Source organism: Paramisgurnus dabryanus, chromosome 17, assembly GCF_030506205.2.
Source record: "Paramisgurnus dabryanus chromosome 17, PD_genome_1.1, whole genome shotgun sequence".
NCBI classification, from domain to species: Eukaryota; Metazoa; Chordata; class Actinopteri; order Cypriniformes; family Cobitidae; genus Paramisgurnus; species Paramisgurnus dabryanus.
This window is the reverse complement of record NC_133353.1, coordinates 605727-749905: the sequence shown is the minus strand read 5'-3', so window position 1 is coordinate 749905 and position 144179 is coordinate 605727. Positions and strand designations below refer to the sequence as shown.

At 37.6% G+C, this 144179-nt stretch overlaps 4 protein-coding genes across 5 annotated transcripts; 2 read left to right on the top strand and 2 right to left on the bottom strand.

The window, feature by feature from the left end:
• Nucleotides 1–34977: 34977 nt before the first annotated feature.
• On the bottom strand, nucleotides 34978–37030 carry gsc (goosecoid). The gene is made up of 3 exons (XM_065245158.2): nucleotides 36565–37030; nucleotides 36084–36343; nucleotides 34978–35505 (listed from the first exon to the last, which is right to left on the bottom strand). Exons 1-3 carry the CDS (start codon nucleotides 36875–36877, stop codon nucleotides 35356–35358), a joined length of 723 nt encoding a protein of 240 aa, XP_065101230.2. The 5' UTR covers nucleotides 36878–37030; the 3' UTR covers nucleotides 34978–35355.
• A 43125-nt stretch (nucleotides 37031–80155) lies between these two features.
• On the bottom strand, nucleotides 80156–115620 carry dicer1 (dicer 1, ribonuclease type III). 2 transcript variants are annotated; one of them, XM_065297346.2, is made up of 29 exons: nucleotides 115493–115620; nucleotides 107089–107151; nucleotides 106317–106423; nucleotides 105934–106122; nucleotides 104674–104827; nucleotides 104309–104436; nucleotides 104065–104199; nucleotides 102153–102313; nucleotides 99735–99903; nucleotides 98617–99089; nucleotides 98408–98540; nucleotides 98071–98313; nucleotides 97837–97991; nucleotides 97627–97759; nucleotides 97469–97544; nucleotides 97246–97385; nucleotides 95369–95548; nucleotides 95035–95248; nucleotides 94783–94936; nucleotides 94455–94637; nucleotides 94259–94364; nucleotides 93120–93295; nucleotides 91481–92273; nucleotides 90914–91066; nucleotides 88071–88830; nucleotides 87578–87846; nucleotides 86768–86930; nucleotides 86514–86589; nucleotides 80156–83984 (listed from the first exon to the last, which is right to left on the bottom strand). In XM_065297346.2, the coding sequence occupies exons 4-29, from the start codon at nucleotides 106045–106047 to the stop codon at nucleotides 83819–83821; spliced, it is 5607 nt and encodes a 1868-aa protein (XP_065153418.1). In that variant the 5' UTR covers nucleotides 106048–106122; nucleotides 106317–106423; nucleotides 107089–107151; nucleotides 115493–115620; the 3' UTR covers nucleotides 80156–83818. The 2 variants fall into 2 exon arrangements, with proteins under 2 accessions (XP_065153418.1, XP_065153417.1); XM_065297345.2 differs by having other exon boundaries at nucleotides 106317–106420.
• Nucleotides 115621–117020: 1400 nt separating this feature from the next.
• On the top strand, nucleotides 117021–130114 carry kif11 (kinesin family member 11). The gene is made up of 23 exons (XM_065297347.2): nucleotides 117021–117157; nucleotides 117369–117493; nucleotides 117797–117929; nucleotides 118008–118105; nucleotides 120215–120293; nucleotides 120461–120646; nucleotides 120746–120870; nucleotides 121136–121226; nucleotides 122596–122838; nucleotides 122923–123018; nucleotides 123102–123190; nucleotides 123276–123363; nucleotides 123503–123691; nucleotides 125324–125531; nucleotides 126437–126609; nucleotides 126770–126895; nucleotides 127009–127167; nucleotides 127457–127596; nucleotides 128295–128574; nucleotides 128700–128922; nucleotides 129000–129169; nucleotides 129249–129353; nucleotides 129475–130114. The coding sequence occupies exons 2-23, from the start codon at nucleotides 117420–117422 to the stop codon at nucleotides 129586–129588; spliced, it is 3189 nt and encodes a 1062-aa protein (XP_065153419.1). The 5' UTR covers nucleotides 117021–117157; nucleotides 117369–117419; the 3' UTR covers nucleotides 129589–130114.
• A 918-nt stretch (nucleotides 130115–131032) lies between these two features.
• On the top strand, nucleotides 131033–143401 carry slc22a15 (solute carrier family 22 member 15). The gene is made up of 12 exons (XM_065244863.2): nucleotides 131033–131262; nucleotides 131790–131927; nucleotides 135466–135598; nucleotides 135724–135888; nucleotides 135977–136106; nucleotides 136437–136658; nucleotides 136875–137015; nucleotides 137102–137184; nucleotides 141890–141998; nucleotides 142437–142509; nucleotides 142630–142788; nucleotides 142877–143401. Exons 1-12 carry the CDS (start codon nucleotides 131179–131181, stop codon nucleotides 142931–142933), a joined length of 1494 nt encoding a protein of 497 aa, XP_065100935.2. The 5' UTR covers nucleotides 131033–131178; the 3' UTR covers nucleotides 142934–143401.
• Nucleotides 143402–144179: the final 778 nt, after the last annotated feature.

Genomic DNA, 144179 nt, shown 5'->3' with positions numbered 1-144179 from the left:
TTAACTCATGTCAGTGTATTGAACGTGCACACACACTCACACACACCCAGAGCAGTGGACAACAGCAGCAGCCCCAGCATGAATTAATTAATACGCATCGGATACAGTGTGCAAGGTTTGTGTGCGTGACGAATTTGTAGAAAAACAAATACAAAAAAGCACATACGAAAATTGTCTTAACAGTCTAGTAAAAGTGACAACAAAGATGTATCGACTATAGACAGGAATCAGTGTATGTAAGAATTATTCCCAGTACTGTGAACAGAAAACAACAGAATTGCCCCATACCGGTGAGTATAGACCTCCAAAAATAATACAGAATAACCCACCAGGGTGCTAAGCTTTCATTGTTATGAAAGCTGAAGACTACTGCGAGTTGTGTTTGACTAATACTTGATCCCTTTTGCAGTAAACCTTGCCGTTGATTAGATTTCTGCTCTGACATGTTTGCATTTAGCACTGTGACAGTACTAAGAAATACCAGGTTTTATATTGTCTGGAAAGTTTAGTTTTCATGGCCTTATCAGTGATGATCAAGGCTCCGAGTTGTAGAGTTTAGCAATATAACCAGATGTTTATTGGATTTTACAGTCTAATGTATACTGTAAATGTGGGCTTACTCATCCATTTTAAGATAGGCCATTATGGTTTTAGCAGATATCTAACAACATGGACTGTTGAATCATTACACAGAGGCGTGATCTGATGGGAGGACTGAAAGAGGGATATTTTTAAGGGGGCGTCCGTACTGTAAATCCTCACGACCTCTGTAAAGGGGGATGAAAACAATAAATAACTTATTGATCCTTTTTTGTGGTAAAGCGAGGAAATCTTACCCAGCAAGAGGCCATGAACGTAATTGGACCCACAAGAAACATTCATCTTGATTACATTCAATTTGAACCAATAAGGATTGGGTAAGTTCTGGCCATTCATCAAAGTCAGATTGGAGAGACTTAGTATATGGGAACTAATCTTTTTCTACCTGTGTCATCAGAGAGGTGGGCAGCTGAAATATTTGGACTATCAAGTACATAACGGAGAGTCCCAGCAAACTTGGAGATATTAAAGAAAATGATGAAAGGAAAATGGATAATAAAAGAAAGACAAATAGCAAGCTAAGGCGATTGTCTATTACTGGATGCCCATAGTACTGTATGTTGCTCAAGTAACCAGCTACTTTGAGCAATAGTGTCAACTAGAACTTAACATTTGTCTGAATGAAATGTGGATCCTAAATCGAATGACTCAGTATGCCTTCAGTCCATATTAGTTATACAGTAGTTAGAATTCTAACCAAGGCACAAGTTATGCAAGGTACATTAGTCTATACTTGTCAGTTTTTACACATCAACAACCTGATGACTCTAAAAAATGCTGGGTTATTTTCAGCCTAGTGTTGGGTCTGAAAGGGAAAAACCCTGCCACTGGGTTAAAGCAACACCAAAGAGTTTTTTTACCTTAAAATAACTTTCACATTCGCTTTGCAGCCCTCTATCGGCCAAAACCGCACTAAAGAAGATCTAACTGCTTTACGGCAGACTTACAATCCAATCAGAGCCAGCTTTGCTGCAGTAGGCTAAATTATTTACGACAGTGGTAATGGACAATTCCGCTTCCAACCTTTATGGGGAGCAAAGAGCAAAAACTCTTTAGTGTTGCTTTAAATTTACCTAGAAAATGTTTATATTTGACCCAACAATGGGCTAAAACAACATTGTAAATTGTCGCTTTCAGCCTCGTCATGACTGAAAGTTGGCAGATTCCGCCAAGATTAATTTTGTTAAAGGAAAACACCACAGTTTTTAATATTTTACAATGTTCTTACCTCAACTTAGACAAATGAATTGATACCTATATTTCTTCAATGGGTACACTTAATCTTTGTATACCGTGTCGTGAATGTTTTAGCATTTAGTGGCGCAGTAATATTGTATTAAAGGCAGGATAGGCAGGAATTATCTAAAAAACTTTTTTACAAATTTGTTTAAACTGTCTTTATATGCAAATACATAATTAAAATATAAGTACTCTGAAAAGAGAGTATAAAAATCGAGTGTCTTTAGACCTCTCACGACTGTTTTAAACACAGCTCATTATTTCCATTCGGGACGAAACAAATGATTGGCTTGCGCGACTATCACTCTCTCTCGCGACCATGGCCCCACCCCTGTTGCTATGGGATCTGTTCAAACATGCGCACACCGATTGATTTGAACGTGCATGAGGCAATCTAGGAAGAGCAAAAGTATGGCAGAGAAAGCGCATTCAGAACTCACAGTACCTGCATATGCAGTCAGCGAAGGCAAACAAGGCAAAAAAAAGGAATAAATGAAGAAATCAAACGAGAGTAAATATCGCGTGGCTTTTCCTCGAGTTGACGATGTGGTAGCGGTATTGTCTTCGGAGTGTAGTCCTCATCAGAGTCAACAATGCTTTCATCACGGAAACTCTTCCATGCAAAACACTGGCTTAATAGTGAGTACTAAAAGCCATCCTATTTGTTTATATTCATAGTGATAAAGTTAGGTGTATTATTACATGTGATTGTGACATGATGTTACTACATGCACCGCGCTCCCAGCAGAGCCGGTCAGCGTCGCGCGTTCATGTGTTTTGGGGGCGTGACTTTAGAAAAACCCCAGAAGGGAGGGGGTGGAGTGAATGGAAAAATGATCTGTGTTTAAAACAGTGGTGAGAGGTCTACAGACACTCGATTTTTATACTCTCTTTTTCAGAGTACTTACATTTTACTTATGTATTGGTATACAAAGATAGTTTAAACAAATTTGTAAAAAGGTTTTTTTAGGATAATTCCTGCCTATCCTGCATTTAAAGGAAGTTTGAGCCAGAGAGGGAGTAGTCAGGAGTGATGATGTTACTGCACCTGAGGTCGAAGTGCTGCAAACTAAGTGCTCTTCCGCCTTACAATATAGTTCTAATTTTTATCTGCTTAAAAAATCACCACGTTTTATTTTGTGCCACCATACTTACTCATGTAACTACTCATGTAACAGTCTTTAAATAGAGAAAACATGGAAGTGTTTGGTGGCTTCTAAATTCATCCCTGTTCGGATCCTAAGGAATGAATGTGGCTAGGCTAAATGCTAACACATTCACGACACGCTGTACAAAGATTAAGTGCACGCATTGAAAAAAGATAGATATGTATTAATTTGTCTAAGTTGAGGTAAGAACATAGTAAAATATTGAAAAACGGTGGTGTTTTCCTTAAAGTAAGGGAAAATGTAGAGGCAGACGGTTGTTTTCAAAGAAATAAGCCCTGACAGTTTGAACAGAACCTGACGGACCTAAGCGGAGGCTTATTTTGCAATAACAATCGACTGCCCCTACATTAACCGGCTTTTACCTAAGGTAAGGAACATTAAATATTGATTTGAAATATTTTATTTGCTAATTTTTAATGAATATAGACCTTTCGCAAGGAAAACCCGTTTATCGGTTTTAAGATAAGATAACGCGTTCAAATGCCACGGACACTCTATTTGGTTTAATCACTTGTAAATATAATGTCATATGTTATTAAAATACATATTTATATTGTCGGAGCCGATGGTGTAGTGGACGGTGCTCCGACATATGGTGCAGACGCACTTCTGGCGACCCGAGTTCGAATCTCGACTCGAGGTCCTTTGCCAATCCCATACCCCTCTCTTCACCCTATACTTTCCTGTCGTCTCCTAAATTACTATCCAATAAAGGCAAAAATGGCCCAAAATATATCTTTAAAAAAAAAATACATATTTATATTTCATTTTTTGTCATATTAAACTGTACCTGTCAAAATAATTGGCAGCATCCCGGTTACCATGTGTTATTAGTTTTAAGCGGTTGTTGTCTTGGAATAACAAACCTGCAAATGTCGCAAATGGCTAATCAGAATAAAGCATTCCAACGAGTCATGTAATAATATTAATTAACTCTTTCCCTGCCATTGACAAGTTATCTCGTCAATTAAGAGAAAACCTTTTCATAAAAAAGTGTTCCTGATGAATTTTATTTTAATCTGCAATACCGCGATTATTATAAATGGCGCACTTACCCAATTTATGAAAAAAATGAAGCCAAAACATTATTTACTAAGTTTAAACTCTGTATATGTTTTGATAATCATTCTCAATCTGATCTCTAACAAAATTCCTTCACAAAAATGCAATTATTGCTAAAAAAAATATTTAAGAGAAAAATATATAGATAGGATGAAACGTTTTTCCCGTTTTTTTGTTTTGTTTATTGTTTGTTTGAAAGCAGAGGGTCTGTTCTTTAATTTAATATATTTGAATGTTTATGAATCTACTGAAAGGCATTTGTGAAACATATGTGAAAATCACGAAAAAAGCTGGTGGGCAACTTTTCAAAAAATGGTTGGCTGGGAATGAGTCAATGCCAATGTGCATAAACTAATGTTAACAGTTACAACTTTTAGATTATTAGATTATGAAGTTAGATTATTAAGATTAATAAATGATGTAGAAGTATTGCTTATTATTAGTTCATGTTAGCTAATGAACTAACAAAATACAAGTTTTACCACGAAAACAAAACCAGATCCTAATTCTATTTAACGTCTTGGCAATGTTTTGTTCAGTTGAAACAGCTACCAAAGAGTTATTTCCTACCACATCAACTCTTTAATATCTTTTCCCAATTTTATAGTAGCCAAAATAGTAGCCACCCTTTTAATTTGAATGGCAATCCTCTATTTAAAAGTTATTTTGTATTAGTTGCTTATAGATCATGTAAATACATTGTTATGTTCACAAAGTGAAATTAGGTCTTAGTTTTGTTTACCTTTGGCTAGAGAGACATGGTCTGAAAAGGATTTGAGACTTATTGAAAAGTGGCATGGATCCTGAATAAACAATTAATACCAACAGATCAGAAGCAGGGCACGAAGCTGGGCAGAATCTGCCAACTTTCAGTCATGAGCACGCTGAAAGAGACAATGTACACTGTTGTTTGTGGAAAGATTAATGAGCCTTCATTTACCAAATGCTCATTAGAGAGAATGAAGTTATGCTCCAGAAAACCATGCAGAAAACAACGCAACAATTCTGCAAGACTCAATCGAAAGATATCAGACATTTGGCATGCTTTGTGTTTGCATTCGCGCAGTGTTCAGAGCTCGAATCCGCTTATAGTCTGAACTCTGACCGGTGTCAAGCATACTCTATTGTTTCTTACCAGCCAAGTGTATTCAGTCTATCTAAATCCCAGACTAGCTGCTAGAGGAGACAGGCGATGTGCCCTTTCTATGATGAATTCTCTGCTTCGGTAGCTTTACCCTGAGCATATGTTGTGTCAGACTTATTTTGAATTGATAAACAGCATTGTGTGCATGGACAACAATCTTTTAACCTACGATGACTTTGCCCCTACAGATCTGGAATAAAAGATCCATAAACAATGGCGTGACTGTCAGTTTGGCTATGGGCACCTCGTAGTGATGAACAGTTTGTCTCCATTATTACCCAATAATTACATTCAAGCATCAGTACGGGAAAGGAAATGATAGTGCTGATGAAAACTTCATTGGTCTTTTTTCGAGGCTGCTAGCCCAGATGGCATATGGCAAAATATAGCATATGGCACAGCAAAGTTGCTCACATTCAAGAAGAGAACATCTAAAATAATTGTGCGTTGGATATATGTATTTACAACGCTATCTAATGAAAATTCGTACGAATTTATAAAAATGAGCCAACTTGTAAAATATGTACAAATTCTTCAGGCTGGTGTTTACCACATAAATGTGCATGTTTTTATCTACATACACCGCGGGTCTCCTTACATGGAAGTCACTGTCATGTATTTACAGTAGCCCTTAACAGACAAACTAAAAAAAAATATTATAGCTAGGGGTGAAACGGTACGCAAAAATCACAGTTTGGTGCGTACCTCGGTTTTGCGGCCACGGTTCGGTTCATTTTCGGTACAGTAAGGGAAAAATCCTAACATTCAATAACAATTACATTTATTACTATAAACTTTTTTTAACATTTTTTTTACAATTTTTAAAACACTTTTTATTAAAATATAATAAATAAAATATATATAAAATAAAAAAGAATAATAAATAAAATACTGCTGCAAAGTTCTCCACTAAATAACATACTTTTTTACATTATTTTATAACAGTACACTCTAAAAAAAAAAAGTAGAACCACATAGTGCCATGTAGAACCATATTTGGTGCTATAGTGGTGCTATATGGCCCCCATATGGTTCTACACTTCACCGGTACTATATGGCACTAAAAACGGTTCTTTCTATGATTACGAGCAAAGAACCACTTTTGGTGCTATATAGCACCGTTTGTTTTTAGAGTGAGGTAAACCTTCTCTTAAACTTTTTCTACTAAAACCTTGCACTAAACTAACAATTTCAATTCCTGAATACATTTATGAACTATAAGCCTACATTTTTGCCACAAAAAAAATCTGTTTTGATTTATTTTGGATTGTTTAAGTCACAGTATTGAATTGGTTATGTACCATCTCTGTATAAAAATAATATTACTGCTCTATGTGTAACTGCATAGCAAGCAACATGATGATATATTATTATACACTCATATTGAGATGAGTGAGTTGCGTACATAGCCATCTTTTATCTTTTGCACGTTTCTCCTAATCTTTGCTTGTGTTGCCAATGTGTGACTTAGACTAACGAACCCCTCCGAGTAAGCACGGGTTACAGCTCTTCTCTGTCCCGACAGTTAAGTGATCGCATTGTGACAATGATATGATTGTCGTGAGGTGCAGATGAAAAATCTGATCACGCATTCCGTTATTCTAGCTGTCACAGAAAGCGCTGCTCATGATTGCGTAGCAACTAAAGACGTGTACCTCTCACACACTTTGGAAAGAACAAAACAGCACGTTGACACTCGTTTAACACACGGTTTTAGACGCGACATGTAAGCGGCCCCGTAAACGTTTGTATCAATAATCAAACGAATATACAACCAAGTAAATAAAAATCTTTCTGCGGGCTGAATTATGTTATATGTTTGACTTGCGCTGAACGTCGCCACTTAATATGTTCATGTGGAAACACGTGCACCGTGCCGAAAGCCCTGCACCGAAACAGTCCCGTACGAATACACGTACGGTTACACCCCTAATTATAGCATGTTAAAATTCCCATTTTGTAGGTCAGAGCAGAAAATTTTCTTTTTTGGGTGTGTCCTTTAAAATGCAAATGAGTGGATGAAATGCAAACACTGATCGCAATGATGGTGGTTTGTTGCAATTGGAACACAATTGTGCTGTCAATTATTTTGGTCAATTAATCTGAACGACCTCATTTTTTAAATGCTTACATAAAATGGCTTGCCAAAAGTAAGTTACTGGGTTGTTCTTTATCACGTTTTCTAGGTTGATAGAAGCACTGGGGACCTAATTATAGCACTTAAACGTGGAAAGAGTCAGATTTTCACGCTATGACCACTTTAACTAAATTTATAACGATATAATGGGCTACAATGATCTAAAAACGGATATCTGTAAGATGTGTGCATGGACAGATATTTTTTTTCCAAAAAACAAACACAATGTAAAATAAATAATGTATTTACACAAGTAACATAATAATATATGAGCATATCTTTGACATGACTTTAACTCCCCCATTCATTAAACCTGTAAGTCTATGTATAGTTTTTGTCTTTATTTCTCTTGGAGACGCTAGTATTCATCCCTAAGTTGATGTTTGGAATCATAGTGCTTTCCACCGCACAGATCTTTCATATAACGATACATTACAGGCTCTTAAATAGGACTAAGATCAGAGGATGATGGTAGTCACACTAGAGTTCTCAACGGGTCGGGCCGGCCCGACAAACCCGACGGGACCCGTGAATTCACCGTTGCTTGCTACTACAGGAGGAGAAGCCGCTGGCTGGGTACATGTTTGAGTTCTTTTTATTTATTATTGTGTGATTTTTATTTAAGGCATATTTATATAGCCTATATTTAAAGTTTATTGTTTCAGTTGTTTGTATTGTTAAAAGGCGTGAACATTAAAGCTTGATTTGAATTCCCGTCTGCTGGTCATGATAATAGCCTACGTGTATGAGAAAAAAAAAGGCAGGGGGGGTCGGCGGGGTCGGCCGCGGGTCGGGTTCGGACAGATAATTCACGTTGATGTGCGGGGTTACAACGGGTCCGGGCTTTAAAAGCCACGGGCCGGGTCGGGTTGTAATTTTCAGGCCCGTTGAGAACTCTAAGTCACACCTTGATTTGTTTCTTATTTTTATTTTATGCCCATATTAATTAAAATAGTCAATGATGCTTTTTGCAGCATGGGATGGTGTATTATCCTTGATGAAAAGTACATTTCAGAAGACATGATTCCTTTTATATCCCATAGTAAAGCACCATCTTTTAGGAACTCTGCATATCTTCTAGATGTCCTTTTGACCCCCTCAGGGACCCTAAAGGGACCTTCCATCTTACTTCCCAATATTCCAGTCCAAATCATTACTCTGCCACCTCTCCCTAATGTTGAAGTCTTGTTTGAATATAGTGGCTATTCACCAACAGTCCAGAATTACATTCATCTACACTATTTAGTGTATTATGGCATGTCAATGAATACTGTTTGAAAATAGTCTTCATGTTTTCTGAGCTCACAGCAAATGTTTCATTTTTGAAAGCTTTGGTTTGGAGGGTTAGAAATACAGCTTTACGCACTGAAGGATCCCGTATTGAGGGGTACTTGGGATTCCAGAGACACCAGCAGGTTTAAATACATGTTTGCTTCTTAACGGTGGCTTTTTATGGCTGCCTTTTCTTAATATTATCCTTAAAAAAGCCTTCATATAGTCAAATCCTTCTGCTCTGTGAATCACTCATAAATCTTATAATAGTTCAATGATTACTCCGGGGCTTAAGGCATACATCTGTACCGTCTCTGCTGTATGCTTTGCAGATATTTCAAGCCTACATACAAACATTGTAACACACGTTTAGCAGTATGCTTCCAAGATGCATAAATTAGAGCAACATTTTAAAAAAGTGTAACCCCTAAAAGAGCAATGCATGCTGGCTTTTCAGCCGGTCTGCTTCTGTAAAGCTCATAAATCTATATCCACCCTCACACACAAAAAAAATCAACATAAGGAAATGCACAAGAAAAACAGATTCACTTCGTCTTTGTGTAAAGGTTGATATTAAGCATAACATAAACTTACATGAGGTTTTCCATGACGAAGAAAATGCTTTGTTTAACTGTGCTAAACTAAAATCGCTCATAACACCCACTATGTTCCTATATTCTCTCTAATTCATTTTTGATGTGAATTTTCAATGCTCTCCAGGCTTCTGGCAAAGAGGTAATAAGCAAACATTTTATTTGAGGAGCTTGTCTGATTTATTACGGTTAGCAGAGCTGTTACTGGTCTGAATTCGTCATCTCGCATTGTTTCCTTTTCATCCGTTTCTGCCATCATGAACGCATTTTGGCTACTGACAGCATAAGCAAGCTGATGATGTTTCACTGAAGCATCCCGTAAGATCAGAGGCCTGTTTGAAGTCACAGAGTCCTTCTTGTTTACTGGTAGCGTTGCATCATTCAATGTTTACTTGATGTATTTCAGTAGGGTATAATTAAAGCGGCAACATCAGAGCCAAGTCTACCAGTTTTCCTGGGTGGGGTTGGGGCAACCTCGCTTTAAATCGTGCCCTTATATCATTGATCCAGAGTCCAGCAAATGATTATTCAATATGAAAGAAACCGGTAATGAGAACGTCTGCAACATCTGCGTGCCTGCAAGCATCTGAAATCCCACAAGCCGTACGAGAGATGGCGAGAGACCCTGGGTTTAATTAAATAATGAAAGGCCTCCAGGCCAAACACTTAACTGAATAATTACACTTTTACTTTATTTTCTGATTTCTTAAAGATTATTAAGCTATGGTTCAGGTCAGATTGACTTATCTTGATTTAGTAGTTTAATCATTATTACTACAGTTATGCACATATTTTTAGTATTTTTAGGAGCTGCAGATGCCAAAGCCGCTAAATGCCACCTCCGTTAAAAATGAGATAATGGGCCCTATTTTAACGATCTGAAACGCAAGTGCGAAGCGCAAAACGCAAGTGACTTTGTGGGCGGATCTTGGGCGCTGTTGCTATTTTCCCGGCGGGAGAAATAACTCTTGCGCCAGGCGCAAATCAATAAGGGTTTGGTCTAAAGTAGGTTAATTATTCATAGGTGTGGTTTGGCCGTAACGTCAAATAAACCAATCAGAACGCTATCCAACATTCCCTTTAAACGCAAGGGCGCAAGTTCCATGGCGGGTTGCTATTATTATGACGGATTTACCAGGCGCACGCCAGGAGCGGTTCACAGCCGAGGAGACCCACGTTCTTGTAAGAGAAGTCAAATACAGAGAAGTTGTTTTGTATGGGGATAGGAGAAACCCGCCCAAATCAGCGTAGGTTAAACAGGCGTGAGAGGAAATAGCCACAGTTGTCTTATCAGCTGGCATCCCCATCGTTGCGCCAAGCGCTACAATGATGTCAGGAGATGGGGGAATCCCAAGCTTGCCAGCATAAATCGGGCACGCCGTGTAACGGGAGGTGGATCTGCCTCTACACAGGACCTGACGCCAGCAGAGGACATCGCTGCGTCCGCCCTCACCGCTGAAAGGGTTTGGGGGCTTTGAAATCGGACCCAAGAAACGCAAGCAAGCTCCAACCCCAAAGTACACTTACAAATCAAGTTCATATACATTAAGGTTTCTTATGAAAACATTTTAATTATTATTTACATAAAATAAATGTAATACAGCCACACAACAAACTTATGAAAATATTTTAATCGTTATTTGCATGAGAATTTTTTAACGCAGCCACACAATAAATAAAAACTATCACCACAATGCTCACCACTATGATTCCCCTTATCTCATGTGTTAATATTTTTTATTGTAACAATGTATGATTTGCAAAAATAACTGTTGCATCTGTGTAGATTAGATAAGCAAAGTGTGCGCGCGTTGTGCACGCTATACATTATGGTCAAGCATGCGCCCTTAAAATAGCATAATGAACCACGCGCAACACGCCACTGACTTTAGACTAGTTTTTTTTTTGGTCAGTGGCGCAATTGTTTTTTGATACTGCAAAATAGCATCAGGGATGGTTTGCGCCGCAACACGCCTCCTTTTTTGCACTGAACCGCCTGCACTGAACTGACAAAGTCAATTGCGCTGGGTGCAAGATAGGGCCCATAGATATTAACCGAATGCTCTCGGCACATATTATACGTTCATCAATACATTTGCTTTAAATAGCAGCCTCAGGCCATTCAGAAATAACGGTTTGTTGGCAGAATCCATTAACTCTTTTCCCGCCATCATTACGGCAATCCATTTTTCCGCCATCATCCACTAGGTGCCCCTCTTACCCAACTTATAAAACACTAAATCATCTACGAATCCAAAAGCAGTAAATACTCTGTGTATGATTATCTCTCCGATCTCTAACAAAAGTCTAACAAAAATGCAATTATCTCACCTTTTTGTTCAAAATTACAGATGCACCGGTCAACAGACCAGATACTGGAATTTGCCAATTTTACGCATGAACGGCTTTACATGTAAACGGACGGTCAGTCAATAATGTCACAGCCTCGCAGTGGAAACAGCTCCCGACTCCAACAGCAGCATTAATTTTATTCCATATCCGGAAAAGTAAACTGTTTTACAAACCCAAACTGCCCATGTCTATATTGATTCCTGCCCCGCATCCGTAAATATTATTCAACCAGTTCACCTGCCCATGTGACAATGACATAACTCTCTGCTAAACCACTGTAGTATGATGTATAGTTGGAAAAAAACTAACTAGCTTGTCACAACTGTTTCACGAAAACATAGTAAGTTTGTTGCACATATTCGTCATTTGAACCATGTTGGTTCAACAATAAAGTAGATGATATCAAGACAAGTATGGGGTGGAGTACTAATTAATTTGTTAAAATTGATTTAATGTCAGATTATTGCTGTAAATAACCTACAAGGCTGCTTTTGTTGTGTTTTAAGTTCTCTGTTGTTTAATTTCAAGATATTTCATTCATTCGCAAGCTTCCTTCTACGTCACTCATCCCAGGGAGTCCCAATGGTCTTAAAGCTTAGCGCTGTGAACATGCGCAATTTTCAAAAACAGCGCTTTAACTTCTAACAACAGCATACCTGTCAACACTCCCGTTTTTCACGAGAGTCTTCCGTATTTCACACCTATCCCCGACCCCTTCCCGTTTTGTTATTTCCCCCTGGAAAACTCCCGTAATTTAAACAGTCCTACAACAATATATGAATAATCACATCAATATATTATCCCAAGGATGTCCAGTTGCCAGATCTTGTATTAAACGCATTCTACTCACACAATAAACACACCATACAATTTTGAACCCATTTTTGACCTCAACCTCGCAACCTACAACTCGGTTGCGCTGTTGGTATCTGCGCAGGTAGACGGGGGAAGTTGAATAAAGCATCACTCTTAAAAATGGCATTAGAAAGCTCAGGAGGTGCTACGGCAAATATATATATATATATATATATATATATATATATATGCAAATTTAACAACAGCTGGACGGAGAAATTTAATTTCTTAAGCCTGACTGAGTTTAAGAGCACTTTATTTTGAGATATGTTCAAAAGAAAAAAAAAATATATTAAATTAAATATAATAAATTAAATATTGGTACACAATTAGAACGAATATGTTAAAAACAACACATTAGTGTTGATTCTGGGACAACACACTAAATGCATTGTCCCGGAATCCACACATCGCTGTGTTGTTATTGAAACAACAAATTTTGTGTTACTTTTAACACAACTTGTGTTATATTTTAACACAAAATCAACACAAAATGACACATAAGTTAAAATTACACATAATGTGTTAAAAGCTTAATGCACAAAGATGTGTAAAAAAGTACATATCCTTTCTAAAAGTATATCAGCAGTTCACCAGGAATCGGCCAAGAAATCGTGCATCTCAAAATTTTGTATTTTTGAAGAAACCTATTTGAGATCGATAAAAAAGATCTAATGAATATAGGATCAAATGTTTTTGTTTGTTTTTTTGTTTTGTTTTTAAAGCAGAGAGTCTGTTCTTTCATTTGATATATTGTATGTTTATATTATATTAAAAGTAGAAGGCATTAAACTGTTTAGAAAATCTTTAAAAAATGCTGGCACTGGCTGTCGACTTTTTTTTATGCTGGCAGGAAAAAGGTTAAGACTCTGATAAAAATATGCTCAAGTACAAAGAGGGTTTTGCTTCTGAGCTCTTCAATTACCCAATTGCTGGGTTATTTAAACAACCATTTGGTAATTTTTAACCCAGCAGTGTGTTCTGTCAAAATCTACCCAGTCATGGTTAAAAACAAGTGTATAAATAAAAAATAAAACTGGGCCTTATAAAGTAGTTTTGCTGGATGAAGTTCCAACAGGGTTGGAGTGGGACTCATTTTCAGCCTTGGAGTTTCATGCCATAGACCAGCCCACTTTAGACTGACTATAAAATAATATCATTAAATCCTCAGTAGCCTACATAAGTCTGCAATAGTGCATTGTTCTCTGCAGCCTTGACATTCATTTTATTTTGCATTTCATTAAATATATAATTTCCAAATCAGTGCAAATACAGTAGCCTTATAGCCTAAACAATTATAATTTTGCAATAATTGTGCAGCCCTACCATGACGATGAATAATGACTATTCAAAAATTACGATTTGAAACTCTTTTTCATTTTAGAGGCCGTTCGTTTTAAGTCGCGCTGAAGTTTATTTTAAATCTAGACACTTAAGTGCACTTAAATATGGACTCGTCTGAAACAAAACTCGTGTTCACAGGCGAGTGCTTTAAAAAGCTTTTTATGATTTTTAAATGTTATGGACCCTAATGCAAGAATTTTTCCAAAAAGTGGTCAGGACTCGGGACACAATCAACTTGGGCATAAAGTGGTGGGGACAAAATACGCGAGTGGGGCTGGATAGGTACTGGCAGCCTAGGGACAGCAACCTTCAACCCGGTGGCATGACAACTAAAAAACAGCCCACCGAGAATTGTCCCGGTCCTTCTATGGCCAATCCGGGCCTGAGTCACAATAAGTATCTATGGATAAAACAATCTGGAGGGTTACTTTTTTATACAGTCTACTCAAACATATTTGGTTTTACTTGTTGATTTTGTTTTATTTTACTTGTTGATACGTTTTATCATTGTTTAAAATGTAAGAAGCCAAGCTAAAAATATGTAATGAATAAATATTAAAATTGAGGCTATTAATAGAATGTGCTTTGGCGGGCAACTCACAGACTCCGTGCGGGCACCATGTTCGAGACCACTGCCACAGAAGTTCCATTTCTGGCTGAAAGGTTTTTTTTGTATTAAAAGTTTCTCTATCTGACCTGGTCCCAGACTAAAATGCATGTTTGAACTACCTTAATTTAAAAACACATTGCACTGACATATCTTAACACGTTATTTTTTTGTCTCAAGATGCACAACAGTATTGTTTCTTGTTACACTGAAAAAAAATGATTAATTGAATTTACTAAATTTTTTAAGGTAAGTGGTTGCAATCATAGACTGTAAAAAAAGATGGACGATGCCCGTTCGCTCTCTTCCATTGGTGAAAAGTGAAGCCGCCAGTGTCCTGATTTGGCGCTGACATCTTGGGTCTTGAGTCTGCGCAGTAGCGATTTCGGGACCAGTCATGCGCAGTAGTGAGCAGGAAGTAAAGCCGCGAAATCAAGACCCCGCCCTCGCAGAATGCGCATATCACACGATATCACACCTGTCAATCATGACTTGACACCACCGTTTTTATATCATTAAATAACTAACTAAACACAAACTTATTTTTTTTAAAAACATTTGAATTTACATCAGCGTGACTACAGTAAATGACAGAAACCAGCTTCAGAAAAAAGATAAATGAAGTGTAATTAATTTTTTTAGTTGGTCTCAAGTCCCATTGAATAACATGGGGAGGCGGGCTTTATGACCTATACTGGGACCTGGGGGGCGATTAAGACGTTTTGGCTTCACTTTTCAGGGCTTGTGCAATCAATTTATTTAATCTACATTTAAACAAAAAAGATTACTTAAGTAAAATAAAATATAAAACTTTTGTTTAAATGTAGCTTAAATAAATTTAATTGCAACAACTTACCTTAAAAAAAATTGTAAATTGAATGAATCTTTATTTTCAGTGTAGGTATGTTTTTAAAACTACTTAAATGTCCTAATATAACTAAGGTGTATAGTCCTGGATTAATATAAACCCTTTTTTGGACAAACTGGCCCCTATATCTACATCAATAAGTGCTTTAATCCAAATCAACTCACAGCGCATTCAATCTACATGTTTTATCTGTCCATGTATTCATTGGAAATTAGACCCATGACCTTGGCCACCATTTGAGCTACAAGAACACATACACTGTCAACGTCCCGTTGTGTGACTGATGTCTCACGGGTCCCCCAGTCACATGCCGCTGCATTTCCACGCATCCTCATTAGCTAGCCAACTACTTGTTAGTGCTCCAGCCTCCTCTCCATGCTATGAAAGGCAGGCCGCTAATTGAAAGTGTGTTGTGTGGGAAATGAGAGCAGCACGCTGTGCCGCTGCTCTGACAGAGCTAAACAAGAGTGACTCCCCCATTCCACCAGGAGACAGCACCAATTAAAAGTGAACGAAAGTGGAATGTGAGGAAAGCTATCCGGGAGATCGAACACTGCTGTGTCATGCTCACGTTCCTTGTAGGGGTGGAAAGTGCATTAAGGTTGTTTGTTGGCTTGCTGGGTCGTCTTTAGATCTTATTCCTCTTAGGAAAGCTTAAGCGTTATACTAAATATGAGGTCACAGCAAATAGCAAAAGATATTATGAATGAAACACTACAACTCTGTGATGACCTTAGTGGGCACTGAGATGAACAAGTGCAGTCACTATAAGAGCAAATAACTCAACAGTGCCACCTAGTGTGACTTAAAGGGATAGTTCACACAAAAATTAAAATTCTGATATCATTGGCTCACCCTCATGTTGTTACAAACCTGTATAAATTAGGAAGATATTTTGAGAAATGTTTGTAACCATTTGTGGACCCCATTTACTTGCATAGTATTCGTTTTCCCTACTATGGAAGTGAATGGGGTCCACTAATGGTTTGGTTACAAACATTTCTCAAAATATCTTCCTTTGTGTTTATCAGAACAAATAAATGTATACATATTTGTAACAACATAAGGGGGGGGGGGGTAAATTATGACACAATTTTCATGTTTGGGTGAACTATCCCTTTAAGTGCATTTGAGCTCCATTTTTGCTATAATTTGACAAATTGTGTCATTTGATTCATTTCACTTTTCTCAACCTGCCATGTTTCACTCTAAAAAATGCTGGGTTGTTTTTAACCCAGGGCTGGGTCACTATTGGACAGAACACACTGCCGAGTTAAAATGACCCAACTGCTGGGTTGTTTTAACCCAATTGCTGGGTTATTGTCAATCAACCATGTTGAAACAACCCAGCAGTTGGGTCATTTTAACCCGGCAGTGTGTTCTGTCCAATAGTGACCCAGCCCTGGGTTAAAAACAACCCAGCATTTTTTAGAGTTTAGGGATAAAGCAGACAGCGCTGTTCAGATGTAAGTGATTTCTATCTGTAAACCAATAGGTAGTTTTGCATTTCCCATTTATTAAGTGTTTTCTACTAATAGCTGCTGTTCATTTTCTTTCTGATAGCGTACTGCATTACTGTCACGAATTGGAAAGATTACACTTCACAGCATTGTTTTATCTCTGTCTATTTAAGTCTCCTGCAATCAAAGGAAACCTAAAATACAATGAATTTAATACGGTCTGATTTTAGTGTTTTCCAAAAAAAGTGTTTTTCTAAACATTTATACTTGTGTTTGACTGACATTTTTAACTATACATTCCAACAGTATGTTTGAAAGCCGTGCTAAGCAAGATCCAAACAGATTACATATCATCATGAGCTACGACCGTTCTTCATTACCGAAAAGCCCATTATCCCGAAATGACAGGATCTTTAATTACATCCACTCATGTTTCATAGAAACAACTGCCACCTGTACAGGACGCGGCAGCACAACAGCTCGGAGTTGTAGAGGTTCAGCCAATCAGCACTCCACCAACTCCACCAGATGTTTCAACTTCCTGAGGCATAAATATTCCGGAGACTTAGATCAATGTGCATTTAGGCTGTAGGTTACCTAGCAACCCAACAACCCCATATTCCTGTTCCTGTTGTGTCCATAACCTGATCCATCTCCAGAATGGAGTCACATATGCAAGACATCAATGATGTCAAATGAGAACAACCAGTCCTGCAATTATCTCCTGTGTAAACATGACATTTATTGGCTACTCACATGACACCACATATATGAAAACCAGAAGACGTCCCGATTGCATCGCATTACAGTAGATCAGCAAATACAGGGCTTTGTTTCTGCTGATAGCTTATGTGGCAGAGCACTGCGTAGGCACCACAAAGGTCATGAGTTCAATACGTACTGATAAAATGTAAACCTTGTAAATGTATCTGTTTGATTCAATGATACATGGGCAGTGCTCAAAATAACCTCAGTATTAGAGGATTTTGCAATGCTTCATGTAATTGTTGTAAGCAATTTTGCGCTTTAACATAATACATGATGTGATCCTAGCCGAACACAATGTTCTAGAAGTTATATTCATTCAATGCTATTAGCAGTAATTAGTGACCGATCTTACACCACATGAAAAGCTCATTAAAGCAAAGGATAAACAGCACCAGCTGCAAATGTATTTTGTAACTTACTTTTCACTGCTGCCATCTTGTGGTCAAGTCCTGTAATGAGTATTTGATGCATACATCATTTAAATTAAATAGGAATTAGAGACTGTACTATATATTCAGTGAATAGCAAGCATTTATATTAAAGAAACAATAATTAATTAATAACTGTCAGATCATGGATTACCTTAAGTTTTTCGAGGGCCTGCTGACAGAGTTTGCTTCGGGCTGTACTTGAACTCTGGAAAACAGACAGATTTGATTATGAATTTATTTGCATCTTCTTAAGGCCGGCCCCTTCTTACATTTCAGTGGAGAAAACAGCAAGGGGACCACGAGGGAATGCAACATTTCTCCGTGTCAGTGGACTGTGAAAACCGCAGGGCTACTTGTTCCAAAATGGAGATCCCATCTTAAGTCAGTCTGTGCGACTGGTCTGTGTCACATCCCAAATGAGGCGTACCAGCTGATGAATACAGAAACGGGGCATGTTTACTTTGCGTATCAAGCATAACTGCAAAAATAAATTAAACGGACCTATTACATCTGTTTTACATACAATTGAGCCTCGTGACTACAAAATGCAGATGACTTTTTGGCCGGCCGTTCCAAAATAGTTTTTGTTTCTAAGTATATAATTTTTTAATAAACTTTCCCACTCATATACATTAGTGCTACACCTCCCTCCTCTGTTTATTTAAATATCTTTTTATGAGAGCTCGGTTCTCTACCCCTCCCAAAGATCATGACCCTTTGACCCGCATCTGCGTATTGCAGTGCCATTTTTAATATCCTGGCTGTTGATCAGGGCTGAAGGCCGGCTCGCCTGTGTGACGTGCGCTGGTTCATGTCATAATTTATTACACGCTATTTTTCTTACACGGCCGAGTTTACTGCAGCTGCCAGAGTGGTAACTGGCAAAGCTTAAGAGTACTATCTAGAGGATTGTTTTGCATATATTACAAGGTTAAGTGCAAACCAATCTGGTTTATACAAACACAGCAATCCAAACAACGAATACATTGAAGCTGATGAGTACCACACCACTCAACCCGTCTCACTCGCTGCAGATCTTTTGAGGCTGATTAGTTGTATAAAACACAGCTCTGACTTTGATTACATTTCATATCGGTATGTGTGGATGATTCGTGCGCTGCGGATAGATGCAAAGTGTCCTGGGGAAGTGCTTCAAGGGAGTCGATTCTCTAAGAGGCCTTGCGGGATAGTAACGATATGAATTTGACTTACGGTGCATACTTAGTAACCTATATGTGTATCCTTTAATGTCATGAATATTCCCTGTATGCGTAACTGCACAGTCTCAGAGTAGTTTGTGTCCGTGCTAACACCGGATAATGTAAGCGATTCTGTGTCACATGTTTGGAATTTGTTATGGGTAAAGTAGTTCAGAGGGGTTCGAAATACAATTTCAAAAGTCAGAATGAAATTGCACTGGCATTTTAAATGGAACACCTCCGCATGTCACTGAAAATAATCTTCCATGTGCGCCTTTATCCTCCAGTGAACAATGAAAGGGGAAGTATTTGTGGTTACAGACCCGTCTGAAGTAAAATCACCAGATAGCCTTTCGACGCAGGGCTCCTTAAACTGTGCTGATTTCCCACAAACCCATCAGCTAAAGTTACAGATGCAAATGACAGAATCCACCGTAGTCTATATTTTGTGTGCTTTCACTCCGATTCCTCATTCGCACTGAGCGTTTGATAATCCCTCAAGCAATATGCTTTCATTACTGGTGCTGTAATAATATGTGGGCTCTTCCCTTCAGCAGCGTACCAATATTGAATAGTCCCATTGTGATGCCACCCACAACACTGCTAGGGAAGTATGCAAAATGTCTGTGCTCTCCAAAAAATTATTTGCTATAGTCACAATAGAGATTGTGAATTAGACCTGTACAAACATTAGCAGTACATTTTAGCGTTTTTTTTACATTTTAGCATATCAGTGGTTCTCAACCTTGGGGCCATGGCCCCCTGGGGGGCCCTGAGATGGGGCCAGGGGGCCCCCAGTTAAATGACATTTTATAAAATACATGAATTTATTAGGACTGGGCAAAAAAAATAGATTTTTCGATTAATCGTTTTTTTTTTCGTGGTCGATTCAAAATCGATTCTCAAAGAGCCGAATCGATTTTTTTCTTTCATATTTATTTCTGCAAACATTGAACGTAAGATTAACGTTTATCTATTTACTAGTCTTCTTCACTAGATGTCACCCTCTTTTTTGCCTTGCGCAATGTTACCAAGGAGCGAAGGGTGAACCTGTCATTCATTCATTCAGTGCTTAAAATGGTGGTTTCAGGTGCTTCATCGACGTTGATGCCACCTTCACATAAAAAGTCAGAGGTGTGGAAGCATTTTAGATTTTGCAAGCAAGACGACGACAATAGTATTGTGGCTTTTAATTTTTTTATTAGTTACCCACTTGTAAACTGCTGTTCACTGTTCTTTTTTATAAATATAATATTTGTATTAAATCTATATTCATTGAGTTGAATCGAAAATTGAGTATAAAAAGTGACCGGAGACCCGGAATCGAAAACTGAATCTAGAATCGATTTGATAGCTCGTGAAATCGAATCAATCTGTATCGTAGCCCATCGAAATCGAATCGATCTGAATCGTAGCCCGTCATGTGTGTTGTTCTTTTTTTCAAAATACGTGTTCTGCGATTTGAGAGATTCTGTGCGAATCACATTTCTTGTCAAAATAAGTGCCTGCTGCAGACGCGTCTAAAGGGTTTATGATAAAAGAGGCGTTCGCGTTTGCCAGATACTTGCATAATCTCATGCATAATCAAAGTTTACTGTTAAGGGAGTGTCTTGTGTGTATTTTGTAAACGTGAGCGTCTTTTTTATCATAAATGGTTTTGACGCATGTGCAGCAGGCACTTATTTTGACAAAATGTGATGCACACAGGATCTCTCGACACGCAGAATACATCATATTTTGGAAAAAGGAACCACACACACGACAATCCGAACACTTATTTTGAATTAGTGCCCCTTGGATGAGCAGTCACGAGCCGCCACTGTTAAACTCAACCGCTGGTTTAAATAAATCAACAGAATGTTGAGATTTGACTCAATCATGAATTGAAACAACCAGGCTTTTTGGGTTGAAACATGCACTAGGACAATTTAACCCTTATACTGTGTTCGATTTCAATTTGACCTGCTCTAAATGCATTCAACGCAATTTCCTAAATATCACATTATGAAAAAAAACAATGAAGAATTAGTTATAAACAGGACAATTTTAGTGTCATATTTGTCACACATTACAAACACTTAATATTAAAAAGCATGATTTTTAGAAATGCATTTAACAAATATGTTTATATTAACAAATGTTAAAAATAAACTTGTAACATTTAACGCAAGTTTTTATTCAACATGTTTTTTAATCTTTTTTCACATACGTATGTTTAAAACATCCTAAATAAACAATTTAATATTACTGTGAAATTAAATTAAGCTTTTATTTTTCTAAACAGGCTCATTCTTTGTTCACAAGCTCATTGAACAAATTCAGAAAATCACTCTTGACATGATGTGCACACATCAAGCATGTGCTTTCTGCCTTTATGCATTAGACAAATGGTGCTTGTTTTGCTGTCATGTTTTGTGGGGCACAAACTGATTTTCTGTGGGTCTGAATTAATCTGCTTTACATAGTATTAAATTAGAAATGATAGCTCACTTTTACTTTTCTGTGTTTAGGATCCTTAGGAAGTCTTTATCAGTATACTGTAAATAGTGAGGATTTTACAGGGTATAAAACACCAACATATATGTAATGAATGTATTTAATTTGTGTCTATACAGTTGCCTTGGAACAAAAAATATGGGTCAAATTGACCCACGAACCCCCAAAAACATTATTTGTGTAAACTTCAAAACACATCAGTGTGCTCACTTTGCATGCATGTTCATGGCCCTAAATGAGGAAAAGTCACAAAATTTCTGGAAGAAAAAGATAACTTAAATGATAGCTCAGTTTCAATTTCAAAGTCTTTTCCAGCACTTAAAAGAGGAGAAGCATTTTACCCCAATTTTGGATAGTAAAACACCAATAGCAGCATACTGCACACTGAAGACATATTAATTTGGGTCTGTACACTGAAAAAAAAATCCTTTCAATTTACGTAATTTTAATGTGTACATCGGTCCCACATAATCCGATTGTGTAAAACCAACATAATTTTCCTCATTTAATTTTTATGTGTCAGACCAAAACATTTTAATTGTTTTAAGTAGTCTAATATAAATATGTTGACTCAAAGTGCTATTTCTCTTTACTATAACACATTTATTTTGTAATGTTTAAGTAATTTTATTATGTAAGGGGACTAGATTTTCATCTGTAATTCCAACATGCTTTTTTAATGCTTATATTATGGGATTATGTAACTCTAAAGCAATTTCATTATGTCTCTGGCACCAGAATAATCATCCATAATTATCCAAATGTTATTTATTTCTTTTTTAAATACAAAATACATTTGCATTGGCATAAAAAGCAAAGAGTTTTAAACAAAAGTTTAGTGATATTGAGGCAAACCACTGCTTTCAGATCATCAATTCATTTAAATCACTACACATTAATTCAACAACAGTCAATAACTATTACAACAATCAGCACATGCAGTACATACAAAGGGGCAATTTCCCAGACAGGTTGTGGATTAAGCCATGACTAGGCCCTAGTTATATTAGGATATTTTTTACAAAAAAAGTTTACAAACAAACCTACCTTACAAAAACAACACTGGAGTACATCTTGAGACAAAACAATGGCACTGATATATGTCAAGATATGTCAGTGCAATATGTTTTCAAATTAAGGCATTGCAAAAGTCTGGGACTAGAAAAAGCCCCCTCTGTAAAACTGACCCAAATGTTTAAAATAGTTACTATCACAGTAGATTTAGAAGTGCTAAAGCACAAACACTGCATTCCAAAGAGACATGCAAAACAGTAAGTACTATTATTTTTTAAATGGATTTACAAACTGGAAAATATCAATCCTTCAGAAAGTCAGAGCTACAGCATTTGTATAAACTGATAATCAAAGATTCAACAAAAACAAAATACAACAACCATTTCCAAAATCAACTCTGAGCAGCAAACTGTTAATGTTTTAATAAGAGAAAACACTTAAAACAGATAAATAAAAAGAACATAAATGAGCAGCACAGTCTTTCTGATCCTTTCATTGAAAGAAACAGTTCGTTAAAGTTACGCTCAATGCAGTTCCATTAAAATCTTTTGGATTTCCTCAAAAATAAAGCGGAGATCAGGATAGCTCAGGTTTAAGGCATACATCAGCTCAAACAACATGGCACGATGTTGCAACACCTTCATGCCTTCCAGGACTATACAAAGATCCTCTTCTTCATCACAAGAAGCATGTTGTTTGAGAGCACAAATCCCAACAGTGGTGTCTTCAAATGACCACACTGATGCTGACTTCATCCATGCCCTGTACAAAACAGACAAATGTAGTTAAAGAAACAGAAAAAAGTTACTGTTACAATAAAAGTGTCATTGGAAATTAGTACAATGCAAACACATATAAATGTAAGTATACAGACCCATGTGCATTGCCACAGCATGTTACAATTGGTTACAAATATATGGGTTACAAAGCAAGGCAGCTGCACGGTCCACTGCTCCAGGTGTGTGTGCGCATTCACTACACTGGAATGAGTTAAATAAAGAGGCCACATTTCGAGTGTGTGCTACCATACCTGACAATCACAGCAAAAGTGAATTATCTCATTTTCTCACTCTCATGTTGTTACAGACCTGTATAAATGTCTTTGTTCTGATGAACACGAAGGAAGACATTTATTTTGAGGAATGTTTGCAACCAAACTGTTCATGAGCCCCATTCACTTCCATAGTATTATATTTCCCCACTATGGAAGTGAATGGGGCTTATGATTGGTTTGGGTACAAACATTCCTCAAAATATCTTCCTTAGTGTTCATCAGAACAAAGACATTTATAAAGGTTTGTAACAACATGATAGGGAGTAAGTGATGAGAATTTTTATTTTTGGGTGAACTACCCCTTTAAATCTTCCCAGGTGTTTTAATGACCCGTGTGCCAAAAGATGTTGTAACTAAAACATACTAAATGTTATGTACATCCAACAATGTTTACACATTTTTATGAATCTATATTACTTACTTCTGTCATTTGATCATTCATTGTTTGAAGTCTGTTTGCTAGCTGTCCTCCTTTCTGATAGAAGAGTTTCTTCAGGTTTTTGGATTGGAGGTCCAGGTGACACGCAGGAACATAAGACAGTAGTGATTCTTTTAAATTCAGCATTTATCTGAAAACAAATTAACCAACCATTGTATATTAGAGTACTGCGAGTCAAAGAATAATACATGTATATTAGTTACAAAAATAAGATTTAGCTCCTAACAGCATTAAAACAGTGATAGGAATTACTTACCAATGCTTTTGAGTGTGCAGCGCATGCAAGGATGATGGACCTATAAGAGGAAATATTCAGAGGTGAAATCAACACACAACCTCAAATGATGAAGGTCACACATACACAGAGCAATAATGAAATAAGTATTATATCTGTCATAGGACGCAATGTTGGACAAAATGAGTTCTTAAAACAAGGTTCTCTACTGAAAACGTCAGCTTTAAGGTGTGGTCACTTCAAAGCGATTTTTTTTTCAGTTAATATACCAGACGTCACGCGAGACATTTAAAAAAGCTTTTTCTAATTGAATCAAGTGTTGCTCGTGGCGTAGTGAAGTCACGAATAACTGACGCGGGTCTGTTCATCTGATTAAGCAGACAGTTTGTTTCATACGCAATGTCATTATTAATGTAGTCAATTGATATCATCTGGTAAATTACTTACATGGATAACGTAACTCTGGACAGAATAACTTTTGGTTAGCGTTTTATTTGTCCTGAACCGTTTCCATAGAACAACCGAGTAAAAAGTGCCTCAAAAGTCAACTCAAATCTGACAGTTTTCAAATCGGATAAAACTACCAAACGTGAAATAACGTTATACAGCTGACATTTTTAAAACGCTGTTTTTCTTTATGAGCCTTACACTTACTGACTGACTGACTGTAACGTTAACTTACTCCACCAACATCCTCCAAACTCATTTTTACCACAAGTCATTGCAATGGCTACATATTGTAAAAAAAACTGTCTATCTAGTGAAGATGTATCACGTATAAAGTGAACATAAATAAATAATAGAACTTACTTTAATAACGTGGTGTCCGTCTGAGAGTTCTTCTGACTGACTGGCTGCTGAGTCTTCATTTTGGCGCCCAAAACAAACGATGTTTATTCTTCTTTTATGGCGATTGACGTCCTTTTCATTGAGCGTTACTGCCACCTTCTGCTCAGGAGGTGCCGTTTTGTGTGCAAACTCAATTTTATTGCTTTAAGTATTCAATTCAATCAATTTAAATCAATGTGAGAATAATGTGTTCATTTTACATTCAAACAAAATATTTTCATCCTAATCAATTAAATTATGTTTACACAAGGAATATAAATATTTTGTGTTGCATATACATGTTTATTTTATTTAAATTCAAAGACCCACCAAGTCCATTTTTTTCAGTGTACAGTGGCCTTGGAACAAAAAAATGCATGCATGTTCATGGCCATAAATGAAAGGAAATCTAAAATTGTGAATCGGACCATGGGTGCTCTTTAATCAAACATGAAATAAAGCTGCGGTAGGGCTCTGAGCTCAAAATATTAGGCCGGACCCAAAATACTCCCCCACTACAGGCGATGGAGTGGTGAAGGAGGGATGCTGCAAAACTGTCACTCGGACACCGGTGAGGGACAGCCATAGAGACCTCTTTGCGCTGATTGGTTGGATTACATGACCATGCTTCATCTACTTTGTTGTGTTTGGTAACTTATGTCATTTTAACCAGAATTTCAAACAGAAAATGTCTCCATTGCTTCACATTACTATGTAAAAATGTCAAACTTCCCACAGTCCTAAGGCGTCTTTACACAGCAAAAAAGGCAACAAAAAGCCAGCCTGACTAAATGCAGCTAAATGCCTCTTTAGAATGCCCTATTTGCAATGTAGTTATGTTTATAGACTGTAAAATTCAAAACAAAAATATTATTACTTGACTGACTACTTTTTTTTATTAAGGCATAATCAATCTGCAAATCAGGACGTTGGAAACGTTCGGTTAATGTCGAGAACGTTTGCTACCCTTGTGACAAACAACGTCATGGCAAAACCACAAGGTGAGTATTAAGCAGTTTTTACATGGCTGTATATTTTATTTCTTACCTTATGATAACGGCCGCTGTGTGTGTGCTCGTGTGTATTGGACTTTATGCGACGCGGCACAGACTGATCGGCGTTTGACATCAAAGTACCGCGACAGCACTGTTTTATTATTGCTCTCGCGGTACATTTATGTCATACATTGTTCGCTCTGCGCAGCTCTGCGAACACACCTTTCTTTTTGAAGGGCGTGGTGGTATTCATTTGCGCGCATGAATTCCACCGTCATAGTTATCGTGAGGTAGAATTGTAAATGTTGACGGTTGTGTTGTTTGGACGGATTTGGTGATAAAGAGCACAGTATGCTACTTATAAAGCATCAAACATGCGCTTTAACGCGAGATCTTCATTTGCATCAGTATAGGAGAAAGACATATTATTTACCGGTGCCTTATTATTATTCATCCTAATTACAACTTTCAAGCTATAAATATGACTACGAATTTACTGGAATAATTAGGAGACACCGAAAAGTCTGAATGGAAATTCTGAAACAGGTAAGATACCCTACAATTTACCTAGCCTGGTTATGTCTCAATGAAGTCAAAACTGAATTTATTTTGGCCTTAATATGTTAGCCATAACGATATCTATAAACATGTGTACGTTTAAACATTGACATAATTCACTTTTAGATGACATTCAAAACTTGAAAGTCTCTCACTTTACAGATCAATGACTGCTATGACATCATTCTGCACTTCAGCATCTCAACAGATTCCAATCCCTGAGGTAAACTAAGGTTGTGGATGGAAGGGATACAGCTACAGCCAAAATCTTATGAAATCTCGCCAGATGAGCACTGTTTCATCCTAATCCGACCCCCAAACCTAACCCTAAACCCAACATTTCACAGGTTTTAAGCCGTAACTGTATACATTATTTAGCCATAAACACTGTTTATCATCCTAATCCCACCCTCAAACCTAACCCTAGCTGTATCCCCTCTAGCCAGAACCGTAAAGTATATTCTATTGGCAATTTTAAAGGGGGATGAACGACTCAAAATGTTCTATCATAACTTCCTGTTTTGGTGGAAATTATGTCAGTGCATTGAATAACACTGCACATTTCAATTAAGGCATTTGGTGGTTGTTTAAAGTGTATACAAATGTTACTGAAAGATACCTAACTATACATTTGCACCCCATATTTTTTTTTACTTAGTTGGTTTCAGTGGTTTGTTGATACCTATTGTGCCCTACGTCACTTTCACGCAACAACTCTCCATTCATTCCCGATACCGAATCCTCTGCTCAGTCAGGAATTAAGACAAACTATTAATTTCTGTCGCAGGAGAAAAACACTGTGGACTGAAACGGATTCTGTGCCAAGAGTCCACGCTCTGCACGGGAACAGACAGCTCTCTCACGGCCGACATCTGCGCGGGCCGCACGGCCGGGCGTTTTGTCATGTTGTTGGCGCGTTTCTGTCACTCTGAGAAAAACAGCGTGACCATGTTGATTAGAGTAACCTTTTGGGCAGAGAGTGGAAATATGCTGTCAGCTCATTACAAAAATACATAAGCTCTCACATTCAATTACTCACTTAGCAACGGAAGATTAGTTTGCCGGAGCTGCCAACACCGTTGCCTTCGCGAGGTCACGAGAGCGAGGCTGTAATCAGAGGAGTTTGAGAACCGCTGGTGTATCGGTTTCTCTCTCGCTCCTCCTGCAGCCTGCTCTCCTGACCCTCCTGCTCAAGTCAACCCATAACACTGATAAATATTTACTCTAGCACAGTACTTTTTCCCCTCGGGTCTTAAGTGAATTTCATAGTTCATAAAACATCACACAGGCTCTTTAATGAGAGCTTCCCGCTCCTGCTACGGGACCCTCGCGAGCCACAGATTATGCGTGTTAAACCCGGGGTAGAGAAGTGTAAAACCATCCGCGCTGCATCCCACCCGCAAACTCCGTTTGACTGGTGTGTACTCATAGTAAACACACACGAGAAAATACAAACAAACATCCACATACTCTCATGCGTGTGCATGCACACCTTCTCATTTCTCTCGCTTTCTCAAAATCTGCACTGTATCTCTCCTGTGAACTTTCTTTGACCGGTGTGTATCCATAGTAAACACACAAGAAAATACAAACAAACATGCACAGACTCTTGTGCATGTGCATGTACTCATACTTATTTCTCACACACAAAATCCACATTGCATCCCACCCACAAACACTTTGATTGGTGTGTACCCATAGTAAACACACACAAAAATCAAACACGCACTTATGCACTAACTAATTTCTCTCTCTCATGTTTATGCACATATTTTTTATCAATGCCAATGAAGAACCATTTTCGGTTCCCTAAGAACCTTTTAGAACCTTTTCCACGACAAAGAACCTTCGGTGCAACAGAAAGGTTCTGTGGAAATTAAGGGTTCATAATGGGACACCTTTAAAGAACACCTTTATTTGTTTATATAAGGTTTATAGATGGGCAATAAAACTTTAATGAGAGAGAGAGAGAGAGCACTAAATCAGTGAACGAGTGGAAACCCTCTTGGATCATGAATCACGCAGAGGCCCTGCATGGTGTAAGATACCCGCCACCCACCACTCCACCGGTGCTCACAGCCTTCCTTTTCCAATACGGATCAAATCTGTTAATGCCTGACACTGACTGTAAACCAGCTGTCCATCAGAAGCATTGGGGCAGAGTTGTTATGACTGAAGGGATACGGGGTAAAGTTGCCAAGAAAGGTCTATCGTTCTCTCACGGCCCTCGTGCTTTGATTGCATGTTTAACCTAAGATATGTTTTGTGGAAAGTAGGGTGCATGGTGAATATCGTCTGTCAGGGAATTAATAGAGGAAAATAGAAGGATTGGGGTGGGGGGCATATACACTGTCTCTGCTTCATGTTTTTTTGTTTCATTGCAGCCATTGGATTAGTTGAATCATTGGCTAAATTAAGATTACTGAAACTAGTGTTCAAATTGGGGGGGCTGGGGTGGTCCTGGACCTCCTTTAAGCACTGAGGGATCCCTATAAGCACAAAAAAATATTAATTGGGAATTTTAAATTCTCAGGCTGCGCTGCCACAAAGCAATACTGTCCATTATTTGTCCAAATTTCGCAATAAACTAATCTAAAAGATTTCGGTATGAAATAAATAATAACTTTAAAGTTCGCTTCATGCTGTTTTCTTGAGAAATTGACAGACGAGTAAATGTTTCACTGTGGATTAGGGCTGAGTATTGGCATGGGCCTCACGGTACGATACATATCACGATACATGGGCCATGATACAATGTATCACGATACGGTGCCATACATTGCATGCTGCGATAAATTGCAATACTTATCTTTCTATTTTTTTTTTTTATGTAAAAAATTTAGCTGAATTTTTAAAAAACTTTTTTAAAGCCAAAGTGCTTCCACACATCGGCTTTGAAGGCTGCAGCTGTTTTTTAATTTTCTGCCATTTTCTCACTCCCGCTTACTTCTGAGACATTGGCCGAATGGCCGTATATGAGGAGGTTGTTTAAAGCACACAGAGGGATTTGATGTGTTTTTTAAAATATCTATAGTAGAGATCGAAATATCAATAAACTATCGGGGGTAAAATGAATCACGATAGTAAGCTGTATCCATATTTTTGCACAGCCCTAGTGTGGATTATTTTCACCTTGTTTGACTGTAAGAATCTTTACTTATTATCTTTAGTTATATCTTTAGGGTTAGGGGCTTTTAAAAATATATTTTAAAACTATATATCACACTAATTTTAGGGGTAAAATGTTTAGTGTTGGAGTTAAGGGTAATTCTTTTTTTTAATTAAAATGTTGATTTCAGAATTACTTCGAGGGGGGGCTTACCTAGGGGGACCCCAATTCGAACACTGACCTGAAAAGTTAGTGTTATAAAAATGTGTCGTAATTCAAATAGGCCTAAAACATTGCCCACCAAAAACATTGCCCACCTCCTTGAAGACCTCTGGTTTGACGTTTGATCCTTTATTGCATTGCATCTTTATTCCACTAGAGGGCAGCTTTGGATTCCAGAGCCTCTCTGTTAAAATGTGTTCATAATTATTAAGTCTCAACACACGTGTTGATTGAATGTTTGGATTTTTACCCCACCAAAGTTTAAATCCATGCTCTCTTTCACTAAAAACAGTGATCCATGATCTGCAATGTTTTAGCTATTATTTTACAAGAGATTATACACTGCACGTTTTATTTGTACTGCAGGTCTTGTGGAACTAATCTCTTGGGTTTAATACCCCATGCATGTTAAATAACAAATTACTTTTGATAGATAACATATTGCTTCACTCGGGCTTTATTGCAGAACTGTCTGTCGGAAAAGCACATGGGGCTTGAGAAGTTAGCACATGCTTACAGAGCAGTTCATTTGTCACTGTAATGTAAATCTGTCATTGTGATTTATTGATAATTCATTTGTTGTGAAAATGCTTTGCTCTAAATCTTTGTTTGCTCTTCATCTATCAGAGTGTCGTACATCATCGTGCCTTTGGGTTTTCGACTAAATTCATGTTTCCTCATGTTATTTCAAACAGTTTTTGATACGCTTGTTTAAATTCTTTGCGGCCTCAAAACTAAATATAGAAAATTATATACCCTTTGTATTCAAGGCGTATATTCTTATGTTTTATTATATACAGAAATCGGCGTCTGAAGCTGCCATTCTTTTCAGACGTAAAACGATACGCACTATGTCATTTTCAGGCCGGAAAGAACGACTCGAGGAAATCATTTCTTCAGTATGTTTATAATGTTTTGGGACAGACCTAAATGATACGATATCCCAAACAGCATGTTTGATTTTTCCTTATTTTATTTCTTCATGTCATGGAAATTGGATTGGACTTTTTAAGCCCATGCACGGATTCTCATTTTCAGATATCATTCATCATCCAGTATACGAGCTGCATGTGTTGTTGATACGGCAAATCATTTAGATGCGTCTCTTATAAATGCATGTGATGTTCTCTGTCAAGCAGAAGCAAAGCACATTCTGTCATTAATCCCCACATTGTTTTATTTACTTTCAGCCCTGACCAAATAGGCGAAGGGCGCATTATGAGGTCACAACACAAGGACTTTCTTGTTGGGTCACTGCAACAGCCTGTCATTTGCGGTGTGCTTTTGAGGGAGTGAAATCGCCCTAAAGGTTGCGGAATAACACGAATGCTAATCCGGGCGTTCCTGCGAGCGTATAAGGTCTTGAACTATCTGTCTCTCTAGAGAGCGTTGTGCTCCGAACCTGCCCTGCGCCTGCTCAGCGTGTCCTGCAATTCCCAGGGGCCGTTCTTGAACGGGGGCCAAAAGTTCTAGTGTGGGTCAAATGTGCACACTCCCCCTCCTGTTAACCCACAGGCGGGTGCCCTGCTCACCCCATACCCACTCCTCTCCAGAGTAAAGGACTGAGGTTAGCCCACACTGCTAATCAGCACTGAAACCAGGGCAGTGTCGTATGATGGGCCCTTCCTGATTTCCAAGCAAGCGAGCGTGGTTCCCCAGAGCACGCCCCACAAATGAATGTACAGTGAGTGCATGAGCACAGAAAACACACACACACACATACTCCTTAGATACAGCTTATTCGTATTGCTCGTGTTTGTTTGGTTTGGCAAGAAGCGTTAGAGTGAAAACGTTATGGCTTTTCTAAAGAGCCAGACCTTAAAGGCCCACAGAACATAAAGATGTGATCTGAGGCCTGTAAAATTGGGGGAAAGTTGGCTTAGTATATGATTACCTGATTTACCTTGGAGAGATAAGTGTCTGCTGCTAGTTGCCGGTCTTGACCCGGGGTCCCCTGCTTTTCAGCGACTGTGCGGTTTCGGAGAGTGGAGACGCTAACCGAAGGCAGTTGGTAGCTAGCGTGCTGGAATGAATGTGGTGACAGGCTCGGTAATTACGCACACTGCGGGAGAATGAAGGGCCGCAATTGCTAAAGCCTGCTCAGGTGCTAAATTCACTCCATAGGAAAAAATACACGCTGGTGTGTACTTGCTTCTTTAACTTGTCATTTTTAAAACATGGCTGCATGATTTTGCATTGTAGGAGGAATTTGTTGCAGAGAAAAAATATGTCCGTAACCACATGTCATCCCACTAAAATATGGTAATGATACAGGGAAATGTTTATGGCGTTGAAAATATGTATTATTTGTAGTTTCAGAGTTTTTCCTGTGTTAGGAGACCATTTTATACACTTTTCGAAATGCACCACAGAGATGGCCAACACCCTTTTCTATCTTTAGTTGGGGGAATCCACCCAGAAACTGTCACAACTTTTTAAAAAGGGAGACCACATTAATACATAAATCTGAAAAGTCTATCATATCTGATATTTTCTGTAGCTTTTACATTGTGTGAGAACAATACGCAGAGATAAAGCACAAATTTATGCAAAACTGAAGAAAAAACGTTTTTAAGGAGGCAAAATGCAGCATTTCTTAAAAAGCAATCATGGGATTTAAGATTTATCTACTCCTGGACTTAACTCACTGCATAATTTTTCTTGGACTCCACCTATGTTTTTCCAAGTGCTGGGAACTATGCATTAAAAGGTCAAAGAAATAATGCTTTTTTAAAGTTTGTATTAAATTTTTGAAATACTAAATTACAGCCTGAAAAGGGGGGAAAGCAAAGCAGAGATTAATGGCCTCGGTCCTGTGCTTTGTATATCTCACTGGCACTAGGAGAAGAAACACTTTATAAATCACATTAGACATGTGAAGGATTATTAGTGCAACATGCTTTGTTTTCTTGGTTTGTGTGATTGCCAAATCTGTAAATTCCTACTCTGCCCTCCTTTAATCTGCCACCAACAAGGTTTAGTGTTATTATTTATCTTGTGTGATTTTAGCATGCGGTGTTATTTTAAAAATGAGGAGGAGGAGGAAAAGGCAGACCGCGAATAAAAATTGCTCCAATAACTTTACTGTGAAAAAAATCACAAGTTGTTAAATTATATATAAAAAAACTAATGTTTTGATGGATGGGGTGTTTAGTAAATTTAGTGAGCATCTGTCCTAACCCGCTTCATGTTGGGTAAACATGCTGCGCTTAGTCAATATACCATATTCATAGACTGGTCATGGATATTTGTGTTTGATGATTAATAACCCAAATGCATATAAGCACATAAGCACAAATAAATATTCAGAGTCCACACAGTTGCAGCTCAGACTTAAGACCTGTGTTTCATCAAGAGCTGCCTTCCAAATTGTCAATTTAATCCAAAAATGTTCTTAAAGGCTCCACACTGGCAACCAGCCAGTGGCACAAATCACATTTAAGTAGCATACCTAGGCAGAGGCTGTAATCTCTTATTTAAATAAAAATGCAGTGTCCCTGTAAACACACGCGCGGATGAAAACACACACAATTGTTGTATTAGTTCATTTCTCACACCCGCATGTGGCCCAGAAAAAAAAGAAACAGGTTAATGAATTTGATCCATCTTCTGTAAATCAGAAGGTGGTCTGGGTATTCGCCTGTACTAAGTCTGTACATTTCAATTAAATAACTAAAAAATAAATAAAATTTTTATATTTGAACCTCGTTCGTTTAGATGTTTTAAACACTATGTCTTAAAATGTATACACGGATGTGAATCACGAAACACCGCAAAACCTTCTTAAGGATTAAACAGGTAGCTTATCAGCTACTTAAAGAAACAAACATTATTTTAAATTTGTTAAGAAAAAATAAATTAAAAGATCGACCTGCTGTTTTGCGTATAAACAAAAATATAACGCAACAATTATCCAGTAATTAATTAAGTTTAAACATTCGTATTTGTATTAAATATGAAATAATAGTGTTAATACTCAACACTAAAAAAATAATACCAAGAAATTATGTTGGTTAAATTTAAATAAATCCTTTAATTTCAGATTCACCTAAATGTATTGTAATTTAAGCGTGTAAAACCAGGAACTATGATTATACGAAAATATATATACGTGTCACGTAATTTTTTAATTAAATACAAATTATTTTGATTATTTTTCTCTGATTTGTTTTAACATAATCATGTGCTTTAGAGTTAGACGTGCTTTAGACGCACTCTTATTTAAAATATTTAGCATATAGCCTAAATTAATTAAATATCCTATTAAGGAAACAAATACAACTTAAATAACACTCTCTTAGTTTAAGACGGCGGATAAAAAATTTGAAAAGTGCTTAAATTCTGAGCTGGTGTGAGATGTATATAATTAGGCTAATCTTCAATGCTTTAAATGTTTTTGAAATGAAATACATTCTACTTAAGCAAATGGTTTACATAACAACAGGTGGTTGTCGCACATCAACAAATGCTTATTTTCTGAATATTTTTGAAAATTATTCGATCATGTTAGATAAATCCGCACTAATAATATTTTAAAACATTTTAAAAAAAATGACATTTAAAACATTTTAAAGAGATAAAAGAAGACCTTTGTGGCATTTTTATGTCAGGAACAATTCTACATAAACTTTTTTGTAAGCATTGTGCTCTCAACAGAATGTATTACTATTTTATCTCAATGATAAAAAAATAGTTTCTACCTTTAAATAAGTTGCTTGATCTGTATTTAAATATTAAACATTTAATATTGCTAAATCACAATTTAGGTCTTACGTTCAAATAAATTCCAAAAATTGTTGTTCAGCTATTTGTGATAATAGATCTTCAAAATGCTACAAAAATGTGCTCATTTTATATTCACTGCATTTAAAAAATAATCATCCCAAATCCAAAAATGTTTTTAGATAATATTTTAATACTTGCTCGTGTTCTTTTTAGATTTCAGGCGACATTAAACGTTGATTTCATCAATGTCAAAATATTAACGTCCTGCCATCGTACATGTCTGCAGTTACAGCCCATTTCATAACATCTTATTTGGGTATATCTCGTTACGACAAGACTTTAACTAAAACGTTTTCAATATATACCAGATAACATTAATATGGCCAGAATCCATGATATTTTTGTCTGTGTAAATTTAAATTAATATAAATAACAATATCAATGTTAAAAGTAACATTTACTATACATCTGTGCAACGGCATGACAACACATTTTACTCCTACTCACATGGTACTTTACAATATTTACATAAAGTCCGAATTGTATTTGTGCAAGATTTTTAGGTCTCGTCGTCTGTATATCAGCTGTCTGATTCCACGTCGCTTTTGCACTCCTCGATTTTCTCTGTGGGTGTTTTCGTGGATTTGTTCCACTTCTGTGAGTTTTCTGATTCTTCTGACGACGACCTTTTCTGTCTTCTCCATTTTGCTCGTCTGTTTTTGAACCAAACCTAAAAGTATATAAAAAAAAAATGCATCAAATCAATGGTATGAAGAGACTTTCCTCATGCACATCACTCTTTATTTCCCGACACATGAATGATTGAGTTGTTTTAATGCTCAAAATGATGTGGCCTATTAACTATGTGACGCATATAAACATACGCAATGTTCTAAAATGTCATTTGGTTCTCAAAAAATTGCATTAACTAAATGAATTCGGTAATTCATAAGAAAAATGTAAAAATAAAAATAAACAATAGAGTTTACAATTTTTGACATTTTAAATGTCAGAAAGTTATAGGCTAACAATAGTTATTATAATAACAAAAATAGCAATGCGCAAATTCAAAAATCTCCACAAAATATATGTGGTATTACATTAAATACGCACTAATGCGTGGTTTGTTAATCTCACACATATATTTTTAATGTGTTGATAAATCATTGCGTTAGCATCGCATAGGTCATAGGTTTGAATCCCAGGGAACACACACTGATGAGATGTGTACCCAAATGTCGCTTTAGATAAAAGTGTCTGCCAAATGCCTAAAATTTTAATCTAATAAATAACCTGAGTTTTACTCACCTCCACTTTCTCTTCACGTAGATGCACCTTCCGTGCCAATTGTTCTCTGGTGCCAACGTCAGGGTATTTGGTTTCTTGGAAAAGGTTCTCCAGTGCCTCCAGTTGCTCATCTGTAAATATGGTTCGGTGTCGTCTTTTGCGCCGACAGTGTAACTGGTTGAGTAGCTGCAGTTCGGTTCTGGACAATGTTCCCACGTTCATGTACGACATCATTTGATGTGGGACCGGAGAAATAAGCACTGATCCGGTGCCGTCGTAGCCTTAAAATACAGTAGAAATGTTTTGAGTAAACTGCAGTCAGTGTAATGCTGATATAATTAATGCTAATATAATACCTTATAAAACATTTATTGTGGTATATTTATTATGTAATACTTTGGACTTAAAATAATCGTAAACGTTTACTGGAAGATTCTTTAAGAAAATGATTACAAACTTTATACACGATACTAAAACATTAGAAATGAATGAATGAAAATACCTGGAATGCATGGGCATTGCTGCGAACCAAGGGTTGGTATTGCGCCACAGCACGCTGGCCCAGTCGGCCCCTGGACATGAAGTTGTCCATAATAATAGTTGTTATAGCCTATCCTGGTTCCAGTCACCGATTGTAAATTAGGAGCCGGAGGTCCCGTGTGAGAATAGAGTCCATTAAAATCACCAGCTGCTGTGTACAAGGATTCCGTCAAATTGGAGAATACGACCGGAGCATTCCGATGGAGCAGAACCGAGTCCTTGCAGCTGGGTCTCCCTGCCAAGATGCTGTCGATACTAAACATCCCAGCGGGCATCACAAACTTGAAGAAGTTTGAGAGTGTGTGTCAGAAGTACTAAAATATACTTGTAGTCCTTTTAAAATCACAGGTTTCCCTCACAGAAATAGAAAAAAGGCGAATTGTTAAGTTTTTCTTCTTTGCAATGTACTTACATCGAGAGAGCGCAACAGCTTCGGTAACTCGTTTGTGGCTCAGCTGAACTCGTGCTCTGTTTTATACCCAGCTGACGTCACTGGAGGATTTGTGAATGACTTCTCCAATAAGAGATTGGCTGAGTTCAGGGTTAGCACACAATGGCGTGAAAACCACCGACCTGTGTATTGAGAATTAATTTGATTAAGTTAATCCGTGCTATTTGCTTATTTTTATAAAACAAATTATTGTCCTATTTAAGAACATTCTGCATTATTTTTAAAACGCGTAAAACAATTATGTTAACAAACGCAGCTGTAAACTTGATTGTAAATTATTACCTATTTCTATCCAATTAGTAGGTGTAATATTGTGTAGCTTTTAATAGGCTATATTAAACAGTTTTGTGCGTGTCTGTATGCTCCTGTGGTCGACTTCTCAAACTACTTTTCAAAACTCAGATCCTGAGTCAGAGCAGGTGAGCTTCATTTTATTTCCTATTTAAAATGTATAGCCGCAGGCTCTCAGATCACCAGGCACACTATCAAATAATTTCTTTTATAAAAGCTATGCAATATATTTTCTATTTTGCGTCTCTTGTAAATGAGGCACAAAGTAATAACGTGCAAAACCTCTCCACTGATGTCCACGGATTCCGCTGCATTATAAAGGGCTATATCTCAAATTGCCTAATAGTGCATGTTATTTGCAAAACTGTCGGTCTGACACGATTGTCCGCGGGAGATAATGCTGAGCAGATTAGCGTGTTTACTCCATCACGAGCGCATTCACGGTAGGGAGGAAATCGCGCGTGTTAACTTAAAACACCTCCAATAAGCACGCGCTCAATGAACATATGACCCTCGCTGTGATAAGATAACGACCATTATCGACCCTATTCTTCAGCTCTAAAACATACTTATTGCAATTACGGCGGTTGATCAAATGAAATTTGCATGTGGAAAGATGCTGCTCAGTGGCATTGGCTATTCAATTTATCACCAAGGTCGCACATTTGTAATGTTTGAATGTTTATTGGAAAACCAGAGGATATCCAGGTAGTCCGTGGCATGACATGGAGTTGATTATATTTAAGATATCAATAGCACAGGCCTATAAGTGATATTGTGTTTGCACACTGTTGCCACCGTAAAAATATATATTTAATTATATGGAATATTACAAAACATTAACATTAACTAATTTCACATATATAGGCTATTATTATTTCGATGGCGAGCACCCCAAAAATTATAACACTAAATAAATAAGTAAAAACGGTATATTAAAACATGTTACAATTTGTTACTGACATCACATAGTGTTATATGGTATATGATACAATTATTTTAGAGAAAGAAAATAAAACGATGAACTCTTAAAATCTCGGGGAAAGGTTATCACAAACACACGGAATAAATGAAGCTTAAGGACAAGGCCATTTACGCGTGGAAGTTGGCTTTATTAAGGGCGACAATGACTTCCAAATGGGTCCCTATTGTTTCGATAACTGCATGTTTATCACATAATAAACACGGGAACAAAGTGCTTAAAAATAAAAGTATGCGGAAATTATTTTAACTTTGTAGCCTATCCAAAATGACTTACAAAATTAACATACGATTTTAGAAAGATAAAGAAAGAGTTTAAGGAAAGAGTTTGACGTAGCTTCAAAAATGTGCATCAAACATTGCCATGGATTATGGAGACAAATAATACGAGCTACGGGCAAGGCAAACCAAACAGTCTAATGCCAAAATGGGCCGTAGAAGTTTATGCTTTTTTATTGCTTTATTTTAATACTAAAAGCATGACACTGTATAACTTCCAGCATAATTTTGACACACTGATTGGCCCTTAGCCATTAGATATGTAAACGCTTTAGCCTATTATTCCTGAATGACAGGATACTTGCGTTTTTGGGCACTCTGTAATTTAAAAAAAAGCACCTATAGCATTATTTCCTCTTTTTGTACACGTATCCAACTTTCAATGTGCGGTGAAAAGAGGTAGTAAAAGGGGTCGGAAAAATGAGATGGCCATTTGAAATTAAAAGCCGCCAAAGAGGTGTAAAGCCACCACTTACAATCTGAATAGCTGACATCAATCACCGTGCGTAAATGGCGGCTCTGTCGACAGGCCTAGACAGCCCCCTTCAATAGAGGGTCCACACATCGGCATCTTCACGCCACAACATATATTTCAGGTCCTTGATCTCTAAAATCTATCTTAATGCAACAAATCAAAAGGGACTTTGTAATGTAACCACATTTAACTAGCATAAACAAACCTCGGAGTAAGACAGGCTGTCAAAGACTGGAGATAGCCTGAAGCCCAATTCTCCCTTTCATTTTATGCATGTCATAGTGTTTTGACGTTTGTGAAAGAATGAATGCTAGAGAAAATATCTGTGTGAATGAATGAACGTCAAGACAGACAGATAGATATGTGGACCTCCATGTGTTTTGTATGTTTGTTGGGTTTGGAGTGCCAGACAGAGGAAGAGGCACGGCCAGTGCCAGACAGCAGTATCTGTGTTTATTTCCTGTGTATTTCAGAAAGGATGGAGAGAAAAAGAGGAATCTGGCACTGGATTAAAATAGGACTCTTTACATTGAATCCATCATTTCACACTGGTGCCGGCGAGTAATCCATATTTATTGTTCGTGTCACGCCAGTCATATAATGGGTGCCTGTTTTACAGTATGTCTTTTGTAAGACCCCCTGAGTTGAATTCTGTAGTGCTGAAACGCAGGCATCCAAAACTGGTGCAATAGTTCAGCAGCTGCCTTGAGCCTGTGACTGTTGACCACGGCATGTCGACAAACGCAAGGCCTGTCACAAAAAATTATACTTTCGATGTAAGAAAACACAATTCCTGTAAATACAGGCAGAGGCGCTCAGCTGTGAGGTTATTTACTAAACAGTGTTTTGATCATAATCATCTATAAAAAATATAAATTCATTGTGTGTACTACTACAACACTGTAAAAATTATGTCAAATCAACATATATTTTTATGTAACTTTAACTTAACAATTTAAGTTCAACGATTTCTGTTTTATTATTTATGTCAACTTAATTGGGTTGAATTGATTTGCAAAACTAAGTTGTTTTAACTTCATGCTGCATTTTTTTTTACAGTGTACTTGTGTTTACTAGTTGCTATTTTTAATACAAATGTAAGTTTAGTGTGTAGTAAGTAGAAAAGGTGACTGTAAAATATACTGTAACAGTTTTAAAACAGCTCTTTTTTCTTTGCCAGCTTAAATAACATAATCAGTTCTTGGTATCAAATTAGTTAAATCCTGTTTTATTTTCTAATTCATGAGAAATAAATCAATAAATTATAAAATTAAAAAAATAAAATTATTAATTGAAAGCACTTGTCGTTGAGGTGCAAATGTTATCAGACGTCCACAAAATGTTTAAATGTAGTGCTTGTGGCCCTTAGGTGTTAATTGTTATTTTTTACAAAAAGAAAAGATAAAGCTCTCATTAAAACTCATTTACTACTGAAATACACATCATGAAATAATTTAACAATTAAAGTAAAATTATAAACATATGAATCTTTTTGATTTATATTTATCAGATATATCTTTAGAGATTTTAAGAAACTGATCACCAAGATAGTGTGTCAAAATATTTTCTTTGATTTGGTTATTTCTTTCACTTGGGTTTAAAAATATTGTTGCTGCTTATTAGGGCCTCAGTTATTTCCTATTTAAAGTGTCTTGTTAATTTCTCCCATTTACGCAATTTCCCAAAGAATTTGTGCAGAGAACCTGTCATTTTGCATAAAAGAACCTCTCTGTGTAAGGCCTTATTAATCATAATTTCAAGTGTGAAACTATCAGCCAGTCTTAGTAATTACTGATTAAAAGCAGCTGGTCCACAGGCCGTACCGCTCTGAGACAGGAGTGTATGCAGCATGCAGCGACCTGTTATCTAACCGTGCGTTAGGATGAGAATCAAGGACACATTTACACATCTTAGAATCAAACATCTCACTTTGCACTCCCTCTCCTGTCAGACGGCCATTGTAAGGAGCTACTTTACCCATGCAGGAATCACAAGAATTTCAAATGGCTGCCGAGGGACATGACAGTATCATAATGCAACCTAGAATCAATCCATCAAAACATCAGAAGAGCAAATGACAGAAATGAATTGAATGCTGCATATTAGTGCGTTAACTCAGGCTTCTTAATGTCCCGTGACACTTTAATTTCTTTTAATTTTTTCATATTTCCCGGACTCAAAGACACGTTAAAGCTTTAAGTGGGATTTACTCCTGTGATATAGCTCGTTACTCTGTTTGTGGTGAGATTTTGCATTGAAGAAATTATAGGCCTACAGGTATTTGATGTTTACATTAGTCCTTATAAAGGGACAATACCATGGACAGCAACAATGAGGTGTCTCTAAAAAAGCTTACCATTAGAGGGCACAGGTGTGCAGAGAACATACTGCAAACACAGATGCTTATCTGTCTGCCCTGACTAGCATAATTTAATGCACAACATACTGTAAGTCAGTCATGTTGTTCCTGTTGTCCATACGCTATCCGGAAAAGAAAGGGTATAAAAGCTGTCATTGGGGTAAAAAATACTTTTTGAAAAATTACCTAAAGGGTGCATATTAATACCTCAGACGTACATATCTGTACATAAATGGTACAGATTTGTGAAAGCTTTTAATAAAAGACTCTGGTGTATTTTGTTGTAATAAATGATGGAAAACAGCCTGAATTTAATAAATAAGAGAGACAGAGATATTAATTTATTCTGCTTTTTCAAAATGTGCTTGCAGATGATGAGGGAAAAGAAGAGAGATAGTAAAACAGAAACATGTTGTCTGAATCTGGGAGGTATTACAAGGGAGCACCTGGACTGATGGTAACATAGAGAGGAAACTTAATCTGAGAGCTTTACCTTTAGCCAGTTTCTGGTGGTGGTCTCCATTAATCCATCACAGGTGCCAAAGACCTTGCCCTGCCTGATACAGAACATGAATTTTTATTATTCCTATCTACCCCATTTTTTTTTTTTTGTATGTTTTGTAAATAACTGTAAATTCTTACTACACTCCTTAATCTTTCATTTTTCTTTAGACTTACATTACTGTATTGTCTACTCACCATGTCACTTAGAAGACAAAATAAAAGACCCTATTTTTTAATCAATTAGTGCTATTTTAAAGATTTTTTTTAAATATTACATAGCCTACATTTACAGCTAATTATTTTATTTATTGTGAATATAGGCCTATATATATGGACATCCCAACAGCATGTAAAATGTTAAGTTACCTTTTTATGAGGCTATAGTGAATTACTCAAACACATGAGTGGCTCTGTTTCACTTGCCTTTGGAGGTTCAGGACAAGTTACACAGTGCTGCCTTTGTGATGAACAAATAACTGAACGTGCCAGCTAATAATCTTTAATATCCACTGATGACAGAAAGGAATTAGCCGCATATTTTCTCCCAAACATTCAATTTTCTTCCTTCTCGTTGTGTAAGCTAGGCCCTAATCCCGTCTTTATGCGGTGGGGTATTAACCCTATTGAGGCATCAGTGTATTGGCCCTTGCGCCCGGGGGCGCACAGCGCGCGCTCGCCGGGACTCAACGCGCCTTTTGTTATTAGCGCAAAAGCGCACGGTGCCAGCGCGCGGGTTATTCAGGAGCCTGAGAATCAAATACAGTATTACAGTTAAGCTATGTAATAATTACCCTCATTAGGCGTAACTGGAGCGCGCAGTGGACGGATTTGCTAATAAAGCTTCACTAATGCTGTGTAGGCTCAGGAAACATATCATAAACATAATTCAATAATCATTGGAAATACATATTAATGTGGCCTTCCGACCTCGAAACTGCCCGGAGGAGTGTTGCTGAATTAATTTTCCATGCGCTTGCTGCGGTCATTCCCAACGTTTCCATTCGACGAACAGTGTTCCTGTGGGTCACTGAGCATTGAGTTGGTAACGCAAAGGCCACGGGTTCGATTCCCATGAAGCACACCTTCTGATAAAAATAAATCTGAATGCACTTTAGATTAAATCGTATGCCAAAGGCATGATTTAAAACGAATAAAATATTTATCCTCCGCACAGCTTCGAGGAAGTTTAAAATGCCTCAAACAAATACAAAGTTGTGCTTCTCTGTCTGTTTATTTTCCCGTCATTGATATTTTAAAGATCATTATTAAATTCCACCGCGCAGGTTAAATACGCAGGCCGATGCCGGAAACCTTTAGACAACCCCCGTTCAACATATTGCATTAGCGTCTCTTCAGATTGTTGTTATTGGCTCTGCAGTGATTTTGATTTTATCGTGAGTTGATTCAATAAGAACAATGTGTATTTGAGTTTGTTGCGGCGCACCAGCGCTTACAGCATTGTTTAAATCGTTGCGGTCTGAGCTTCATAGCTTTACTTTTCAACCAAGGAAAATCCACAGAGCACAAACAAGAGGAAATTTGTTTGAAAGTCGAATCTGTCATATTAATTTTGTTGTTTAGTGGTCATCTTAAAATATTTAAACTAAAAAGATTTGGAATGGGAAACAATAAAACTGTTATGAACTCAAAAACTGGAGAATAAACATTTTGATTTATTTTGCAATCAGAGAATAAGTTAATAAGATATGGGCACAGATATTTAACATACATTACAGGTTTTAAACCACTACAAGTGTTTTTGTAATTAAAACCTAAATATTTCCCTTTGCATAGTGTTTTTGCACCTGCACTGTGGTCAACAACCTCACCCAGTGAACTAGAGATTATCAAGGAATTTGTGTATAGTGAATTGAGACATACCTTGCCAAAGGAAGAATGGACACTGGCAGCCCACAGCACAATGGTGAAGCTGAGATTTGAACTCCATTTAGTTTAATTTCCCCTGAACTGAAAGGCAAGGAAGATTAATGAAATATCCCCAAATCCGTCCTATTTTATTTCTATTAAATCAACAGTGAAATGCAACCACTGGGCCTGTTTGTGGATAAAGAATTTGGATAGTGTTTCTCCATGCAGTTAAAGAGACCTCATGTACTTTGTGGCATTGAATGATGCTAGTTTAAAATTCAGTCATTCCTGAAGTCAGCTTCTCAGATTGCACGCCATCCTTCAGAAACGAAATGACCTCAAGTTATTGAATTTAGTATGAGATACTGTCACGATATAAAATAATCAGTTATTTTGCTGTTTCGTCGACAGCCCAGGGGTTTACCTGCTATTCATTTCCCACACTAGAAATCAGATTTTCTTTATATTATTTTATATATAATAATAATAATTATATTATTGTCATTGCAAACAAATCTAAAACACTCACAAAACTTAAATATCTGTCTTGCAGTATAGGTGGGCCCCAGATTCAGCTTGGCCCGAACAAAACATTTATGGAGATCTCCAGACTCAGCATCCATTCAAAAATGCTGATTTGCACAATGGGATTCGGTTCTGAATGAAGCCCACTAATCTGTTCTCAAAAAGCAGTCTACAAGCTTTTCTAGTCATCCTTACAATGGAGTTATCCGGAAGACAAACACCTTTAACCGTTAAGCTAATTCGGTCTCTTTATTTTCTTTTCCCCTCTATTCCTGAGTGTTACAAAGGCGGCGCTCAGCTGTTAGCGTGCTGGCTTGCTTAGCGTCTGTCATCGTTTTTGCAGGCGCTCGGTTTAAGTGCTTGCAAAGGCGAGCCCGTCTCTCTCACCTGCAGCTACACTTGCATACACAGAGTGCAGCGTTTTCAATCCATAAAGCAAAACCATTGCTTTTTAAAACGTGTCTTTTAAGACACCATAAATCTTTCCCCCTCGCCTGCCGTTCCAAAAGCCTTTCTCCAGAGTGACAGTGAGCATACTCGAGTTTGACGATGATTGTTTTCAATGCCCCCCCATACCAAGCCGCCCCCTCCCTCCGGCTCTGCACTCTATCATTTGGAACAATAATAAACAACCACGGACCTGGGCAAAAAAGCCTTCTGAAATCTATTACTGAGAACAGTGTGGTTATGCGGCGAGCGGAGGGGAATGTCCCCCGCCCCTTGCAAACATCACTGTAATTTCCAATGCCAAACTGATTCGGGCCAGACTTACCATGCTCTTATCTGATCCTTACGGGTGGTCCGCGACCCCTCCTTTTATTCCAGTTGCACAGATCTGGAAATCTTCTTCACACCACACTCGGGTTGTGAATCGCCCCTGCCAAAGAACGACTGGAGGTATTTCAAGGGAAAAAGGAATACAAGTGGTTAGATTGGGGGATTAAGATCACTTACAATATGGGCCGGTTAGTAACGTGGCCTTTGTAGTAAAGCTCTCCTTTTCATTTAGCTCCCGAGACATTTGCTGAGGCGAATTTCTTGGTTTCCGAGCGGCAATCGGCCATACTTCAGGTCCTGGCCAGCAGAGGCCCACCATGTAGATGTTCTCAATTACAGAGGTGAATTTGGTCTTGGATGCTTCCCTTGCTAAGAACGTAGTAAATTCCATTTTGCATTGATCTTTATTGGAAAGGTAATTGATTAATAAGGAAGATGACAAAATCAACCATCAATGCCGGCAGCCTGTGCATTCGATGCCGGAGCTGTTAAAAATGCCACATATGTAATGGCACCCTAAATACAAAAATGTCTGACAAGGAAATAGGCCTACAATATCACAACATTTTAACACGTCCATATGTCAAGACTGGCAATAGAAAAGTTTTAAACACTACCCGATGTTTGCCAAACAGTTTTTCTCCCCACCATGAAAATAAAAGCTAGGCTGGACGTCAGAAACACATCATTTTTTAGAGTGCTCAGTGTAATGTTTTTTGTAGTATAGACTCACAAATGCATTTGAGCTCTGGGCTCCTGGCTGCATCACAATACAAACACACACACACACACACACACATACACACACACACCGCTTTTTCCACTTTCCTTTGGCTGATTCACATTACAAACATAGGAATTTAATAGCTACTCTTCACTGATGAAGAAAAGCTTTTTTTATTTGCCGTACCTCTGGAACACAGTTGTCTGTTCAAATATGCAATTTCTCGTCTTTGCGAATATTATTTTTGGCTGGGTGCACCCCAGATTAGATTATACTGATAGAGAAGATGTATTTGGAGATAGAAATTAAATGGGGTTCCTCGTGCCATAACCCTTCATTTGTTTTTGGTTTTCATTACATATGTTCCCGATTACTTTATTTGCCGATTTGCTATGTCTGTTATTTCTCATTACTACAGACTTGAGCACATCTGAAACTAAACGTGCACAGGTTTTCGCTTGCTATTAATTTAAAGTCTACACTGTTACATATTTTTTTTTTTTGGGGTTTATTCGAAGCAAATAAAAATGTACACTGTGGCATATAAGTGATAAAGACAACCAAAAACATTTTTGAATGCTTGCAAAGAATTAGTATAAATTCAATAGACTATATTATTTTTGTTCGTATATAAAATACTTTCTTTTTGTAAGAAAGTAAGTCGTTCGGAAATGTGAGTACCCATAAAAATGTTCATGCATGAAGGCAAAACCTTTATACATCTGAACGCAAAAGAGGTTACTTTTCAAAAACATGAAGATCGATTACAATGCAATTGCAGCAGTTTTGTAACTACACAGAGAGCACACATTAATTTGTTTCATCAGAGGCCCTTAACAGTATATACGATAAAGCTATATAGCTATAATGATTTCATATGGGTTACTGTCTTCACGCTTTCTGAAAGACCATGTCAGACATTACAGTAAACCAAGCCTGAAATTTAGACCTGATTACGTGGCCTTGCGCCCACGCTAAATTTCACCACAGTGCGAGTTGATGGTAGAATGAGAAATACCCACCCCCCCACCCCACATTAGATGTTAAAGGAATGGATCTACGCCGATTCCCCCTGCATTTAAAATTTAAACGCCGGTTGAATAAAAAGCACCAGATGTATGTTAGTTCTGCGTACTCCACCTCTAACCCTATGAAATGTCTTAAATTTCCTGTGATGTTTCTGTCAAAGAGGTCTCATTCAGGGCAGACAGCTTTAAAATAAAGTTTCCATCCCACCTACCACGTGCCGTCCCGTCTTTACGCGAGTCTCATCTACGTCTGCATTTATCCTATTACCGAAATCCACCAGGATCCAATTCATCTCGGCAAACAGTTGGAAAATATGTGATTTGATGGGACCCACAAAAGCTCCGCTTGTGGTGCACATCATGTCCCTGAATCTAATTCTCGGTGATTTGAGCTGCCAAACATCCCAGCCCGGGCTTAATACCTTATATCAAATCCCTCTAAAAGCGTATAATTTCCAGTGATTGCTCACACTTGCGGCCTACTTACAAACACGTCGACAAGCAGGCGGTGGAAAACCACCAGAGTACACATTCTCTGTCTCGTTGTGTTTTCCACTGTTCCTAACTTATTTATTTTTCACTTTCTAAGTGACGGCTGAGAAGAAAGTTGGGGAACAAAGAATCGTTCTGTAAGTCTGTGTGTGGAGTTTATACGGTTCCACTTTTTTCCACGCCGCTGTTGAGTGCAGAAAAGTTGTTTTTGTTCATATTCCATTTATACGTTGCTGAGAAAAGGGGAAGTAAAATTAAAAAGGTTACAGGTTAGTTTAAAAAGAGACAAATCATGAAAATCTGACTTTTTCCATGTTTAAATGCTATAAATGGGTCCCCAGTGGTTGTATCAATCTAGAAAATGTGAAAAGATCAACCCAGAAACTTAGTTTTGGTAAGCCATTCTCTGCAAACATGTGAAAAATTAGCTCATTGAAATTTGGCTCCCTTTGTGATGTCAGAAGGGGATAATACTGCCTCTTAATCTGCACTATCCAACCACAGCACTGCCATCTAGTGCAGAGATCAACTTATTTGCATTTTAAAGGACACTTTTTGCTCACACCTACAAAGTGACAATTTTAACATGTTATAATAAACTATCTATATGGTATTTTGAGCTAAAACTTCACATATGTACTCCGGGGAGACTAAATTTTTATTTGACTAAAAGTCTTGTGAAATGTCCCCGTTAAATAATGTAGATTATGATAAATTCAGAATCAATTTTATCATCAAAACCAGGACCATATAGTTCGACCTGATATAATAGCTATGTGGTAAAGCCTGCAGCAAGAATTTTGCTGAACATAAAGCTATTACATAGACTTTTCTTGTCCAAAGAAACATGTAATATCTTAAATATAATGTTCATAATTGTGAAATTTTCAACATTGTGCATATAGCGTACAGAATCGAAATGGTTTCGAAAAATCATCTTAGGCCAAATCATTCACTGGAAATAGATAATTGTGACTGAGCTAAAACCATAACCATGGCTTTCAGCAAGGTATTACAGGCATAAGAAACCAAAAAGTCGACCAAAGTTGTTTCATGTCTAAATTTCCAGGACAATATCCAATGACCCTCTTCAGTGGAATGTCATAACTGTGAGCGGTGCCCAAGCACGATTTAGCACATGAAACTGTTCCCCTAATACTGTTTGGGCTATCATTAAATTACTGTTAGTGCTGCAGTTAGTATGCGGTTAATACCCATAGAAATTTGATTAGGTTTTAGGTTTTGCATCTTTTGTTGTTGCATAATAAATTTGACCAACGGCGTTCATCCAAAGTAGCAAATAATTACAGATCATGGCTTTAAGTGTTACGTTCCACGTTTTGGTTTGTCTATGATGTCTAATAGCTTAACTGAGTACCGCTAAAGAAAATAAAAGTTTTTCCCCCTTTTTCCCAGCTGAACCACGAACAGGCCAGCATATGGCCACCTCAAGTTATTATATTTAGATATCATGTGGAATATTAATAACACATCAGAGAAATGATTCTGGTTCTGAAGCCATGTTGCGTTTCAGAAAGAGCTTTAACCAGCTGGAAAATGCCTTGTCAAACCAAGCAAATCAGGTCTTTGTTTGGATATCACACGAGAAAGCCGCATCAGCATTCAATCTTAATGTTACTTGTCAGTATAAAAAGTATATTTTTTGTAAATGTATCTATCATATTCCTTTAGCTCAATTGTGCTGGGAGCTTAACAGGTCATGAGTTCGATCCGAAGGGCAACCTTCCGTTCTCCCTGATGAAGCCAGAACCTGGTACAAAAAGTGTTTTTGGTCTGTATAGCTAATTTTGCCCTTCATGACAACTGTGAGGGGGTGAATTTTTTTGTAACTCATCCGTTTAAATTATATTAAGCCTTAAACTTCTGCATAATTAAGGATGTGGCCACTTAAGTGAGGGATGAACTGCCACTGCTGTCACTAGAATCAAGCTAGGTGGGCGTGGTTTCAGCAACCAGCCACCTCAGCTTCACCCATGTCCCGCCTCTTTACCCATTTTCGATTATGCGTGAGTGACTCGCAGTGACGCGTGGCTACTTTACTTTAAAGGATGAGTCAATTTTCTTAAAAAAAAATCCAGATAATTTACTCACCACCCTGTCATCCAAAATGTTGATGTCTTTGATGAGAAGAAATTATGTTTTTTGAGAAAAACATTCCAGGATTTTTCTCATTTTAATGGATTTTAACACTTAACTCAACACTTAACAGTTTTTTTTTTAACGGAGTTTCAAAGGACTCTAAATGAACCCAAACGAGGCATAAGGGTCTTATCTAGTGAAACGATTGTCATTTTTGACAAGAAAAAAAAATTCACTTTTAAACCACAACTTCTTGTCTAGGTCCGGTCCTGTGATGTGCCAGCACGACCTCACGTAATATGTCATCACGTCAAGAGGTCACGGATGATGTATGCAAAACTACGCCCCAGTGTTTACAAGTGTGAAGAAAGAGGACCGTTCCTACGATGTTGTATGTGGAATGATACTAATTTATGTCTTTTGTGTCAGTTTATTGTTTAAAATGGTCCGCAAATGTGCGTTTCATATATGTAACACGTGACCTTTCTACGTCACTACGCAATTACGTATAGACGAGAAGTTGTGGTTTAAAAGTGCATATTTTTTATTTTTCTTGTCAAAAATGACAATCGTTTCGCTAGATAAGACCCTTATGCCTCGTTTGGGATCGTTTAGAGTCCTTTGAAACTGCAATTTTAAACTGCATTAAAACTGTTAAGTGTTGGGGTCCATTAAAGTTCATTAAAATGAGAAAAATCCTGGAATATTTTTCTCAAAAAACATAATTTCTTCTCGACTGAACTAAGAAAGACATCAACATTTTGGATGACATGGCGGTGAGTAAATTGTAAACAGGTTGAATGAAATGTAGGTTACTGTTGATAAAGTGTCTACCAAATGTATAAATGTAAATGTGTGTATAAATAAAATATATTTGTATAGTTTGAACATATCTACATTTTACGTTATCCATAATATGTGTGTGCATGCGTGCGTGCGTGTGATATATGTGGTTTACAGGGACATGAATAGTAATGACATGTTTACTATGCTATAACCATGGTTTACGGGGACATAGGAAGTGTCCCCATAAACTAAAAAGCTTAAAAACATACTAAATGGTAGTTTTTCATAGATTAAATACTGCTAACAGGTTTTGTGACATTGGGTTTAGGGACTGGGGTAGGTAAGGGGAATAGAATATAACAGTTTGTACAGTAGAAAATGCATTGCATCTATGGAAATGTCCCCGAAAACCACATATGCCAACATATATGTGTGTGTGTGTGTGTGTGTGTGTGTGTGTGTGTGTGTGTGTGTGTGTGTGTGTGTGTGTGTGTGTGTGTGTGTGTGTGTGTGTGTGTGTGTGTGTGTGTGTGTAATATACAGTATAACTGAAAAGTGTCATTACAATATGTTTAAGCAACTTCATGGATAGACAGACAGATAGATAGGAAGGTAAGTATGTAGGTAGGTAGGTAGGTAACAGGTAGGTAGGTAGGTAGATATCCATGTGGTAGCTTGAACACATTGAAAAATCATAGGATTTACAATGGCCCCAATGTTTAGAGTCTAAACAGAGCCTTGATGGTAAAACGTCGACTGGGCTTCACTCTGTAATGACATCATCGCATTGCACTACTGGTTGAGGTCAATGATGTCATTAAGCCTGAGCAGCTTCCAAAACGTCCAAAAAAGGGTTTATTGTATGAGCAAATCTCCTGTTTGTTTCACTAATTCCTAATATCATTAGCTGTCTGTTTTACATGGCCCTGAAATTCCATCAAGCCAATGCTAACTTTATCATGCACCAATTTATTATAGCGCTTTTCACAGTTGCAATTAAGACACCGTTTTATTCTCTGTTATCCTCTGCGGGCCTTAATTAACAACGTGGAGCCATTTATTACATTACCGCTTGTAAAATTTAAGTACCTCCCCATATTGGATGCAATGCAGGATTTCGCGTGAAGAGCCTGGGGGAGATCTTGACGCTCCGCTGAAGCCAACACAAAGCTTCTCGGAATGATTTTGTTTCCTTTTTATTTCATTGACTCTGGAGATACATCGCGATGTCAGAGACAGAGACTTTCAGTTTGAATTATGATTACTTTTTTGAGTAAACACAAGAATTTGGATACTTCAGTCTGTCAGGGGAGCTGTCTGTTAACAGATGAATTGGGTTTAAAGACTATGACTCTCTCTCTCTCTCTGTGACTCTGGATGTGCATAAAAACACGGTGACTGTTAATGTTTATGGGATACACAGTAATAACGCAAAGGCCCCTGATCCCTTCTCATAATAGCATTTTCTTAACTGCCTCTTTATCATAGGCAATTCCCAAAATTCCTAAGGGAATCATTTTTTTCAGTCACAGAATCACCATCTCGCAATAAATTTCACCTTTAGAAAACTGCGAACCATGTGTTTTATGAAGTCCAAGTTCAGTCAAAGTGCAGGCTGAACCAGGGCCCCGGAGTCTCTGGGTTTCATCTGATTTGCGGTGGCAATAAAGGTAAAACGAGGGGGGGAAATCCCTCCACATGCTGCCCGTTTCAGATGTGTTTTGGATTGAAAATAGGATTAATGTGCTAAAGTGTGATTAGAATGGTTAAACACGATTAATTGGAACGGACTCGTATCGCCAGGGGAGCGAGGCGGGATGGGGTGAGGGGGTGTTCCTGGACGGCTTCCAGCTCACCAAGTGAACAAAGCACACCAACTGTCCAGGATTTTCCATGTCTCCAGTGGTGCGCCTTTTCCTTTGCATTTTCTCATAGCCAGCTTGTCTGAAGGCAGATTAAATGCAGCTGAGAATGTTGGTGTAGGCCTGCAGCGTGGAACCCTCTGGGAATAGGCAGGAACCGCGAGCTTGGACTTGGCCTGAGCTGTGCTGCTTGAAAACAGCCATGCACCCAGGGCAGAGGTCCAGGTGGATCGGCGAGGGAGAGAGGAGTAATTTGGGGTTATTTAAAATGATCTATTAAACCCCTGAACTTTAATCAGGGCTGCTACTATACTGACAGCCGTGATTTACTTACAGATCAAGACGATGAGGATGGGAGGGAACGGATAGGGTCAGAATTTGCGCACTTGATTTTGAAGCGAGCGATGGTGGATGACCGTCTTGAATTCCCAGCACGCTAACTATTCCTGCCCGAGAGAGCGGACTCATTAGCACCTCGGAGGTATCGCGAAGCCAAATCCGAGGGGAGAGCTGGGGGGATCAGGCGAGAAGCAGACGCACTTGTTTGAGATCTGTCTAAACACACCAGGGCTCTGTCAGACACCCAAAGTCAAACTGTTTTACCCCAAACTTACTAACTCACAGAGCGGAGCCAGCATTTCAAATGTGATTAGCCTTCATCATTGGAGGGTTGAAGAAGTTAACGCTCGTGTAAACACAGAGCAAGGAGAGGTGGGAGAGGCGCGGGCACGGGGCGAAAAAATCACAAGGGGCATTTGAAGATCAAGAGGTCTCGTTTGAAAACATAAACAGTTTATTTGTGCAAGGTTAGCATAGGTGTGATTCGTCATGGTGCCACTTAAAGAATGATACAAATTCAGTAACACTTATGAATTGGCTAACATGAACTAAAAATAAACACTATAGGTTTTCAGCACTTATTATTTTTGTTAATATTATGTCAATACAATAGTTCATGTCAGTTAATTATGTTTTAACTAATGTAAACAGTTACAACTGTTTTGATTTAAAAAAAAAAATGCTGAAATTAACATGAACTAAAATTAATATGTAAACAAGAAAAAAAGTATTGTTCATTGTTAGTAACTAATGCATTAACTAATGTAAACAAATATAGTGTAAAGTATCAAAATTATATTAATTTATAATTTAATGTAAAACATTATATTGGGGTAAACTATCACTTTTAATAAATCGTCATTTAAAAAATGAATTAAATAAACTCTCTGTAACCGAACTGTGGCATGTAAGATGGCAACAATAAATAAATACTAATCACTATGTTCTTGTTGAACTGTAATGATTGACAGAGTGTTGACAGCTAAGCCCCGCCCTCACTGTGTTTCACCACACTCACAGCTCTTCTGCTCCACCGCTATATATTCAGATGATTCTGTCAACTCATAAAAGTAAACGGGTTCTGGCAGGTGCTGCCCATAAACAGCTGCTGAACCCTATAAAACCATTATGAGGTCCTACTCGGGTTCAACGGGAAACAGACATATCAATGTGTAAAGCGAGAGGATATATATATATATATATATATATATATATATAGAGAGAGAGAGAGAGAGAGAGAGAGGGAGAGAGAGAGAGAGAGAGATAAAATAACTATGATTTAACTGATGTACAGTATATGATGCTTTAAACCAAATGGGAGGGTTAGCTTATGTTTATTGCTAAAACTCTTACTAACATCTGGACTACCTTATCATATACAACCATGAATTACCAGAATTCCGATTTCTATTATGGATAAAGAAAAACAATGGGGCAAAATTACAGTATGCCACAATGGCAAAAAAAACCCATCTGCTCCATGAATACATACTGTACTCATTTGCTTCATAGGCCAGCAAATACAAAACTTGTTACGACACAAAAAGTATGTCTGGATTTCAAATGCACATTTCTGTAAAATATACTGATTTTGGTAATGACAAGGTATTTCGCAATATGATCAAAAGTCAAGAATAAGCCAGTTGTAGGCTTTTGTTAAAGCCCCCTGGTTGCTTTGACATGGCTGTCAGTTAATGTGCATTGTCAGAGGATTTGAGACTTAAAAGGAAGTTTTACTGATGCCTGTCTGTAATTGCATGGGTCAAGGCTGAGGCTCTGGCACAGACGAGTAAGGCAGGCATTATATATTATTATATGATGTGGGACTTCAGACCCTCGTAAAGTGAGGTATCAAGGGCATTTCCCTGTACTTTTAGCTCCGGGGCCTGGGTTTTGTAAAAATCAAGCCCTGGTCACTCAGTTATAGGTGTTTTGTTTGGCAGATTAGTTTCCAACGATCTTATTTTAAATTAAATGAAAATATAATAAAACAGAAGCACAAAACTACAGACCGAAGTAAATTATATTGGACTAGAGGCAAAATAATGTTACTGTCCAAATATTTTCTAAGTAAAAATGATAGCAACCCCAAAATACCTGCTGCATCTTTCTTAACTTTTGATGTCATTCATTTGCGTTGGTACTTTTTTTGCTTTAATATTTGTATGGTGTGGTAATGTTATATAAAAGCAACAAGGTATGAGAGGCTTTGCTGAATAGCTAAATATGTCATGTCTTTGCCATGCCTAACAACACCCTTCAGCGGTGACTTATTCACAATATACAGCACTAGCCTAGAGTATTGCTTTTATAAAACATTAGCAGCACACAATATAAATATTAAAGGGACACTTCACTTTTTTTGAAAATATGTTAATTGTCCAGCTCTCCTAGAGCTAAACATTTGATTTTTACCATTTTGGAATCCATTCAGCCGATCTCCGTGTCTTAGCATAATTCATTGAATCTGATTAGACCATTAGCATCGCGCTCATTAGCATTTTTCCTACTTAAAAACTTGACTCTTCTGTAGTTACATCGTGTACTAAGACGATATGGCTAGGAACTACACTCATTCCGGCGTAATAATCAAGAACTTTGCTACCGTACCATGACTGCAGCAGGCGCAATGATATTACGCATTGCCTGAAAATAGTCCCCTGCTATTGAAAGTTACCAGGTGGACTATTTCCGTGCACTGTGTAATATCATTGGATATCATATATTTGGAAAGTAACAAAATTTTGCCTTTGGTCCAAGATAATTTACTTATCAACGCAACTTTCATGAATTAAAATCACTAAAGCCATCCTTCCACTGGAAAAAATAGTCCCCTAACATATTGGGCTCTATCTTACACCCGGCGCAATGCAGCGCAATGCGCGACGCAAGTGTCTTTTGCTAGTTTCCACCCTGCGAAATTATAATTTTCACGTTTAGCGCCACGTTGTTTAAATAGCAAATGCATTTGCGCCCCCTTTTGCGCCCATGGGCGTTCTGGTCTGAAAACGAGGTGTGTTCAGGCGCATTGTTGGCGCGTTGCTATTTTGAGGCATCTAAAATAGACTACAATATATTTTTTGTTATTTAAAGAGCGCATTAGTATGCGCCTAAACGGGACGACAACGCGGGTTTGCTTAACACATTCATTAATGCGCAGCAGCACAAAAACGCTTTTAAATATGAAAGATTAAAGGTGAATGTAAAAGATTATTATTGAGTCTTTGGACATAAATGAGGACTATTTATGAGACTAGAAGACGCAAAGAGCTGCTTCACCTGTAGCCTGGTAAGTAAATAAATGCTTTGCTTTAAACAAATGCATCTGTTTTTAAATGTTTTTAAATGCTATCTTACGGATTTATTGTATATGATGACTCTGTACCTGTGGATATGGTGAGAGGAGAAACATTTTTAAGTAATGCTTAAAAAAAACTGACGCTGTCCAAGTGCTGAACCTTGCGGAGAGCCGTTTGTAAATTCTTTATCTCCTGTTTGTAACAAATAAAGTATTTTTACAGTACAAACTTTTCTTACAAACTTGTAAATTATTTTTTGATGATATTGGCTAGCCATTTAAAGCAATTAAAAGCCTGCTTTTTTACTTCCATGACTAAATGAAAATGGGTTTTAAAGGTTTTAATGAAAAAATAACAATTTCAATACAAGTGTAAAACAACACAATTATTTAACATTAATCTTAAACTGGGGATCTTCTTCCTTCGCTTAGTTTTTCAGTTTACAAAGTCCGTCATCTAAATAGGGATTAGACATAGCTCCAGTGCAAAAGGCTTTTAAAGGGGATGAGAGCTCAGACTCTCATTGGTTTATTGCACGTTACGGCCAAAATACTCCCTTTAATCATTAAAAAAATAGGACCAACCCTTTTCGACCATGCGCTCGGCGCACAAACCATTTTTCCAGTCATTAAATTAGCAAAAGTGGATTCGGACACGCCCATTTAGACGTTGCGCTGTGCGCTTTAGACAATGCGCTTAGTTCGTTAAAATAGGGCCCAAAATGTTTCACATGGTTGCTAAGGGTGGTTGCTAAGGGTGCTGCTCAGTGAAACACAGAATCATTGGGTGCAGCGGTCATAGCGGTGCTTTATCGTAACTAAACCACTATTGGCCAATCAGAATCAAGGACTAGAACTAACCCTTTTATAAATACAGCTAGAATAATTGTGTCAGTAAAAAAATGCATGTTAAAAAACTCCAAGCTTTTTTATGTTTACAGATTTAAGGCTGTCAGAGAATCATAACCTGTCAGATTGTGAGCGCTCTGGCTGAGAACAGTAATGCATGTGGGGAAAGTATTTCATTCACATATGTCACATATCAACAAGAGCATTCGAAATGCACAGTGGACGTCCTTTTGTAAGTCCGTGTCACTTTTATTACAGGCCCGGCTGGCTAAGAAAAGCCCATGTCTAGCCCATCACAAATCACTTCCAATTTCCACCACACATTCACTGACATCTGATGGCCTGATGCTGGAGAGGTCTGAAAAACCCAATCCACCCCTTGTTTCTATTCTTCTTTCTCACCCGCTCACTCTCCATATTGAAGCCTATGAGTTACAAAAGATGTATGTTTCATATCCTACTACGATTTAGAAAATACACAGGTGAATGTTAACATCAATAGGTCATGGCATGCACTATAAATGTCATGTTCTATAATAAAGACGTCTCTAAAAATCATTGATAGCAGATGGGTGTCTGTCTCAGGACGAATAAATATCCCTCTCTGCTTTTCTGCTTTTGTGGTTGCGAGAAACTTATCCTGAGAGATGTTCTCAATGTCACGCGCCTGCCAGTACGCTGAAATGATGTACGAGAAGGCAAGGAGACAACATGGCTAATCTTGAAATAACTTTCGCATGTTGTCTTACGCAATTTCACAGTCGCTATATATCACATAACGTGCATTGTCAGGAGTGCACTACATTATCTTTGATTCAGATGGATCTGAATACAGCAACTGTTGCGTAAATGTCTTTTATTTCCTCATACACATTTTCCCCATAGGCAAATTAAAGAACATTTGTGATGTTTGCACAAAATACATCTTTGAAGGGTTTACCGAAAGGCTGTGTACTGGGTCCACGTTCGTTTTTCATCTAATTAACTTGACGCACAGAAAATGTTTTGACTGTTTCTACCAGACCATAAATGCACTAAATTTCATAATCATTGCTGACAGACACAACGCACAAGTTTGCTCTGGAGTCCTGAAAAAGTACACGCACAAAGAAAAATACAAATTAAATCTGAATCCGGCCATCGTCGGACGTGTGTTCCGAAATCCTCGAGAGTATCGAGCGCTTACAATAAACGTGATTCCTGACAAGTGTGTTTTATTTGACTAGCTTCCCCAACAATACGCTTCCCCTTGTCTAACATCTATCTGCGTTTGCTCAGACAGATCCTGCGCTTTGAGACAGCCAACTGAAGAGTCCTGCAGCTTTTCAAGGATCCTGCCCTTGACTTGACTCTCAATCCAATAATTAGGCAAAGGGCTCACTGAGTGGGGCGGCCCCGGGCCTCACGCCCCCCTGCCGTTCTGCTAGAAGACATTCCATAACCCCAGATCGACGGATTTATTTAGATTATCAGAGGCATGAGCCAAGCCCAATCTGATTACTTCACCAATAGGCTTAATGGGTAACGCAAACAGTGATATCTCCGGATCTTATCTACGGACAGCCGATGAAAAGGCTGATAAGGAAGGTACCGCTGCAGAGGAAACGGAGCACCCGGGTCTTTTCCGTGGACCTGGCAGGAGGCTTCTGGGTAAAGCTTGAATAACAAATGAGTTTTGCTGCGGATTTGGCTAATCATCCCAGGCCTTGAAGCCCCCCGGACAATTCTCAACTTATCGCAAGAGTCAGAGCACTTGAACTGCAGACCCCTACCCCTAATTAACAACCCACCACAAATGAAAACCAGCTGGTAATAATTACATAATTAAAGTGCCTATGGGAGAAAAAAAGCATAATTTCTGCAGCCATCGCCATAAATCTTGTGCTGTCCGAGCCTATACTTTCAACCTGAACTTTTTCCTGAGCAGGTTAATGCATTACTCATACAAAAAACAGTATCCCTTTGTATTTTTATTGGACCTGTTTTATAACAAAGAGAAGTCTGAACGGTCTACTCTACCCGTTGCCGCAAACGTCTATTGCTTGCCGAGGGAGGCAGTCTTTGACACTTCGGCATAGCGGCATCTGTGAAGACTTTTCCATTTCGTCTTAACCGAGCCCGATGCTCCGTTCAACAGAGGAGGTCATACAAACATAGGCTAAACATAAAGCTGCTTACTTACTGTAAGTCAAAATAGCACAATTTTAGATCTGATATTGAGAGATTAGGAAGGTGAAAATAAAATGGAAAATGATCATGGAAACGTGTCACAGTAATTGATTTTTCTAACAAACTCCAGAAACTGCATTTGGTTTTACTTAAATAATAATTCAAAGCCATCGATAGTTTGCACACTATCCGGCCTGGAACCACCAGCAATGTGGCAATTAGGCAATTAAAACTATTTGGCAGAATAAGACATAAACACCTCTAAGTGTATACTCGCCGGGGTCACGTGCTTAGATGGCCGTAATGCGCCATCTTTCACCGACTTCAGGATGATTAATAGTTTAATTTCTACGAATTATTCAGCCACACAAAATATTTGATAGAACGACAGCTATTACCAAATCTAGTAATTGACATGTTGTCAGGATGAAAGGTGTAATTTGTTTTCAGAGCACTTATCAAGGTTAGAAAAGCCACCGGTCTCAGCGTCATCAATCATCCGTCACTGAGCGCCAGCGCAATAGCGTGCGCACGCGGGTGAAATGTGCTGAGCTGAATGAATGCTGTCAGACAGCTCACTTCCTCTCTTTGCATGTGAACACACTGTTTTTACTGTAAAGATAATTACAAGTAGTCCTCTGGTACATTATTTGTCCTGTTGAAATGACTGATCCTTCTGGCAGGGCTCGTAACAGTGGGAATGTTCATCTTAGATTTAGGTAACTCAAATTCACTTTAACATTTTTTTCTATGGGGAACATTTGAGTTTTTCTTAATATTAACTAGTTGCTTATTAGCATGCATATTACTAGGATATTTGCTGCTTATTGAGTACTTATAAAGCACATATTAATGCATTCTTGAGGGTGTACTTTTTCAAAAAAATACACATTTGTACCTAAAGAGTGCATACCAAAAGTATACATATCTGTACCAAAATTATCCATGTTAGGACCTTGTTAGGACAGCTTTTGTTCCTTTTTTTAACAGTATACATCCTTTAATCCTCACTCTAAAAATGGTGGCTAATTCGTATTAATTGGTGATACTGATACCACACATTTACATTTTTTGTAAGATTTGTGTTGACCCCTGTGACGCTGGTGTTAGGGGTAGGATTCGTTATTGGTTTTTTATAACTTTTGCATGATTAACGTTGTACGAATTCATAACTTGTAAATTATATACGAATTCTTGTGAGATCAAGCTGGATTTCTTTTAATATATAAAGAGTTTGGTTTCAAAATGCAAAAAACGACATTTTAAACAAAAAATTTACCGCCAAAATCAGTATTGTATCAGGTCGATATTAAAAAGTCAATTCTTCATTTTACGCAAAATCCGATATCCGCCGTGTTATTCTGTCATCTTTTCTCCCTTTTTTTCCAAACCGCGACAAACGCCAGTCCTTCTTCTCTGCAGTATGCAATAAATCCGCTTAACCAATCACAGCGCACCATTCCACGCATTGTAAACAACAATGGCGGCGCTTTTAATACACATGAAATCCTAGTTTTCCTTATCTACTTTGTACTTCGTGACTAATAAACAAACAAAAACAAAATAGTAATGTTGATGGCATTTATAAACCTGTAGTGGTTTTCTGTGACGGGGAAAAAAACGTAAGCCATCAAAATCGAATAATTTACGTGAGAGGCACTCGGCGAAGGAAAAATGCCGGCTGTTGCTTGTTCTCCCGACAGCATTAAGCTTCTGTCATGCTTACACATTGACCCCAGGGGATCTTATGAAAAACTTTCCATTATTTTACTCAAAGTTAACGAAAATCGCGCAGGACCAAAACATTTTTCAGCTGATCGCTGTCAAAAAAGTTCAGCGACGATGTCCCAAGGATGACGGCAGCAATGACAGTGTTCTTAATATGTTTTGATTAATGCAATATTTTTTTGTTTGTTTTTTTAATCAATGTATACCACTAGTTAACTAAATAAATATAACATTGCAAAATAAATGCATTTTGAAAAGAAAAAACTTGTCATGGAAATAGTGGTTTTCATCTGTTACCCAAATTAGTCAATAAATTGATTTATTGCGTTTTTGGAACCAAAATCTTGATATATTTGAATGACTTTTTTAAAATATAAACTACCTGTCTACTTTTAACTATAAAAAACATTTTAATAAATTTATAAATGTAATTTATATATTTTTTGTAATTGTTTTGTTTATTCACTGACTTTTAAGAATGTCACACTTCACCTTTTATATTTTTGTTATTGAGATAATTGCTGATTTAATACAAATTACAATAGTAATATAATTTGGTAATGAAAACTTTTTTTAGAGAGCATTTAATTGGACATAAACCTCTGTGGTGCAGTGTGACTCGTCAAAAATTTTGGTCACAAAGACTATGAAAAGAATATAAGAAATTAATACTGTCCACTTTTATTAGTAAACTACAAAATAGATGGATTTTAAATCTAAAAGAAATCTCAAATTCTTTGTTTCCATGGGTCCTATAACATATTACACATTGTAATGTGTTTTCTGTTTTTATATCTTTTCAATATCTTCTGCCTTTCGGCAAAACTCTTACTCCTGTTGATGTTCTTATGAGTTCCCTTCGTACGCCATGTGGCGATGATATGTTAAAGCCAAACACGTTGGGAATGGGAAAATCCGAAGCAGATTTCTTGTATTTACATTATCACGTTTTTGTGACTTTAAACAGCATCAGCCAATTACAAGCTCAATTCGCACAAGCCCGGCCATGACTATCTAAGGCCTTTGTTTTCATTCATGTGTACTGTAATAAAGTTTTCTGTGCTCAGGGAAAGTTGTTTTTCTAACCAAGCATGTTGACACATCATTGTACCACTACACAAGGCCATGATTGGATCCATGGCTTTCCAGCACATTTCAACTTCTGACAGACTGAAGGTTAAGATGTTCTGAATTAGATTTGAATTACAACCACTAAATGCCCCTGTCAGAGTTAATTATGCTTGACACTGGCCATATACATTCAGCTCACTGGCTCTTATATAGAAAAGCTTAAACAAAGGAAGACTCTAAAGGCATATCTTCTAAAATTGGCAAAAGTTAATGGGCTAACAGAGGCACATTTCAGGTTAAAGAACGCTAATCCATCTTCAAGCAACGACTAGTGTGCCACAAAAATGCAGCGGGATATTCTTGCACAGCTGTGAAAGGAACAAAAAGGACAAATCATCAGCCAAGGGTCGGGCTTAAGGTTTTGATTATAAGGATCACACAAAACGCATAAAAACATTTTCTAATGCATTTCATACTCTCAATTTTGCTCATATTCCAGTTTCCAACACATCGCGTTTCAGAAACGTCTTGTCTGATATCATTATGAAGTCTAGCGGTGATGAAAATACATCAGGATTTTATTTCATGGATTATAATAATTTTGGGGTCCCTGTTAAATGGGCTTCAGGGAGGTGGATTCACACAAGCTGCAGTGAGAAGCAATACTAAAATCTCCAAACGTAAAGGCCCTTTTCAATCACCTGCAGTTGTTTAAATCTTTTGACACAGTAATTGCCCATGGCTGTGCGCAGGGGAGCAACGAATCCTTAAACAACAGTCGACCCCGTTGAAAAAAAATGAAAGAATGAGAAAATAAATTAAAATTCCTGCGTGAGATGCTGAAAATAAACAGTGTGCCGGGCCTGGCATCAACAATTTGCGGGACGGCCCTGCTCTTTCTCAGACCGAGAGCCTCCCAACGTGGCTGAAGCTCGGGTCGCGCTTCCCGCCGGGCCAGGTGTGAAAGACTCGCCTTATGTAAAATCTCTGCTAATCTTAAGTGATCTTTACTAACCTTGGTTTACAAAACAAATAATGGTGTGTGTTAATTTCTGTGCATTTTTATTGCCTTGTTTTGCTGCTTTACAAACAATATAATGCTAGATAAAACATGCATTAATTTTTTTTAATCATAATACATTTACCTTAAGCATTACAATTTAATTTGATATTTACAAAATATATATATTGTTAAATGCTATGTGTCATACATTTAAGTTTCAATATGTGTAAAATGTGTAAAAAACAGTATCTTGCATAAAATATATATATATATATTGGCTCTCCCTATACAGGTTATGTCTCCAATGATTGGTGAAAACTTTTTAAGATGAAGGGTTTTGTACGGCACTTCTCATTATATGACAACAAATTTATTTGCTTCGTAAAGGCTTTGGATAAAAGTGACTGCTACATGTATATTTAAAAACAAAAAATACCAACCTTACCCTATAGGGTTGGGGTTAGAATGACTTTCTGTTATATTTAAGACATCCTAACCCCAACTCTAATCCTAACCCCAGGTGAAAATAGTTTAAAGGGGACACAAGACTTTTTTAAGATGTCAAATACATTTTTGATGTCCCCAGAGTACATGTGTGAAGTTTTAGCTCAAAATATTGTATAGACAATTTATTATAGCAAGGTAAAATTGTCACTTTGTAGGTGTGAGCAAAAAATTTGATGTTTTTTGGTTTGTCCTTTAACATGCAAATGAGCTGATCTCTGCACTAAATGGCAGTGGCGTGGTTGGATAGTGCAGATTAAGGGGCGGTATTATCCCCTTCTGACATCACAAGGGGAGCCAAATTTGAATGGCCTATTTTTTCACATGCTTGTGGAGATGGGTTTGCCAAAACTAAGTTCATGGGTTGATCTTATTCACATTTTATAGGTTGATAAAAGCACCGGGGACCCAATTATAGCATTTAAACATGGAAAAAGTCACATTTTCATGGTATGTCTCCTTAAAAAAAAAAAGGAAGAAAAACATGTCCAATACATAAAATTACATCCAAACCCGAAATCTAACCCTAAGCAAAAATGATTTTTAAAAAGGAAAAATAAACATACATTAAATTACACAAAAAAGAAAGTTGTGCTAGGGACACAAAAAACTATTTTTCGAAATTTGTGCTGAGTGACACGAAAAAGACATTTGTGTTCAATGAAATGAAAAAGCCCAAAATCGTGTCTATGAACACGAATAAATAAATCAAATATTTCGTGACTATACCACAACTTGCCTTAAGATTGGGTTCAAATTATATAACCAACATACAGTTCACATTCTTTTTGTGATAATAAAGCATCACGCTCTCTGTCTCGTCAGTCTCTCTGCTATCTGCATCAACCTAAAACTTAGTCTATACATGACCTTTTGAAGTATTAAAATCATTTATTTATTGCAAACCATTCATTTCAATTTTATTTATATAGCTCTTTTCACAATTGATTAATTGTTTCAAAGCAGCTTTACATTAATAGATGCAGGAAAAAACACAGAAAATCATAAAACATAAACAGCAGAATATGTGCGTAGTAAAAATGTAACGTTTATAGGGGGTTCCAAGTTAAGCAAATGTCAGCAGATTCCCCAGGGGTTGAAAAAAACCCTAGGAGAAAAACCCTGTGGGCGAAAAGTCCTAGTAGGGGGACAAATTCGATGTGTGTATTACGGTAGGTACATTTGCAATATTTTGTAGCCCAGGTATGTTCACAGAATCACTGAGACATTTCTCAAATTATCTTTTTGTGTTCCACATACATTTTTTTTTTGTGAACTATACCTTTAAAGGGATAGTTTACCAAAAAAATGAAAATTCTGTAAACATTTACTCAGTCTCATGTTGTTCTCCTGTATGAGTTTTTATTTTTATTTTGATAAACACACAAGAAGATATTTTGATAAATTATGGAAAGCACACAGCTGCAATAACCATTGACTTCCATAGTAGGAAAACAAATAGTATGGAAGTATTGTGATAAATAATGAAAAAGATATTTTGATAAATGGTGGTAAGCACACAGCTGCCATAACCATTGAATTCCACCGTATTGGTTTTTCCTACTATGGAAGTCAATGGCTACAACCAGCTGCATCCTTAGCATAATTTATCAAAATATGTTCTTTTGTATTCATCAAAAAAAAGTAATTCATACAGTTTATGAGGATGAGAAAATGATGACAGGATTTTTATTTATGGGTGAACTATCCCTTTAATGAACATCTGTTAAGTACAAAGCTAAAAAAATATATGGATATGCACATTAAAATATAGGTTAAATTCCACATGTAAGCACATTAATTTACTGTTGATCGCAATCATTTACTTTTGAGTGTTATTTTTTTAAATCATAACGAATTATAGATTCTGTAAATATCTGTAAAAAATAGGTTAAATTGATTATTACAAGATACACGTATACTTATTAAAATACAGATGAGTTCATTAAAAACAACATTGCATTAGTCAAACCCCTAATAAGTTGAAACTCTAATATAATTCATCCTAGTGCTGGCATATAGGCCTACCTCACATCCTAACAGTGTAATTTAAACCGAGAGCGAGTCTGTAAGCTCGCCCAGAAACACCTCATTAAAACTCACAAGTAGCCTCTAAGGTGTGCCTAAATGGATGCCCACTTCATGACGCTAACAACAAAAAACCCTTACTCGGTGAGCTAGGAGAACCTCAGAAGTGACCCAGAGAATCGGCTCCCCTGCTATTTATAGGTATACATTACACACCAAGTGAAAATTAGGTTACCCAGTAGTGTACACAGAGCAACGGCCCACGGGTCTAAGCCGACCCTACGAAGCACGTTTAACAAAACAGTCACTGAGCTTAATATACTCCGCTTATTATCAAGGGTGGGATTAGGGTAGGATTTGGCAAGCCATAAATATATCATAGCTTCATTAAACGTGGACACTGCGGTAACTTACACCAGAAAAGAGATGATTCAACCTTACAACACTCAGAAAAGCCCTGCTTTGGGAACGAGTACGACTCGTACATCTGAAACTACTCAATTAGGTCTCCTTAAACTATGCCCTGCTGTTCCAAGCAGGCATTAAGTAGTTGACATGTTGAGTTTGTTGTGGTGGGGCCATACAAGGCAATGTTTGCGTATCATCATCAGCTTTTGTTGGGGTCTTAATTCAAGCATTATCTGAGAGGCAAGTGTATGCGCTTTTTAAGAATTGTATGGCTAGTTTAGACGGATTACTTTATTCGAAACAACCCTCCGGGTTCATTCGGAGAAGTAACATTTAGTGAAATACTCCCCCGATAGCCAAGGCCAGCTGTCTTAAAATGATTTTGAGGTTTATGCGCACTGACAGACGTTACATTTAGAAAAGCAATTTGAATTTTAGAAAAACACATTTAAGCATAAAAATCGGTTTTAACTTCAGCGCCGATCGATGTTTTTTTCCCTCTCTTGCCAGTCTGTATTTCTGACACGCATGTCGTAGTGCCGCTGATGTTATCATTTGATGCAGCGGCACACATCGATTATATTCACCCCATGACAGATTTGGCTAATTGTCAGGCTGTTGGTTTATTTAAGCCGCATACCGGCCTAACATTCTCATGCATCTGCGAGCGTACAAAATCAATCCAAGCCCTTTCCCCTCAGACATGCATTTGTGGAGTACGGTAAGAGAATGTGCGCTCTAATAATACTGTAATTTTAGATATTGGTTTATTTTTCTTTTCCCAAATAATACACGTGTTGTGTTAAGTTCAGCCGACAAATGGAGAACGGAGGAATTTTAGTGCACATGTGTGCCGAGACAGAAAATAGACAGTCCAATAATTTGCCTCTCGGTGAAAATCTGGCCTTCTTAAAAGGAAAAATATATAGATGGAGGGCTTGGATATCAGATTATCATCAAGTAGCACAAGTTCCCCCTGTGTTTTGTAGCAGATTTTAGTATCGAATCTCTTACTTCAAAGTAGCTCATTACACTAAGTCCTGATTTCATGGGCACAGCTGCATTGTATTAGCAATCACAGCATCTTTAGGTGGAGCGCTGTGGCTTCTTTCTTAAGAAGTGGGTGGCTTATCTTACAGATATCCATGTCACCGTAGCCGCCCGTGATTGAGACACGCCTACATCGGTGAGTGTAAAATCGAATTTGGCAATGAAAACAAACTTAAACGGCCACGTATCTATTAACAATCTGATTACTATGAAACGTATATCTATACCTCTGCGGTGGCAAACGCTGATGCCGCTAAGTAAAATGAAAACAGGGATTTATACATTCACTATTATGAGTTTCCAAAGGAAGTAATCTTCGCTGCGTATATCCATCTTCAGCCATCTCACACGCTTGCGGTGATTCGCAATTTGTGGCGTAAACACGATACGCCAAACCAAACATTTGACGTTATCAGTTCCTAATTCGAATGGACACGTAAATTGCAGCGGTTTAATTTGTGGAGCACACAACAATTATTTGAATTCATCTCATTTAATAATGCGAGCCTGATGGCTGCGCGTTCTAAAAACTCTCAATCAAGCTCAAGGTTTTGTATCGAGTTACTCATGACTAATAGTAAAATGAAAACGCAAGGCCTGGTGCTTTAAGACTTTGCTGTCTAATCACACAATGTGGCTTTAAATGAAGGCCTGGGAGGGATTAGCATACTTACCGTAGATCAGTTTGTAACATAACAGTGATGCAGTTTTTTTTATTTACTGTATCATCCTACATAATGTAAAGAACATTTGTTGAAAATATAACCTTGATATCTTTAATGTCGACTTGAGTAAGGCCACGTCAAAGATCGAAATCAATGTGAAATCTAATCTTATAAGGAGATTATGAGACTTTAGCCTGGATTTCACAGACAGGGTCACATAGAGTGTGCTAGAGTCTATGTAAAACACTATGATTTTAAAGTATGGTATCAGATGATAATACCATGGTACTGAATGATTACCATATGTAGTTGCTATAGTAACATAAAAAAACATGACTATACACTATAAGGGGTAAGTTGTCACAAAGAGACCTGCCAATACAGCACATTACAGGCCTTTAAATGGGGGGTTAGAGCCATTTCATGCATTCTGATTTATTATCACTGTTTTAAGAGTTGGATTCCTCATGCTAAAAAGCATTTGGACATATGACGGACACACCAACCAAGAGCTGACATGAAATCAATGTCACCAAAGACGTGGTGTTGTTGTTTGTGAGGAAATTTAAGCTTGTTCAGCTTTCCAAAGAACCCAGCCTTATGGAAACAATGGATATAGTTTGTTTATCTGGGGTAGCAGCGGATTTGTGCGTGTGTGTGTTTGTTTAATGCTGGATTTCATTGAAATGGGGCGGTCCCAACCAGGTCAAGAGTCGCAGGCGGTATGTAAAACTGCATCAAATATCTGTGTTTTGTTGGCAATCGGCTTGTAAGTGCATATAAAGTAAACGACATGAACATGTATGGAATTATAAGTTATCCAGAGATAGTGGGATAATGTTTTGTGTGTGTTGCTTGCTCGTGACTCACTCCACCCACGGTGCGCCTCCAGGAGCTCGGGTTTATTCGGAAAGATTCAGTATAGCTGATCTGTCTTTGGATATACGAAGGATGTAATAATACTACTCTATAAGTTCCTTAAAGGGACACTGCACTTTTTTGAAAACATGCTCATGTCCTAGCTCCCCTGGAGTTAAACATTTGATTTTTACGGTTTTGAAATCCATTCAGCCCATCTCCAGGTCTAGCGGTACCACTTTTAGCATAGCTTAGCATAATCCATTGAATCGGATTAGTGGTGAAAAAAGTGGTGTTAAGATTATAAGATAAGCAGAAGCAATGTGTGCTATGTGAGCTTTAAGTTTAAAATGAAAAAATAATAATACAGAAAACCGCAAAATAGTTACGTACAAAATATTTAACTATTGTTTTGGTTGAGTTCGGACTTGCGTCCTTCATAGTTCGGAATTGAAAATTCAGACTCAAAAGAATGAACTCCTGAGGATGGAAAGACGCGAGTCTGGTTATATTGCAAATGGAACAGCAGATATTCTTATTTCAATGTATTTTTACCATTAAACGAAATAAAATGCAAAAACCATGCGTGTTTTAGTTTTGAAAATATGAATATGTGGTTCAGGTAACACGTGCATAACCTGATTAGCTTTAATATATTTATTACACAATTAAAAATTATACAAAACACAACCATTTATTTTAAAGGGGAAATTTCAGTCCCTAGAGTACATATGTGAAGTTTTAGCTGAAAATACCATATAGATAATTTATTATAACGTTAAAATCACTTTGTAGGTGTGTGCAAAAATTGGGTGTGCCATTTTGGGTGTGTCATTTAAAATGCAAATGAGCTGATCTCTGTACTAAATGGCAGTGGTGTGGTTGGATAGTGCAGATTAAGGGGTGGTATTAACCCCTTCTGACATCACCAGGGGAGCCAAATTTTTATGACTTATTTTTTCACACGCTTGCAGAAAAATGGTTTACCAAAACTAAATTGATCTTATTCTCATTTTCTAGGTTGATAGAAGCACTGGGTACCCAATCATAGCACTTACACATGGAAAAAGTCAGATTTCCATGGTATGTCCCATTTAATACTACAAAACGTTTGTACTGACCACTTGCTGATCACCTGGAACTCACATATCTGAAATTTAAATATAAGCTCTATTTTTACCATATTTAAAGTTTATTCCTCTATATTCTAGACTGAACAGTTCTTAAAACATTTCATGACACAGAAAGAGTTGTGCTATATTGCCGTTGATGTAAAATGTATTCTGGGAAACTTTGCTGTCATAAGGCCGCACAAGTCACCTTCTAATGCATCCTCGATAAAATGGGCGGATCAAGAACACATCCGGGAATGTTATGTGAACTTGGCTTGATGCAAACTTTGATTTGGAACAGTACTTGGGCCGTGAAAGATGACGTTTCACAAGTCCACAAGAACACAAGTACAGACAAGGACGCATATTGAGAAATGGCCATATACATTTGTTACTTTTAAAACATATGTGACAACTTGCCCCAGCATGTCATCAATGAAATTAACTCTTCTGAGAACACATTTCTCACAAAACATTTGATCTAGTTGTTTGAAACCAACATCCAAAACCACTGCTAGAGCAAATATACATTTGTGTAATCAGCCTTTTGATACAAAATTATACTTAGATGCCTCCCTTGTGACAACTAGCCCCATCACCACTAAATATAGAAATTCTATGTAAGGTTTTTAATATAAAATAGCAATGAATTAAACGCATGCATCAAACTGATTTCTTATACGTGCATGTAGAAAAAATCCCAAAAGCTGATTTTAAGTCGCAACAGAGACCCACAGTATTGCTGACATTATGCACAGGAAGAATCAAACAGTTATATGTTAAACAAAAACAAATCTTCCACTCTTGTCTTCTCACCTCCCGGCATCTGGAATAAATAAGCCGATCACCCCGATCCCCATAACTACATCAAGCACCTAAATCTCTTTATTGTTGATTTTTACACCAATCTAAAACATGTCTGAGGGCCACTACTCTGTTATCTTATACAAATATTAACAACGCTATGCGATTTCATTAGCAACAAGGGAATCGACGCCTCAAACCTGAAGTGGGACAATCTGTAACCGTTTATCCGGCACTGATGTGGGTGGGAGAAATTCGAAAGGCCGAACGACAACTCCAACCACTTCTGAGAAAAAAGCGAAAGGTGCCGTTTGACTGGGTGGACTTATCCATCCATGCAGGTCTTTGTAAAGACAGGGCTTAGACACACGACTGCTTTGTATCAAATCTCAACAAACACGCCGTTCCTGCTCTGTATATGAGGGTAATTACCTTCAGATGAAAGAGAACACGGCTGACCACAAACCTGATGTTTGGTATTAGAGGCTGAACCACTTCACTAAACACAACTGTGTGGGCCGTGAAAATAAAATGCCATAATCTGTGTCCATAACAACGGATGTGAAGCGGGTTAAAACCGACGGCATGGGTTGAGAATAACAGGTGTTGATCACAGAGACCTGACCAAGAAGAATTTCTTTTGGAGAAAAAAAGTAGGTGAAGTGGGGTAAGACGTCAGTGGGTAACCTGTGTTGACCCTAAACTACATTATTTGTTACTACATGTGAGAGATACACACTAGAAAAGAGATGCTAATATTAAGTGGATGTGAAAATACATTTCTCCATGCAAAGAGAAATGAATTGTATGTCACAGTATGTTTTTAGTCAAATCTAAAAATATTCAGCATGCATGTTGGTGAATTGCATAATATGATGTAAACTATTTGGCTAAATAAAGATTAACAATTTTATTTGTTAAATGTAGGATTTCTTTCAACTGCTATAAATTAAATTATGTTTTGGATTGAAATGGCACATCTAATAAAAAAGACGCTTTTATCCAAATATTCAATAATTAGTCATAAGAGCCAACAATAAGCATAGTACATAAAGCTATGTTTACAAGTAAAAAAAAAATGTAAGGAAGATTTTTGTATTATTATTAATAGTATTATTATTATTAATAATATATAATATTGTAATATGCTATAATAATAATACTAATAATAGCAATAATAATAATAATAATAACAATAAAACAATAACAATAATAACAGTAATAAATAATAATAATAGTTTTTATGATTATTATTACACCAAAAAAAATTATTCATTCAATTTACTCAAAATAAAAAAATTTACATTGAAAAAATACATTTTATTTTTTTTATTTTTTTGTTAAATGTAGCTTAAATAAATTTATTGCAACCACTTACCTTAAAAAATTGGGTAAATTGAATGAATATTTTTTTTCAGTGTAGAGCTAATTTTTCCAACTAATACTGTAATACAAAATCTATGGCCTTATGTTACTGTATAGACATATTTTCTTAACTTAAGTAATGGCAAACATTCTGTAATTAGGGGAAATACTTGTACTATATATTTAGCTCGAAAATGCCGCTTTAAAGCCTATACTGACATTCAAATAAATACTGTCACCGCAATAAAAACGTTGCCAGCCTACAGGTACCTGTATTCCTTCAAGCACTCCATTTTGGATTGGCACATGCCATTCTGACGGACGTCTGATTGCATTTCAGACGAATGACATTTCTCATTCAAGCTAAATGAGGGGAACATGACCGTTAGACTAAACTCTCATTACTCTGCTCTGCAAACAGTGGGGGCAATTTACAGACACCACTCAAGACTAAAACACTGTTATTGCAAATGGAAATAGGCCCTGGGACCCAAATGATTCTGTTAATTATTTCTGCATCTCGCCAGCCCGAGATGTCATGCTGTTCGAAAGCCCCCCGCTCAGACCTCATTTCAATATTCCCCAGATTGCTTTTGTGGTTCACGAGAGGAGAAAATGGGTGCGTGGCCTGGAGTGAGAGGAAAAGGGAGACGGGCTCGTCTGAGCCGACGACAGGTGACGATGACAAATCAAACATACCCAGTGGCTCATCAGACGAACTGTGTATAGTAATTAACATCTGATCATGGCTTTCATCCTGCTCTCATTACTGCTAACTGTGGACATTATAACCTTGGCTCTTCAGGGATTTTGTTTGAGAAATATTCATATTCCATTTCTGTTCAGCATTTAAGATCATAAAATGAGAGATTACATATACGACTACCTGCATTGTTGTACTAATATGTTTGCAAAATATGTTCGTGCTGCAGATTAATAGGAAAATCTATGAAGGTTAAATTAGACATTTTGTTCATGAATATGAAGAAATAAAGCATTTTCCTTTACATCGCCACATATATGTGGGCTTGCTCGGCCTGTAAACTGAATTTCAGCTGTACTTGAATTACACATCACACTGTAGCATACAAAATATACCCGTTAGTTAAAGAGCACCTATTGTCCGATTCACATTTTACATTTCCTTTGGTGTGTAAGTGTATATTAGTACATGTTAACGATATGCAAAAGGTATAAACCCCAAAGTAAACAATGACGTGAGTTATAATCTCCAATGTAAATCTCTTTTGGACTACAAAAAACGGATGTTAGGTAACAGTTTACTACCTGGGATTGGTGATGTAGAGAAGACCAACATTCAGTGTTGGATGTAACTACAAGTAACTTGCATTAAGTAATAATATTACTTTTCTGAAGTAACAAAAAATACTAAAGTAAAGTAACGTAATACTTTATAAATGTACACATTAATATTTCAGTTACTTTTTAAAAAAAGTAATGTGAGTTACATTTTCAGAAAACGGAGATGGCAGGGCAGAGCTTCAAATTTTTGCGCCGGAAATACGCAATTTCCTTTTCTGTCATAAAAAAACACCTGCAAAGCCTGAAAGAAATCAAGCCTTACACAAGTAAGAAAAAGTAACTTAAAAGTAACTTAAAAGTAACGTAAGCATTGCTTTCCACAAGAAGTAACTAAGTAATGCAATTAGTTACTTTTTTGGGGGGTAACTTAATATTGTAATGCATTACTTTCAAAATAAACTTTCCCCAACACTGCCAACATTATCACTTTGTCTCACAGCCTATAAACTCCTATTAGCATTGCATTGTTCGCGAATATTTCAAACATGATAAGGAGCGTCACATTTCCGACTAACGTCAGAGGTATTTAGCTCAAATACAACTTTTCGTTTCAGGAAGAGAGTGAAATCTGGAGCTACAAAAATGTACGGTATAGTGAAAAATAAAGTATTTTTTAACCATAAACCACACAAACACATTTTAATATACCAAATACAAAAAATAGCATTGTTTTTTAGCTCTTTAAAAGGATTTGATATTTTGATAACTGATGGTAACCACAAGCTGGCAGTACCCATTGACCCACAAATACTATGGATGTCAATAGGTACTGTCAACTTTGTGCTTACCATCATTTATCAAAATATCTTCTTCCGCATTCAACAGAATTAAAAAACTCAAAAAGGTTCAGGATAACACAGATTTTCATTTTTTTGTAAACTATCCCTTTAATCCTTCTTTTGTGCAACAATTACATTTTATTATAAACATAACAGTTTTACTGAATAATATTGCAGAATCTTGTATCCAAAGCGATTTACAGCACATTACAAGGATTTTATCAGAATGCGTGTTCCCTGGGATCATACCCATGACCTTTTGCACTGCTAACACAATGATTTACCAATTAAGTCAAAGGGGCACACACAGACACACACATATATTTGTAATATCCCCTTGGCATTAATGGCAGCCTGCACTTAAGCTGGAATGGACTTCATCACTGTAAAATTTTTTATTAGAAATTACAGTATTACTGGGTATTACACTGTAAAAAAATGCGTAGAAATTTCAATGTTATTGCAGCTTGGTTGCCCGTAATTTACTGTAGATTTAAATTTATGTTATTTACTGGCAAGAGTTTGTTCAAAGTTAAATAAGTTTTAAATTAGGGCTGCACGATAAATCGCATGCGATACCACGCGCATCACGTCAGTAATGCCGGTTCCTTGATTAGTATTAAATCGCCATCAGCTGTTTTCAGATGGCGCGACATTAACTGCACAGAGCCGTAGTTCCCTGACAATTTGGGCCATATCGCATACATATCGCAGGCGATGCGTCCGCGATAATTAATGCGAAATTGCCCCGATTGTCAGGGAACTACGGCTCTGTGCAGTTAAAGCTGCTCCATCTGAAAACAGCTGATGGCGATTTAATACTAATCAAGGAACCGGCATTACTGACGTGATGCGCATGACAAACACATGCGATTTATCGTGCAGCCCTATTTTAAATATTAACAAGTCTTTATCTTTACAGAATAAAACTATACAATGACAGCCTCATGCAAAGCATTCTGGGAACCAGAAATCATCATCAACCTTTTTCTGTTTTTTGCTTCAGATTTTTTTCCCAGAATGTTTTGCTTGATGCTGTTTTTTTTTTAGTTTTACTCTGTAAAGACAAAGACTTGTAAATGTTTAATGTTCATTTAACTTTAAACAAAATGTTGCCAGTAAAAAACATAAATTTAAATCTACGGTAAGTTACCGGCAACCCAGCTGCAATTTCTACGGAATTTTTTTACAGTGTACTGGCAACCAGCTGCCAGTAACTTACTGTAGATTTTACATTTATGTTATTTACTGGCCACAGTTTGTTCAAAGTTAAATGAACATGAAAAATGTTCAGTCTTTATCTGCTACAGTAAGTAACTGGCAACCAGCTGCATAATTACAACAATTTTTTACAGTGTACAAACTAAACCAAGATCCATTAGTTCCAGCAAGAATTAAAAATATTACAAAAAAATAATAATTTACAAAACCCTGAATTAAATTTACAATTAAAGATTCTTAAAACTGGAATAGCTGCATCGTGTCTCTATACAATCCACAGGCAGTAACACTGATAACCGGATGCTAGGGACACTCCCATACTAAACCTCTTACAAACCTCTCCATGCATAATGAGATGAAGCAATTAGCATTAGCCAATTTATCCTAAATAGATGGACAATGGTTCTAGTGGCGTATTAGCCAGCTAACAACTGACTTCCTAATTGTACAAGTGAAAAGATAGCGGGGATTAAGTGTATGTTTATTCTGACACTCCATTAACACCTGAGCCCCAGAGACTTAATCCCCTGCGAGCCAGACCTTTCAGATGCATATGAAGGAAATAAGGGGGCCCCAGGACCTTCACTGTTTACTGCACACATACACATTAAGATAAAGGAGATCGGTTATAATGAAGTGGTGTACATGCATTGATTAAGGCTAATAAAGGGGCTATTTGGTTTCAGAGGAGAAATGCTTTATTTATAAAGAGATGAACTGCGATCTATGTACATATACTGAGTCAAACTTGATTCAGGAATGTTGTGTTGCGGCACTTCTCGTGTTACCGTAACCCTAGGAGGAATCGCTGTTGCTTTAGTGTTCCTCATTTGTAAGTCGATTCGGATAAAAACGTCTGCTAAATGAATAAATGCAAATGAATTGCATGAACTGATGATGCAAAGCACATTCATTGACCACATGGCCCACCTACAAAAATAACAGTATTCCGTCACAGACAGACATGCGAGTCCGCAGATAACCCACAAACCAGAAGAGATTTGACTGATATAGTGATGCTTAATGTGATCGCTGATTTGGACCTGTACACGTGGAAGCGTGTGCGATCCTTATCTCTCCCGAAGCCGGGGTTATTCCTCGGCCTGCCCTTAAGACAGGGAGCGTGGAGCTGGATCCAATTACACTTGAGGAAGCGCAGGCCCCGTTCCGAAGCTGAAGGGCCATCAGTAAACCGCCGCATTAATAACCAATTCTAGTTCTGTGCATTGTAACGGGCTGACTGCAATGTACTGTAATCCTCATTTGAAGGGGAATAGAGAGAGGGTTTTTGGTTTAAAACAAATGATCGCATGAGGATGAAGGGGTGTAGTGCGGTGCAATGCTTAATTTCGATTGTTGCCTGCCCCCGTCGCTTGAAAGAGAGAAAAACAAGATGCTGAGGTCGAAAGGGCACGTGCGCGCTGAGTGACAGACGGTTTAGCGCCGGTTTGGGATCTGCGCTCGAAAGGTCAGTAAAAAGTTTTGGCAACTGAGCAAGCGGAAAACAATGAGCCCCCCTCTGCATATTTATTCGTCATCTCTTTGTTTTTATAGCGCGGAGAATAAATGGCTCAAATGACACGCCGCAAGTCTGCACATTGTCAACACAGGTAATAAGTCATCATTAGCCTCTCATTCCCACACTCGGCGTATCAGGCCTGCCTGATCCGTGACCAGCAGACCGGCCGCCATTTGCATTCCACCTACATATATTACCAAGAGAGGTATATGTACGTCTTCAACAGCTATCGTTATAGATTTTTTTCTCCTTTTTTCTTGATGAACAAAGGCTTGCTCAACTTTTATTCTCAAGTTAACACATACCAGGGATGTACAAGAGGTAAACCCGGCTTTTTACAATGTTGTTGTGCTTCAGAATGCTTCAAAGCAGGTTAATCGTCCCTCCCATTCATAAATAAGATGACACAGTCCACAGATCAGTGACACTATAAACATCAACCATTGTTTGCTTTAACAGGAAGCCCCGCCTCAAAAAGTATACAAATTTAAGGTGAGCATACGTCACATCCAGTCAGATTCAAACCCATACACTCTTAAAAATTAAGGTGCTTAATGATGCCATAGAACCATTTTTGGCTGAAAGGTTCCATGAAGAACCTTTATTATCCAAAGAACATTTCTGATTAAAAAGGTACTTTGTGGTGGAAAATATTCTAAATGTAAATGAAAGAAAAATTGTTATTTTGAGAACCTTTGACTGAATGGTTCTTCTAGCATTGCTGTGAAGAACCTTTTAAGTACCTTTATTTTTAAGAGTGTAAGGTCATAATATGAGGATATAGCTATGTATCCCAATGTTTGTGAGGTTGTTTATGATATTTTTGGGGAAAAAATCTAAAACTGTTCTAATACACTCTTAAAAATAAAAGGTGCTTTACAATGCCATGGAATAGCCATTTTTGGCTGTATGGTTCCATAAAGAAGACATTTTTCTGCATCAGAAATGCTTCTTTTTAGTGAAAAAGCTTCTTTATTACAAATAGAAAAAAATAGACTTGAATCAATAGTTTTTTGAAAAACCAAAAATGTTTCTTCTATGGCATCGCTATCAAGAATCTTTTAGGCACACATGTGTATACAATTAAAAATAAAGGTGTCAAAAATGGTCTTTGCCGGGCTGTATAGTTCCATAAAGAACCTTTAAGAACCATTTCTGTTGCACAAAATGTTCTTTGTAGTGAAAAGGTTCCACAGAAAGCCCATGAAAAGGCAAGAAATGGTTCTTTGGAGAACCTAAAATTGTTCTTCTCTTCTTATTTTTAAGAATGCATGGTTATAGCCATAAAGGTGCTTCACAATACCATAGATCAGTGGTTTTCTTTCATAAAATGTTATAGTAAAAAGGTTCTTTAGATTATAAAAAGAATCTATGGCATTAATGTGAAGAACCTACATTTCAGACGAGAGCACTACAAGAGCACTTGTGTTCAATTTTAAGAAACATGATATCAGCTAAATTATTTGAGTAAAAAGTTTTTTCTAAATTAATTTGTATTTAGTCTGTCACCCTTTTCCTTCACTGTCAAAATACAATTAAAGGAATATTCCACTTTCATAAAAATACTTATGAAAATTTACTCACCCCCATGTCATCAATATTCCAGTTTTTTTTTAGTAGTGGACTTTGGTGGACCTCAACAGTTTACAGTGTCAATGCAGTTTAAAATTACAGTTTCAATGGTGCTTCAAAGGGACCTAAATGATCTCAACCGAGGCATAAGAGTCTTATCTACCAAAATGATCGTCATTTTTGGCAAAAAAGTACTTTTTAAACACAACTTCTCGTCTTGCACTAGCTATGTGATGCGACTGCGGTACCTTACATATTATGTAATCACATCGAAAGGTCATGCAAAACTACCGCTCCAGTGTTTACAAGTGTGGAGCAAAGACGACCTTTTTCTTTTTTTTATTAAAGTTGACACAATTCAGACATAATTTAGTAAAGTCAGGTAAACTACTTGGCACAAAAGGGTAAATTAGTAGCAGGGGAGAGCGGGGCACAAAGTAACGCTTTTTGGCTTTGGTTTTATCATTCAAAAAAAGTTTGATTTATATTTTTACGTAATCAACACACATCACGCCTACAAAAGAACACTTAAAGTTTGTTTGTGGAATCTACCGTTATCATACAATTTTACACGAAAGTGACAGTGCGCAAACGTTACAGTACAACTTCAGCCATTGGTGGGGTTAATTGAAACAGAGGGTTTGTTTAAACACAAATAATTCAAAAAATTCTGTCTATATAGGTGGATATTGTTTATAGACCAGTTCAAATGATGTAAACAACACTGGTCCAGAATCACTTCCTGTTACAGTTTGTGACAGTTATTTTTATTTTATTTTACATATATTATTATCTTTAAGATGTTTGTTTAACTTCAGTTAATTCAGGTTTATATGTTCTGTTGGTTTATTTTATCCCAAAGTTTATCTAGTGTTAAAAAACGGAAACAGGAAGTGCTTCTGGACCAGTGTTGTTTACATCTTTTGAACTGGTCTATACACTGAAAAAAATGATTCATTCAGTTTACTAAATTTTTTTAAGGTAGGCTAAGTGGTTGCAATCAATTTATTTAAGCTATATTTAAACAAAAAAAAATCAGAAAGGCAAAACAAAACAAACAACTTTTGTTTAAATGTAGCTTAAATTAATTGATTGCAACCACTTACCTTAAAAATTGAGTAAATTGAATTAATCGTTTTTTTTTCAGTGTATATCTATCTATAATAGATTCATTCATGACCCTTCATCAAACCATCCTTGTATTATGCATCAATGCATTGTTTTTTTTTAAAGGGCAGCACAATTTAGACAAAAATCATAATGGTCACTTATTTCCCTTGATATTGTATTAACAATTATCATTTTTATTAATAGTATTTACATTGTATACCTGAGGCTTAATTAACACTGTGTTACAACTAAACCCGCTGTGTAAAAATGTTTTCAATACCAGCTAACAGTTACTAGAAGTTGCACCATTTCAAAATGGTGGTGTTTTAGGTAACAAGACAGTGATTATAATAATATAAGGTTAGATTTGGTGACTTACACATACAATTCAGAAATCAAAAAAAAAAAAAAAACCATTAAAACTTTTCACAAATTCACAGATCATCATATTTGGACAGCAAGAAAAAAAAGACCAAAATCACAGATTGCTAGACCCTGTATAAATATGTAAAGTAGCCGTGTTACAATTAACCCCGGGTTAGTTTATGCCACGCTCACCCCTGTTAAGACTTTCTGTTGTGATTGCTTAATCTTTTTTTACAGTGTGTATAATTAAATCACATTGAGAATTTCAGTTTCCAATGTGGTCAGACCTGTTGCAAAATCAAGAAACATCAGACATAATTCATGGTATATTGTCAATTACCCATCTATTTAAATCCAGATTTAAATCAGTACAGTACTGCTGTGGCAAATCTTTTCTATCAGAACGTATGTTCCACTGTGCTTGCACAGCTGATGTGAGGTCATTTCTCACCTACCAAGACCGAGCACTCCAACATTTTTAATCACTTCTTGGCAAACACTGACGCAACCATGCAAAATGTGCAAGCGCAGAATTGGATACACAAGGCCATAAAACAGCCCATCGAGAGCGAAAAAGTATACTCGCGAACGCAGTTCATACCTACTTCATCTATTACATAAGGCTCTGTGCAAATGTGATTAAAACATCAGTCATGGTTGCCGAGTCCATCTAAAACCGAGCGGCCTCCGAGCACTCGTAAACGGGAGGCAAAAACGCTCCTTGGGTTAGGAAAATACTGAGGTCATCTGCGCACGCCTGCGCTGCAAAGCCCACGCTTACACCGTGGCCTCTGACCAGTTTTTCACATGATAGTAGTAGTTACGGCCATGGAGATCATAAAACAATACATCAATGAATACAGATTACAGCGAAAAAGACATGAAGACATAAAACACATATACAACAAGTGAATGACCATACCATAACTTTATTGTAGATATACTCCGCTACAATTACTTAAAAAAAGGGAAAAAAAGGGGAGGGACAGAATTGTAAAGTTTTTTTCTTGTGATCCGTAAGGTGCAGAATGCAAACCACTGCAGCGCTGATACAGTATGAATGAGAAATATAAATACACATCCCTAACAATACACAAAGTCTGCTGCAGTTTGTGACCCATAATTTCCCATTTTAAAATCCTTACCCATACAGTTTGTGATCTCTGGTGCTCTGGTAGTCGCAACATTTTCATAAACCCTTTCAAGGGGAGCTTGGCACACATTCCAGTCCAGTTATAATCACCTTCCTGTTGCCAAGTGTGCATTACATTTTTTTTCTTAAAAAAGCACAACACTTTGCTATGAAATAAAGCCCTTTTCAATAAATTTCAGGGCTGATTTGATCATATATATACAATGTATTAGCCAAAAAAAAAAAAAAAACATTGGGGTGAGGGGGTTTCCACTGACATGCACTATTACATGTGGACATATAATGTAACTAATATATGTGAGAGGTGGGGACAATGTCGTCCCGACAAATTTTAAATCATGCCAGTCAAAGGACTCGATGGATTACATTACAGTTCAATATTTAAAGTATTACATTAAGGCAAAATATGAATGTACACATAGATAGGACACATATTTAGCCCCAGATTGTAGAGAGTCGACACTACTTTTCTACAGTGTATTTTCTCTGATGATATCCTGCAGGCACATTGTATCTCTCCGATCTCTTTTAAATACATTGGTAAATACCAGCGATGCACACAGCAGCAAGGCCAAAACCACAAGTTTTTCCTTTAAACGTTACGGCATCATATATACATGTTTTGTATTTCTTTTTTACTTAGTTCTGACATGAGGTAAAGTATGGCGCCCGAGTGCAATGCTTATTTGTGCTACATGTTCAAAAAAAAAAAAGAAAGAAAAGAACACACAAAATTATTCTCCACCATGAAGGAAAACAAAATCTGCAGCATATGATACAATGGAGGACCACGTACGGTCAACAGTCCCACAGGTGCTAGAAAGATTCGATATCCGTTCCGTAGGACTAACTCTGGCATGATCGATTATTGTTGTCAAAATAAAAGTCCCCATAAAAATCTGTATTAAGGTGGTGGCACCATATGATTTCACATTCTCTGAAAGTTACACAAGCTACAAAAAAGAAAGTGGGCTAGGAAAAAACACACATTGTAACACAAGCTAAAAAAAGTTGCAATTGTCTGAGGGTTAAGGTTATAGAAACAGTGATATTGCAGGGTCGGCGCACACCCTTACCCTAACGCATACCAGTCACTGAACACGGTCTGTAAGTGAAAAAGCGGAAACTCATTTAGATTCAACGACTTTTAATCTTTTGGGGTCGCGACTGAGATCCTGTAAAGAGGGTCACTTAACTCTTGCTGAACTGAACAAGATTGCACTCGCTGTCGGCAGTGGCGTACTTCAGAGACTTTCAAAATGCTGGCTATTGGGTTACGACATAATTTGTATCCAACAAAACTGAGACTGAAAAGGAGGAAAAACATATGCCACATATTCAAAAAAAAAAAAAAAAATCTGAAGGCAATGTTCAATATGAAGCATGGCACCAAAAGTCCTTTACTGTATAGAAAACAGCGAATAATTGCTACAGTAGCAAAAGTCGAGGTTCCACTGAATTTAAGATATTAAACGTTGCAGGATTGAAAGGCACCGATGCGTTATCCATTAAAAAGATGCAAATTCAACGTCAGTGGGAATGTACTTTAGTGCAAATAGTCGTGAGTATATAGATAAATTCATCCCCCTGTAAGGTGCTGATGAGCACATACAATACTGTGCCTTAATGCCATTCATATTTAAAAAAAGGCAAATCCACAAAATATAGAATTTGACATTGGGATTAAAGGTCAAACTATCCGCAGGGGTCTTTTGAGGTAGCAATGCATGGGATTATGTGAAGCTAATACAAGTGGGCTTCCAAAAATGGCCTAAACAAAACTGAAATAATTTTGCACCCTTAAACGGTGAAGAAGAGTTGGCAGGTGATAAAGAGTAAAGAGATAAAGGCGAGATGCATGGCTTATATAGAGTGCAATCCATCGATTTTCACAAGCGTTAAGTAACCCTCCTGATTGGATGCACGATTGTTGTTTTCCGAAGAATAACCCAAGCTCGTCGGAAGCATCAAGCTTATGTGCGGAGAAAGTTTTTCCCTTCAAGCATAAAAAAAATCATCGAACGAATTTTCCAACTAGATACTATAGCTTGACTGCTGACAGAACAGAAAAACAACCCAACAGATTTCAAAAAGGTAAAATTAAGAGGTAATACAGTTACAGTGCAAAAAAGATGAGAAATTCAAGCTTAAATATAGCACCAAAAAAAAAAATGCATGCAATTAAATGAGGTATTCAAGTGAGAATGCCTATTAATATGAAAACATTTAAAGGCTACAACACATTACGCTAACATAAAGGCTGGTTACTACATCTATAAACTTGTGAATGTTGAGGGATCGACTTCACAGGTGCAACCTCACAACACTGTATCAGTATCGACTTTGGTAAGTGATGCAAGTGAAGTCTCATCTAGCGATACGTCGGTTTGTCCTGAAGACTGTACGAAAAGGTGCTTTGTGTCTTACAGAATTACCCAATCCTATTTATTCTCATTCTGCTTGTTTTTAATATAAAATCTGCAGCATATGTCGCCAGGTGATAATGTGTTTCATTCGCATTATTATATCAAAACTAATTCAGTCAGTCTAGCGAATGGAGATATCTGTTCAACAATATCTGTATCAAAAGACATTACTGAAACCCAAATATCAATGCATGTCATCATAAACATTTAATATCGTATATTATATACTGTATAACGCAGATTGGTAACTCTATGACGTCTATACAACCCATCCAGTTGGCTTATGATAGCTACACAAACATGCATCCGCAAGTGCCGTTAGATTACAGTAATCAGGAATGTCAAATTCCCATCCATCTTAAGGAAAGGGCCTTTCTCTCCGAAGAATATAGAGCTAAATGATTTTGGTTTTGATCTGCCAAAATGTTCACAACTAGTGTCGAAATAAAACGGACCCTAGAGAAGGTAAGTGCAATTTTGTTTGAGAATATCTTCTCGTGACAGAGAAAAACACTCGTCTCACCCTTACATCTTTTTTTTTTCGCTCCGTGTGCCCTTTTCTACCAAAACTGAAAACTGGCACTAGTGCACAGATTGAGGAATTTTGCATTTCATTTTTTTTCATTTAGTTGACTATATATCATCTAATAATATCTGTAAGATTTATATATCTCACTACCACAAAGCTATGAATATTTTTTTGTTAATGAAAAAGAGCGAAAAACCTGACCTTTTTCTTAACTTGCAATACATTTAAAAAGCACTCGTGATCAACAAAGCCGGGGAGAAAAAGAAAGATTGTATTTGCGCACGTAAAGGAAATAAAAAATGAACCCCATGTGAATTCTATAGAAATCTTTTGATGTAATTAATTCATTGAATTGGACAACCCCAGGGAGGCTGCAGTTAGCGACGATTCTTCACTTGGTCGTGAACTGGTGCCGAGAGGTTTCTGCTGTACTTTTTGACTGATGTGTTGGGGTGTCTGCAGTCTCAGTTGTTTTGGACCTGAGGTTGATTGGCTTTGAGGCTGCGCAGAGCTCGGCGGGCGGCTGCTGACTTGGCTATTCGGTAGCTGCGGCCCACGCCCTTGAACTTGCCTTTGCCCACCACCTCCACTGTGACCCGTACTTTTCCATCGTAGGTTCTTTCGGCGGGACTGTCGGGAGCAAAATAAAGAAATTTGTGCGTGTAATTAAACATTTTCCCCTAATGACAATAATAAAAATGAACCCAATCAACGCATTAGTCTGGGTTTGAATCCCGGGTAACACAGTTAATGATAAAAATGAATACCTGACATGTCCCATAAGTTGCATTGGATAAAAGTGTTTTTGGCAAATGCGTAAATAAAAATGTTACTTATTTTAATAATTATATTATTTACACAGCATTCAGTAAGTATTCAGACCCAATTCACTTTAATAATTTAGTTATGCTGCAGTCTGATACCACAATCGGTTAAATTAATTAATTTCCAAATTTAGGGAAGTGAATGGTGTTATTTTTAAGGATTTGTAAGGAAGTGATTTTTTTGCAGCCACTACAGACATCTGGTCCAGTACTAATACGACCTTAGGATTGTCTAGTATTTAAGGCCTGTTCTGGTATAGTCAGTTTATTTTGAATGAATTTGTATTTTCAGTTATTTTTCAGACACTTTATTGTGTTTATTTCTTGTGAAGAATTTTCAAATTTGAAAGATATATTCATTAAATAATTACTTTTAAATATGTGTTATGTGTATTCATATTTAATGCCAAGTAAACCTTGCAAAATATAAAAATGTTAATAATCACAACAATATGTGAAAATAATTTCATGAACAAAAAAAATTATGAGAATTAAATGTCAAAGCAATAAAACAGACAAATAATCTTTATAATCGTCAAATCCCTAAACAGGCAATTAATTGACATAATCGGATGTCTGTAAATATAATTAAAAAAAACACTAAAAATATCACATTTACGTAATTAAGTATTCAGACTATATGCCTTCACAGGTACACTTAGATCTAAAACCTGAGGTCTGACCCTAGCTTGTTTGGGTCTAAAAATTTTGTGTGTGCTAGAGCTGAGCAATTAATAGTTTTTCAATTTAGATTTTTTGCACATTTCGATTGCTAAAGCAAGATAGTCGAGGTGATTTGATTAGTCTGTGCATTCAGTTTCTGTCATTTTGTTTTGTGTTATAAATCCAGTGCATCATAAGCAGCTTCACTGCTGCTCCTCTCTCTTTCTCTCGCACATGCATGCACTCTTCAATCTTTCTGAAGTCAGCAGTAGTAATCCTTATGTATTTGTTAAGTTTTATGCATGTCAAGCGAGCTGAGGCAAATTATCCCTTTTGTTTAAAATATAATCAGCTGCATCGTGGCACCTCTCTCTCTCGCACATGCAGAGAGCTGCGCTATAGCATCAACCTTTCTATGTTTGTAAAGTTATATGCAATTCAAGCGAGCTAAAGCATAACTAGGCATATAAATGCATGTCTTTACAGTCATTAAGTAATCGTTTTAAATAATACAATTAGGATTTTTCACATAATCGAGCAGCCCTAACGTGTGCCTTGTACACGGGTCGGGTAATATTTGCGATCTCAAGTAATTAAAAATGTGTTTTTTTGCCAAACAGGCCAAATTGATTGTGATTGCCACTGTGTCAAGACTGAGGTCTTTCTTTAACTCATTTCCCGCCAGCCATTTTTTGAAAAGTTGGCCGCCAGCATTTTTGTGGTTTTCACAAAATTTTCACAAAATGCCTTCCAGGAATTGACAAGAACCAACCGACGGTCGCGTTTTCAGCGAGGATTTAGACGCAAAATGTGAACCGCCCCTTATCCTATCTGGATTTTTTCTCTGCTTATGAACTCTTAAATATAGGTATTTTTCTTTGGAAAATTTTTTTTTTAGAAAAAAACTGAATATAATAGCATTTTTGTGAAGGAATTTTGTTAGAGATTAGATTCAGAACGACTATCAAAACATACACAGTTTAAAATTAGTAAATAACGTTTTGGCTTCAGTTTTTTCATAAATTGGGTAAGTTTAACTAGTGGATAATCGCGGCAATGCAGATAAACAAAATAATTCATCAGTAACACGTTTTTTATGCAAATGTTTTCTCTTGGCGGGGAAAAAGATTCATGCATGTCCGGTTCACGTAAAAAGTGATATGAAATTTTTTTTGGACCTGAGAAGACCTCTAATTTAGACCCTTTGCAACACTTGAAATTGACACTGACCTGTGACCTCATAAAACGAATAGCTTTAAATCATGGTAAATATAAATGAATGAATACAAAAATGGCTAAAGTTTTCAGTGAGGGTTAAGTTTAGGGGACAGAATATACAGTTTATACACTCATTAAGTCTATGGAAAAAACCACATATGTGCGTGTGTATGTGTGTGTGTGTGTGTGTGTGTGTATGTGTGTATGTGTGTGTTTGTATACACTTAATATATCGTAACGCATATAAAAGTTATTATGGAGACCAAACTGCATCTTATCCCTGGAAAGTGGAAGTAACTTCAAAATGTATTAAAGTGCATCATATTTACCATTAACCACACAACAACACAGCAACTTTTCACTCCATTACATTCAAATGACTGCTTCCATGTATGTCATTTTGCAGATGATTGTGTAAATATGTGACAAACGTGTAAGCCAAATATGTACCCACCTGAACTTTGCCGTCTCCGGTTCCATCTCCAGGAGCTCACGCACCGGGGACCGAGGGACATTAGCGGAGAATTTTTCTAGGAAACGAAAGAAAACAAAAGCGGAGCATTTCAATCTGCAATTTCATCACGGGCAAAAATGGCAGGACGTCTGAAAATGACTGAACGTACGACTCTCGCCACATGAGCTAGCAGACAATCAGGCAGAATATAAATGCAGACATGATTTACTCGTGAGTGCGTCTTTGGCTCTTACCTATGAGTGGCCTCATCATTGGATAATACACTTGCCAAACTGTCTCAAGCGACATGGCACTATCCATGTAAATTGCACCGGCTAGCGATTCAAAGATGTCTCCCATTGCTTTAGGGACCTCAATATCTTCCTCCTTCTCCTCATCTTCCTCCGATCGGCGAAGCTACGAAAAAGAGTGAAAACAATCAGTTTCACATATATGAAAAAATAAGTGTTTTCTCACAACTGTGCTTATCCATGTCAAAACTCTCATCCCAAAACGAATCACACACAACAAAAAGATGAAAATGTTTTGCCGAGCTGTGGTTGTAATTTAAAATGTGCACTGACAGAATTGCTACGTTGCACTATGATGGTATTTCCTCTCGAAATGAACTGCGATCAATTACTTTCAGTATTAGTCTTAACAAAAACTCTATCCGTCCAATATTGGGGACAGCATTACCCAACTATGTAATTAAGGGGAACATTACTTATTTTATTCAATTTGTCTTTCCTCTTTCTATATCCAGTGTTCTCCCTTAGGCATAAAATGCTTTCCAGTCAAACAAGCCTAGATTCGGTGCCAAGATAACCATTTCGAAATAAATTAAATCCAACTGCATTTTTTACTATCCAAAAAACGTAAAAAACAAATACAAACACAGACCAGATTCACGATGACTGCCAATGATAGGATGTCACAGTACTTAATCTTTATGAAACATTATACGTATATGCTGCTGACATTGGCATAAATTAAACGCTGGAGGTTTCGATCATTTCCAAGGCTTAATATCTTTAACAGATAACGTCGGGATGATAGCTCACCTCCGAATCCATTCCTTGCATTTCATTTTTCTCCAGCTGAAATTGCACAAAATCATCGATCACGTGGAACAGTTCGGGTGAGACGGCTTTGAAGTACTTGTGGTAATCGTACTTGACAGCCAGGGAAGCAAATATGGTGTTGTTGACGAGCGCAGAACGCAGGTCGGTCAGCACGCCTGGGGAGTGCTGCCGGGGGTCTTCATAAAGGTGCTTAGTTATGAGGTAGTCTAAAATTGCATCACCAAGAAACTCCAACCGCTGATAGCAATCTGCTCGAGGTACAGGATAGAAAAAAAGGGGTTAAAAGACACCAAATTAATACACAAAAAAAACATTTCACCATAATATAGCATTAATAATACATTTTGACATGAATCACCAAATTAAAATTAACCAGTGTAGTCAGGTTTGTTTGTTATATTTTTTTGTGATACTTCTTACGAATCTATTCCTTAAATTATAAATCTGAAACAATGTAATGACAACCACAAACCTGTGATGGTGTTGTAATGATACGAAGCGTGCGTGAAGGCCTGCAGAAGATACGCCTTGTTTTTGAACGTGTAGTTGATCTTCTTTTCAAAGTTTTTGAAGCCCGAGATTAGGTGGTTGAGGGTGCGTTCGGCATCCGGGTGCTCGAACATGCAGCGGGGAGGAATCTTAAGCCTGCCGTACTGCAGCTCAGCCGACCGCCCGGAACTCTGCTGCTCCCCCGGCAAAACCTTTAGCCCGAGGGAGCAGAGGAACAGCTGAGCCGCCCGCTCTCCGCAGCTGGTGAGGTAGCAGCCCAGCAGGGCTTCCACACAGTCAGCTATGCTCTTATCGGCGATGCACTGCTCAGTGTGGAGGTCGTAGGATATAGACTGCTTCCCGATATCCGTACCGCAGTTTTCCTCCGAGGGGTTCCAGAAGCCGACCACGAAGTCGTCCTCCTCGCCCGCTTTGCTGGGGTCCAGGTAGCACATGGCATCCCAGGAACTGTAGTCGAACTCATCAGGGCCACCCTCTGGGGAAAAATGGGTGTTGTGGGATTTCTTGGGAGCTTTCCACTCATTCCCAGGATCGGCCGGGTGGAGAGAGATTTTCTTTCCGAAGGCTCCTGAGCCCATCAGCATGGTATCGATGAACTTGATGTGCTCGGAATAGTATTCAAGCTCATCTTCAACGTTCACTTCATCCTTAAATGGCTCGACATCCACGTCTTCATCCTCCTCCTCATCTTCGCTGACTTTTCCGTTGGCCAGATCCTTATTCTGAGAACCGAAACCAGAATGTTTTAATACTCAAACAAGGAAAAACCGAGTCCAAAAGTGCTGTAACGCCAAATCCCAGTATCTCTAACAGATTTGCAAAGATTACGTTTTTAAAGTGTTTTTGGTTCGACCGCAGACAGTATTAGGTTGGTCAGTGGAGCTTTAAATGCAGTCCAAGGCAATGACTCAACCCATCTTAATGTGATTTTAAAGATAAAATGTACTTTGAAAATCATCTTTTTATCATTAAATAAAAAGATTTTATGAAAAGCCTGCTGCATATTCATCATTTCTTAATATCCTGGACACATAATACTGTAATAATACAGGAGAGTGACACAATTTCTGTGCCCAAGGCGAATTTAGTTCACTTTATGTAGACCCCATATATGCAGACCCCAAACCACACAGGGATTCAAAACATACAGATTTTAAACGCATGGAAAGGTTCGGTAAAAACCGGTAGCATGCCAAATTTCTTTCCATTTATCTTAATTGACCATGCGCAAACACCAGATGGAAAAATATTAAATAAATAATCCAAATAGTTTAATTTGAAAGTGAAGTGTGTGATGCTTGTACAATCCCTCAATCTGCCATTGGTCAGACAAACACACAGCCCCACCCCAAACTTACACAATTGGTTAAGCTCTTTTAATTTGTTAAGACTCGTCTGGTTTCTGGGACTTCAAAGTTTTGCGATGTTTACACTTTTAAAGGGTTTCTACCTACCAATGGACCTCCTTACATTAAACCGCGATTAGGGGGATTATTTAAAAAGTGAATTAAATTATGCACACCCCCTTAACGTATAACAAACTCTTAACTTATCTATTTATTAGCGCTGTCAAAAGATTAATCACGATTAATCGCATTCAAAATAAAAGTTTGTTTTAGGATGATAATTATTTTGGTGTAATTATTTTAAATAAATAATTTATTATATATAGAAATTCCATTAGAAATTTTGTGAATGGATATTGTTTCCAACAATAAATATTTGGGCTGTCAAAGATTAATCACGATTAATTGCATACAAAATAAAAGTTTGTGTTTGCATAATATATTTGTGTGGGTTGTGTGTAATTATATCAGGGCTCAACATAAAGGACTGCCCGGTGGCCCGGGGCAAGCGTGAGAGACGTTCGGGCCAGTAAAAAGTATTGTCACTTGCCCCAAGTGCTTCACCCTCAGTCACTAAAATATATTTTCATCAATGTATATTATTTAACAACTTGGAAGCAGACATTTACTGGGTTAAACACGACAAAAGAAACTATGCAATATTTTCCATAATTTGCTGTCATTTTACAGGTAAAGCAGAAAAGTTGGGAGCCTTTTTTCGTTGGAACATGTCTGTTTGTACATATATACAATTCTATTTTACTTTTGAACTATTATTTTTAAATATTTGACACTGACTTTTTTTATTGGGGCCAGTGAAAATTTTGGCAGGGCAAGTGAAAACCTGAACCACTGGCCCGACGGGGCCAGTATAAAAAATTATTTGCGTTGAGCCCTGTATATGCATGCATGCATGTTTTTAGAAGATGTGTACATGAATTTATTATTTATATTTTATGTTATATATAAATAAATAAAAAATAAGTAAAAATATGTAAAAAAAATTATGTAATTTTATGTATAAAAAAATACATTTTTTTCTTAAATGTATACATGTATGTGTGTATTTATATATACATAATAATTACACACAACACACACACATATATTATTTAAACAAAAAAAAACTCTTTTGCAAAACTTCTAAAGGAATTTCAGTGGGTTGGCATAGTTTCATTTAATCTACTATTAGTTTAGCAACCATGTCTATTGTGAAGTTTATTTGTCTGATATTTTACAATTATAAATAAACGCTTTATAAATTCCTAGAAAGGATGAACCTGCCCCCTAGTGGCAATGACAGGAACACAGCTGCAGCTTGACTCTGCCAAGATGTTTCTTAGCTCAAGGCAAAGAGCCATGTAAACAAACTTGTAATTGTGCATGAAGATGCATGTTGATTCTGGGTTAAGCTTGACTTAACCCAGCGGGTAAACAAAAGCTGTTCGCTGACTCATACCTCATCTGAGTCCCATTTGTCCGTGCTGCTTTTGTCCTGATTCACGACGTAGCCTGGGGGCAGCCAGTTTACTGGGGGATCAAAAATGGACACCACCATACGACTGGGAAGCCCTTTTTTCTTTCCCAGACGATAGAGATTACAGTTGCTGACCTGGAGTTTTTCAAGGCAAAAGGGATTTGTTTACCATATTAAGTGTTTAGACAAATTACTATCTGTATTTAAATATAGAAAATTGGCATTTATAAAAGAAATACAGTGAACTGATTCCTAAGCTGGCTGCTAACCTATTAAAAGTCTACAAAATGTTGGCCCTGTTAATTTGAGCATCTACCCCTAATATGTGACCCTTCCTGTGAAATCCAGGCTGAAGTCGCACAAGATTTCATTAAATGTTATTTTTGACATGACCTTACTCAGTCAATACTAAAAATATCAATGTTATATTTTTATACAATGTTCTTTACATTATGTAGTAAACAGTTGTTTGCTTTATCAAGAGTAAGTCATTGTATTAAGTGTAGTATGATATTAGAATAAGTATTAATATTTGAGGCTAAATCCCACCTTCTTGCTTCTCATGTATGACAGCCGGCCCTCATGGGCATCAGGATACGTGCAGAACAGGTAGGTGGTGATGGCATGTTTCAGAAAAGAGTCACCCAGCATCTCCAACCTCTCCAGATTAAAACCATCGCTGGCGTTGGAGAGGGTCAGAGCCTGCAGGATGAGGCCAGGGTTTGGGCCCAAAGTCTTCGGCGAATCCCAAGCCGGGTGCTCACAGGCGGATGAATATGTCAAGATCTCTGATGACACGGTAGAAGGTGCTGTGGTGCTGGTTGCCATCTCTGGTTTAGGGCAACAGTATGAGGTAGGTTTTTTCACATGTCCGTCGCAGAGATCAGAGTTCACGCCTGGGTTACATTCATCACCGGGCCGGGACTGTGGCTCGCCGGCAGGAGAGAGCCACACTTGAGCTGAGGTAGTGGTTTGCGTCGATAGGTCACTCTCCGAGCCCGGCTGAGAGCACTGGCAAATGTCACAGGTGTGCGGGAGGTGGTCACCGCCCCGATCGCCATTAGGGAGGTTGCAGTTGCTCTGGTCTTTGTTCGGCATCTGGAGATCAGTCACAGGGAGCACATTATCTAGCTTTTCATCTGGTGTGTTGCAGTTCTTACAGGGGAGAGCGCCATCAAGAGGCTCGGAGGCCTCCGTGTTGCAGCCCTCCTGGGCAGTGTGGTCTGAATCTGAGCTTGTATCGTGCTTACAGTGATCGTCGTCTTCCATGCATGTGCTGGGACAGGAAATGAAAGACTTGCTGTCGATGGATTTCTTCCATCCGAAATCCAAATTAGGATACCTGTGGTCAAGAGTTGACATGATAAGGATTGTATGACACTTAAAGGGACATTACACTTTTTTGAAAATATGCTCATTTTCCAGCTCCGCTAGAGTTAAACATTTGATTCTTACCGTTTTGGAATCCATTCAGCTGATCTCCAGGTCTGGCGCCACGACTTTTAGCATAGCTTAGCACAATCCTTTGAATCTGATTTGACCATTAGCATTGCCCTCAAAAATAACCAAAGAGTTTCTGTATTCTTCCTATTTAAAACTTGACTCTTCAGTAGTTATATCGTATACTAAGACTGACGGAAAATCAAAAGTTGTGATTTTCTAGGCAGATATGGCTAGGAACTATACTCTCAAACTGGCGTAATAATCAAGCACTTTGCTGCTGTAACATGGCTGCAGCAGGCGTAGTGATATTACGCACTGCCCGAAAATAGTCCCCTGCTATTGAAAGTAACCAAGGGGACTATATTTTTGGCAGTTAATTTTCCGTCGGTCTTAGTACATGAAGTAAAGAAGAGTCAAGTTTTAAATAGAAAAAATATCAAAACTCTTTGGTTATTTTTAGCATGATGCTAATGGTCTAATCAGATTCAATGGATTGTGCTAAGCTATGCTAAAAGTGGTATCGCCAGACACGGAGATCGGCTGAATGGATTCCAAAACGGTAAGAATCAAATGTTTAGCTCTAGGAGAGCTGGAAAATGAGCATATTTTAAAGTTATAAAGCATATTTTTAAGTAATGCGAATTTGCTGTTTTCCACATAAAATCTTTAGTGAAAGTTTTAGTGAAAATATATCCTTCATATCTATAATAGTGACTGAGTAAGGCCATGTCAAAGTTCGACTGACCTGAAGTCAGGAGGCAGGGTCTGAGCCCCTACACCTGCGTCTATGGCTGTCTGAGATCGCAGCTCTTCGGCCGTCAGGAGGCAGTGAAGTCTGTAGAGGATGCTGGGAAGGCAGACGGCTTTCCTCCACAACGAGGCAGGAATAGGATGAATGGCACAGAGCTCCGGAACTAAAATCTAAGCGGACGAAACAAAAATGCATCCTGATACTGTTATCTGATGCGAGTTAAACGTCTGTTACCACTCTTAAAGGGATATTTCGGCCAAAAATGATATTAAACCCATGATTTACTCACCCCCAAGCTGTCCGAGTTGCATATGTCCATCGTTTTTCAGACAAACACATTTTCGGATATTTTAGAAAATGTTTTAGATCTTTCAGTTGATTAAATGTGAAGTTACAGGGTCCATGACCTTCAAGTCCAAAAAAAGTGCATCCATCCTTCACAAAATAAATCCATACGGCTCCAGGATGATAAACAAAGGTCTTCTGAGGGTAATCCGGGCGGTGTTGTTGTAGAAATATCCAAATTTAAAACTTCATTAACGTAAATAACTACCTTCCGGTAGCGCCGCCATCTTAGACTCCTCTGTATTCAGGAGAGAGTATCAGCGTAGTGTACGCACTTTTCTTAGTGACGTATGACAAATTCAGAGGGCGGGGGCACAGAGCAGCAGCAGAGTAGCCTCCGTAGGCTGCGTAAGCTCTCATCCTAAATGCCGACGCGACTAAGATGGCGGCGCTACTGGAAGGTAGTTATTTTCTTTTTTATAAAGTTTTAAATATGGATATTTCTGCAACAACACCGCGCTGATTACCCTCAGAAGACCTTTGTTTATCATCCTGGAGCCGTTTGGATTTATTTTGTGAAGGATGGATGCACTTTTTTTGGACTTGATGGTCATGAACCCTGTAACTTCACATTTAATCAACTGAAAGATCGAAAACATTTTCTAAAATATCCGAAAATGTGTTTGTCTGAAAAACGATGGACATCTGCAACTCGGACAGCTTGGGGGTGAGTAAATCGTGGGTTTCATATCATTTTTGGCCGAACTATCCCTTTAATGGGAGGAAATTAGACATTATTCAGGTATGATGACTTATAAGTCCCACAAACTCTTTTCGGCGGTTAATACCTGTTTGTTTTGCAGGCTTTCCCACTTGGCCTTTCTCTTTTCTGCGCTGCTTAGAGGAAGGGCTTTCCCTTTTTGATTAAGGTGCCGGGGAGTTAAAAGATTCAATCTACAGGAAAAGACCAATACAGATATTTAATGTAACTCGAAGAAGCACGTACCAGAATTCTTCTTGTATTTTCTTCTTATGACCTCCTACCTTGAAGATGTGTGGTCCACATCCAACAGCGGCTGGTTAACATTGGACAGGTCGAGGTTGTACTTAGTTTTGTAGTACTCAGCGAAAGTCTCATATTCCGGGGAGGGGAATTTACTGAGCGGGGTGAGGTCTGTGTAAACGTCAGCCACGTAAAAGCGATGCGGCTGGTCGAAATTACGATACCTGAGGAGGAGAAATTGGGCAGAAAGGTAGGGTTCAACTTTGGTTCAAACAAATCCACATAAGAAGTTATTATTGAGAGCTTAATTACAGAGAAGTGCTTTTTGGAACGCAAACGGCTTAAACATCAAGAGCAATTTTTTTGTACCTTGGAATGATGACGGCATCTTGGTAGTCCTCCAGTTTGAAAACAAATGGGTTTTGCTTGGTGTACTGTGTGCTTGGAATGCCAATGCGTGCTTCAGACTTTTCAATCTCTTCCATGAATTTGAAATCAAGGTCTAAGGTATTGGAATCCTCAACTGAACAGAAACGATACAACATGGCATCCGTGTGACAAACTGACAAAAATCAGGCGAGGTAACTTTTTGGCTGGGATGCAACTGACTGCAGCACTCACCGACGTTGAGAGGTAGAATGCAGTAGGCAGAATCCGCCTCTGTGGGTTTGAACTCCAGCGCTGGCTTTTCCAGGCGGAGGATGTGAGAGAAGATGTACTGGTGCAGGCGAGTGATCAACTCCAGCTGCTCGGCACTCAGGGTGAAGCCGGACTTCTTCAGCTCGATCGAGATGGTCACCTCACCGGAACGCGTGTACACAGGGAAGTGAGGGATCTGGGGACAGAGAACAACCCCAAAATCAAGCCAGTTTTTTCCCAAAGTCCCAATAAACAAAGACCAAGTTCTTTTCTGAATATCTGTGAAGATTCAAAAAAAGAAGATAAATGTGATTACCCGAGGTATTGGTTTAGCTGTGAGAATGCCAAAGCATCGGGTGGTGTCTTCTGGCGGATACAGCTTTCTCCGGCGAAAGTTAAGCTCATCCGGAAGAGGGGTGGTGAGGCCCATCCCAATTACGTACAAATAGCAAGGCTGCTCTGGTACAGGGTAACAACCCCGCAAACACTCTGGTATCTAAAAAAAAAGACATTATTCTACACCTGCATTTCTATATCATGTGCTTAAAGGGATAGTTCACCCAAAAATGAAAATAATGTCATTAATGACTCATCCTCATGTTGTTCCAAACTCGTAAGATCTCCGTTGATTTTTGAAAACACAGTTTAAGATGTTCTAGATTTAGGCAGAGAGTTTTCAGACCCTCCATTGAAAATCTATATATGGTATACTGTCCATGTCCAGAAAGTAATAAAAACATCAACAAAGTAGTTCATGTGACATCAGTTAGAATGTGTTGAAGCATCGAAAATACAGTTTGGTTCAAAAATAACAAAAATTACGACCTTAGGGCGCACTCACATTATCCAAACCAAACCATGCCCACCTCTGCAACCCGGCCGCGGCGCGATTAACCAATCCGCGCCCGGGGCGCGGAACAGAGCGATCACACTAGTCAAACAAACCAGGCTTTGGGGGACAAACGCACCCGAGCGCGGATTGGTTTGGATAGTATGAGTGCGCCCTTATTCAGCATTGTCTTCTCTTCTGGTTCTGTTGAGAAGAGAATGCTGAATAAAGGCGTAAATTTTTATTTTTGGACCAAAATGTAGAGATGGTCCTCACTGCGGAACACAACATCCAGGGGGCGGGGTTGGATCTAGATCCAACTCCTCCCACTTTATATACTTTGTTCCACCAAATGAACCAGTATATTTGCGTTGTTGCAGCCTGCAATTAGTTGCAACCTGTGGTCACCAACGTTTGCTCTTATCAATTTAAGTGTACGTTTGATTAATAATATAGTTGAGAAAGATTCATAATTTAGAAAGTACCACAGTTAGGTGTAAGGGGAGGTAAGGACACGTTCCCGACAGTTTGATATCACTGAAGGGATTTATTTGTACATTATCCCACTTATTACACAGCTATTCCTATACGAGTAAATATAAAAACTAATTTATTTGATATCTTTTATTAGCAAATTTTTTAAAAAGTAAACCATCTACGAGGGAAACCTGTTTCCTAATGGCTGTAAGCAAAGACGCGTTAAAACAAGTTCAAAGTCCATACAAGATAAACATTCAATTTATTAATTTCTAAATAACTTGCTATAGCCTATATATTTTAATAATTATGCATATTTATACTGTATCCATTAATAGGTCTTAAACTGCATGTGGTAAGATTACTCGTAGTAGGCTTACCCGAAATGTTTTACTCCAAAACATTATAGCAAAAAACTTACATTTTACCCTAAAGGCACTACTTTTATTTTTGTCATAAGTAAAGTTAGTTTTTATGTCAAAAGAATAACTTAATTTAGTTCCGACTTAATGCGGAAATGGTAACTCAGCTCCGCCCCTGGATCTAAATCCAACCCCGCCCCCTGGATGTCGTGTTCTGCAGTGAGGCGCTACTGAAAATGTATGGACCAAAACTGACCCAATGATGTCACATGGACTACTTTGATGATGTTTTTATAACCTTTCTGGACATGGACAGTAAACCGCACATAGATTTTCAATGGAGGGTCGGAAAGCTTTCGGACTAAATCTAAAACATTTAAAACTGTGTTTCCAAAGATGAAGAAGGTCTTACGAGTTTGGAACGACATGAGGGTGAGTCATTAATTACATTATTTTCATTTTTGGGTGACCTATCCCTTTAAATTTAAACATATCACTTTTAACTGAAAGGTTCCCAATACTCACGGCTTTCGGGTAACACTGTCTCCGTTTGGTTGAACCCGGTCTTCCTGGCACATTAGTTTCTTCTTCATCATGCAAGTCCAGCTCCTCTTCATACTTCACAGTTTCCTTCCCCACAGGCATCAAATGATCATCCAGCTCGCCTAAAAACAGACATTGTGCATCAGTGGCTTTCAATCCCCCAGAATGCCCCGGCAAGAGTATTACATTGGACAACCATGCTCACCAATTTTGTGTAGCTTTTCACAGCAGAGAAGAGCGACAGCTTTCTCTGCAAGTCTTGCACAGCTCATTGTTGGACCCTGAATGGATGAAGAAACATTTATAAGACATTTGTTCATGCAATGGCTGGGAAGAATCCGCTTGGCAATGGCAACCACTTACGAGGACAGGAACTCGAAGTGGAGAATTGATGGGAAGGAAGAGTGTGGACTGATAACCTCCAGTCTTCAGCTCCCTGGTTTTACACTTTGGAGCAAGGTGAGTAAACGGGTCACTGGGCAATCGCGCACAGTATCTATGGGACAAATACATGGGATTAATAGATGCATCCATTGAAATAACATCAGTGGTGCAGAAAAAATATATAAAAACCTGTTGATGTGACCGATGGCCGTATTAATTGTAACGCGGGGGCCGCCATCCTCCGACCGCAGGACGTAAGGCGGGAGGACGTTGTCGTCATCGTTCTCTGACTCCAATTCAAAATCACTGCATTCTGCTGATTTTGAACACTTGTTTCTAAGGATCTAAGGTAAAAGTATTTGTAAGTATCACATATTTAATTTGAAATCAGATCATTTTCAGGAAGAATTTAAATCCTTTGACCTTCTCTATGGCCTTATAGGTCTTGAGGTCCTCATTGAATGATTTTGTCCGTTTGCTGTCAGCCAGCATGATGTAATTGGAGACCGGAGCGCGGGCGCGGCCTTTGGATTGCACATACGATCGGTACTCCGTCGGCAGGTCAAACCGAACGACCAAATTGCACTTCGGAATATCAACGCCTTCCTCCACAATGCTGGTTGCGATGAGCAAATTGGTTTCATGGGCTCTGAACTTTCTCAGGACCTGCAATGCGAATCAGTAAAATCAATAAAGGGGATTGGCTGAAGAGCAGGAAGGAAGTTACTTCTAATAAAAAGATCTTGACTCATGCACTCACCTCTTCTTGTTTTCTGAACTCCACCTCCATTTGTTTGTTGCGGGGTTGGTTCTTGCCAATACTGTGACCTGTGATGAAGTTGCTACTGATGTAGGCCAACTCTGAGTCCTGCTTGCCTGCCTCCTTAATAAGTCTTACAGACAATACAGAAACAACGTAAGAAGCATACTAATAATTTTCCTAAATCAGAAATCACAAGACAAACAAACCTGTTTAAAACAACCGCTGTATATCTCCTTTCCACAAAGATGATTCCACAGAGGATGTTGGTGAACGGCGAGGGAAAATTTGCCTCGGGCTTCTCCTTTGCCTCTGCCTCCTCATCTTCATCATCATCCTCAGAATCGCTCCAAGAAACATAATTATCCTGATTGCGATTGTTATACCACTCCACGCTCTCGAACTGCTGCCGTTCGAAAGGCTTGTACTCGTGGAGGATATCCAGAAGTTTGATGACTTTTGGAGTAACAAACTTCAGGTCCAGGGAAGCTGGCGAGAAATGCTCCTCACACAAGGCGTGGATTTTTCTCAGAATGGTATCCGTGAACAGTAGGAATTTGCGATTCAGCTCCTCCTGTTCATGTTTGATGTATTTCTGCAGCTCGCGAACCATGATCCCGGCAGCTTTATCGGCACACCACGGGCCTAGCACCGTTAACACGGCTCGGCAGTCATTCAGCACCTGGGGAAGTCGTAGCAAATGACAATTAAATGACAAAACTAGTGCACTCTCAACTTTAATACATAATTAAAAAAGCCAATATTTTGAGATTACACATCTATAATCCTTCAAAGACCTTGGTTAACTCTTTCACCGCCAGCGTTTTTAAAAAAAGTTGCCAGCCAGCGCCAGCGTTTTTCATGATTTTCACCAAAGTTAAATACCTTCCAAAAAATGTTCTTCTTTAAATATATAAACATACAATATACCAAATGAAAGAACAGACCCTCTGCTTTCAAAAAAAAAAAAAAAACGTTTCATCCTACCTTCAGTGGTTCTTTTGTAATCAGCTTTTGAATATGGGTAGGTTTCTGCAAAAACACCACATTTTGAGCAAAAAGCAGAGATAATTCCATTTTTGTGACGGACTTTTCATAAAGATCCCATTCAGAGCGATCTTTAAAACAGACACGAACATGCAGCCGCTTGCCATAGGGCAATACTTCCAGGTTTAAAAAGTTGCGGAAGGGCGCCACCGGGTGGATAATAGCGGTATTGCGGAAAGACATAAAATCTCGTCATTGGCAGAGAAGCGTTTTCTCTTGATTGACGAGATATCTCGTCAATGGCGGTGAAAGAGTTAAATTAAGTAATTGTTAAGGAAACCTGTTTGGAGATGAATGTGGGATCTCTGTCTTCCCGATGAGCAGTTAAGTTGCAGTCATTAAGAAAATGTAGGGCTTCGTCCAGCTCTCTCAGAAGTCTCTCAGTGAGACCACTGTCATCCTGGTACAGCCCACAGTCTAGCACCACTTCACGAGGCTGGGACGCATATCTGGACAAACACATGCAAGAAACATTAAACAATCTATTCAGGCTCTGTTTAAACTTGATATTAAGATGTGTTTTGGCCGATCGGATCACAAGTGGATGAGAGAGACACATTCCTGCTAATGCCAGGGCCCGTATTAATTAAAAATTTTGGCCCTCTACTTCCCGATTGAATGACGTCAATAGAAAAGTTTTTAACTAAACTCCGCCCACAGAAATACGTCAGTCGGCAGCTATGGCTTAAACGGCTCTGCTAAGCTAAGCTGCTGGTCGAATCACAACACACTAAACAAGTTACACAATCAGAACTCATTACGTATTTCTAAAGGAGGGCCTTCATAGAACAAGGAAGAAATCAGCCCGTATTGAGGACAGTAAAAGCAGCGCTATACAGATAAGTAAACTGTGTGAAAAATACCACGTTTTTTTTACATGTGAAACATAAACACATTATATTGCGCATGGTTAAAGGAATAGTCTACTCATTTTCAATATTAAAATAAGTTATTACCTTAACTAAGAACTGTTGAATCATCCCTCTATCATCTGTGTGTGTGCACGTAAGCGCTGGAGCGCGCTGCGACGCTACGATAGCATTTAGCTTAGCCCCATTCATTCAATGCTGCCATTTAGAGATAAAGTTAGAAGTGACCAAACACATCACCGTTTTTCCTATTTAAGACGAGTAGTTATACGAGCAAGTTTGGTGCTACAAAATAAAACGTAGCGCTTTTCTAAGCGGATTTAAAAGAGGAACTATATTTTATGGCGTAATAGCACTTTTGGGAGTACTTCGACTCGCCTGAAAAATCCGCTCCCCTTCTCACTCTCATAATGGGAGAGGGAGGGTGTTACTGCGCCAAGTCGAAGTACTCCCAAAAGTGCTATTACGCCATAAAATATAGTTCCTCTTTTAAATCCGCTTAGAAAAGCGCTATGTTTTATTTTGTACCACCAAACTTGCTCGTATAACTACTCGTCTTAAATAGGAAAAACCTTGATGTGTTTGGTCACTTCTAACTTTATCTCTAAATGGTACCATTGAATGAATGGGGCTAAGCTAAATGCTATCGTAGCGTCGCAGCGCGCTCCAGCGCTTACGTGCACACACACAGATGATAGAGGGATGATTCAACAGTTCTTAGTTAAGGTAATAACATATTTTAATATTGAAAATGAGTAGACTATTCCTTTAACACAATCAAAGCTTCAAAAACACAGAAAGAACGGGACCTTCAAATCCCAAGCGCAACACTGGGATAAATGTAGTGCGTTTCACGAGAGTTTGGGTTGCGCTGCGGAGAACGCATGGTATGGCATTTTATTATAGCGGAGGTGTTTGGTGTCTGGAGAATGACTGTTTAGAGAATGACTGTTTACCCTTATCAGGGTTAGTTAACTTTAAATTCAAGGACCTTTCAAGGACTTTCCAGGTCCACTAACCTCAAATTCAAGGATGTAATGTGGGGACACCTTTCAATTGAGAGCAAGGTTATATCGTGTTACCTTTTAAGAAACATTGTTAAAACTTTTGTTATTATTTAATTTTATATTATGTTCTCATATGTGTAATTTATTTATTTATTTATATTTAAAATTAAAAATAAATATATATAAATCAATAAATCAATAAATATATTTTAGTTTATTGTTGTATTATATAAAAACAGAAAATTGCACAGCAGGAAAATGCAACTACTTCTGAGTTGAAATAAACGATACATTGTTACAGTTCCCTTTCGAGGAAACTCGTGCTGCGTCACTGCAGTGACACTTTGGGGGCACCTCCAGGGGTAAGTGCCTCTGAATGTGTATATCAAATTCAACCAATGGTAAGACTTAACAACGAAGACGTTTCATGTGTCAAACACAACTATGCAAAAAAGCATTTTGGTTTGAATCAACATTCGCATACAGAAGATATAAGCATTTAAATCGAACAGTTTATCACGTGTGCTTAAAAAGTCTAGAATGTTATGCTATATTCTACACTACACAGGGAATTATAAGGATTTTTCAGAAAACTTCTTGCATAAAATAGATTCAAGCACTTTCAATGAATTGTATCGATGTATGTATATTTTCAAAACTTCCCAGGGCCTTGAATTTTTTCACCCAGATTCACAAACTTTCAAGGACCCGTGGGAACCCTGCATTATAAAGAAATTCTGCACCACGATCTGCCGTCATGCTTTCATATGCTGTGTTAATTTATTTGTAGTCAAATTAGTGGCTCTTTAAGACAAAACGCACCTGTCCAGCACCACAAGATCAGTGGCGGTTTCTGCATTGCTCTGCAGGATCTTCTCCAGGTTCTGAATCTTTTCCTCCAGGTCACAGGGGTCACATTTGCCATTTAAAATGGAAGCGGTTAGACCCAGAATCCGGGGACAGCCTGGGCAACCTTCACAAACCTACAACGATGATTTAGACAGCATTATAACCAAAGCTATATTTTGTATGTTTAAAATGCAATGTGACCCTCCTCTGACAACACCAAATATTCTGTGAACTGAAACATTACAACAGCTAATAATATATCAGGACATTCATGTATCTCTAAAACTAAGTTTTAGATAAGAAAACAACCAGCAGAAAGTGTTGGCCTTTAAAGTATAACTGTGCAGGTATGAAAAAGTATAGGTCAGAAAGAGCTCCAACATTCAATCTCCTGGATTAAATGTAGGGATGGGCATTTTCCAGTAATTTACTATTCGAATATTTAAGCTCATAAAGGACGAATATTCGAATATTCGTTTATTTAAATTATGTTAATTAAGACATGCGTGTTTGTATTTTTCATTTTGTCATAATTATACAGAAGGCTTATAAATAGGAAATATCCACAACAAGCTAAACTTATATTCTGTATGTATATATATGTATGAGTTTTTAAGTTGAAAACAATGTAAAAATATATATTTTCTTAAATTCTTCTTAAAAAAATATCCTACAGAAAAAAAGGCGTTAAAACCCCACGCGGAGCGAAGTCTGAGTCAAATCCTTAGTTTCAAGTCGGTCAGTATGAATTCATTACTGTTTGATCTTACATACATTATATTATACCAAATATTATATACTAACCCCAAATCTAAGCGAAGTTTGAGGACTTGCGAAGTTTAAAGTTTGAGGACTTGACAAAGTAGGTTATAATCATTTAAACAGACTCAAAACACCACAGAGCCCGGAGCAAAAAAAACACATCTACATAACCGACTGCTCAGTCGCCATATAAATATCTTCTCAGATTAGTTTGACATGTATTTGTGAATAAAGAAAACCATATTTATCCTACCTGCTTCGGTGAAAGCCCGTTCTTCTGACTAGACACAATAATGACGGTGCAACGGAGAAAACTCTTCCTCATGATGATGGTTATCCAATAAAAACAACAGACGGATTGAACAAGATTGAATATCTGTATTTAATATTATTTTACAAATAACGTAAGCGGCTCGATACCTTATTGTTGACTGTGCAAAGTTACTAACGTTAGCTCAATTTAACAACATTTCACAAAGATGGAGCTTTGCTTTTAAACTGCCATGTGCAGTTATCCGGTTCATTTTCGAAAGAGCACCGCATATAATAAATGTTCTCTGTTTCATTTCGTTCCCCGTGTCTGTCTCGTTATTAACAAAATAAAGTAGACTTTATAACAGAAAGCTTACAAATCTCTCATGATGTGTTGACGCGGGCGGCGGCGAAGCACGTTTAATAACACGTGAGCCCTGAGCCAGTGGCCAAACACGGCGCGCCGCGGACAAACCCGGAGATAAAGGAAAAACTTAAATTCGTCTGCAATCTGCATTGCCAAACAACCAGAAATACATACAAATTAATGTTCATATTTTACATTTAAGTCTGTAAAAGACAGTATAGATGAAGTGAAAAAGCATTAAATAAGTCGTAACCCTTTGGTGGCACATAAAAAAAAACATTTGAATAGCATTTTTTAAATTCGAATTACTATTGCCGATCTAATATTAGAATATTCGAATATCCGTGCCCATCCCTAATTAAATGCATGCCAAATAATACCATACCAATGGATTGACATCTTTTTAACATCACTGTGAAGTGACAGTTAGATGAGACCTACATCATCCCATTATCATACAGTGACAGATGCGATTTTCTTGTGTTGTAAGACTTGCAATTTCACCTTCATTATTTCCAGATAAGGATGGTCTGTGATTGCGAGGTGGCATTCGTCAAAAATCAGCAGGTTGATTTTTGATAGTGGCAAGACTCCTTTCCTTAACACATGTAGGAAGATGTGACACGTCATCACCAGCACCTAACAAATGTTAAAGATTACAGAAAAAAGGATAAGTGAATATTACAGAGGAATGACATCCAGCTACAGAAATAAATTCCCCACCAAGTAAAAATGAACATAATCACACCTGATTCTCTATCAGCTCTCTGTTCCACATCTCCTCAGGCCATGATGTCATTTCTTCAGACATGTAGTCGCCTACCTGGAGATCGGAGTGGGTTCGGACAGTAGATGCCTGCTGAACCACAGATGATGCTTCAAGACGACAAAAGAATAATCAGAGTTTGGATTAACAGACATTCGTAAAGAGATCTTTCAGAGTATTATACAAATAACTTGTAATTCCTGTTGCTCAATTGGTACACCACTGCAATAAGCATCTCAAAAGTCATGGGTTTGAGTTTTAAGGTACACTGAAAACAGGTATATTGAAAACAAATCCTAATATTAACAAAAAGGGCCTGCCAAACATGCATGGATGCAATTCTTCACCTGCATTCACCAGGAAAATGGTTCTCCTCCCATCTTCTCCACGGATTTGATGGGAGAGTTCCTTTATTAGGAGCACTGCGATAAAAGTCTTCCCTGAGCCAGTGTTTAAGCAGACTATAGTATTGTGTTCAAGAGCTGCTTCAAGAAGTTCAACCTGGTGAGAAACGAAAACGGGTGACATTATTCACGCAATAAAACGCAAGTTACTGCATGGTTTCAAAAGACTTTAACCCTTGTGCTTTGTTCAAATTTAAACAGCTGTAAAAATGTATCAGATGAATATTTTTTCCACATTTTTTTGCATAAATCTGTTAATCAACCCCAGTACTGATCAAAACTACCAAAAAAAAAATTCCATGAATTTAACTCTTTAATTGCCAAGTTCATAAGTGGGGTCACTGATTTGAGGGGAAAAACACACACAAAATGACAGATTTTCAATATAAAAAGTGATTGTGAACTAGATTTTTGGGCTTGTCAAAGATTAGTAAAAAAATTGGCTTTGATGCATTTTTAGTTTTTGTGTAGCATCAGTTTTTATGTTTTTCTCCCTCATTTATTGTTAGTGGCTGTTTTTGCCCCATTGACTGCAGTGACGCGGCTGACGTGTTATCTGGAGCGCCCCAGCTGTTTTTTTTTTTTTGTGCGTCCGGGCTTCGTTTACAGTCTGAGAAAGACGCACACTGAAAGTTTGGAAAAAAACTTTGCAAACATGTCTGAGGATAACACGTCATCCATGTCACTGCAGTCACGCGACTTTAGTCTCGCGCATGCGCTTCACAACAGACGCGGAAGAGAAGACAATGCTGAATAAAGTCGTTTTTTTTTTTTTCTTTTTGGACCAAAATGTATTTTCGATGCTTCAACAAATTCTAACTGACCCACTGATGTCACATGGATTACTTTGATGATGTTTTTATTACCTTTCAGGACATGGACAGTATACCATGCATAGATTTTCAATGACAACAAGCTCTTGGACTAAATCTAAAACATCTTAAACTGTGTTCCGAAGATGAATGGAGGTCTTACGAGTTTGGAACGACATGAGGGTGAGTCATTATTAACATTATTTTAATTTTTGGGTGAACTATCCCTTTTAGAGTAAAAAAAACCCCAAGTGAATGAAAACATCCCCAACAACACATAAGGGTTAAATATAGCACACAACTGCGCAAACCTCTTGTATTAATCTTCAAATAAACAATATTACTGTCTATACATCTGGGATGGGATTACAAGGCATCCCTAAAGACTTGCCTGATATTTCCTTGGTGTGTATATGTTGTCATGGATCGCTTCCTGTTGCCATGGGAGACCGAAGAAAGGCCCCATGGGTGAGGAGGCAGGGGTCACCAGCTGTAGGCCAGCCATGCTTAGACACTGATAAGCAGGGGACCTCCAGTCATCCAGTGTTTATATCATTGCATCATGTCCTCCTTAAGCTCACTGTGCAAGACAGACCAGGAAACATCAATCAGACCTCAGCATCAATAAACACAGTAGCACATCACCAGCAGCTAACCATCATGTTATTTTTAAGCTGGGTGGTATTTCGTGTTAATAAACCTCCGGGTACAAGTGCACTTGAGCTATATGTGTGGATCAGGTGGGTTGCTGATTATATTTGAGGGAGTACTCACAGCGTGTACTTTCACCACTTTGCTACGTGACTGGACCACACTTTTTCTGGGCGTCATTATCAGCGCTCTTAACATCAGCTCATTTTATCTGCCCTCGAGTTACTCTGCTGGATAGAACGTTCATACAATTGTAATACAAAAGAATATAAAAATTAAATGTTAAGAGATATAACACCATAGTTTAAAAAATTATTTATAAAATCTAATATATATATATATATATATATATATATATATATATATATATATATATATATATATATATATATATATATATATATATATATATATATATATATATATATATATATATATATATGTATATATATATGTATATATATGTATCTAATAGTTACTAAGTAAGAATATAAACAATCTGCATTCAAAACCAATTCTGTACCTTATCGATTCAAAACGGTAAGCTTATATTAATGATTAACTTTAAAGTTAAAGTTCTTTAAAACAAGACCAAAATTAGCCTTTTAGACCAAATAATGCCAGAGTTGTATTAATTTGAAGGTGTACATCACCTTTTCAACCCCAACTAAAAAAGGCTGTGCCAGTTAAATGGTTAAGTACGTAAAGTTAGCTGCCATTTGTACAGTATGTTTCAAACATGGATGGCGAAATAAAGGCAAGTTTTGCAGCTTTAACGCTATATTATAAATAAATAAATTGAATTTGACCTAACATCTCTATCATTTAAATTATTTCATATGAAACTACCCACATTTAATTATTTCAACTGGTAGAAGTACTGTAAAAACTTTACCGTAATGCTGCAGATGGTGGAGGGACCTGGTGTCACAGTCTGAGATAAAAATCGATCAATACTCTGAAAATGAAGAGAGAGAAAACAGCTTGTGATAACGGACAGGTCTCTGGCAATGAGAAGACGGCCGAATTCGGATGACAACTGGCTTGTCAACACTTTTTTGCCACTCCGGATCGAGCCCACACATTCCCCCTGACCACCGCTGTTCGACACAGCTGCAACAAATCACCACAAGTCATTTCAGCTCAAGTAACACAAGGCTTCATTTTCAGTGAGTGAACACATTTGCTCTTGGTTAAAAATCTGCTTGCAGACTGCATGGTTGGGTTCATGAATCTCTAATGCAACCGCATAGGTTATTTACTGGCAGATTTTTAAAACGCTGAGACACATCTGTTTTGGTGAACGAAACATTCGATGTTTAATGGATGACCGAAAAACAGCTGGCCAGGTCACGGCTGCCCCATTCGACAATGGACGAGCAGATTATGAGTGTTGAAAATCAAGACCCAGGACAACTTGTTACAATCGACCAGTGGGTGGTACAGAGTAATCAGCAGAAGTGGGGCTATAAAAAAAGCATAATATTTTTAAAGTGATACTTTCATAAATTTTTTTAATGGTAATTTCCAAATAAAAATTTGAATAAAATATATTCAAATTAAATATTTGACTAGATTCTTTTTATATATGGTTGCGATTTGATTCAATCCAATATCGATTTGCTATCAAATATTTCATGAAAACTTTTTGCTTTGCTGACATGGAATTTTTTTTTAACCTGCTAGCCGGATTTCCAGCAGCATATTTCAGTTCAGGCGGAAAATAGGTCGTCCAAAAAAATAATAATAATTCGCTGCACAAAAGGCCGTCAAGTGCATCTCGGAGAATAGCGCGTACGCGCTTCACACGGCGAGCGGGGACGCGCGCCACACGGCCGAAATGAGAAAGACGTGGTCCGGACCGTCACTGTCTGGAGGATAACTAGCCAGTTGATAAAACATTTCGGAGAATAGCGTGGACGCGCGCCACACGGCTGAAATGAGATAAAGACGTGGTCCGTCATGTCTGGAGCATAGCCAGTTAATAAACTGTGTCCGTGAGAACTGTAAGTGGGCTTATGTTTTGGGGTTATTTAAGCCTGTTATTGTATTCGTCTATAGTTCTTTCTTGCCAATTTAAAGTAAGTTAGCTGGTAACATATAATTCATTAATAATCTAGTATGAGTTTATTTTCTGTCATAGTTTCTTCAAAATTAAGTTTCATTTGAGTGTTTTAAATAAAAATATTTTAATACACCCCGCCCCTTTGATTACCACGCCCTCTGCCCCTCCCACTCGCCCAACCCTACCACCTTAAAGGAATATTCAATTTTCTTAAAAGAAAAATCCAGATAATTTACTCACCACCATGTCATCCAAAATGTTGATGTCTTTCTTTGTTCAGTCGAGAAGAAATTATGTTTTTTGAGGAAAACATTGCAGGATTTTTCTCATTTTAATGGACTTTAATAGACACCAACAATTAACACATAACTCAACACGTAACAGTTTTTTTCAACGGAGTTTCTTCTCGTCCAGATCCGGTCGTGATGCGTCAGCGTGACCCCACGCAATACATCATGACGTCAAGAGGTCACAGAGGACGAACGTGAAACTCCGCCCCAGTGTTTACAAGTGTTGAGAAAGAGGACCGGTCCTACGTTGTTGTATGTCAACTGATACTAATTAATGTCTTTGTGTCAGTTTATTGTTTACAATGGTCCGCAAATGTGCGTTTTATATATGTAACACGTGACCTCCCTACGTCACTACGAATTTACGTTAGGTCGCGCTGGACCGGACCTTGACGAGAAGTTGTGCTTTAAAAGTGTATATTTGTTATTTTTATTGTCAAAAATGACAATCGTTTTGCTAGATAAGACCCTTATGCCTCGTTTGGGATCGTTTAGAGTCCTTTGAAACTCCATTGAAAAAAAACTGTTACGTGTTGAGTTAAGTGTTAATTGTTGGTGTCTATTAAAGTCCATTCAAATGAGAAAAATCCTGCAATATTTTTCTCAAAAAACATAATTTCTTCTTGACTGAACAAAGAAAGACATCAACATTTTGGATGACATGGTGGTGAGTAAATTATCTGGATTTTTTTTAAGAAAATTGAATATTCCTTTAACTAACAAATTTTCTGTGGGAAACCCTGTGCTAGTAATGCATGGATTCAATTTACAGTTAGTCAGACTTTTTTCTTTCTTAAATATTCACATTCACACAACAAACCACATTTATGAGGAATTTGAACAAGGTTAGTCTTCAAGCATATTAAAAACACTACATAGATTTATAAACGACTGTAAAAACTTGATTTTGATCACAGGAGGACTTTAAAATAAATTCTGTGTCTTTGTAAAAAAAAAAAAAAAAAAATCTAGTTTATCTTGATGGTAAGTAAAATCTGGACTTATTTTAATTTTAACAGGTAGTAACAAAAACTGTATTCATATTTTTGACAGTATGATTGCCAAGGTGTTAAATTTTGCAAGGGCAGTTTCTTTAATCTCTTTGAAATCGAGTTAAAATTTTTGACTTGCAAACAGCCTTGCATTTTTATCCAGGCAGAACTACGACTACTCAAAAATAAAACAGCACAAACGTAGACTCTCTGCTAACCTCCAGCTTTAGTGTAGGAATAACAGCAGCATACTGCAGACCCAGTCGAATTTTAGGACAAAGGATGACCCACAGTACCATGTGAATGACTTTACATGATCATGGCTGCTGCTTCATTCAAAAGACATTGTTAACTACCGAGTCAAAGTCAGCCAAAATCCTACTAATAAAAACAGGCCTAATATGTGCCCATGTCTGTGAAAACTAGGCTTATGTCTCAAAATTTAATTCTGAGATAATGAGCAGCATCAAAGTTTGATTTCAACTATTAATTTTACTAAATTTAATTCTTTGACATTAATTTACTCAGTCAATATTAAAGATTTCAAGGTTATTTTTCACCGAACGTTCTTTAAATTATGTAGAATGATTTTAAACAATAAATAATGAATTTAGCTGGGTTTTCACAGGCTGTACTGAGCAACAAAAACTGTAGTGTAACCAGGTGATCCTAAACACAGACTGTGAAAAACTTAATCTGACATAATGAACTAAAGGTAACTTTACTCTGGTTATTTTGTTACATCTACTACTAAAAATATTCATAAACAAAACAACAGCTGGCTTCCAAGTAATTCCACATGGAGGAGCATTAACAAAACCAAACGTTTGCCCAGCACCTGATTTCAGAACTCCAAAGGCACACTTGTCACATAAAAGTACCCCTTAGGCTAACTTATCCCATGGGTCACCTGATTTGACCCTGAAAAGAAAGGGCAGGTCTCTATAACCCCTGTCTCACATGCACTCATAAACTTTCATCAATAATTCATTCTGCTTACATTACTGTCACTTTATTTTGAAAAATGCAAAAAGTTATTCAAGCAGGAAAACATGATTTGCGTTGCATGATTTTAGAAATAAAATATTCGAATGAAATGCTGCAGAATCCAATTTATGCCTAGCGTACACCAAAGGATTTTCACAGTCCCAGACTAAAGACCGGCAGTCTTTAGGAATCTAACTGGAGTCTCGGCGCGCTCCCGTCGTCTCGATCGTTAACTGTGAGGTGATAATCTGCAGTCGGCGACCCGATTTATGCCAGTCTTTCTTTAGTCTTTCATATCAAACATGTTTGATATTATCGCAAGTCCCAGCGTAGTCTCGTGACGTAAAACAATTAACAACCAATAAATTCGTTCTCCGAAAACCGGAAACAGGAAGCCATCAGTCACAACAAAGAAACATGTAGACGGACGTGTAAACAGAACGAGCGCCAAGTAGGCGAAAATGGACCGTGGATGAGAGGAGCGCCTTGTCGAGCGGTGGGCAGAGCAGCCGTGTCTTTTTGATGTAAACTGCCGTTCATACCACGACAGAGTGGAAAAAGAAAAGAAGTGGAGCGATATTGCCGAAAAGCGTGAGCAACGCGTAAGCGGCGCGTGTTTTTTCGGTGCCCATGTTAACAAGCATGTACACCGCACGCGTGCGGTCATAAATGTGATGCCAAGTGTGTTTCAAACAGTCATGACTTTGAGCAATTCAAAAGAAAGCAATTAAATATTTAAAAACACCAGAAGACTGCGCTGTCATTCACTCTCTGCCCAGCAAATGAGTCCTCATATACCTTCTTCAGAGAAACAGATAACGTACTACATCTATAAATCTAAATCTTATGCTTAAACTGTTGAAGGGAAACACGATCGACTGCTTCATGCTGTCAATCACTGAGTGAATTTTTTATTTTATCGTAAAACTTAATAGAAACATATTTTATAATGTGCCATGGGCTTGTTATGTCTAAAATTGTGTATTGTGTCTATATATGTCATTACACGAACCAGAACAGCACGAAAACAATGTGGGTTAAACAAATCACAGTTAAATAAATTACACTGACCGTCAAAAACCGTCTTGAAGAGGTTTTGCTCATTAACGCATATAAAATAAAGTAATGTGAACTTGAGATTTTTATACTGTTATTAAACTGCACAGTATGCGCTGCAAACGCTGTTGAAACCGGCGTACTAATGTTTGATATTGACATTACTGTACAAAAGCACGAATGAAAGACTGAATGAAAAAGAGAAAATCTAGCTTTGCACAAACTGGGAAAATGTAACTAATGCTACCCTATGTAGCCTATGTTCCATTTGCTGAGGTTAAAACACGCAGCATGTCTCTCAGGACACAGTTTGCTGAGACCTCTAAGTGGGAGTGGGGACAAGGCCCTCACTTCTTTTTTCTTTCACTGCAAATGACTGCAATGGCAAAAGCCACAGTAGCTAACTGTAGCTGCTTCTCCTACATTTTACACTATACACTATATATTATATATATATATATATATTATATATATTTTATTATACACTGCTGAGCATGATGGAAGGAATTTGGTGGTAATAAAAAGCTAAAATAATCTTGTTGTAGTCTTGTAAATAGTGTCACTACAAGATTCAGTGTTTGTAAAATCTTTTAGTCTGAGACTAAAAACTGTAAACCGAAGTCTTTAGATGTGAGCTGATAATCTTATAGAGTCTTTTCTAAATCTTTTCAAAGTCTTTAGGTGTACACAAAGCATTATAAATAGGGCCAGATGAAGCATAACCTTGAAGGACAAGTTCGGTATTTTACACTTAAAGCCCTGTTTTTAGATTGTTTATGATGAAATAGGACGTTTTTGACTGGAATTTGGACATATGCGGCTGCCCCGAGAATTTTTGGGTGTTTGTGTTTCACCTCCCACCTTTACAATGGATTTAATGGTGCACTGGAACAATCCTTCCTAAAATGCATTAAACTTTTGTTTACAAAGACGTGAAACTCACCGAGTGGTCAGGGGTGTTCACTGATATGCTCACACAAAAATCGCTGCAAAATACGCATTCCAACAGGTTTTATCGTAGTTTTTGCCAACTCCATTGACTGTATTAGACGTCCTGTGAGGTACGGTATTACTCCGCGCCGGGAACTTTGTTTCTATTCTTGCAATTGGCAATGGCGGATTAGCGCCACCACCTGGGCTGGAGTGTTTATTATTCAAGCTCTCAGCGGAAGAATATACGGGTGTGAGGCGTTTGGAAAAAAAGGTCCACAAGTTAACAACGAATGCTAAAACAGCTGTTGGAAAGCATCTTTTGCAGCGATTTTTGTGTGAGCATATCAGTGAACACCCCTGACCACTCGGTGAGTTTCACGTCTTTGTAAACGAAAGTTTTATGCATTTTAGGAAGGATTGTTCCAGTGCACCATTAAACCCATTGTAAAGGTGGGAGGTGAAACACAAACACCCAAAAATTCGCGGGGCAGCCGCATATGTCCAAATTTCAGTCAAAAACGTTCTATTTCATCATAAAGAATCTGAAAACAGGGCTTTAAGTGTAAAATACCGAACTTGTCCTTTAAAGGGACACTCGTTTTGCCACTTTATTTTCCACTTTTTTTTAAATTTTTCCAGCTCACCTAGAGTTCAACACTTGATTTTTTTACTGTTTTGGAATCTATTCAGCAGATCTCCGGGTCTCTCACTGCAGCGTAATAATCAAGGACTTTGCTGCTGTAACATGGCTGCAGCAGGCACAAAGATGTTATGCAGTGCCCCAAATTAGTCCCCTGCTATTGAAAGTAAACAAGGGGACTATTTTCGGGGACTATTTTTATGCATAATATCATTGCGCCTACTACAGCTATGATACAGCAGCAAAGTCCTTGATTATTACGCCAGAATTAGAGAATAGTTCCTAGCCATATCTGCCTAGAAAATGGCAACCTTTAATTTTCCATCAGTCTTAAAGGGATAGTTCGGCCAAAAATGATATTAAACCCATGATTTACTCACCCCCAAGCTGTCCGAGTTGCATATGTTCATCGTTTTTCAGACAAACACATTTTCAGATATTTTAGAAAATGTTTTAGATCTTTCAATTGATTAAATGTAATGTTACGGGGTCCACCCATAGTCCACGACCTTCAAGTGCAAAAAAAATGCGTCCATCTTTCACAAATTAAATCCAAACGGCTCCAGGATGATAAACAAAGGTCTTCTGAGGGTAATCCGCGCGGTGTTGTTGTAGAAATATCCATATTTAAAACTTTATTAATGAAAATAAATACCTTCCGGTAGCGCCGCCATCTTTTTATTTTCGTTAATAAAGTTTTAAATATGGATATTTCTACAACAACACCACGTGGATTACCCTTAGAAGACCTTTGTTTATCATCCTGGAGCCTTTGGATATAATTTGTGAAGGATGGACACACTTTTTTTGGACTTGAAGGTCGTGGACTATGGGTGGACCCCGTAACATTACATTTAATCAACTGAAAGATCTAAAACATTTTCTTAAATATCTGAAAATGTGTTTGTCTGAAAAACGATGGACATATGCAACTTGGACAGCTTGGGGGTGAGTAAATCATGAGTTTAATATCATTTTTGGCCGAACTATCCCTTTAATACAAGATGTAACTACAGAAGAGTCAAGTTTTAAATAAGAAAAATACAGAAAGTCGATGCTAATGGTCTAATCAGATTGAATAGATTGGCTAAGCTATGCTAAAAGTGGTAGGACCGGACCCGGAGATCAGCTGAATGGATTCCAAAATGGTAAAAATAAAATGTTTAACTCTAGGGGAGCTGGAAAATGAGCCTATTTTCAAAAAAGTGGAGTGTCCCTTAAAACATGGGACTAAAAATATTTGTGATATATGCCCTTTGTGACTGTCTATATTCAAGTGAATTGATTTTTCTACATTTTCATAAACATCAAATGTTTATTATCGTCCGTATAACAAATATTCAGACATATACAAACATTGAGACAAATCAATGTTTTTTGAATATTTTTATATTTTGACATCAGGGCTGGGCAAAAATAACCATTTTGACTTAACACACAAATATTATTAAGTTGAATACAACTGTGTATCAAATAAACAATAAGGCTCACATGGTAAAGCAAAAATATCTTAAATCTACAGCTTAAATCGTGGATTTAAGTTGTGACAACAACTTTACACTATGACACCTGCCTCTTAAATAATTCAATTTTTTTTTTAAAGAAATCCTTATAGAAATACTAATGTAGTCCTTATAAAAATCCTACAAAAGTAAAAAAAAAAATTATAAAATTTTGAAGTGTGACAGAAGCCAAATTCCCCGGCGCAATGCCCTCTAGTAGGATTTTCACCCAGCCAATTTTAAGTTCTTTACACACAGCATAAACATCGCAACAGATATATCTAAACATTGATCACCATGTGAAAAACATAAATATTCATGCAGATCAGTTAGGCCTCATTGCGACCTTGGCCGTGAACTAAGAAAGCAACACTCAAGTGCCCCCAAATATCTGTCAGTTTGTAAGTCACACTAGTATGAGTATATTTTATTACACATAAGGCCCGAGTGCCCTTATAATTCACGCATTTACCATGTGCATCAGTCTTTAAAGCAGCTACCACACGCGTGCAGCTAAAAAGGCGCCGTCATGCAAGAAGAAAACAGATGTACTGCTAAACTTCAGCTAAAATCCTTTCATATATCACATCTAGACCCTCATGGGTTTGGTACTCATATAATATTTTAACAAATGCACGTCAGGTAACTCGGTTTTGAGGGCAACAGATGGATGGAGATGTCACTGTGCGTTTGGCCTGAGCGGTTAGCACACGAGCTCGCGCTAGCTTCGGGTGTTTATTTATGATCATTTCGGGATCACGAGAGGACAAGAACGAGCAATCAAACCGCGCGAGGTGTACGCGTGTTGTTTTGTGGTAACAGAAGCGTGCTCACCGGTGGTGAATCGTTTTATTGGTCGCGTTGTGTGTTGAAGGGTCTGTCGTTAAACGGTGCAGTGCCCCTCTCTCCCCATTCCCTCCTGCCGCTGTGCTTTCCGCTGCTGTTGTCAGGCTGCCGCGGCGGGTGTGAAGCCAGCCACTGTGATAGTTGTGTGAACTCGGCTACCACGAGGCCACAATTAAATTACAAATTCAAAGTTGCTTACAGTAACAATATTTAATATTAAATATTTAATAATTAACATTTATAATATAAAACAAATTGTAATCTAATTAAACTGACTTTAAACAAATAAGGATTACATTAGACGTCTACACCAGTGGTTCTCAAACTGGAGGCCGCGAGATGGTACTAGGGGGACCCCTGTATTATGATTTTATAAAATAAATGTATTTATCAAAAATTCTGTGTAATGAAACCTAAAAAAATAAGGACCACTGGTCAAGACTACTGTTGGCTTCGGTGCATCACTTGTGGCTGCACAGCATTTGTTTAATAAATGAGATAAATAATAATTTCTCTCTTTAAACTTGTGTTCTCTAAATGTTATTTTAAAATAAAAGCCCCCGCATTTGCCTGACAAAAAAAGTTGTTCCGACATGCAGTGTAAATATTAGTACAATTAATACAGATAGTGTTAAAATAAAAAAGAACAAAAACAAAATCTGAAAATCATCAAATAAAACACGATTAAAGAAATGACCTAGGTGTAAATCAATTTATATGCAGTTGTTTGTGCTGATGGGAATAACAATTTAAGTATACTTTATGGAGATATTAAAATATTAATGAAGGATGTATTTTAAATGGACTGATTGCACTGTAAGGAGTTGAATGAGCTGAGTGTATTACATTCACATAAACAATCAAATCATCTAAAAAAATTCAGAGCCCACGTGTCATTTCAAGAATAATTGGCTTCTTAGTACCATCTAGTGGTTATTTTGCGAACTACAGTTTTAAGAAAATGGAGATGTTGGAAAGTAATAAGTTTGGATCTGGACGTCAATTATTTTGCTTCACAAGAATAATACATTTAACACAACAAGGGCCCATAATGTCTAAAATATTAGTCCTGTATGAAAGGAAGTTTAAACAGATAAAAACAACATTAATATAATACTCAAACCCAAAATTTTAAATATAATAAAGGGCGTAATGCATCTTAAAATGTAGTGTTTCATTTGCTTGTGTTTATTAATTTATTATTATTATTATGTTCGTTTATAAAAAATATAAGACAATTCAAACTACCGTTCTAACCCTCGCTCCTCAAAACAAAAAATGAGAGCAACACATTACATAAAATTAATTTTATTTATTATATTTAAATATTAACATATCATACGACTATATATTTTTAAAACCACCTTGATCTCACGTTCCCGTTTGCAACTATTCAAAATACTCCACATTCCCGTGATGCATCAGTTCCGCTCGCCTTTGTTTAGACCAATCGGGAGGAGGGTGAGAAAATCCTCTTCTCTGATTGGCTTAAATCTGCAGATGCGCAATATTCAAAGTCAACTAACTGCTCAGCGTGAGAAGCCGAAGTCTTAGCTTTCGCCTATTGACGGCACAAAAATAAACCCCGTTTCTGGAGGGATTTAAACGATTTGGGGATATTTTTATCAACTTTTAAGCAAGATCAAGTTAACGGTACGTTTGCTGTCTGACTCTGTGCTGACTTAAAGCGTGTTTATTTTTCTTACTTCATTTTGTTTAGGCGCCGTTTAGCATTGGCAGTACAATTGATTTGTGTGTATTTGTAATACATTCGTTTAAAATGTATATTAAAAAATATAATGATTTGTTTAAATCTAAATAAATTACGCATCTATTTGCTAATGGATGTGTTTATACTTTAAAGGTTACATTTAAAGGGCGTTTTCAGATCTGAAACAGAAGACGCTCCTTTATCATGGCATCGACTCAGATATCAGCAGCCAAAAAAGATGAAAAGGGCAGAAATATACAAGTGGTTGTGCGATGCAGGTAAATGTTTATGTTTTTGAAGAATTCGCTTCAAAAGATACGGTAAAGATATTGTACTCACTGAATTATTCAACATTACTATATTTTATTGGTTATCTAAAGGAATATGTGACATTAAGTAAATGAGGTATAACTTGCATTGTGTTCTTTTATATTAGTGTTTTTACCTATTTACCTTTGTCTTGTTAGTGTTTACCTTTTGACTTGGTGTGTGTAATGCACTGCTACATAACTGTTAACGTACCCGTTTTAAACAGCTCATTGCCGTTTCATTGACATTTTAATTTCTCATGTAATCTACAGACCCTTCAACACAGTGGAGCGTAAATCTTCCTCTCATACCGTTGTTGATTGCGATCAAAACCGAAAAGAGTTGACAGTCCGTACTGGAGGTGTCACAGACAAAGCAGCCAGAAAAACATACACATTTGACATGGTATGTTTGAACACCAAATGCTTTTTGTGTTCAGTATACTGCTTATAAAATGCTTAAATGTCTTTGTATTAATTTTAGGTGTTTGGCCCTTCAGCCAAACAAATCGATGTGTACAGAAGTGTGGTTTGCCCCATTTTAGATGAGGTCATCTTGGGCTATAACTGTACAGTCTTTGCGTAAGTATCTTTGAGTAACCTTTTGATATTAAATGGATAGTTCAGCCAAAAGTAAAAACTTTCATTTTAAAGGGAAAGTATACCCAAAAATGAAAATTCTGTTATCATTGACTCACTCTCATGTTGTTATAAACCTGTATAAATTTCTTTGTTCTGATAAACAGGAAGGAAGATATTTTGAGGAATGTTTATAACCAAACTGTTCATGAGCCCCATTCACTTGCATACTATTCTTTTTCCTACTATAGAAGTGAATTTGGCTCATGATTGGTTAGCTTAGGTTACAAACTTTTCCCAAAAAAATGAAAAATGGTATTTACCTAGGCATAGATGAATAATAGGAGTTATGTACATGGTAAAGACATTGTGAGCCTCAAACACGATTGTTTCCTCATTCTTATGTAAACCTCATGCATACAATGTATACTAAATACTGCTGGAAAATCTCAACATAACATCAACTGTGACGTTACAGTCGAGATGTCAACATTAAATTACGCATTCAATTAATTACAATGTTGTTACACTGCTAAAACAAAGTTGTGACTGCTGAGTTTGCGCTATATGCTAGCGTTTAGGCTGAAGTTCTACTATTGACGTCACCAGTTACGTTTTGCAGGTCCGTGCTGAAAAAAAACACACAATTGCACTCGGAAATGTCCATTTCCAATCTCCGAATAATTGATTATTTCTTATTCCATATCTTAGTCTGATAAAGGCTCAATTATAAGGTCTGTTTACACACACACACAGAGCTACTGAAAGGAGCTGCTCTGTGAAACAGCCAATCAGAGCAGTGATCAACATTATTATTCGTGAATCGTGACCCTTTCAAATAAGGGAATAACAGACCATTTTATTCTAAAGACAAGTCCTAGGTTTGTAAATGGACATGTAAAACCATCTCTTGATAATTTTTGCACTTGAAGGAATATTCCATTTTCTTAAAAGAAAAATCCAGATAATTTACTCACCACCATGTCATCTAAAATGTTGATGTCTTTCTTTGTTCAGTCGAGAAGAAATTATGTTTTTTTGAGGAAACGTTGCAGGATTTTTCTCATTTTAATGGACTTTAATAGAGCCCAACATTTAATACTTAACACTTAACAGTTTTTTTCAACAGAGTTTCAAAGGACTCTAAACGATCCCAAACGAGGCATAAGGGTCTTATCTAGCAAAACGATTGTCATTTTTGACAAGAAAAATAACAAATATACACTTTTAAAGCACAACTTCTCGTCTAAATCCGGTCCAGCGCGACCTAACGTAAATGCGTAGTGACGTAGGGAGGTCACGTGTTACATATATTAAACGCACATTTGCGGACCATTGTAAACAATAAACTGACACAAAGACATTAATTAGTATCAGTTGACATACAACAACGTAGGAACGGTCCTCGTTCTCAACACTTGTAAACACTGGGGCGGAGTTTCGCGTTTGTCCTCTGTGACCTCTTGACGTCATGACGTATTGCGTGGGGTCACGTTGGCGCATCACGACCGGATTTAAACGAGAAGTTGTGCTTTAAAAGTGCATATTTGTTATTTTTATTGTTAAAAATGACAATCGTTTTGATAGATAAGACCATCATGCCTCGTTTGGGATCATTTATAGTCCTTTGAAACTCCGTTGAAAAAAACTGTTAAGTGTTGAGTTAAGTATTAAATGTTGGGCTCTATTAAAGTCCATTAAAATGAGAAAAATCCTGCAATGTTTTCCTCAAAAAACATAATTTCTTTTCGACTGAACAAAGAAAGACATCAACATTTTGGATGACATGGTGGTGAGTAAATTATCTGGATTTTTCTTTTAAAAAAATGGAATATTCCTTTAAAGGTTAGTTCAACCAAAAATGAAAATTATGTAATTAATGACTCACCCTCATGTTGTTCCAAACTCGGAAGACCTCCGTTCATCTTCGGAACACAGTTTAAGATGTATTAGATTTAGTCCGAGTCATTAATGACATTATTTTCATTTTTGGGTGAACTATCCCTTTATTAAAGCCACATACCATATTTCAATGCATTCTTTGGCACCTTTAAGTGGTTTGTTTCAACATGTATGTAATAATAAATACTATGGTTTCTGTTTGGTTTAAAGATATGGACAAACCGGTACAGGAAAAACCTTTACTATGGAGGGTGAGAGGTCACCCAATGAGGAATTTACATGGGAGGAGGTATGTCTGAGCTTTGTTATCTGCACCTGTCCAGTGCCTCTTTAAAATGACATTTTCCTGGAGGTCTGCTTGTGTTATTCAAGGTTTCTTGCACCAGACAGTTGCAATTTAGTTTAACATGACTAAATAATTTGGGTTAAATTTCTCTTTCACCTTTTCTTCCCCAGGACCCTCTGGCTGGAATCATTCCCAGAACTCTTCATCAGATCTTTGAGAAACTGTCCAGTAATGGTACAGAGTTCTCCGTGAAAGTTTCTCTACTGGAGATTTATAATGAGGAACTGTTTGACCTGCTCAGTCCTGCTCCCGATGTCACAGAGAGATTACAACTTTTCGATGATCCCAGAAACAAGGTACCCTTTTGTTCAAATAATTTGCTTCAGTGCTTTAAGTGAGTCTAATGTCAGTTTTCTCTCAGAAGTGTATTTAATATACGTGTATGTATAAAACAGAGAGGTGTGGTCATTAAAGGCCTTGAGGAGATCACAGTGCACAATAAGAATGAGGTGTATCAGATCCTGGAGAGAGGGGCAGCCAAGAGGAAGACGGCATCCACTCTCATGAATGCTTACTCCAGGTAAACACAACTCCGTATGTGACCCTGTCCAGGGTAAAGTCTCATAATCTAACTAGTTTGATTTCAATCTTTGACATGATATCAAGATGTCAGATATCAAAGTTTTAATGTTCTTTATAGTGTGTGAGAAGATTTGATGTGGAAAACAGTAAATCACAAAAGACAGACTTTAGCTGGGGTTTCACAGGCATGGTCACACATGCCGTCCAGATACATGTTGTATTGTGTTTGTTGTAAAATCCCTTTTCTGCTTTTCTACTTCCAGTCGTTCCCACTCTGTATTCTCTGTGACCATTCACATGAAGGAGATCACAATGGATGGAGAGGAACTGGTCAAGATTGGAAAACTGAACTTGGTGAGTCTTTTTGCTTAAGATTATGGGATATTATGGGATAAAAAAATATTTTGAGGAATGTTTGTAACCAAACCGATCAGGGACCCTATTGACTTTCATAGCAGGATAAAAGAATATTATGGAAGTCAATGGGGCCTCTGAGTGGTTTTGTTATAATTTCTCAAAATTTCTTTGTGTTCAGAACAAAGAAATATATACAGGTTTGTAACCGTGTGAAAGCGAGTAAATAATTAAGTTTTGATGTGAGCTACCCCTTTAAAGTCACCTTGAAATGGAAGTTGCTATTATCTAATTTTTTCTGTTGTGGTGACGTATATCCAATTGAAACAAAAGGTAGGGGTGTGACTTTTTAATTTGTCCGTCGAGAATTGATTGGATCATTGGAAGTTGAAGCATGTTGCTTTTTATTAATCGCTGTGATCTTTTTCTTGACCTGCAATACCCCATGACCAGAAGTAAAGTGAAATCATTTTAAGGAGGGGTAGATTTGTGTTTTTGGTTAAAGGAATAGTCTACTCATTTTCAATATTAAAATATGTTATTACCTTAACTAAGAACTGTTGAATCATCCCTCTATCATCTGTGTGTGTGCACGTAAGTGCTGGAGCGCGCTGCGACGCTACGATAGCATTTAGCTTAGCCCCATTCATTCAATGCTGCCATTTAGAGATAAAGTTAGAAGTGACCAAACACATCAACATTTTTCCTATTTAAGACGAGTAGTTATACGAGCAAGTTTGGTGGTACAAAATAAAACGTAGCGCTTTTCTAAGCGGATTTAAAAGAGGAACTATATTTTATGGCGTAATAGCACTTTTGGGAGTACTTCGACTCGCCTGAAAAGTCTGCTCCCCTTCTCACTCTCATAATGGGAGAGGGAGGGTGTTACTGCGCCAAGTCGAAGTACTCCCAAAAGTGCTATTACGCCATAAAATATAGTTACTCTTTTAAATCCGCTTAGAAAAGCGCTATGTTTTATTTTGTACCACCAAACTTGCTCGTATAACTACTCGTCTTAAATAGGAAAAACGTTGATGTGTTTGGTCACTTCTAACTTTATCTCTAAATGGTACCATTGAATGAATGGGGCTAAGCTAAATGCTATCGTAGCGTCGCAGCGCGCTCCAGCGCTTACGTGCACACACACAGATGATAGAGGGATGATTCAACAGTTCTTAGTTAAGGTAATAACATATTTTAATATTAAAAATGAGTAGACTATTCCTAAAGATTATGAGAGCACGTGATTTTTGAAAAAAATAATGCAGCTCATAGAAGTCCTATGTTAAAAATGCCACTATTGTGACTTTAATCATTTTGTGGCCTCTTTTTCATCAAAACACTCAACACTCCCTTCGTCTCTGTTTAGGTGGATCTTGCAGGTAGCGAGAACATCGGGCGATCTGGTGCGGTAGATAAACGGGCACGCGAAGCTGGCAACATTAACCAGTCTCTGCTGACTCTTGGTCGGGTCATCAAGGCTTTGGTGGAAAGAGGACCTCACGTACCCTACAGAGAGTCCAAACTCACCCGTATACTGCAGGATTCCCTGGGAGGACGCACTAAAACTTCAATCATTGCAACAGTATCTCCTGCATCCATCAATCTTGAGGTTTGTCAAACACTGGTGCACTCTCTCTCGCACTCTCTTTCGCTCTTTCCTGTTAAGCATGTTGATTTTTATTATTCATTGTAGGAAACTCTGAGCACGTTGGACTATGCTAACAGGGCCAAGAGTATCATGAACAAACCAGAGGTCAACCAGAAACTGACCAAGAGAACGCTGATCAAGGCAAGTCTCTTCAACTATTGCATTTTTGTGAAGTTTTGAGTTGCATTTCTTTAATAATGCAAAACTTTCTAAAAATATTGCAGGAGTACACTGAAGAGATTGAACGTTTGAAAAGAGATCTGGCTGCCACCCGTGACAAACATGGAGTGTATCTCTCGCTTGATAACTATGAGTAAGTTGATACATTAAAAACTTTTTTATTATTAGGTGATTTAAGGAATAACCTAAATGTCTATTCTTATATTTTCTGTTTTTAGGAGCATAAATGGTAAACTGGTGTCTCAGGAAGAGCAGATTACGGAGTACACTGAGCGTATAGGTGCTATGGAGGAGGAGTTCAAGAGGGTGAGCGTCTTTTCAAATGAAATCTACTTCTGCTTTGTGTAGATCTGCAGAGTCCTACCTAGTTCCACTTTTTGGTTTGTGATGTCACCGAGTGTCCAATACATTGGTGAATAGCTAAATTTTGTACTTGCACTGACAGCTTCTGGAGTTGTTCACGGACAGCAAGCAGAAACTTGAACAGTGCACTGAGGAACTGCAGGATAAGAGCCAAAAGCTGGACGAGACTCACAAGGACCTAACGGAGACCAGGCTTCGCCTGAATCAGGAGGAGTACATTACTGCAAAGGTCCAGAACAACGAGGGCCAGCTATACAGCACGGCTGACCAGGTCAGTCAATGAGATGTTTAATGCTTGTTTATTAGTCATTTTTCAATATTTTTTTTTGTGTGTGTGAATTAGTCAGTGTTAGTTCAGTTAACGCGGTTGGGTAAAAATGTTGACAGCATCAGAACTGGATGTCATACACACACAGACATGACTGTCCTCACTGTAACTCTACCTAGGTGACGTTTTTTGAACGTAACAAAATAATTCAAACAACAGGAAATTATGATTTAAAAAGATATTAAAATATATATGATGGCCTGTAAAATCTTATCTATGACAATAAGTACCAAATTATTAAAATAAAAGTATAACCATTTAACAGTCCTTCCAGAAAACGGCTGAGTTTTTTTTTGTGATTGTTGCGAGCAAAAATCCTGCGAGCACGTTTTCTTAAATGCAATGGAATATGCAGGATTTTTATGCGATGAAGTTGCGGGAACTTGCAAAAACTGCTTGCAGCTTTTCAATGATGTTCACATCACGTAATCACGTCACTTCATAACGTTCCCATGGCAACAGGGGACATGGCTGCGCTTGTGTGAAGTTAATGCAACATTTTTCAACTTTCTGCTAAGATATTTGTTTTGTTTTTCCTACGAAAACGCAGGGATTATGAAATTGCGCACGGAAATCTGCAATTTATGCTGCAAAAGTGTGGCGTATTTTAAAAAAAAATGTGGCCCCAGCATAAATATGTGGACTTTGACTGATTATGCATTGAATCATAGCGTTTTTTGGAGGGGCTGATTTAAAAAAAAAAAAAAAAAGACTTTGGTCACCAAATGTATTTGGTACCTGCAATTATAAATTCACCCATCTCCACAGCATCCTAACCAGTGTTGGGTGTAACTAGTTACTAAGTAATTAGTTTCTGTAATTTAATTACTTTTCCTTTGAAAAAGTAAAGTAAGGGATTACTCTTATTTTTCTTGTAATCTAATTACAGTTACTTCTGATGTAACTAAATACTGTGTATGGACTCTAAAACAGTTATGTATAGTACTAATACAATAGTGGATTCAACATGGTTTTAGTTTACAATTCTCATTATTAACTGGTTGATTATTATAAGCATTAATATTAAAGGAGTAGTCCACTTTAAAGATGGGGCCCATTGACTTACCATAGTATTTTTTTGACCTACTATGAAAAGTCAATGGACCCCATCTATAAAGTGGACTACTCCTTTAATGAGATGTTGGCTGTTTATTAATACTTAATAGCACATATTAATGCCTGATTCTGCAAAACCTTATTCTACATTAACCCTCCCATTTCTACCAATACTTAAAACTAACAACTTCTTTAGTATTAATAAGCTGTAGTTGGAGTATATTGAGGCAAAAGTAGTTAATAGTTAGTTAATAGAGAGAACTGGACCCTAAAGTGGGACCAGAATAATTGATGTCCTTTTGTATATTATTTCTTCGAGCCATTTCAAGCCTATCCTTGTATCATGTACTAAATATGATTTAGAAAGTAATTAATAAGTAATTAAATACTTTTTGGAGAAAGTAATTTGTAAAGTAATCTAATTACATGATTGAAGATGTAATTAGTAACTAGTAATTAATTACTTTTTTTGAGTAACTTACCCAACACTGATCCTAACTCACTCGCTCTCTCATTCAGCTGTTGAGTACAGCTGAGGCCAGCACGCAGGATGTTAGCGGCCTTCACGCTAAGTTGGAGCGAAAGAAGGATGTTGAACTTCATAATGGTGAGGTACAGCAGTCCTTCGCACAGTCCATGGAGAACTGCTACAACAACATGCAGACAACACTGCAGGAGCAGGGCAGCAAACACTCGGCCATCATTGACTATTACCGTTCATCAGTGGGTAAGGAAATAAGTCCATTTATGATCTTTTGAAGTTTAAGAAAAACTTAAAGGTGACATCATGAAAATCAGATTTTTTCATATTTAAATGCTATAAATGGGTTCCCAGTATCAACCTATAAAATCTAAAAAAGAACAACCCAGTAACTTAGTTTTGGTAAACCATTCTCTGCAAGCATGTGGAAAAATCGGTAATTGAAATTTGGCTCCCCTGGTGATGTCATAAGGGGATAATATCGCCCCTTAATCTGCACTATCCAAACACTGTACTGTGCAGAGATCAGCTCATTTGCATTTTAAAGCAACACTAAAGAGTTATTGCTCTTTGCTCCCCCTACAGGTTAGAAGCGTAATTGTTCATTACCCCTGTCGTAAATACTGCAGCATAGCTGGCTCTGATTGGATTGTAGGTCTGCCGTAAAGTAAGTTTTTGTAGTTTTCACTCGAACTACAGGACCACTACCCGACGGTTGGAAACTTCTTTAGTGCGGTTTTGGCCGAAAGAGGGCTGCAAAGCGAATGTGAAAGTGCAATTCACCCTGTTTTGAGTGGATGAACCACTGAAACTTTTTTGGAAACGTTATTTAAAGGTAAAAAAAACTCTTTGGTGTTGCTTTAAAGGACACACCCAAAAGCAACACTTTTTTGTCCCCACCTACAAAGTGGGAATTTGTTATAATGGTATTTTATAATGTGGTATTTTGAGCAAGAACTTCACAAACGTACTCTGGGCACACCAAGGATTTATTTGACATCTTAAAGTTGTCTTGTCCCCTTTAAAATCCAGAAAAAATGCTTTGAAAAAATAAGAATAAATACTTTTGCTAAGTTATTTGTGGCTAGAAGGTCTTGCAGAAAGGTTTCTTTCCTGAGTTTTACAAGTTGAAATGTTTTTTTTTTTTGTAGGCGAGCTGCTGACTGTGAACAGCAAGGCGTTTAAGGAGACTTTAGGAGCTGTGTGTGAATCGTACAGCAGTATTAAAAGTGCTGTTGGAGAAGGTGTGGAGCGCTGTAAGGAACGAGTGCTACAGCAGGAGAAACTTTCACAGGAGGCTCAGAACAATATGCTAGAAATACTGGTGCGGACTGTTTACATCTTTAAAAAAAAATTTAAAGGATATTTCACACAAGAACAAGAATATGAAACTGCTAATGGAAAGTTTTTGCTTTTATCTGCTTGCTTTGATTTTAAGGCTCTGCTCAGTATTGTGATAAAGTACACATTTAATATTTTCTCAGGATGAACACAAACAACATCTAGAGGAGGTTCTGATTGCACAGGCATTGCCTGGTATCAGGTCCATAATGGCCGTGAATGACAGTTTGAAGCAAACCCTTCACAGATACCATGCTCTGGCTGAACAGGTGTGTATGAGAAGACCCACCAGAATAACACTTATTTGTTGGTTTTGTAGATGATCAATCTTAACTTAAACAATGATACATAACAAACCTTAAAAAAACATTGTTTCTCACAGATGCAAGGTCTGAAGACAGAAATGATGTCATTTTTCAACTCCCATGTTGAATCGTTGGCCGATATGAGAGAGACTGCTGTGCAAGGCTTCGGCGCTCTGCGTACTGAAAATGACAAGCTCAAGGAACAGATTAGCCAAGTTGGAAACAACCATCAGGCGGTAGGTCTGCTCACCCGGACAGATTCTTGGAACAGATTACAAAGTCATCATACTTGATGTTATTGCATCCAATTTTCTGTAAAGGTGATTGACTTTTAAATGCTATGAGCGTACTTCATTGTTAAGGCGTTTAAAGCATCCACTGTCCAAACTTTGCCCAAAAAAAAAACTGTATGTAAGCCTTAAATGCCAGATTAGGCATTTGGTTTCATGATTATGAGCAAACCAGTTCTATCAACTATTACTTGCCCTTTAGAGGGCACTGTAACACACATTTGCCTTTCTACAGCGCGTGGCCCAGTTGGTTCAGTGTTTGCAGGACCAAATGAATCTCCTGGCTTTGGACACTCAGACAGACTTTGAGGGGCTCGCACAGGCAACATCTGCACAGATCGTGCCACTAGAAACGCTACAGAGCTCCATACAGAGGTGAGTGGAAATCCTACACCGTATAAAAGAATGGCCGTAGTGTCCACGACATCCTGTAGGTTTCTGGATAACATTTTTGAAGCCCAAAATTGGAGCTGGCCATCGCTAAAAATGGGCAAATTGGTGGTGGAGCTGAGGTGCCTGGTTGCTTAAAACCCTGCCCACCTAGCTTAACGATTGTCATGAAGGGCAAAATTAGCTATATAGACAGAACCACTTTTTTTGGCTGAATTTTTTTTTTCTGGTGTGAAGTTGGGCATTTTGGGGGCGGTTTCCCAGACAGGGATTAGCCTAAACCAGGACTAGGCCTTAGTTTAATTATGAAATATAACTAGTTTTATCAAACAAGCCTTACTAAAAACATTACATTAGTGCCCTTTTTTTTTACCTCAAAATGCACACAAGTAATTTAAGATATGTCAGTGCAAGTTGTTTTTAGTTTGGACAGGTCTTACATTTATTTTAGTCTAGGACTAATCTAATCCCTGTCCGGGAAACCGCCCCATAAATATAGGGGGTTTATGGGATTGACTCAGTTTTGGAGCCTGTCTCTAGCGGCCAGTCTATGAATGTCAGTTTAAGTCACTTCCTTGTTGGATTCAAGAGAGAGATCAGACCGAAAGGTTTCTGATTGGAGATCTATGTGTAACTTTTTAAGATTCTTATAACTTGGTGGTAACATCTCATCTTTATTACAGCAAATGCATCGCATCAGAGGAGGACACCGTGTCTATCCGTGGTCGGCTCGGTTCCTCTGTGGATGGAGTGATAGCTGAGATGAATGGAGCTACAGAAGAGGGAGAAAGGGCACTAGAGGAGTGTGGCGGCTACTGCGGACACCTCCAGACGGCTTTGGACTCTCTGGCTGAGTCGGGGCTCAAGTGGTGTCATGATGCCAAAGACTTGATTGAGAATAAAACTCAGGAACAGCTTAAGCATATCAAGGACACCGACACAGCTGTGCAAGATCTGCTTAAGGTTAGATTCTCTTGTCTGTTGTTTCCTTGCCTGTTGACATGTCAATCAACAATGTGTTTTAATTTTCTTAATGATTTAAATTGGCTTGATGAATGCATACTATAACCTTTTTTTTATGTGCACAGTCTGTAGAAGAAAAGGGAGAGAAAGCTGTCCGAGATTGTGAAACTCGGGTAAGTCAAATGCAGCAGGAAGTGGAAGGAATCCTGGGTCGTGTGGAAATCCAGACGGGCAAAGATGAAACCACGTTACAAGAGCACAGAGAGATCCTCTCATCCATCAACACTTTGGCACTGGACACCGTACACAACTTCATCAGCTCAGAGCTTCGACAAGATTTACCAACAGGTAACAAAGAAGCTAAGAGAACTTCCCAAATTTCTGAGTTATTATCTCATAAAGTGATAATGTGAATTTCTTTGCAGGAACAACCCCTCAACGTAAAGAGTACGTGTACCCGCGTGTGCTGAGCAAGCCAAGGAGCCGAGAAGAACTGGAGCAGGAGTTCAGAGCTCAACAGGAGGCGTTTCAGAGCGCTCTTCAGAGCCAGTGTGAGACTGTAGAAGAGGCAGATGAGGAGAAACCTCTTGACCAGGTATCAATCGTAAACCTTTTGAGATTTATTTGTTATATACGTGTGGCCTCTAGCTAACTTTATGAATTTGCTGGTTTAGGACTCTCTGGAGGATGAAGTCGATGTTTCTAGTGATGGAAACACCACAGAACAGTCTGATGAGAATTTGATGTGTTATGAGAACGGAAGGGTTCCCTTCTTCAAGGTGAGACATTTGAGCACTTCTCACATGTTGCAAGATTGCTTGTACGCCACAAATAATTCAATTTGTTGGTTGTAGAAGCAGTCTTTGACACATTTTTTTTTTTTTCACTTTCCCTATACAGAAGAAAAGCAAGAAGGAAAATGGCGGCAATAAATCTCTAAACCGTTCAAAGGTTGAGAATGAGAGCTTGTGTACGCCACCCCGTTCAAAGCTACCACTTAGATGTCAGAATTAACATCAGTTATTTGTTTTTATGACCTAGTTTTTATGTGTCAAATGGCATTCTTTTAAGCTTTTGTCTCTTTCAACATGAAGTGTCTGTCTGTCTTTCTTTCTTTCAACATGAATTGTCTGTCTTGACCCTTTTATATTTGTGTTGTTACCTCACTGTCACAGTTTTTAATAATAAATAACTAAAGATAAGGGTGATCTTGTTACTTTACTTTTTCACTAGAGTTTAGACTTTTTTTTGTTGTGTTTGTTGATCTGATTTAAATACTAAAAGAAATATCCACTCCATGTTTAATAAAGTATTTTAAAGTATGGTTTGTTTATCAGGTCTTAATGTATAAAGTTCTTCATTTTTTTTTTTATTATATTCACAGAGACACGGTGTAATGTTGGTGCTTATGTTTGCAGCTATATTTTCCTTAATATTCAAATAAGCTCACAAGGTTATTAAAAAAAATAATAAGTCGATCAGAGAGACATTATTTGTGCATTTAATAAAGGTTTAAATCTAAGAATGGCAAGTGAATAAATTGTGTCAGTTTTTTGTTAAGATGTAAAGTTTGTTTTAACTTTTGGTTGCAAATTTCATTTTTAAATGTTCTTACTACAGTGGCAGAAATTGTATGGTTCCATATTAAACAAAAGGACTAATCAGTTTTAAGCATAAAAAATGTAACTAGCTAATAAATGGTGTATTAACTTATTGGTCATATTATTTGGAAATTACACAGGTAAAAAACAAAACTTGTTTTAATGAATTGTATGGTTTTATTACAAACATGATATTACAAAGCCAATATTTAGCTAATTTTTCCTATTCGAGAAGTGCTTTACACTTGAAGTTGTTTACATTTAATAAAGAAAATTTATTGGTTTTCATGCGGGGCTGCGTAGGCGATCGGGTAATGATATCATAGTATCGCGAGAACTATTTAAGAGCTGATAGATCTCCGTACTTTAGTCGCTCCCGCGGTACCTTGATGTCACACATCAGTGCGCAGCTCAGCATGAAGTACAACAATAAAAATCTGGGCTACATTTGTGATTCTGGATAATTGAAGTTTTAAATGACATGTTAAACACTTTCTTTTTTTTATTCGTTTCATTTACACAGATGTAACGTGTCTTAGAAAGTTCCGTCGACATCTCCAAGTATTATTATATCATCTTATCTGATTTTAACTTTGTGTTTTATTATTATTATTATAATTTTTATTTATGTTGGATAATATTATATTATTTGTAGGTATTTTGTTTTGATGTTTTGGACTGAACTTTGTGCCTTTTACTCTTGGGCCATTAAAAGCCTCGCCCCTTACAAAACTTCCATTCACGCTTAACAGCTATTCTACGCCTTCATTCTATTTCCTCTGGTCCAATCAGAACTGCTCTCTGCGGCACGTGTTATTATCGCCTCGCAGCGTTCAATCAGAACTGTTCCCTGAACCACGTGGTCATTCCACGTATGCGAGGAGATAACAGATTACAGTTGAACATCTGAAGCCTCAGTCTTGTCTCAATAATTTACATCTGTTTAAAATGTAAAAACCATGGATGTAATGCTCTAGGATGTTGAATAGGTTTAAACCGTGAAATGGATTTAGAGGAGGCTTTCCAAGCGGTTGGAGAATTCGGCAGACACCAGAAGCGGATGGTGATCATCCTTATTTGTCTCCAGGTAACTGACACAGGCAGATTAATAAACACTGAAATGTCATGTGCTGGTGTTAATAAATGTCTTCAGTTTTCTAAGGCACAGAGCATAAATGTATGCAAAACGTATATTCGTGCGATCAAACGTCTGCGTTGGTTTGCAGGAGTCAGTGTTTTTTCTGTCCTTCAGGCATGCAGATGTTAATGTTTGCTTTTTCTCATTTACAGTAAATCATTTACTTTTCAAAAAAGGCTATTTTTAAACTTGATTGTTTTAATGTAATTTACGTTTTTTAGTAATTCATTCAATTTGAACACCCTTTCCTATCTAGGGATGCTATTGGATATTATTAGGTGTTACTTTTTACCTCTACTGCAAGTGTGGGCATTCCTGGTTTTGGAGGGTCACTGTCCTCCAGGACCAGGAATGCCCACCCCTACTCTATTGGAGACTTGAAATTAGTTTTGTTGTTGGTTAAATAAGTAAAGCTTAAATAAAACGGAAAACTAAACTCATTCGTTCGTTCAAATGTGTTTAAACATGTTTTGCAGATTTACATGGCATGCCAGTCCATGCTGATAGTTTTAGTAGGAGCTGTGCCAGAATATCATGTAGAGCCTGTTACTGAAGGTGGGAGTGTAACCCGTGGTGTGACATTTACTGAGGATGTCAGCTCCATTGTGACTGAGGTAAGGATGTGTTATCTTGTTATTAGGATTGAGAAAGTTATGATATTTTTAATATCAGAGGAAAAAGTTATAAATGGATTTCTATGGGGAAGGTGTGTGACCGAAAATGCTGCCTATTCACATGTTTTTGCTTGTAACTTTCTCATTTTATCAGATATTTGCATGGAATTTTAACAGAAGGTAGAATTTTGTTAGTTCTTTCAAATTAAATCATGAACATTTTCTCTTTTAGTCGGAATGGTCATCAGACTTTAGTTGGAATGGGCATCAGACTCATGGTAACCATTGTTTTTAGAACGATGCCTGCAGTGGACATTCTGACATGACGATTATCATACCGTAAACAAACTTTCAATGCTGACATTGCAGGCACGCACGTCAAAATTAAAGGCATTAAATCAGTTTCTGCCCACGCAGGACTTTTACAAGGCATCTCATGATGCGACATCCAATCCTTTGTTGCATGGTTGTAGTATGTTTTCACTAAATATGACTAGGGTTGTAACGGTATGGCGGTATACCTTGATATTAACTTTTACAATTATCATACCGTAAATATTTGCTTATACATGGTTTTTGACAAAAAAAATTAAGCAGAACTCACCTGCGCTACTACGCACATGCAACTTCATTTGGCGTGACTGCTAGACTCCACTCATTTATGTATATACCTCGCATTATTTTTTAACACATCAATAGTTATGCGCTGGCACAGAGTTAGACCCTTTGGACTCCACACAGAAACAGCAATGCGTGGTGCGGGCATGACATAAGGAACATCCTGGATCTGTTTTTTCGCTCTTCTTTATTCTTTTTTTATGTATAGAAGTATCGGATCGGGACTCTGTATCGGCAGATACTCAAAATCAAATGACTCGGACTCGAGGGCAAAAAAACCTGATCGGGACATCCCTATCAGTTTTATTAGCGCTTTTCACAATTGGTAATTGTTTCAAAGCAGCTTTACATTAATAGAAGCAGTGGAAAACTCAGAAAAATCGACAGACAATATATGTAGCAAAATACAGCGGCTATGAATTAACTTTACAAGCGAGTGTATTAATAATGTATCGTATACAATAGGGTGCAAAGTTAAGCCAATGTCGACTGACTTCCCAGGGTTGAAAAAACCCCTAGGAGAAAAACCTCCCGACTCTTTAGCCTGGGAGAAACAAAAATTCCTAGAAGGGAAAAAAACTCTTGCTTCTTGAGTTATGTGAATGCTTTGTTACATGCAGGTGTAGTGATTTTGGGGTACCAGCTACAGAATTTCTCTTTAACAATAAGAATGATCCAAATAGATCATTTAACAAATAAGAAAATATGTAAATTAGAGGGAGTTGGTCATCTAATTTATCTGAAGGATTTTGTGAGATTCGGACCAGCTTGTAGAACCCTTTAACTGTATTATCAACACAAGGAAGACACAGTGGTAATAAAATGGAATTTATTAACAAAAGATAAACAAGAATAAATGAAAAACACTACTAAATAATACTTAAATACTAGAAATAATAGAAGTAATAGTAAAATAAATAATAAAATAATAGAAATAAAAGATAGAAACGAAAATGCAAAGAATAGAAAATTGAAGTGACTGAGTTGAATTTAGGGCAGAATGTTTTCTGTGTCTGGTAAGATGACAACCTTATTTTAATTAAAGAATTATCTGCTTAACATTAAAGAAATCAGTTATGCAATATTGGAAATCATACATGGTAACAGTAACTGATAGAATACACCAATGCCATGGTTTCAGGAAAGATTTGGTTGTGTTATATTTACGTTCTGTGCGGTCAAATGAGCTGTCCGGTGGTGGCCCGTTGGCCATGTATCAGGCTTTTCTGTGCTGCAATGGGGAAAGAGTCAGGTTCAGTTCAACAGCCTTGAACACGAAGTGCTGTGAAATTGCTGATCTCCAGGAAGCACCGAGAGGATTCTAGCGATCTGGAACACGCAGATGCGATCCTGTAGTCAGTGCAGAAGGACTTATCTGGAACACGCAGATAAAGGCCTCTTGAAGTGTAGGTTTGCTCTTCTGAGCTTCACCTTGTTGCAGACGTAGGTTGTTGCCTTTCTGGAAGTGAGGCTCAAAACGTGGTGTGATCTGCTCAGTCTCTGGACACACGGGCCAGAACGTGTGGTCGATCTGGTTCAGTCTCTGTTGTCGAACTTAGAACGAGGAGCTGTAGATCTCAAAGAGAGATTCACAAGCTTGGTTGGTTTTTCGATCTGTTAATATATCTCTTTTCAGCGGTGAGACTTGAGGTGTTTGTTGTGTCCTTTTTCGGTCTCTAGCACGCAGCAGGGAGACTCAGAACGATGGATTTACTCTGTTAATGTCTCTTTTTCGGGATGAGACTCAGAGCGAGGAATGTCTGGAAGAAAGGAACTTTTATAACTTTAGATAAGGAGGAGTTTGCATTTTGGCGCTTTCCTGATGCAGAGCCGTGATTGGCTGTTGATGTCAGAGGAACTCCACAGAAGGTGGTCCACTGTGAGGAACTCATTTGCATTGCATAAAGTACAGAGTTTAAAAAGAGATTTAATTCAGAATGCAGTGTCTTTAAATGAGTATGAAGTCAATAGGTGATGGGTTTTAGGTCCATTTTGGTGGTGAAAGGATGTAAAGATTTGTCCTTTGGTTTAGCCAATACTTTGAAAAATGCTTTTCCTTAAGGAATTTTTATGACCACCCTGCCTTCATGAGATGGCATGGGGGGGGGGTTGAAAGGATGATAAGCAGAGATGGTGTGGGCCCCTCAAAACGTCCTCTCTTTCTCCACTTTGGCACGGAGGTCAGCCATAAAAGATGTTGGTCAGTTGTCTTATCTGATCGAACTGGACACTTTATGTTAACCCACCAAAATCCGGTCCAAATGTAGCAATTAGGGAGGGGTCTGGAATGCTTTGTTGTACGCTGTTCACTACACAGGCTAACTATTGCGAGATAAGTACATTATGTGAATGCTTTGTTCAAGAAAAAAGTCTTAAGTTTAGATTTAAAATGATTGACTGCGTCTGATTCACGGACATCAGTTGGCAAATCATTCCAGAGCTTAAGGGCTAAGTAGGAAAAGGATCTGCCACCTTTAGACACCCCAAACAGCACATTTTTGCTCACACCTACAAAGTGGCAATTTTAACATGTTATAATAAATTATCTATATAGTATTTTCAGCTAGAACTTCACATATGTGCTCTGGGGACACCAAAGATTTATTTGACATCTTAAAAAAGTCTTGTGAAATGTCTCCTTTAAATGGATCCAAATGTTAATTGAAATGATCTGATGATGCATCAGTAAATTAGCTAGTATACCTGAATGCATGTGTTTTTAATCTTTTAATCTAATTTAAAATATGATCAAAACAAGCAAGTGACAAATTTCGGTATCAACCAACTGTTTATTGTTAAAATTGGTATCCTGTTTGGCATCTCCATTTAAAGTCACATCTATATTAAATATGTAAATTAAAGAAGACGTCTGACACATTCATGCATGTGTTTATCTTTGCTGCTATTTTGTCTTTTGCAGTGGCACCTTGTTGAAGAGCAAGCCTATAAGGTGAATTTAGCGGGGTCTCTCTTCTTCGCCGGTGTGCTCATAGGAAATGTCCTGTTTGGACCGCTCTCGGATAAGATCGGAAGGAAGCCGGTTTTTCTTACTGGTAGGGTGAAAACGAACAGTTTTTTAAAAATTATTAAATTACTGATCTACTATCATACAAAACAGTTCAACAAGTCTATGAAGAAAATATACTTTTATTTAAACATATTGAAATTTCTCCCTCAGGTCTGTTTTTCGAAGTCTTATTTGGATACGGCACTGCCTTAGCCCCCAGCTATGAAGCGTTTGCCTTGTCCCGTCTGTTGGTTGGCATTATGAACGGAGGCATGGCATTGGTCTGCTTCGTCCTCACTCAGGAATATGTGGGAAAGTCCTACTGGGCAATGACAGGTTTACAGAACTGCCACTATCACTCAACCTCTTTAACTTTAAATCTAAATCAATACCCTTTATAACTAATCTGATGTTTGTATTCCAGGAACCTTGACTAATATGACCTTTGCAGTGGGGATCTCTCTGTTCGCTGCTTTAGGTTATTATGTCCGGCCGTGGCGCAACTTGGCAACCGTGGCAAACTGTCCAGGACTTCTGCTTTTCCTGCTTTGCGTGTGAGCGTGCAGTTGAATGGCTGCTTCCTGTTAAACTACAGCACTGTGGCGTCATGATAGTTCATTAGTAAAATTCAGTTGGGAGTTATTTGTTTTTAGTTAAAGTGTGTTATGTAAATCTTCTCTTGGTTAAGTTGTTTTTTAAAATGCTTGCAGCCTTAGTAAGGATGTAACCTAGATAGAAATTAAAGTTAGAAATATGTCAGAGCTGGATTGTAGCGGTTGAGCAAATCCTCAGAGACGTTGGGCCGTGGTGCTTATGTGAGTTTGATGTCCCAATGTCCTAAATTATCAGAGCATTTTGGAATCAAAGTGTTTCCATGTTCCCAGGACCCTGCCAGAATCTCCACGCTGGCTGTATTCTCGGGGTCATATGAAGCAGGCAGAGGACATCCTGCAGGATTTCGGTGTTAGAAATGGGAAAGGCAGAATTTCTTTAAAGCTCCGCCGGACTGTCAGCACCAGTGCTCCTGATGCATCCAGTCCTGGGGTTTTCCAGCTGGTCACTCATCCCATACTTCGCTGGAGAACTGTGGTCCTTATGTATGTATGGTGAGTATTTTAGCATTATAGCCATTTAGAATTTCACAAATTTGTACGTTTTCAGGCTTGGCACTGCCAAGCATCTTTATTATTATTTTCCACAGATTTGCTGCTAAATATAAACAAATACAAATCGTAAAAATCAATAATTTTAAGATTTTAAGCTATTCAATATGATTTTTCTAATTATGTTGTATAAAGTTTTTTACTGTGTGTGTATTGTAGGTATGTCTGTAGTCTTGTGTATTACGGGTTGACCCTCAATGCAAGTGAAGATAAAGGAAATCGTTACCTTAGTGTTGCGATGTACGGGCTGGTCGAGCTTCCTGCTTACCCTCTGTGCATGTACTTCATGAACAAACAGTGGTAAATACACTCACACCATCAAACACCTGGTAGGCATCTCTGATTGTAATCCACTATTTAGTACTGAATGTGTGTTTTTATTTCAGGGCCGGAAGACGGAAATCAATGGCAAACTTTCTTGGCTTCGCAGGCTTGTCCTGTCTACTCAAAACTATTGTACCTGTATCAGGTGATATTTTTTTTTAGATAAATAAAGTTTTCATTTTAAAATCTAATTCCCCAGTGTGGTTCAGGTTATAGGAGTGAGTGGGGCACAAACTAGCGCGGGGTTAAATGTAACATGGCTACTTTGCATATTTATAAAGGGTCTAGCAATCTGTGCTTTTGGTCTTTTTCTCTTACGCCGCATTCACACGGTCCGTCAGCGTTAACGCTTAACGGAAGGCTTGTCTGAAGCGTGGCCAACAGCCAATCACTCTGGCCGCAACACAAGCTCCGGTCTTCCATAAACGTAATTGGCTGGCCCTGCCTAGGTTATTTGCATAAGGCGATATGATTGGCTGACGCACGCGTTGCCGCTTGAAAAGTTGAGAAATGTTCAACTTCTGCCGCGAGCAACGGCACTGACGCGGCGCCGACGGATCCACAATTCAGTTCGCCAACGCTTGACGTCACCCATTAAAAGTGAATGGGAAGCGTCAACGCTTACGCCCCGTGTGAATGCGCCGTTACTGTCAGAAGATGATCTCCTGTGAGTTTGTGAAAAGTTGTAATGTATTTTTGTTAAGATATTGAACAAAGAGTGTTTTGGAGGCATGAAAGTAAAGTTCTTCATCTTATGTTTTTTTGCGATTTCTGAGTTGGGTGTGTAAGTCACCAAATCCAACCTTATATTATTTTAATCACTGTCTTGTTACCTAAAACATAACATCATTTTGAAACATGTCAGCAACTCCTAGTAACTGATAGCTGGGATTGAAAATTTTTACACAGCAGGGTTAGTTGTCACACAGTGTTACAATTAAGCCTCAGGTATCCAACGATAATAAAATGAAAACAATGCAAAATAATAACTGTTAATACAATATCAGGGGAAATAACTGACAATTATGATTTTTTTGTCTTAGAAGCCCTTTAAAAAACATTTATTTGCATTGATGCATAATACAAGGATGGTTAGATGAAGGATCATGGAAGGATGAATGTGTGTATATCTATCTATTATAGGCAGATATATAAACAATATCCACCTTTAGTATATAGACAGAATTTGATTGAATTATTTGTTTAAACAAAATTGTCTAACAAACCCTCTGTTGTAATGTTTGCACTTCTGTCACTCTCGGTGTACTTGTACGATTAACGGTAGGTCCCACACAAACAAACTTTAATTTTTCATTTGTAGCAGAGATGTGTTTATTAATTGTGTAAAAAATTCATCTAACTTAAATATTTTTTTAATGATAGAGCCAAAAACCGTTAGTTTGTGTCCCGCTCTCCCCTACTCTCTGTCATCATAGCTTAACATCAAGGTAAAAAAATTATAAAATGAAATGTAATAGGATTTGTGTGTCACAATAAGCATTATAAATTGATTTAATTTAATTAATATTAAAACCATGACATTATTCTGCTAAACGTTTGTTGTTATTCTGCTAACAAAGACAAGCTGAGACTTGTGTAGGCTTAGCACAGGTAAAGCCTGCAGTCTTTCACGTGTCCCACGTACCTATAGTTTAAATGATTGTACTGTAGCCCCAGAAGTATTTGCCATTGCATTAGATAACAAAATATAAAAACAAGCAAAGCATTTCCCAAAATATATTTTGGGGGTTAAATGATGGTTAGATGCATTCGCTGCCATGTTAATGGCACAAGTTGATAGTTATGTGTTATGTGTTGAACGACAACTGTGGGGAAACTCATCCATTCATTCATCCACTAAAATAGAAATTGCAAAAAATGGTTTGGTAAAGTCTAGTATATGATATGTTTAAAGACTTGATGTTGCATTTTGTTATCTTCTAAATAAGCTGTATAGACCAAAATTTCAAACAGAAAAGATGTAAAAAGACATCAAAAATAAAGAGCAATCAACCTAAAACTATTACTTTAATTCAATAATGCTAACGTGACTTCTCAATACCTTAATATCTTTGCAATGAAATGCATTGGCTTAAAGGTGCAGTGTGTAGATTCTAGTGGTGAGGTTTCGAATTGCACCCCTCCCTTTCTAAGCACATAAGCTGTGTCCCAATTCAAGGGCTGCGACCTCATAAGCATGGGACCACTGATCTATATAAATGACTGGATTGCGCATGACGTCACACTTGTGAAGCCACCGCGCCGCCATGTTGGTATACCCAAACGTTCTATTAAATCAATGGACGTTATCAGATTTTAATGATAAAACATCACTTTACTCGTCTTCGTTTTTATATGTTAAGTTACCCTGTACATTATTACAACACAAACGTCCAAAGCATGTAAATAGTTATTTACTGAAAGGTGTACATTTTGCGTTTTAATCAGTTATTTATACATTCATCTTTATTACAGTATCAGATCAGCAGACAGCATATTCAGTATTAATGACAATAAAAGTGCTCATTCTGGAATCTAAATAAATAATCATGCTTTGTACCATATGTGCATGCAATAATTTGCTAGTTTTGTAATTATGTTATCTAAACTTTCAAGTTACCTAAACTTCTTTAAAGAAATAACGCTGACCGTCACAGTGTAGCTGAATGTCAAAAAAACTTTATTTATACCCGTGTCATTAACAAATGCAACAGACACACTCACCTTAACGTTTTTTTATAAATCCATTATCCTGCCCGATTAAAACGTAAACATTGCAAATAACACCAGAATTAACAAATAATTAACGTACACATATCCTTAAAATTAACCTTGTGTAACTGATACGCTGTAACGGGGGTCAATATTGATCATGATTTTGAATGGAAGTCAATGACGCTCTCTGCCAGTTGGGTATACCAAGATGGCGGCTCGAACTCTGCGCTGGCTTCACCTCACGCAGTTACATCAAGCGTTCTATGCGCAATCCAGTCATTTATATAGATCAGTGCATGGGACCTTAAAGGTGAGCACTCAGTCTTTCCAGGTGGCAGCCTCAGAAGTTCGCAAAGAAAACTGAAATGAGACGGTCTAACCTTCGGACAACCCATAATTGGCGTCACCTGCTGCACGCGCCCACCGCACCTGTCAGCATGACACAGCTGAAACGTTTCTGACTTATTAAAATAAATAAAAAAATTTACAAAATTTAAAAAATATTAATCAGAATAAATTTATTTTAGAAAATATGACATGTTGATGTAGATTAAACTATTCAACAGTATATAAAATAAATCAACCTTAGAAATATACGCAACATAAAAAGAATAATATAAACACAAAACATAACTTATAATCCTAAAACAGTGACAATAAAAAGCCTCGGCTGTTAAGGATCCATTCGTTCTATCCTTAACAGCGCGGAGAAATAAGGACGCATTTTGAGGCTTCATTCTAAGCATCCTTTGAACTGGGACAGCCTTACTAGCCTCAAGTCGCGCTGCTGTGACGCAATCGGTCTTAAAATACGTACTAAGAAGGTCACAGCGTTTGAATTGGGACACAGCCGTAGATAAGCTACGGTAGCCGTCACAGGAAAACATGTCATCGTCTTAGACAACGTAGTGAGAACCGCGCTCTTTAGTGCAGTTTGTCCGTTTAGGGCTACTGTTGAAACATGATGGCTCAAAATGGCAGCTTCCATGTAAGTGGACCCGCAGTGTATGTAGATAAGAACGGCTTATTCTAAGGTAATAAAAACATACAGTTCATTTTGCAAGGTCTTTATACACCACTAAAAACATAGTTATCTATATTATATTGCATTGCTGTCAAAAGATCCTTCTAAAATGTACACACTGCATCTTTAAAGGAATATTCCATTTTCTTAAAAGAAAAATCCAGATAATTTACTCACCACAATGTCATCCAAAATGTTGATGTCTTTCTTTGTTCAGTCGAGATGAAATTATGTTTTTTGAGGAAAACATTGCAGGATTTTTCTCATTTTAATGGACTTTAATAGACACCAACAATTAACACTTAATTCAACACTTAACAGTTTTTTTCAACGGAGTTTCAGAGGACTCTAAACGATCCCAAACGAGGCATAAGGGTCTTGTCTAGCAAAACAATTGTCATTTTTGACAAGAAAAATAACAAATATACACTTTTAAAGCACAACTTTTCGTTTAGGTCCGGTCCAGCGCGACCTAACGTAAATGCGTAGTGACGTAGGGAAGTCACGTGTTACATATATAAAACGCACATTTGCGGACCATTTTAAACAATAAACTGACACAAAGACATTAATTAGTATCAGTTGACATACAACAACGTAGGAACGGTCCTCTTTCACCACATTTGTAAACACTGGGGCGGAGTTTCGCGTTCGTCCTCTGTGACCTCTTGACGTGATGACGTATTGCGTCGGGTCACGCTAGCGCATGACGACCAAATCTAAACGAGAAGTTGTGTTTTTAAAGTGGATATTTGTTATTTTTCTTGTCAAAAATGACAATCGTTTTGCTAGATAAGACCCTTATGCCTCGTTTGGGATCGTTTAGAGTCCTTTGAAACTCTGTTGAAAAAACTGTTAAGTGTTGAGTTGAGTGTTAAGTGGTGGTGTCCATTAAAGTCCATTAAAATGAGAAAAATCCTGCAATGTTTTCCTCAAAAAACATAATTTCTTCTCGACTGATCAAAGAAAGACATCAACATTTTGGATGACATGGTGGTGAGTAAATTATCTGGATTTTTCTTTTAAGAAAATGGAATATTCCTTTAAGTGTCCAAATAAACAGTATTATTTCAGCGTATATCATTAAATTGCTTATTGTTTGCTTTTTTAGGGTTCTTTTTGAGTGCTACATCACTGGCTTTAATGGGAAAATTGATGGTCAGTGCCGCGTTTAATATTGCATACGTGTATACCTCAGAGCTCTACCCAACCGTGATCAGGTACAGCCGACTCTGTAGCAGCATGCATAACATAACACTCAAGGTTTTTTTTTTACTCATTTGTTATTTTTCTAATAGAAATGTGCATTAGGTTTGTTTCTGTTGCTCACTTGGTAGAGCTTTGTGTTGCATGACTTTCCCAGGAATATACTGATAAAATGTATAGCTTAAATGCACTAAGCTTTGCATTAACCCCTGGGACCACTGGAATGGACATCACATGTTTTGTGGTTCAACCAGAAAATGCTGATCAACCAATTAAAATAAGGCACACTGATTAAACACCAGAAAAATCAGGTCTGAAGGGGTTAATGTAACCTGGCCCTCTGAATTAATGCTGTGCTCAGGTAAATGGCGCCCTCTGGTGTAGACTGTGCTGTACTGAACATTTTTCGTATGGATAATGTATGTAATCTAATGTAATTTTGTGTGTTTTAGGAATGCAGGGTTGGGTGTGTGTTCCATGTCCTGTAGAGTAGGAGGGATTTTGGCTCCATTTGTGCCCAGTATGGTGAGCAATTTTGTTTGATTGTTTGTTTAGTAATTCTACAGCTTCTAATTCTTCTAATCATCTATATTATGCCAACAGCTTTTCTCATTGACTGTTTATGTATTATTGGTTGTTTTCAAGAAATCACTGCATGCCTCTATGCCATTTATTGTCTTCTGTTTGAGCGGTGTATCTGCGGGCTGCCTCGGGCTCCTACTGCCGGAAACCCTTAATAAACCCATAGCCGAAACACTTGATGAACTTTCCAGCCCAATCTACCATCGAATCTTAGAGCCACAGGTATCCACGGTAATCTAGTATCAGCAGTTACACTTCTCATAAGCAAATGATAATCTTATTGCATTGCATTGTTAAATGTTTTTTACAGGTCCACCTCCTGGAGGAAAAGCATTTATCTGACCAAAAAGGAGAGGACAGTGATTGATACATGGACATTTTGTTAAGCTAGTATATGGACATTCGTGACCACAAATTACATATTGTGCCAAAAACACTAAACTCGCTAAAGTTTTTTTTTAATATGCTTTAGTGATCAATGAAAAGGACGCAAGTATGTAAGGAATATTTGAAGATGATGAAAAATGGACCAGGTACTCATTCCTAACCTCATCTCTCACAATGCCGTAATTTTAAATGTTTTTATGTTTACTGACATTTGTGTCTAGGACCTATTAAGTTTTTTAATGTAAGATAATATATTCACCATTGTGTATGTGAAACCATTTTGACTCATATCTGAATGTTAACACGCTGCAGATTTGAGTGAATTATATTTATGGGTCTATACTGGTGAAGAGAGATATTTTCTCCAAAGGGAGAAGAAATTGTATAAGTGTATTTCTGTACATAGTACAATTTTAAAGCTTTTAAATAAATGCCTCAAGTTTAGTAATCATGAATGTGGGTCAATTACATGACAAGCATATTTTTGTGTCCGTTATGTACTATAAAAATTAATTGATCAATGTATGACAAGTGTCACTTTATTCTATATATTTTATTTAGTTTAAATACATTTTAAGTATTTTTTAATAATAAAAATACCTTTTTTTTTTACATCTCAAACTTGTAAAATGGGAGGTGGGAAAACTCTCCCTACAAACTATCAGTTTAAGACAATGTAAATAATGGTGTTTAAATTAATATAAATTTAAAATAAGATACTTTGGAATTATTTTATGTTTGAAACCATCCCTATAAACACATTTCACAAATATCAGTAGTTTGTCCAACAATTTGTATGTTCTAAAATGTCAAGGTGGTTTAATCATCCCTTTTATCAAGAAGTTAACAAGTAGGGGAGAGCGGGGCACAACCTTACGCTTTTTGGCCTTGACTCTATCATTTAAAAAATAAGAAAAAAGTTAGATGAATCATTTTTTACACAATCAACATGAATGAACACTTAAAGCAACACTATGTAGTTTCCATGTAAAAATGACTTACAGCTCCCCCATGTGGTTGAAAAGCGCAACAGTGCCTGGTATCAGACACTCTTTTGCAGGCAGGGGGAGGGGTGGGGCTGTGTTTCCTACCCTCCACCGCCACTTTCAGAGTGTGCTTGTAGCAGCTAGGAGGCTGCTCAGGTTGCAGCAACAGTACAATTTGTCCAGTTAAAAGTTGTTCTATTACTAAAAATAATTTTAGAGACATTATTTAAAGGTAAAAAA

What these genes read in the sequence shown, in the direction of transcription:
- gsc (XM_065245158.2), bottom strand. Translation starts at nt 36,877, where the DNA reads ATGCCCGCTGGGATGTTTAGTATCGACAGCATCTTGGCAGGGAGACCC. An exon ending in GCAATGCCCATGCATTCCAG is followed by an intron (nt 36,344 to 36,564) that starts GTATTTTCATTC and finishes CTGTATTTTAAG; the next exon opens with GCTACGACGGCACCGGATCA. An exon ending in TACGTGAAGAGAAAGTGGAG is followed by an intron (nt 35,506 to 36,083) that starts GTGAGTAAAACT and finishes ATATACTTTTAG; the next exon opens with GTTTGGTTCAAAAACAGACG.
- dicer1 (XM_065297346.2), bottom strand. Translation starts at nt 106,047, where the DNA reads ATGGCTGGCCTACAGCTGGTGACCCCTGCCTCCTCACCCATGGGGCCT. An exon ending in ACACACCAAGGAAATATCAG is followed by an intron (nt 104,828 to 105,933) that starts GCAAGTCTTTAG and finishes GTTTCTCACCAG; the next exon opens with GTTGAACTTCTTGAAGCAGC. An exon ending in GTGGACCACACATCTTCAAG is followed by an intron (nt 94,365 to 94,454) that starts GTAGGAGGTCAT and finishes CTTTTCCTGTAG; the next exon opens with ATTGAATCTTTTAACTCCCC.
- kif11 (XM_065297347.2), top strand. Translation starts at nt 117,420, where the DNA reads ATGGCATCGACTCAGATATCAGCAGCCAAAAAAGATGAAAAGGGCAGA. An exon ending in AAACATACACATTTGACATG is followed by an intron (nt 117,930 to 118,007) that starts GTATGTTTGAAC and finishes TATTAATTTTAG; the next exon opens with GTGTTTGGCCCTTCAGCCAA. An exon ending in GAAGGGTTCCCTTCTTCAAG is followed by an intron (nt 129,354 to 129,474) that starts GTGAGACATTTG and finishes TTCCCTATACAG; the next exon opens with AAGAAAAGCAAGAAGGAAAA.
- slc22a15 (XM_065244863.2), top strand. Translation starts at nt 131,179, where the DNA reads ATGGATTTAGAGGAGGCTTTCCAAGCGGTTGGAGAATTCGGCAGACAC. An exon ending in TCAGCTCCATTGTGACTGAG is followed by an intron (nt 131,928 to 135,465) that starts GTAAGGATGTGT and finishes TGTCTTTTGCAG; the next exon opens with TGGCACCTTGTTGAAGAGCA. An exon ending in GTCCTACTGGGCAATGACAG is followed by an intron (nt 135,889 to 135,976) that starts GTTTACAGAACT and finishes TTTGTATTCCAG; the next exon opens with GAACCTTGACTAATATGACC.